Consider the following 139,657-nt stretch of genomic DNA (forward strand, 5'->3'; position numbering starts at 1 on the left):
CCAGACAAGGCAAGCTATAAACAAAATGATGTACAAGGAAGACAAAAGGTGTTCTTTTCAACAATAAAATAGGAATTGGTATCAAGTTTACAGATTCTTAATAGCTCTTGAAAATGTATTATTAAACAGCTTTTCCAAAGCCAGAAAAATGAGCAAACAGAACAAAATAGAAGAGAATGGCAATAAAAGTATTTATGGATTAAAGGTGCTAATAAAAGCTGTTATAAAATACAGCAGTGCAGTTAGCCATGCTATTATAGGTCTATAACTACTTGACTTGGAACTTGCCTAATAACTGATTGTAATGTTATAATAATTTTGAATTCCCACCTCTTGTATGGTAGGCTTTACATATGGTTTTTCTTTTTTTTTTTCTTTTTTTTTTTTTTTTCTTTATAACAATGGACATTCCTCCCTCCCCAAACATAACGTCCACACTACATACTGTAGATGTCGGTATGATGTTCATGTGATAAACTGCATTTATCTGAATCAATTGCACTCTGCTACTTTTGTTTTTATTTGACCTAAAATAGGAGCACTCTCTCACTGAAGAACTAGGACTATCCCCTTCAACTCATGTATCGTATTTGCTTCTGGCCCTATATATTTTGAAATCAAAGTATTGAAATAGAAGCTATTTGAGATCATTTTAAAAAATAATATAATTATTTCATTCCAAGGCCTGTATAGTTGAATTCTTAGTACTAAGCCTGTCTGGCTTTATAGGCAAAAGGATAAGAAAAATATTTTAAAAATGAACTCAAACATTTCTACAATTGTTTACTCCATTTTACAAAAACTAAAACATGACTGTGTATTCACTTCTTGTGAGTAATGCATCCATTGAAAACTCATGCCAAGAAAGCCTTCACAGCACACATGTATTCTCTTTATATTTAAGGGTCTAGAATGTCTCCTTCAGTTCCTAGACTGTCAGGACAAGCTTCAATAATGCTTTACCTCTAACAATCACCTTTACATTAGTTTAATTATCACTAACTCAAAGACTAACTGGAAGAGAGGAGGAAAGATTAAGGGGCCAAATATAAAGGTTTTAATAAAGGTATTTTAGATCTGTATTTGCAACCGTCTTCAGCATCTTAAGCTGACATACAAGTAGACTACAATTTTTCCCCCTCTTTTAAAGTTCAGACTTTAAAAGCCACAAGTATGCCAGCATAATAATAGGTCATCTAGCACTCCATGGATGTGATGAGCACAGCTTTGCCTTTCAGAAACAGTTCACAGGAGGCCAGGTCCCTTTTTTATTTTAAATTTTTATTACAATCCACCCACACCTCCAAGTATTAACACTGAACCCTCCTGATTTTTTTTTCTTCCATAAAAAAAGAAAGTTAAGTGTTGCAGACCAAGCTGAAGAGATTTAAAGTTACAGTGCGGCCTAAAGAGCAGAGTAAAGGAGGTGAAAATCTAAAATGAAGAAAAAGTTACAGTTGTTTGGTTCAAACATATGATTAAATAAAAAAACAAGTTAATAAAAGTTTAATTTCTTCTAATCTATTTTGAACAGTTTTCACAATTGGGAAATATAGTCAATAAAAACATGTAATGTAAAAGCTCTGCTTTTGGAATAAAAATCCACTTTAGAAAAACAAATCAGAATGTACTATATGTTGTAATCATTGTAACTATATTTCTTGAGGAAAATCATTCAGCCTTTGGCCTTTTTTTCCTTTCATTGTTCCCAAGGCATGCCACTAATGTGGCTTATAGATGCATCATTGCACATAGTACCCCTACACTTAAAATTCATTTTGATTTCAGAGATATTCCCCATACTTAAAATAGAGAAATACCACCAGAACTGGTAACATCTCTAGTACATCAGAAATTTTAAGTGTGCCCAACTGTAGGCACCAAACTGGTCAAATGCTCCTACATTAAGCATCACAATGGGAAATTATATCCATCAGCTGGATTCAAAGGTGCTTTTATTTTGAGAATCAAACTAACAAAAAAGGACCACAGCCGTTCATGTTGTATACTCCATTGAAGAAAGCTTTTAAACAGCATAGTATGTCTGAAATACACAGTACTTCCAAACAAACTATGAATGCCTTTAAAGATCTGTATCATAAGTGGGGCAAGAAAACCACATTTTAAATTTCTGTTCAGATTTTATTTGAAATCTAATTCAAATTGTCAAAGCTACAAAAAGGGGGAAACATTTGTGTTATTTTTGCTATGTCACAACATTCTAAAACAAAAATATCACTACCGCCAGCAGATCAGATACACACATTTCTGATGAAATCTCTAAACACAAAAAATGTTTCATTTGGGGAAATAGTCACAATGAAGATATTTTGTACAATATAAAACAATGACAGGTCTACAGATGCAGTTACTCATGAGTATACACATGCATTCACAAAAAATTCAGGAATGCTTTTTTGTTTGATTTTTTTGTTTTTTAAACAGACTGTTCAGGCACAAAAACAAAACCGCATTTCCAGTAAGTGACACCATCATAAAAAATATGAACATTTTGTCAGTGTTTGCTTTTCTTTGACTTCTTGTGAGATCTGTGTGGAGAACGGGACTGTGACCTGGATTTTTTCCCTGACTTTTTAGGGGACCTGGATCGTGACCTTCTTGATCTTTTGGGTGTCCTTGAGCCAGATGGTGATCTGAAAAATAAAGTTTGTTTACATACTGATAGATAATTCCTTTGCTTTTTTTCTGCGGCTATATGGCCCTTTCCTCTGATCTACTTTAGAATAAAATACAGGGGAACTCCATTTAGCCGATCTAATTGGGACCAGGACCAGATCGGATAATCAAAAATTCGGATAATGAGGAAAATGGGTAATCATCATTTTAAGATGTGGAGTTGCTTTTAAATTAGCTGACCCCTCCCAGAAAAGCATTAAAACATGCCCTTCCCCTGCTTATCTACTTAAGAGAATATACAAACCCCTAGTTGTTGCAAACAATGTTTTGTTCATTTATTAACAAGAAAACCAACATGAGTTTTTAACAAGTTGTACAGGTATTGATCATTTTTACACTCTTTACTCTTTAACCCTGAACATTATAGGGACTGTCTACAACAGTGTTTCTCAACCTTTTTGTTGCAATTACCGAGGGCCCCACACTACACTGGGCCCAGCTAAGTTAAATGCTTCAGCCCCACCAGGCAGAGCTCAGGCTGACAGCCCCAGCCCCACTGCCCGAGGCTGAAGCATCCATTTCCCATATTCCTGTAAAAAAGAAAAGGAGTACTTGTGGCACCTTAGAGACTAACAAATTTATTTGAGCATAAGCTTTCGTGAGCTACAGCTCACTTATGCTCAAATAAATTTGTTAGTCTCTAAGGTGCCACAAGTACTCCTTTTCTTTTTTGCGAATACAGACTAACACGGCTGCTACTCTGAAACCATATTCCTGTGTGTGTGTGCTGGTGGTTAATATGGAGAGATGAATAAATGGAGGTTTGGATAAAGGGGGTTCTACTGTATGTCATTTGTAAACAGAAATTACTGATTTGTTATCTAGGAACATCAGTTAGCATGTACAATTTCTCCCCCTGTGGTATGTGCACTGACTCGGTTTCAGTGCTCAGAAAGTATGAGAAAAACAGCACCAATCAGTGTCACTTAAAGCAGGCAAATAATGTACAAGCTTTCCTACATGGTTCTGCAAATGCACCTTCGCCTTTGCGTTAACACCAACTTATTCCAACATTGCTCATTTCTATTCCATGCGATTATATTAATTCGTGTTGTTAATATCTGGAAAATATCTAGCACTCTAACCAAACATGTTCATGGGTTGTGACTGAACCCAGGAATCTACAGACAAATGGATAATGAATAAACCTATGGCACCATCTGGTCCACTCTTAATGCACATGATTAATCTCATCTAATCTAAATTGATTTCATGCCTCATCAGGCTATATGACCATTGCATGAACTCTGTAGAAAGATATAAAACTATCCCAAAACAACTTTCTGGTTTAATATAATTGCTAACTTTGTCTACGAGGAGGTGCTTACATACTTTTGCTTGAAGAAGAAACATCACAAATATAATGCACAAGAACAATTTTTCTCTTCTCTGCTGAGTCACTAATAGTAGAAGCTGAAACTTCAGTAACATGACTGCAACAAAATGCATGAGTATAGCAATCTAGACTTTCAGAGCAATCTTGAGTTTTGGAATGCAAACAGAATAATACAAACCACACAAAATATTAATGAGAAATATATCTGAGCTCATGCATAGCATAAAGCCAGAGACCAGTATTTTGGTGTTATGCTATATCTAGAGTCAGGAATTTAGGAAGTAATTCTCCAACATTGGAAACCCTAGTGTAGACAAGGCAAGACAACAGGGTTTTCTTCACTACACTGCTAAAATGTCTTCCATAAACCACCAAAAACTTGAGTCTACACCAGGGCTCTCATCAGTGAGAATCTTCGCTTAAGTTGCATTTCTCAAACATGACATGAAAGATAATGAATAATTGTTAATACTGTGGTGGTGTGTGCAACTCTGTTGTCAATCCCAGAACTGGGGGATTATTATTGTAGTTTGGCATTAGGCAAAGGAAGGACCTTGAATCATGTGGTTTATTAGTACTGCTGCCTTGTATAATTTCGGGTAGATTTCCAGAAGAGATGCCTCGCTTACCTTTTGGCTTTTTTACTGACATCTCTAGGAGAATCTTTGTGAGATGACCTGGAACGTGAGCTCTCTTTGTGGGATCTTTCAGATCGCTCTGAGCGCTCCGATTTTGGTGATGGGGATTTTGCTCGTCTACTGCCACTGCTGCGAGATGGACTGGGTGATGTACTGTGTCGTCTTTTCCTTTGTAAAAGAACCAAAAAAATAATAATTTACACACACACACACACACACACACCCATCCCTACGTAAAGGAATCACCTCCTTTTGTCTAGATTCTTTGTCAATTTAATATGCAGTTTCATTCATTCATTCCTTAAAAATAGCATAGTGCTAACTTTTTTTTAAAATCACAGCTTCCAAATAGTTCAGTACTTGGTCAGACTTTTTATCCGGTTCACAAACTACAACCTATGACTGATCCGTTTATGGATTAGTAACAAAGTTGCAATTAAATACAATATTGCTACAAGTTCTTGAAAAAGCAACCCAAGTTACAAATAAAGCTATGCTTACTGAGGCAGTGCCAAGACTCCAGCTAAACACATACATTAGGAGATGGCCAGCACACAGACTAAAAGCGACTGTACAATTTAAATTGTTTATACTGTCGTAGTGAGGTGAAGAATATTTAGATGTGAACAATTTACTTTTCCAAATAATTTAGTTTTAGGTCCAGTTTTCAGACCAAAAAGTTATTTCACAGTTAATTTATTCCTAAAATAATAGTTAAACACAGTTCATTGTTTTCATAGAAGTCCTGTTTTTACCCACTTTTCCAGGTGCATTGACTGAAACAAAAGGTTCAGAAAATTACTTGAGGAGTGGTTTGGGCAGATTAGAATACAAGATCTGTTAAACTCAGAATCCTGTGTTTTACTGTCCTACAATTCGATTAAATTTTAAATAGCTGAATTCCTTTATTACGGCAAGAACCACAAATACAATTTAATTTGAAGTCTAATATTACAAAGCTATTAAATGGTTTTCATGTGCTCTGGGACAAAATAAAAGCTGAACCTCTCTTTTCTTGTTGGTGTACATTCTTCTTTTTCTTTCTTGTCTTTGGATCTGGATTCAGATTTTTCCTTGTCTTTCTTGTCTCTCTCTCGTTCTCTTTCCAGCTCCTTTTCTTTTTCCTGAGTTATTAAAAACAACTGAGAATTTCAGATTAGGTAAGATTTGTTCTATGATACAGAGAAAGGTATCCAGTGTATCCACTACTGGGTTACAAATTTGGAGGGACAGGATCAACATCTGAATCTGGAGAAAATAATGGTTATACCAACCCACAAATCTTACATTTACTTTTCCTGATAGGTTTCAGAAAATTTAAACATCATCTTAACACCTACATTTTCTAAATTTCCATTTTCAGGAATAAGAGGGTACCTCTATCTACTTAAATATATACATTCTGGTCCCTGTCTTGAGAATGAAACTATAGACTACCTTATGACTGTTTATCCAATGTTATAGAAAAATGAAATCAAAAGTACTGTACCAGTCCCCACTGCTCCCTGTAACAGTGTATATTATCACATGCACCAACAATAAAATTAGAAAGGAGACAATACAGGTTGATGGCTGAACACGTTTAGTTTAATTTTGCCAGCTGGATTTCGACCCCTCCCCTCCCCCGATTACAGGAGACAGGACTATACAGTTAGTGAGTTTGAGCACAGGTACTGAAACAAGATAAAATACGGGCTTCAACATAATGTCTACATTTTTGTTATTTCAAAACTCCCTCTATAGTTAGGAAAATTCTACTATACACTATAGCATGAAAGGAGGATAAAGCACTCCAGACACTGAGATAACACTAAGTGCTGCATGGCAGCACCATAATTATAGATGCTGATAAAGCAGCCCAGGAATTCAAATGGACTGACTTTTGAGATTATTTGCATTATAATACAAATGCTTAGATATCTCAGAAAGATTATGTTCTACATTACAGTAAATCCCAGGACAACTATATTATTTCTAATGTCACATCTTTTAAATATGAAATAGTTACAGTTAAAGCATTAACCTTGGATTGTTAGTCCACTACACCTGCTGTAGTACAATTACACACTACCATGCTACTGAAGTCAATGGATTGTTAATGGGCTACTTGGCACATTTGGTAGTACAGCAGACTAGTTTCAGCTGGACAGATCTGGAACATTTAGCAACAATGAAGCTGTTAAATAGCTAAACATTGCTATTTTTTCAAACTGACTGCCATACTATGAGGCAATTTTACCCTTGAAATGCTCATTTACTGTAAATTAAATAGGCAGAAAAGGGCAACCATCTCAAAGCTTAATGCACTAACTGCAAATCAGCCATTTATGCACCACTCTTTGGCAGAACTGCTAGGTTTATTTTGCAGCAAACCCAAAGAAAAGAATTATTCACCAAAATAGAGAAAAATTGCATTCTCTTGATGCCAGTATTGTAAATAACATCAGTTATAATTGCCATATTTAAGATTTATACTTTATATATTTTTTTACATTTTATTTACATATTTATAATTTAATGAAAATTTTAAAAAAAGAACAAAGCCAGCTAATGACAGAAATCTATGCTTACAAACTGCTAGAATGAACACCAATCAAGATCAAGCCATTGCAGAACACACAGCATCTGACACGGTTATCTTGACTGTGATTTTATTTTTTTAAATGACTCCATTTTACTACATACATCACCCTTGCTACTCAAGATAACCACCACTCCTCTCTCCAATTATAGCTAAGACACAGTAAAAAAAAAAAAAAAACCTCTTTAAATGTCAGCTACATTTAAAACAGAAGTTTGTGTTTGAAACCAATAAGCACCAACAGCTGCTGTCATTCTCCAGATGTGTACATTTCCTCCGTAGATCACCATTCTGGACTTTGACAGGTCTCTTTCCTAAAGGTGACCTGCAAATCTATTTTTAAGTGAGTTACCCTTACATTTGTGTGCTGAATGCCCCAAAGGAAAAGAGTCAGAGAAGTACTCAACACAAATTACTTCATTTATGTTTAGCTTCCGATAAATTGTATGGGTAGTTCCAAGCTTTGCTGCGACATGCCAGAAGCAATAATTCTGTAATACCATGAGTGATGCTGGCAGACCAGGTGCCAGCTCATGCCAAGGCCCCACTGAACACGGAAAAATGCATAGCTGAAAACCAGTCTGTTTCACCTGTGTGTTAGTACTTTTAAAATAGGTATTAGAGTTATAATAATGTGTTTAGTCTTTATGGAATGCTTGTAGGATGCCACATGTGTTAATCTTCCTTACAATATCTGTGCCCTGTTTTATGCATTGTAAACCTCTGTAATTGTGTAAGTCATCAAACAGGAAAGGGGTATTAATTAATGTAGAAATGCTAGTTTCTTACAGAAGGTGTTAGGTCCTGCCCACCAAGAAGGCCCACTGAAACCAAATGAGCCATTGTGCTTCCCCCACCACACCCACCCAACCACACCAAAAAGAGGAGACATGCAGGTGGACTCATCCCATCAGCTTGAATTCTGGGGGAAGGGAATAAAAACCCCTGGAAAAAGGAACAGTAACTCTATGCCGCTTGAAATCTGAGGTGAGAAGATTTGCAAGCATAAGCAAGAGTTCCCTAGGGCTTGGCCTGAGTTAGCCCTAAAGCACATACAGAGTATGTCTACACAGCAACTAGCTAGCCCATGCCAGCTGGCTCTGGCTTGCAGGGCTTGGGCTGCAGGGCTATTTCATTGCTGTGCAGATTTCTGGGCTAAGGCTAAAGCCCAAGCTCTGGGACCCTCCCACCTCACAGGGTCTTAGAGCCCAGGCTCCAGTCTGAGCCCAGATGTATGCTATCAAACAGCCCCGCAGCCCGAGCCTACTGGCACACGCCAGCTGCAGGTGTCTTCTTGTTGTGTAGACATGCCAACAGAGCTTGCAAACTACAGCAGCTTCTATTACTTTTTGGAACCTAAGACTTGTGTGTGTGTTTACTTGCATTAAATTTGTAAATAACTCTCATTACTTTTCTTAGTTTATAAACTGACTAAAGATTTATGAATAGGATTGGCTACAAGTGTTGTCTTTGGTGAAAGATCTAGGATGCAGCTGACCTGGGGTAAGTTACTGGTCCTTTGGAACTGGGAGTAAACCGAATATTATTGTGATTTTTGGTGTAAGCTTGCCTGAGTAGCAAGATAGACTGGGTATCCAAGGGGACCGTCTGCGACACCATGTAAAGCCTGTTATAGCGCTTCAATCAAGTATGAACTCTAAGTATAGGACTTGCACCCTGTTTGGGGTCTGTGCGCTGCTTCCTCACAGTCTGCCCTGAAGTTGGTATTTACGCTCGTGAGCCACCCCAGACAGCCTGACAACCACCATTACTAGAACTCAAACTGTGGAATCAGACCAGAAAAACACTTTTAACTTGAGTTTCTCATTTACATGCCATGATTTTGAGAAGTTCAATTTTTATATTGTTTTGGATATATTTTAAAAAGTTCTGTAAGATACCACTTTCAGAGGGCTCTTCTGAGCTGACTCTGGAAGCCACAGAGGACTAATGGTAGTGGTAATGTTGCAGAATGATTCATTCTGGGGTATAAGCACTAAGCTGGAGCTAGCTAGAACAAACTGAGGTGTAGGGAAACTAGAAGTGTTTTGAGTAATGTGTGTCCTGAATGCCATTCTCTCTCTCGCTATTTGAAAGCATTTCACAAAATGAAGTTTTTATCAATTTACCAACAGAACAGTCAAAAATCTGGAAAACACCTTTAAGTGTAAACTGAAGATTTGTTTCCACTCAAGCCAGTCTACCTTGTTTTATATACTCAATAAGGTCCATAAGCGACTCTCAAACTTCTTGACTCATTTGCTACAAGCTATTTTCGGCAGCACTTTTTCTATGCATTATTTTTTCCCCAAAATAAATTTACTGTTAGAGAGCTTTAACTGTTGCATGTTTTCTTCTCAACACATTCTGATGGCAAGGAACCAAATCATGATGAACTGAGAAATATGAGATATACCTTTTTACTTGTCAAAATATATCCATTCTGGAGAAAGCACTTGGATTGAAACACTTAATTTAACAATATAGTGGAATATCAACTAAATGCATTTGTTAATACATTACCTTAGTGCAACACTACATCTGAAATCTAGAATCAGTAATCAATATATAAAGAACATTTCTTACCCTCTGAAGAAGTTTGTCTCTATAGTGTTCAACCTGTTCCTGAAAACTCTGGCCTGGTTTCTTGGGTCTTTTTCCAGACTCCAACTCATCTTGAAATTTCATCACCTTAAGCTGCAAAATTAATAACCACCATTTCAAATATATTTTTATTGGACTTAGTTATCCAACAGACAATTAGACAGACAATTTAGCTGAAAATGAAACTTGGTTGAAATGAATTATTTGTGTATTTTGTTTTCTCAGTATTAAATGTACAAGTGTAACATATGAAAGGACACCAACATCAAAATGGTGAAATTGTGTATTTGACCTTAGTCTCATGCAACCATTTACACACTTAAGAACTAAATGAAGACTGAGATTTGTTTACAGTTATTCTACTCAATTAGCGTCCATCTTTTGATTCTGCTATAGCCTAAAATCTCTCTCGGAACACTGCCAATATATTTCTTGCAAATGAAAGTTTACTATGGGTGTCTTACCATACCATTTTAACCTTTCATTTGCAGGTTTTCTTAGAAATTGTCTTTTTTCATTTAACCCCAAATTCTACCTGACCAAAATGAAGTGTTTGTGATACTCAAGCCAAAATTATTCTTTTTTTCTGGGATTTTTTGGTAAACTAATTCACTTTCAAGAGGGATTATTTTAATGATGTAAATATTCTTTCAAACACTGCCCATTACAGTAGTGACATTTAGCTCACTAGCTCTGCTATTAGTAATGTTGTCCTTACTGTGATGGTACCTCCACCATGAGTCTCAGTAGTAGCCAGGGAGTCTTTGGGATTTTTCCTGTGAGGAACTTCATTTTTGTCTCTGCACATTAAACTTTCCATCAAACTGATTCAAACCATAAAACTTTACTCCAACTTCTCATCTTTTTCTAAAGCCTTAATTTAACACTATTCAGTTTCTGCGTATAAGCAGCACTGAATCATTAAGCTCTCTTCCAACTAACTATGCTATATGCTTCCTGCTTTTATTCACCTGTTTCATTACTGATTTGTGCAGTATTTACATTATATCTTCCAGTACTTTTAAAACATTTGTTGCTGACTATACAGTCCACTTAGATTTTAAAGTCACCCACTTATTTTTCCTCAAAAAGCCACCTTTTTCAAAAAAAATTATTTATTAAAGCAAAGAAATGTTAACATGAGTTAAGTATCGGGGTAGCCGTGTTAGTCTGTATCCACAAAAACAACAAGGAGTCTGGTAGCACCTTAAAGACTACCAGGTTTATTTGGGCATAAGCTTTCGTGGGTAAAAGATGCCTCTGAAGAAGTGGTGTTTTACCCATGAAAGCTTATGCCCAAATAAACCTGCTAGTCTTTAAGGTGCCAGCATGAGTTAAGAGTCAGAAAATGGAAAGTTAAGTGTTCCTAGAGCAAAATAACTCAGCCATATTGCATATGGAGGAAATACCTTCTAAACACTTCTCTGCAGATATTCTGGCAGGATTCTTACTCCTGTTTTATGTTCCCCAGTATCAGATAGGCAGAATGCCAAATTTAAGGTTTTGGATTACCGGTTGTACTGGTCTTGGGACAAAAGCCACTATGTATTCTAAGGGCTACTCATGGAATGCTACTGAGTGGAAAGCAAAGGCTCCCCAAAGAAAGTAAGCCAATCATAAAAATAAAAAAAGACTGAAAAAACAGTACCTTAAAGAAAGGTAGAGCAATAAATCCTTAAAAAAGGTACCCCAATACACTCTGAGAAAAGGTAGGTGGCGGAAAGAGTCCTATCAGACAGACATCCTCGCAAAAGCAGGCTTATAAGGTATACATTTCCTGCTTCTCTAAGGATTGTTCCCCTTTTCTGCCCCAGAACAAAAATCCAATCATGATTGCAAGTACAGCAGAACCTCAGAGTTACGAACACCTCAGGCATGAAAGTTGTTCACAACTCTGAAGTGTTTGTAATGCTCAACAGACCCTTATGGTTATTCTTTCAAAGTTTACAACTGAACATTGATTGAATACAGCTTTGAAATTTTACTATGCAGAAGAAAAATGCTGCTTTGCCTTTTTTTTTTTTTTTTTAGTAGTTTATGTTTTACACGGTACTATATTTGTTTTTTGTCTCCGCTACTGCCCGATTGCGGACTTCCAGTTCCAAATGAGTTATGTGGTTGACTGGTCAGTTTGTAACTCTACTGTTCAAAACTTTGAGATTCTATTGTAGCTTGAGGAACATCCCAAAACTGTAACCAGCATCAAGCCACATCAGGCCAGCACCAGTAACATAAAATATTTTGTTTAAAATAGAGAAGATATAAGATGCTTCTTAAAGCACCAGACTTAACAATTCAACAGCTTGAGGATTCATTCAGAGAGAAAAACTTAAATATGGGGCTAAACTAAACAAGGGACGTCTTGAAAGAAACAAGGGTCCATAATGGGGGCCAAAAGGCAGAGTCCAGAAAAGTGATTGCACAACTGCTTAGAAACATCATTGTTTTGAGGGGATTTTTAGTGAAGACTATTTTCATGTCAGGCTACAAAGTTCATTTCTGAGAGTGAGGGGGGGGGAAAGTATGGTAATATGCCTTAATATACTTCTGCAAATTTCAACTGTTTTCTATCAGCGGTGACCTGAAGCAGAAAGTTCAAAATCTAAGTTTTACTACATAATTCTTGAGATGCTTTGAAAACTAAAAATGAAGATTTTTGAGGACCCCAGAAGTCTGAAATTCAAATGGCAATATACCTAGCACCAAGAACAAACAGCGAGAGATCATTTTAAAAAAAATTTTAAATGCATTTGCTAGCTGAAATTGCACCAGTGCTGAAGATATGATGTTAACATTAGTAGTACGTGAGATAGTAAACCAACATCCAGTTTGCTTCAACATTCACAAGGGTGTTTGGTACATTACAAATACCCACACTGAACAGAGTTTTACAACAAACCAGTATTATAACAATTATTACTGCAAATTGGAAGCTAGCTTACAAATGAACTTTAACTATACTAGCATAATGTGTGTGTGTGGGCGAGGGGTTGTTGTTGGGTTTTTTTGCAAGATTATTGCCACCAAGAGCAGAATCAGAAATAAATTCTATTTAAATTTTCAAATTATTCAGATTTCATCAATCAAAACTGCTTCTTACCAGGTAAATTTTCAAACTCCTGCAGGGCACAATGCTCAATTATGGCCTGTTAATTTTAATAATCTGAGCTGTTAAACAGTGTATCAAAGCACATTTGGAAAAACTAAGAATTGGCATGCTCAAAATATTATTTCTTCATGTCTTTTAAAGGTACTGTGGGAGTATATTTATATACTGGTTTACATAACAATAGTGCTTTGGTAGTGATGGTTGGGTAGGCAGTTGCAATGCCACATACAATACATTAACCAAAACATAAATAATGTTTTGTCTCCACAAGATGCTGAATCTACAATACATGGCTTAACAGCCTAGTAGTCTCATTTTTATTTATTGTCTGAGTGCAGTAAAGATCTCAGGTTTTCAAGTATCACAGCCCAATTCACAGGGTTTTAAACTGAATAAAAGTTGGAGAGAATGGTGCAGCTTTAAGCCTTGCATTTTTGTATTGCACCTACAACAAAAAGCCCCCCATTGCTGATTGAGCCCATGCTGAGTAAGGACCTTTAGTTCCACTCCCACTTAGCTCTTCAGCCAATCAGCCACTTACAGGTGTGTGCAAGGAGAGGGGCTGGAGAGAATCTGTGTACCCCAAGTTCAGCAAATATTCTTGCAACTCTGCTTGGAGGAGGAACGGAGAAGGAGCAATTCTACATGCCGAACTAAGATCATTGGTTAAATTCCCCACCTGCCTAGGTGGTCTCTGTCTCCCTTGCTTTGTGGCCCTGGTACTTGGAGCAGTAACTTCTAGCACTTGTTCTATCTGCGGTAATAGATAGAAAGAAAAACTGGAAAGAGAAGAAACTTTGAGGCAGGAAAATTAGAGAAAGGGCCACAAAGGGACCTGACAGTCCCTGAATAGCCCAAAAGTCACACCTACTTGCCAGAAGAGGGGAAAGGAGGCTCAAGGAGCAAACTGAGGCAGATGGTGGAGTGGAAGGAAAGCAAAACAACAGAACTGAAGAATAGGGCTGTACTTCACATGCGACCCTTCATGCCCACATTTTTCGTTCTTCGATGCATTTTTGTGGGTGGATATTCCTAAGTACATATAACTCTTCTATAAAATAGAATGAACTTAGGAAAATCCATACTGCAGGACTAGAGTTATTTAATTCAAAATATAAAAACTATATTTTTGGTATAAATCAATTTATTTTATTTTTATTTTTTTTTAAACACACTGACCTCAATCTCTCTGAGTTTGGCACGCTTTTCTTCACTCATTTCAGAGTACTTGACTGATGACTTGGATTCAGGCATTTCTTCTTTGATGGGATTGGAGTACATATGCTGCTCTTCTGATTTAGAACTCTGAGTATCCTCCTCATCTTCGCTTTCTTCTTCTTGACTTTAAAGGGCAAGAGTACAGAATCCATTAGTATACAGATATCTGCTTGATGCGATAATTTGCTTGAACATTACAAATCTTACTTATTGAAATGTCTGTACTTCTGCAGATTTCTAGGTAAGTCAATCTTATTAACCGATACGCCTAAACTTGCAATTTAATGGTGTACTGTGTCAGACATTGACCAGGTGCATGAGGTAGCTACCCTAATACTCTCTCTCTCTCTTTTTTTCTTTTTTAATATATAAAACATACATTTAAGCTTCAGTTATTTTACACTGTACACTAAATGCATCCCAACCAAGCGCTTCAAAAACTATACAAACTCAGTCACTTAGTCCATAATTATTCTGATAATTATGAAGCTAAAAATGGTGACCCAAATCTATTTACAGGATCGATCTAAGTGATGCAATTTTTGCTTCTTCAAATGTAGTTAGTTCCAAAACAAAACAAAAATATTCTGTTTTTACATTTGTTCTCTCAGCCCAGGGAACAGACATCAGAAGTATCAGACTGTATAACGGTATTCCCAAACTCGCCACTAGAGTGCTGCAGCTCAACACATAATGCAGTCTAAGATACTGTAATTATTATTATTGATGCTCTCAAACTACTTAAAGTACAAAAGACCAGAGACTTCTCAAAAACTATAACACTGCACGAGGTCTAGTAGTATCCAGAAAATCATATATCTGGGAAAGCTACCACCTGCTCTTCTGATTCAAAGTAGAAAGTGAACCTTTAGATGGGTTCACATAACTCTATGCAAGTCTCACATGTCCAACTTCAGTATCGTACACATACTATTTGACACTAATGTGTTACTGAATACAGCTTCTTTTGAAAGAGTTCAACTGACATTATTACAGAAAATAACTGATCAAATAAGAATGCAGCAATGACTAACAAGGTATGCAGTGCTAAAAGCCTTGCTCATATCTACATTTTCATATTCTCCCTTTTCAAATTTTAATTTGGATTTTAACTAGGGCTGTCAATTAATTGCAGTTAGTTCACACAATTAACTCAAAAAAATTAATCGCCATTAATTGCAGTTTTAATTGCACTGTTAAATAATAGAATACCAATTGAAATTTATTAAATATTTTGGATATTTTTCTACATTTTCATATATATTGTACAGTGTGTTGTAATTGAAATCAAAGTGTATATTATTTTTTATTACAAATATTTGCACTGTAAAAACAAAATAAATAGTATTTTTCAATTCACCTCACACAAATACTGTAGTGCACTCTCTGTCATGAAAGTGCAACTTACAAATCTAGATTTTGTTTGTTTGTTACATAACTGCACTCAAAAACAAAACAATGTAAATGTTCAGAGCCTACAAGTACACTCTGTCCTACTTCTTGTTCAGTCAATCGCTAAGACAAACAAATTTGTTTACATTTACAGGAGATAATGCTTCCTTCTTCCTATTTACGTCACCAGAAAGCGAGAACAGGTATTTGCATGGCACATTTGTAGCCAGCACTGCAAGGTATTTATGTGCCAGATATGCTAAATATTCGTATGCCCCCTCATGCTTCGACCATCATTCCAGAGGACATGCTTCCATGCTCATGACACTTGTCAAAAAAAATGTGTTAATTAAATTTGTGACTGAACTCTTTGGGAGAGAATTGTATGTTCCCTGTTTTACCTGCATTCTACCATATATTTCATGTTATAGCAGTCTCGGATGATGACCCAGCACATGTTCCTCATTTTAAGAACACTTTCACTGCAGATTTCACAAAATGCAAAGAAGGTACCAATGTGACATTTCTAAAGATAGCTACAGATTTAAGAATCTGAAGTGCCTTCAAAAATCTGAGAGGGATGAGGTGTGGAGAATGCTTTCAGAAGTCTTAAAAGAGCAACAGTCCAATGCAGAAACTACAGAACCCGAACCACCAAAAAAGAAAATCAACCTTCTGCTGGTGGCATCTGACTCAGATACTGAAAATGAACATGCGTCGGTATGCACTGCTTCTGAAGGGACATATGAATCTTTAGCACATCTGGCACATAAGTATCTTGCAACACCGGCTACAACTGTGCAATGAGAATACCTGTTCTCACTTTCAGGTGACACTATAAACAAGGAGGGTCTAAATAAAACACGCCATAAGGCAGTGGTCCTCAAACTTTTTACCTCGCGCCCGCCACTTACTCCCGTCCAAACTCCCCGCTCAAACTGGGGCCAGGAGAAGGGCCATGACTTGGGGTTGGGGCTGTGAATGTGGACAGAGGTATGGGGGCTGGCAGCCAGGATCCCAGGCGTCGGGCCAGGAGCAGAGCTGGATGGCGCTCCCACCCCACTCCCGCACCCCCATGGAGGCTGACCTGGGCCCCAGCCGCGTCCCCCTTAAAGTTGTTCCATACACCCCAGGGGGGATATGCCCCACAGTGTGGGGACCTCTGGCATAAGGTAAGCAGAATAGTTAAAATGATGTCATTTTAGACTGTGTTCTGGGGTCTCTCAATTAAAAATGCACATGTACACTATAATTGTAACAAGTTGTACGATGTTAAATATTGCTTTCAAAGCAATCTAGAAACAAAACTGTACTGTTTACATAAACAAAAATATTTTAAATATAGCCTTTATTCAATAAAGATGACATTTCCTTGCTACCAAAATCCAAGCTCGGAATGGACCTTTACACTAAAATCAATACGCTGTTAGTTTGCCAGTTACACGTTACTGTTATATGGAATGATGTAACCTAATGAACTACTGTATATACAAATGCACTGGGGAATTCTTAAATCAGAAGGATAATAATTTATCAAAATTATCTGAATTTCAAAAAATTCCCGAATAGGGTTTATAATTTGTAATCTTACGCCAAGGTAGTTATTACATCAGCTTGGATGAAAATCCTGGCCCAACTGAAGTCAACAAGAGTTTTGCCATAGACTTCAATAAGGCAGCCCTTAACTTTAAGAAGCCTACATGGGTAAACTAGAAACATTTAGAACCTTACTTTTGATTTTCTTCCTCTTCTGATTCTTCATGCTGGTCAAACAACTCCCATTTAGAAGTTGTAACAGCTGGAAGAAAAAATAAACAAAAATTACTTCATCTGAAATTTGACAGTCATATGTAAAAATTAAAAAATGCAAAATGTACAACTCTGTAGCATCCAGTGTTTATTACAAATATCCCCTCTTCATTGAAATGAATTACATCTTTACTCAAAACTGCACTTCATCAGAATAGTTAAATATTTTTCTGATTTATTATTTAATGACAACACACAGCACACTTAGGGTAAAATTTTCAAAAGCACCTGAGTAACTTTCAGAAGTTTAAGTCCCATTTACAAAAGTGATATAGGTACTTATAAGTCTAAATCTCAATAGCAATCAATGGGACTTAGGAGCCCAACTACTTACATTATTTTTGAAAATGGAACTCTGGGTATTTTTAAAAAATGTTATCCTTAGAATAAAGAGTTGGGAATGGGAATGTAGTATATCACTAAATGTTTTCCAATATTTATTTGTTAGGCACTGGAAGATTTTTAAAGTTGACATGTTACTAAAGTATGAGAAACATGCAGAACAAAGCTCAATTTACTTCACAGAAAGTTATAACTGAAGGAAGAGATCATCACTGAAGGTGTTTAAACTACATTAATTGTTTTAGATAGCTTGCTTACAAGTGTTCATGAAAAGCAGCTAAGTGACAAGTAAAACATTAAATTTCCAATTTACTTACAAAAGTGCCTCAATTTTAAACATTTTTTTAAACTAACCCTGAGCTTCCAATTCTGCTTCATCCACTGCTTCCCATTTTGAAGGGGCAACTTTGAATATGGGCTCATTCTTTTTAGACTCTTCAGAAGTATCCACTGTTGAGAAAAAAATATTAAGAAAATTATTGTCCAAAGTTCTCTCAGTAGATCTTAAACTCTGAATTTTATTAGGGCATTTGCAGTGTAATAAAATATTTAAGTGCCTTGTGCCATCTTACTTATTATTTGTATCACTATTAAGACCCAAAAGGATCAGGATTGGGGCCCAACCACAGTAGGCTTTGCACAAACATTTAGGGAGTCATGGTCCCTGCCCCAAGAGATTACAATCTAAAAACAACAAATTATAAATTAATTTTGTTGTCATCATAAGATTAAAAATAGTCACTCATCAACTCAACATTCTATTTGTTAAATACTCTGTCTTATTCCTTGTTGCTGCTCAATGTTTAGGTGCACTTCATTTTGAAATTCAAGTCTACAATGAGGAACGAGGCTATTAACTTCTTCAAGTCACGCTCCTATATCAGCATTAAGTACATTATATCAGGAAACCTAGAATTCCAAATTACAAGTTGAACTTACAAGGTACACCGTCAAGATCATCATCAAGTGATTTAATAGGGATTCCATCAAGATCATCTATCGGAGCAGCATCAATAGGAATTCCATCTACATCTTCCAGTGGTGCACCATCAAGCTCTTCCTCAATGGGAGCTCCATCAAGATCATCTGGTACTTCCTGTAGGCAAATATATTTATGGTAAATACTTAAATTCCTTCAGCTAGGGGCTGCCCAATGAGTGATCTAAATTGTTTACTTTAATTTCTCTAATTCATTTCAGGTAACATTTACTTACTTTCTGGATTTTTTTTTTTTTAAGTTAAAGCTTCAAATACATCTTAAATAGAAAACAACAAAGTGTTCCTGGTAGCACATATATTAGCGCATTATTCTAAACTAATATTTGCTCCTTAATCTTCTGTGTAATTTCAACAGAAGTGACTAAATTATCTCATACAAAACTAGGAAGCTGGAATTTGTCCACACATTACTTAGGAGTTCTGCAAAGCCATATCCAAAGGAAAGGATGATGAAACACACACAAAAAGTACAGGTTTGGCTCATGAGGCAAATGCATTAATTTACTGAAGGACACACAGCTGTGCACCTGACTTCAGATATGTGAAAGATTCCCTGAAAGACTTTAAACTGAGCTACTGGCAAATAGTCTCCCTCCTTGGTAGCAACACAAAGCAATATTCACATAATTAACCATTCCTAAATAATCTTTCTAATAGAGTAAGCACAAGCAAACACTTTCCTTCAGGCTTGTATGTTTTCTTGATTCTATTGTTAGCATTCACAATACAATAAGAACAACCCTACTTTCCATTTATATTTCAGCTACCATCTCTTGTATACTATATTTTGGCACTGCTGCAATGCAAAGACTTGTTCTAACCCTGTATTTGTTTACTAGCCCTAAGTGATTTGATCTTCCTCATTTAGCGCACATATATATATATATATTTAAATTATAAAAACATCAGTAAGGACCCATCCCATGCTCTGGGAGTTCTAACAACTAGGAGTCTACAGTGCATCCCACTGAAATTATACATCCAGGCACCTCACACAGACATCCTTCAGACTTCCTCTCCTGGAAAAAAACAAAAGCAATTCCTGGCTCTGATAGACCAGGGCAGGGGTAAGCAAACTGCAGAGGCAATCCTGCATAAGGACATATCAACAGTTCCCTCATTTAAACTGAGATACTTCCAGCTCAAGTAGCTCCACTAATTCCAACTGTGATACTATGTCGGAGGAAGAGAGACTTTAAAAGGTTAATACCAACACCTTACATTCCACCTGGAAATTCACAAGTCAGCTCTACCAAGTACTTAGAGTACAAAGTAAATGGCCTGTCACATTCTGCACTAGCGTCAGTTTCCAAATAGTTTCAGGATGTAATCCCATGATATACTGATTTATAGTAATCTAGTCTGAAAGTGACAAAGGCATGAATTATGGTAGCAACATCCATATCTGAAAGAAACTGTTCACATTTAGCTTTCAGGGCACAGATGGAAAGAAGTTCTCTTAGCTGCCACCTGAGCAGCCAACAGACACCTCAAGTTTATCAAAATTCATAAATTTCAAACCTGTCATAAACAGCAGCAACACTCACTCAATCAGGGGTGCCAAAATAATCCTTGCAATTTTTTCTGGTTGCTTCGCCCCATTGCATCATCATCAAGGTTTAGCATTAGTTAAGCCAAGCACTTACCTCTATTTCTTTTTCTTCTATAATATTTACAAGCCCCAAGAAAATATTCTGCAGTTTGATCAAAAACGGTTCTGGATAAATCGCCCAGTCTTCCCATGCTCTGAAGCATGTCATTACCCGTTGCTAAAAATAGAAAAATGCTAGCACTTTGTAATAAGAAGTATTTTAAAATTATCAGAAGTTTAGAGCACAGCACTATAAAACTATACAAGTTTTAAAACATGCATTTGGCATATAATCAATTTTCAACAAAAATACTGTATGTTTTCTGCACATAGAAATTAGAAACAAATTTAGTTTAAAAGTAGCAAATGACCATTCTCTGTTAAGGTTTTATAAAGTCTAATCATCAACCACTAACAAAAAAAAAGGGTGAAAATAAGATTGTGTATTCTGCGTCCGGTAATTTCTTCTCACATTAAGATTTCTTACACTGAAACGTACATTGTCTAATACAAAACTAAAAAGCGACCCTCCCAGAACAAATCCATTCTCAAATGCTACATTTCTTTCCCAATTCCATGACTATATACTTAATTACATATTTAATCTATTAGTAGTCGTATTTTCTTCATTTATATTGATTTTTACTCTTCAGCAAAAACCTTCTAATAGAAAAGCTGTTTTTCTTCTTCTAAGCATTTTTAAAGTAACATTTGTATAAGGACACAGTTTGAACACAAATTCAAATTCTTCTATGATAGAAGAGACAGAAATGGAACTCTGCATGTTCAAAATGGTACTATCCTTAATTTGGAAGTTTAGGGTTTTAAATCAACTTTTGTTTATGAACACATTCTCTTGTGCCGAAGTACATTACTAATTCACGTTTTCAATATGTCATATAAACAATAATGCACATACCTTGAAATTTTCAGACTGTAGATGGCCTTGTATTGTACGGTAGGTAGCATTGAGATCAGAAAATATCTGACATAATTTTGTTTCAAAACTGGAATTAAACACATTTCTTAAATTAAACAGTGTAACATGAGGATTGTAATCTAATTCCTACTGCATGCATCTGGAACCTATTCCTTTAAAACACTGTGGTTTCATCATGAGGATTCGTAGCCATGAACTGAACTATAAACCAAATACAGTTACCATATGTGAAATTTGCTTCAGTGAATGGTGGAATTATATGGGGAGATACTCATCAGTTCTTCAAACCCTTTACACTGTGTAGTAGGGATGAAGTGGCATAAAAGCACTGTATCCAGGCAGGAAACAGTCCCTCTGTGAAGACACCGTGGAAGACAGAAATAAGCCTCTCTTATAAGGCCTGACACAGGGGCATGCTGAGTGGAGGGCTGCAACCTTTTGGGGAGTCCAAACAGTGCTGCAGCCTGGAAGGCTGCCATAACTTTAACAAGGCTCCAAAGAAACCCAGGAGCAAAAGGGTACAAAGGCTTGCTCCCTCTCCATGGTTGCAAGTTCTATACTGTGCCTCTTACAGTGCTTGGAATATTCTGAGTTTAGATTCTGTGCTATAGCTATCTTCCAGATTTTCAAATGACAAAGTCAACATTTAAAGGACACTTCTGTCTGCTAGATTTACTTGCTATACTATTATTACAAATAACATCAACAGCCCCAATTCTATAATGGGGCTCCACATTGGTGTGAGGGACCACCCGCATGACTCTAATTGCAGAAATGGTGGGCGGGGGAGGCGGAAGAAGGAGCAGAGAGAGAAAGGGAGCTAACAACGGAACATCACTGAATGAAGGAAAAAATATTTCTATATTCTTTCAGTTGTATTCTTTGTGCGTTTGACAGGATTTCATACATAGTCAGTTTCAAGATTTCCTTGTACAATATGCTTCTCCTTGTTTATATGGGTCTTTTACACAGCAACATGAGAGAGAAGAAACGTGATTGTAAAACAATAAAATTCAGCACAGAAACTTAGGGACAGATATATCTGAAACACCTAACAACTCATATTTTTTAAATGAATTTGATTTCAAGTTGACATTGTCTCTTTCACTCCAAAAGTTCAGCACATTTGGCAGTAAATTCAGTGCAACTGACCACAAAATAAGAAACTGAGGTGATAAACTATGTCACAAAGGAGCAGCTGTTCCTATCATTCTAATCCCTGCTACTATTTGATCCACTGATACAAATTAGGCTACAAAAGGGTAACAAGAGTAAAATGAAAACTAAGAAGCTAGGTGAGGAAAACTGTGAAGGGAATGGAAGGAAAAAACAACAGAAAATTGTTGTTCTAGGCAGCAGCCTAACTGTTGCAAATGGGTACTGAGATCTTAAGGTCACTTCTAAAATTCAAGCCAATGAAAACCATGTGCATAAATGAAAAGATGGTCATGAGAGAAAAAAAACAAAGCAAAAAGGGCACACTTACCACATATTTTAAAAGCATGCTATATACTATGAGGGCGTGCGATAATGATACCCACACCAATGAAGTAAGGTTTATCATGTCGTATTTACAATACAATATTGCACTGCCCCTTTTATCCAGAGGGAAAAACTAGATGCATGTACTTTTAAAGCTATGATTACATTCCTTTATTTCTATAAAGAATGTAAGAAACTTGATACTTACAATTTTCTATAATATGAGGCATTGGCAACTTTAGCTGAAGAGTTGTATAACACATCTGACACCAAATATAATCTTGCAATCTACAACGAAGAGCATCCAAATTAAGACCAACTTTTTAAAATTTAAATTATGCTGTGATAATACTGTGATATCTTAGGATAATACAAGACATGCAAATTCAAGAGACTTTTGTCTATTTTAAATTAAATTAAACTAGCTTGATGCCAGCTTTCCTTTCCTACGTTTTTATCCATTTTCAGCAAGAACAGTCATCAGAACTTAAGTACATATATTTGCTGTATAATCGTATCAGGTAAAGATTAGAATTCTGATTTGTTTTTCATATTTATGAAAACTCACAATATTCTATTCAGACAGTGAAAAGGCAACCTCCCATCTGTCTGTGCCCCCCCGTACACAAGGCTAATTTAAAAGGAATGGAAAGTGTGAAAAGTTTTGAATGGAAAAATATTAGGCAAAGAAAGAATAAGAATTTGCTTGAACAAAACGGCCCTTTTCAGAAGAATGAAAAACCACCTTCAAACTCTGGTTTTAATACAGAAACTCAGTATCATTTTAAATATGGGGAACAATACTTTTAACTGCATGCACCCATTATAGAGAAAGGTCCCCTAATTATACATAGTAAAATTAAAAAAATTCTTCATACCTTTTTAGGAAGAGGAGTCTTCAGAATGGACAATGACTCAGTAATGCAGTCTACAATTTCTTCAGCAGCTTCAGCATTATTAAGACAGAAAACCATTGCATCGCCAATATCATTCTTACGAGGCGTTAATCCACGCAGGATTTCCTCTAATTTGTCTCTCTGCCTAAAATTTCACAGTTTTTCACATTTTCATATAAATTTAACAGCACTTTGCCTATAAATTTCTAATTAAGCTTGTAGTGAGACCAACTTGTTTAGGGCCAAAGTAACCTTTATATTATAATCTGTTATATGTTTTCAGTGATTAAGGTATACATATTCATTAAGATGAAAACCTCCTAAACATTAAATTTAAAGACAAACTAGGCACTAAAACAGACCAAAAGCTACTGAAAACTCTCCTCTAGTCTATGCCAAGTTGTACCCTATTTTCAAAGCTATACATATTACAAAAAGAAAAAGGAGTACTTGTGGCACCTTACAGACTAACAAATTTATTTGAGCATAAGCTTTCGTGAACTACAGCTCACTTCATCGGATGCATGCAGTGGAAAATACAATAGGGAGATTTTATATACACAGAGAACATGAAACAATGGTTGTTACCATACACACTGTAACGAGAGTGAGCAGGTAAGGTGAGCTATTACTTCTGGGTTACCTACTACAGGACAGGCCCAACAAAGAAAATAACAAAACGCCACTAGTCATCACTTTCAGCCCCCAACTAAAACCTCTCCAGCGCATCATCAAGGATCTACAACCTATCCTTAAAGACGATCCCTCACTCTCACAGATCTTGGGAGACAGGCCAGTCCTTGCTTAAAGAAAGCCCCCCAACCTGAAGCAAATATTCACCAGCAACCACACACCACACAACAAAAACACTAACCCAGGAGCCATCCTTGCAACAAAGCCCGATGCCAACTGCGTCCACATATCTATTCAGGGGACACCACCATAGGGCCTAATCACATCAGCCACACTATCAGAGGCTCGTTCAGACTGAGTCAATCTACCAATGTGATATATGCCATCATGTGCCAGCAATGCCCCTCTGCCACGTACCTTGGCCAAACCAGACAGTCTCTACGTAAAAGAATAAATGGACACAAATCTGACATCACGAATCATAACATTCAAAAAATCAGTCGGAGAACATTTCAATCTCTCTGATCACTCGATTACAGATGTCAAAGTCGCAATATTACAATAAAAAAACTTCAAAAACAGACTCCAATGAGAGACTGCTGAATTGGAATTAATTTGCAAACTGGACACCATTAAATTAGGCTTGACTAAAGACTGGAAGTGGATGTGTCATTAAACAAAGTAAAACTATTTCCCCATGTTTAGTTTTTCCCCCTCACGTCCCGTTCCTCACGTTCTTGTCAACTTCTGGAAATGGCCCACCTTGATTATCACTACAAAATAATTATGTTGGTGAAAAGAAAGAACAAATAATGGAATAGAAGTCCACACATTGGCTTTTAGCAACATATGGGGAAAAAAGGTTGGCAAAATAGAAGACGTTTATAAGGAGAGAAATGTTAGACCCTATTTTCCTCTCATAATAGTGTAACAAGTGATTCAATTACATGGACTTCAGTAAAGTTATTCCTAATTTATGTCTATATGAGAGGAGTATCAGGCCTGTGATTTTCAATATTTTAAGAGGGTTTGGATACAAAAAGGTATATGCAAGAATACACTTATTGTGAACTCTCTTTTGTGTACAATAGTCTTAGAATTTGTTTGTCAAATGGAAGACAAGACTGTAGGGAGAATAATTTAATTTTCCAGCTTCTATTTTGAATTGAGTTGAAGTTAACCTGTCTGTTTTCAGTAAGTTTAGCCACAAAGTTCTTTTTGTAACATAACAGTTTGTGCACTACTGTTGTTAACATGTCATCGCAGTTACAGCAAATGGAAGAACAGAACTTTATATTGCCCTGTGAACTAAGTTTCTCTCTGCAATTAGTAGCTATTTCATATTTTAAATTTCCAGTCAACAAAATCAGTGGATATAAAATTATTAAAAGTCTATCAGATTAGAATAAGGTCAAGATCAATCACCTTATCACCAGAATTTGATCTAACAGGGACAACAACATTTACATTTAACTCTTTTCAGACATCCAAAAGCAGGCAATGTTTACCTGCTCATTTATTTTCTCCAGCCCAGACTCTGGAATTGTATTCACCCACCAACAGATGTAGATAAGAAACCAACAAATACTTTGACATCATCCTTCCAACCCCCATAAATAGGGGGCTACACTGACATAAACAGTCTGAGCACTTCTCAAGCAATTAAACAAGCCAGGGCAAGCCAACTCAACACAATCTAAGTCAAAAGCAAAAGGTGACTAGGAGTTAATCACACTAAAAATCCATGAAGTGTACTAAAAACATAACAATAGTTCTAAGAGTTCCAAACTCCTAACATTATGGTAAAACAAAGTAGGGTGCCTGGGATGGCATATCATACTACTTTAAAAAAAACAAATTAGCAGGTAAGACATTACAATGACTTAATTGAAAATACTAGATCTTTTAAATTCTTACTCCTCCTTAAGTGCACCCTTCTTGTTAGGTTCCTCTACAAACGCTTCAGTTTCTTGCTCTTCTGACATCCCATGCAGGTATGGATTTAATGGTGGTGGCCTCCAAAATGATCCATTTTTGAACATACGAAAATCTTCTGTCCTCCACTTGGTTGGAGCATCTCCCTAAAAAGAGCAATAATATTTCACAGGGTTCCTGTACTTTATTATGTGCAACACTGTGAATTATCACCAACATATTACTTGCCTGTAAAATTGAATAAAGCTTCCATCTGTAATATACATGGGCTGGAGTTTGGTTTTCAAACAAAAACCTAAGCCAAAGCGGGGAGAAACAAAAAGTAAAGCATGTCATTGCAAGTATACATCAAACACAATTCAAAGGAAATACTATTTAAAGAAATGAAAGGCATCAATATGCAACTCCTTCCCCTCATCCCACTCTGGCCACAGAGCGATCAAGAGCAGCAGAAGTAGAGTGCTGCCCCTGCACAGTGAGAGCAGCTTTGGAGAACCAACACATGGAGACACACACAAGCGGCATGATGAAAAGCAAAACTCCATTAGAGTTCCCTGAGCCCCAGGACTGAGTAGGATTTTGGTAGCACAGCTACTGGACCTACAAAAATTAAGTGGCTTGTCCCACTGCAAGGGGGAGATATCAGCTTGAAGGGCTACTATAGCCCCTAAGACTACACTAGAAATTGTAGAGGTACTCTGTAGAATATAGTTCAAGTTACTCAAGTTGTACATGAGGGACTAGAACTGGTCAAAAGTTTTTCAACTGAACAGTTTTCCACTTCAAAATGCTGCATTGACAAAATCTAAACATTCTGTGGGAATATTGTGGCAGGCCAAAGTGCTTTGTTTAGAATTTTATAATATAACAGCATAAATTAAGATGAAAGTTAAAACAAAGTTGACATGAAACACTTCAAACATTGAAATTAAGGTAAGGTGGTTTTGATTTTTTGAATTGCAGTTTTTCATAAATTTTGAAGTTCCATTCAGATTCAGGACAAAAGGAAATTTCAAAATGTCAGAGTTTCTTAAGACAGAAATTCTGAATTTCAACCACAGATCTTATCCAATTCCTGCTCAAAGTTAATAGAAAGACTCCTAACTTTTACCGAAGTCTGGCATTCACGTATCACGTTGTGTAAAATATGCATTTTGTACTCTACTATTATCAATGACATTGAACTCTTCAGACTACTAGGAGTCACATGTCATTTGAAAGATAATTTTATTGTAGATCATCAGTAAGGTTTTGACTTCACCAATGGCATGAGCATTAGAGCTCACCAAAACAGTTTACCATTGGAAAACACCCTTTTGACAAACCAGAATTTCTCTAAATTGCACTGACATTTCATTTTTAAAAAGTTAGAAAAAAATCATGTTGAAAATGCCAAAACTGAATGTTTTGTTATTTAACAAAAATCTTCAATTTTTCATTTTGAAACTATTTTGTTTAGAAATTTTTTTGGGGGGGAGGAAATTTCATTTCACAAAAAATTTTGAAGTTTTGGCTTTTCATCCTGACTCAGGATACGTGAACAATTAGTAAAACTCACTCATTTCCAAAATTTTAACTTATTTACATTCAAGATATCCACCCAGAAAGCATCTCCCACTACAATATTTTAAAAAAGATAATTACTAGCAATAACTGAAACAATTATTAAATTAACTGTTAATACAAATTAAACAAAAATAAGCACCTGAACATTGGATTGTTGATTTCTCGGTTCATGATCATGGCTTCAAACATAGGCCCTTCACGTACCACAAACTCTATCATTCGATGTATCAATGCGAGCAAATTCCTACAACAACAACACAGTTAAAGAAAAATGGATTCAGACCTAACGCTATACAAAACTACACTCCACCTAAGATACTATAACTGTGTGCAGGAGATTATTTTGCTGTACTGTTAAAAAAATAGTATAAAAATAAGGTAACGTGGAGCAACCGTGCTAAATGAAATGATGCCTGATAAAGGTGGAGCGTGCATTTTCTAAGTGAAGCTCTTATTCCTAAACGTCAACAACTTAGCGCACAGTCATCTTCTGCCTTAGTCAAAACTAACCTTTGCCTTAGTCAAAGCTAACATAACTATCTTAGCTATAAAAAAGGGCAACTGAACACCAAAAAGTGATCTAAATCAACAAAAAGTGATCCCTGAACTAGTGCTGATATATTAAATCTAAAATGTACAGATGCATTTAAAAACTTAGTCAGTATTCTGTAGACTGTGTCTACTGTTTGCTTGCAGTACTCAAAATTAATACAAGTTATCATTTTAACCTATTTAATAGAAACTCCATCCAGCTTTCAAGCTAAAGACATACAAAAGAAAGAAATATCTGGGTGTGCAAAATTGTGCATCAGCTTTCCTGACACAAACCAGGTGGAGATTTTATTAAAATTAGGCCATTAAGGAGCCAACATCCTTTTGGTCAAAGTTTAAGATGTATGCCATTAAAACAACCCTGTACATCATTTATCAAGACATACATTTGATGTTTCATCCATTTTATAGCAACCCAAACTCAATGAGACAAATTACAATTCCAAAATCTATACAGATTGCTAGATCCCATGTTGCTCCACACAACAGCCTTAGACATTCAGTTAGATGAATCAGTCAGATGAAAATCTGAAAATATTTTTTAAATTTGAAAATTTAGGCCCGCTTAAAGACTGGTAAAACAACTCCTGCAATCTGGTAGAAACTGATTTTCAATCAGAAAATATTTACTATTTAACAGTGACCTTCTGTTGGCTAAACCACTATTAAAGTAGGATGCAAATTGGTTTACATTTTGAAACAGGGCCCTAAGTTTTCAAATATAGGTCATAGCCTACACATATCAATGAAAGGCTTCACGATGTAAGTATTTCAGATATGGTGCAAGCAAAACAAATGCAGCTTTACTTTTAGCTGGTTTGTGTTTTTACCCCATACGAGTTATTTAAAGCAAAACAAAAGGATATTGGCTCTTTGAACATTGTATGTATATTTCCCTTTCAGTGACCCCCAAATAGGTTATAACTCAAAGTGTTACGTTTAAAATTTGGTAACTGTTCATAAAAGAAGATACAGAATTACTTCATTTGTGTCTCCATGTACCAAAGTGCTTAATATGATTACTAGGTGATGACTATTTTATTTTTTTACCGTCTTAATAGTTCAAAGCTCTCACAGATGTAAAGTTTTTAAGCGGACAATTTTTTTCCACAAAACTAAAGAATGGAATGAAAAAAAAAATTGAAGACTAAAGAAATAAAATCTGCCCCTATAGCTTTAGAAGTTGGCAAATGGTCTGAATTATGTATTAATTATTACTAGGACCACTTTCCCTTCATATATCACACAAAAGACCGAAAGTAGTACTTTAATTAAGCCCTACCTAGAACTCAGGGGTTTTTTTGCATACTAATACATTCGACAAGCTTGGAAACATCCTGCAGAAAACATACTCAACATAATTCTGCAAGCCATTTTATTCAGTGCAGTGTTCTGAAAGTTCAAGTAGCAAGAATGTTTCACAACGTGCAAACTAACTGTATTTGAAAATATCAGTGTAAAATTACAATTAGACTTTCCAGCCTCCTGATGCTGATAAAAATCACAGATTTTTTTTTTTTTTTTAAGGCCAGAAGGGATCACTATGATCATCTAAACCAACTTCCTGCATAACACAGCCATGGAAGTTTACCCAGCAACTCCATCATCAACTCCATTAACTTGCGATTGAACAAGAGAATATTTTTAGAAAGATATCCAGTCCTAACTGCAAGACTGAATATGAAAAAAGATTTAGCACATCACACGTCTGAAAAGGTCATATCACTTCTAATATCTACAGTGAGAATCCAATACTTTAAAACCAGTTTCTCTTGCAAAACAATGAAAATACAAACAGAAAATCTTCAGTGTTTAGAATACATGCAATATTAAATATTGTTCAAATGAACAGGAAGGAAACTGGCTTTACAATCTTAGGCCCCAATCTTGCAGATATTTACACATTATCTGTAATCATGTGAGTAGTCCCACTGAAGTCAATCACATAAATTAAATGTTTGCACAATAGGGACATTGTATAGTATTTTCCCACTACTGGCACCACTAATGTCACTTCAATCAAGTTACCAACAGGAAACTAAAAAATGTTGAATTTAAAGTTATTTTCTAATACAGTTCAGTTAATATCTAATGAATACTCCTCACCATGTGAGCTTTCAAAATGCTGCAATACATAAAATGGGAGCAGAGTTTTCTCTGAAAGCTAGTTGCACTACACACAATCCTAGTTTAATACTTGTTTTACTAACCAATAAATCTTTCTAATTTCTGATTTTACAGGCAAATTCCTGCTGGCCACTATAATTTTCCCACATCACTGTTCAAAACTTGCACCACCCTGAAATTTAGCAAAATTACCACTGCATTTGAGTATACTGTGAAATATGTTTATACTACTGCCTTAAACTATTTTTACAAAAGCCTTTATACAAAAAAATAGGGGCTATTTTATGACAATAAAAACAGTGTAGTACAAAAGGATGATAGTTTAAAGTGCATTATTTAAAAATGTCAATTATCGTAAGTTGGCCAACAAAAAATGTCTTTCAGTTACAATAAAACCACATTTATTGGAGCCGATCGTACCAATGTCTGGTCAAAAACTGTATACTTTCCCAATCCATCCCATGATGTTTTCCTGGTCCCCCGCTGCCGCAGACAGTTCAGCTGGTGTTGCTCACCAAGGCCAATGTCAAAGAGAATTTGGTATTCTTTTGTGCTATTTACTTTTTAAACCAGTGTTGTGTTCCTATGTTTGGGAAAAGGTTTTAGCTTAACTGAGCAAGGGTATACCTACATCAGTGCCTCTACTGCTACACTAATGTGAGGCCAAAAATAAATACATACTCCTTGCATTACAGAACACCCTTTTCCACCTGATTACATATCTAGCTGACTGCTGTGTCTAAAATTTTAAAAAAGGGTAACTTAAAGCTCAGTTAATAGGGTCAACTGAACCAGCGTTCTGAGTTATATGTTCATAATTCAGAAAAGAAATCAGTACTACATTAGATTCAGAAATGTTACAGACCTAAAGTATTCAGGTGTTAATGGCAAGACCTACAAAATTATCACTAATCTTAAATACTTCTCAGACTAATGTTCTCTGATGAAATTACACAAACTACACCCTTGTATTCAACTCGGGCTGCTGAGAATCATAATTCTGTTCTTCTCCACCAAACAAAAACTGCTGAGGTAAATATTAAATGTGAAATATAGACTGTAAAACAAATGAATTTCCATTATAAGTAGTATGAAAGAACCATTGCTCAGTCAAGCCATTACCTTTTCCTCAACATCACAATTTTTCTTTAAAATTCCGAAGGGGATATTTTCTATATTTAGATCAGTAATAATAAAGAAAAACATGTACCTTTCTGTTGGGATAACCACTTTGACTATGGCTTGCGACAGAGTCTGTATATGAAGTCACATCAGATAATAAACATAGAATATGTGAGTATTGTTAACAAGTAACAAGCAAAAATATACATATGCATTGAAAATACTACACATCTATCACAAGATTTGCAGGCAATCACTGCTGGAAAGTTATAACTAAGCAATTACATAAAAAGCAGATGGTTGTGTTCAGTGAATCACAAAAGTTCACTAATTGCAAAGTATTAGAACATTCCTGTCGGAATGCACATCAATGCACTGAATAAGTACTACACTGAGAATAATTAAGGAGTTTTGATTTATGAAACAATTCTCAACTATTTGACCTGGCTCATCCTGATTTTTGCTACTCTGTTCCCAAGCCTTTTAAAAAATAACCCTATCATTTAAGTGTCATTCAATAAAGAATCAACAAATTCTTACAAATGTAAATCAAATTGGTTTGTGTTTAAAAAAAAATACTTACCCTTCATTTTTACTGTCATAACTAATGTTCTAAAAACCTCTGAAAATATTCTGACTCCAGAACTATCCTCAAATACTGACTCAATATCTGAACTTACTGGCAGCCATCTAGACAGAAGAACTATTTTATGAGCTCATTCTAGTGCAAAAAATAAGCTATCTGAATTCAAATGTAGCATTTGCTTTAAAGGAAATAATTTAGATACTGCAAATTTGGCAGCTTACAAAAGGGGGGGACGTAGGAGAAAAAAACCCAGGGAGCTTGGAGGGGGAAAATGATGGCCAGATTTAAAAGAGTAATGAAAATAAGACAAGGCCCAATACCATGCCCTAATGTACTCAGACAATGCCTCAGGGATAAAGGTCCCTTGGGCTAAGGCAGGGAACAGCTCAGATTGTGTAGCTAAGGGCCACCTGAAACAGACTGAACAATGCAATTCTATAAAGCCACTGAAAAAGACTACCATAGATTTAATATTTTTAAATTAGATATGGCCCAGGGTACATTTTTAAGTTACCTTCTCAAAATCCTCCTTGTTTTTTGGTGGTGGTAACATGGGAGCATTAGGGTTCTTCAATCTCTCTCTAGGCTGAGCGTTAAAAGGCAGTCCTGATGGAGGTGGTGGGAGGGTATGTTCCATCATGGAAGGTGGAATGTATATTGGGTGTGGTGGAATCGGTACAGCTTTGCCCCAACCTAGCTTCATTTCAAAGGACATAATCATCTTGCCTGCAAAAGTGAAAGGTTATAGTTGATAAAACTGAAAGCTACATCAAAGCTGTGCCACTGTTTGCAATGTTTCATTACGGCTTTTGGGCCTGTGCCTGCCTATACTAAGGTTAATCTGTTTTCGTTTACACTGTATGATAAGATTATACCAAGACTGCAGGTTACCTCATACCAAAATGAAAGCCCACTACATACTTCTTTTTGGAGGGTTTCAAAGCATGCCTTCAGGAGAGTACAGTGCACGTAATTTTTAAAGAACCAACAAGACCCAGAGAAATCATAGGTTCTTTGCATATATACTGAAGCTGAACATTCCAAGCCCTGGTCTATACTATGACATTTCACCATGTCTGACCACAGCTGCCAATCATTTTGGCTGATCCACAGTTGAATGTTGTTCCACAATCCATGTAAAACAGAATGAAACATAGTCAGCATACTATATTTAAACCCTAAATGTTGTCAGAATGGTAAAGCTTCAGCAAATATTAGCTTTCCAAATACTAGGTTTCTCCATATGGAAGTTCTGAAATGAGTATTAAACAAGCTACTCCTTAAGGGAGGCCAAAGATGGCATTAATGTAGGATACAGGGAAGGTAAGAAGCTCTCATTACACAACAGGAAGTATATAAAAAACAAGGACAATAAAAATTGTTAAATAGTTATCCAAACTGGAGAATAAATAACTACCATATTAAAAAAAATCTGAAGTTTTATTCAGAAACATACATTTTAATGAGTGCAAATCAAAATTGTACACTCGAATTTTAAATGCACTTTTGGAGCATGATCTCTCTTTATTATCCAAAAAACTCTGCCAGAATGCCCTCTGGGAACTTTCAACTTCAAAGCAATCCCTAGCAGTCATAGTAGCAAAATTGAACCAACCACCGCTAGCCATTCTACAGCTGGTCATATCTTCCTTAATCCAAGAAAAAAATGTATTCATCATACTATGCTCACTGGCAACAACAAAAATGGAAATGTAGGCTGGAGAGAAAGCCTTTCCCCTCATCCCCTTACGTAAAAGCAGTACTTTAATAAGTACTTTTCTTTCAAGGTTTATGTTGTATCTTCACTTGTCAGATTCTTCTCTTTATCCCTTGCCAGTATTACAGCACAAGTTTTATGCATCAAGTCTAAAACTTTATGATCACTGTGTTAAATTCAATTGATTCTAATACTCAAATAAAATTGATGAGCTATAAAATAGTCTGTACAAAGTTATTTAGGCCCAGTCTACACTAAAAAAGATTTGCCAATACAGAGGTACCATACTAGTAACCTAGGCCATGTCTGCACGAGCGTGTGTTTGCTGGGAGGGCAGGGAGAGAGCCTGAGTGAGTGTCTGATTGGCTGCTAGCCTGCAGGGGGCGGGCATTAGGGTGTCTGTGTGTTTGCGTCAGGGAAGCCTGGCTGTTTAAAAATAGTCAGAGCCTCGCGAACCAGCTGAGCGGCAGCGAACCAGCTGAGCAGCGGGGACAGCAGAGCAGCTCACAGCAGGAGTTTGCCTGGGACTGGTAAGTATCCGAGTGTGTGTGTTTGCTTGCTGAGGAAGTATCCGAGCGTGTGTTTGCTGGGAGGGCAGGGAGAGAGCCTGAGTGAGTGTCTGATTGGCTGCTAGCCTGCAGGGGGCGGGCATTAGGGTGTCTGTGTGTTTGCGTCAGGGAAGCCTGGCTGTTTAAAAATAGCCAGAGCCTCGCGAACCAGCTGAGCAGCGGGGACAGCAGAGCAGCTCACAGCAGGAGTTTGCCTGGGAGTTCGCCTGGAGTGAGCCCAGTGAGGCTTACATCTTGCCAACGTCTCTGAGGAAGCTCATAGTAGGTAGGTGATATGGAAGGGGGGGGTTCAGCTGTTGTGACCTGCACTGGATGTGCCATGTTTGTCTTTCTTCCACAGGACAGAAGCGACTTTGTCTGTACAAAGTGCAAGCTGGTCTCCATATTGGAAGAGAAGATTGAAGGTCTGGAGCAACAGGTAACGACCCTGCGTTGTATACGAGAGACTGAGGATTTTCTGGACCAAACTCAGGATAGCCTTCTAGGGGCACAAAGCTCTAAAGATATAGAGCAGGTTGCACAGAGGAGCCAAGAGGCCAGTGAAGAAGCTTGGCAACATGTGACCTCCAGAAGAGGTAAGCGGAATGTCCGGGTTCCAGTAACACAGACACAGGTAACTAACCGCTTTCATGTTCTCTCCACAGGTACCAATGCGGAGAGTGGACCAGATGATAGGTCTGGGGGGAGAAAGCAGAAGGAGACTCCGCTGGTTGGGAGGCATGAGATGCGATGTCCTGAGGTTGGGGGTTCCACGACCACCACTCCCAAGAGGAGAAGGCGGGTGGTGGTGGTCGGGGACTCTCTCCTCCGGGGGACTGAGTCATCTATCTGCCGCCCTGACCGGGAAAACCGAGAAGTCTGCTGCTTGCCAGGGGCTAAGATTCGTGATGTGACGGAGAGACTGCCGAGACTCATCAAGCCCTCGGATCGCTACCCCTTCCTGCTTCTCCACGTGGGCACCAATGATACTGCCAAGAATGACCTTGAGCGGATCACTGCGGACTACGTGGCTCTGGGAAGAAGGATAAAGGAGTTGGAGGCGCAAGTGGTGTTCTCGTCCATCCTCCCCGTGGAAGGAAAAGGCCTGGGTAGGGACCGTCGAATCGTGGAGGTCAACGAATGGCTACGCAGGTGGTGTCGGAGAGAAGGCTTTGGATTCTTTGACCATGGGATGGTGTTCCATGAAGGAGGAGTGCTGGGCAGAGACGGGCTCCATCTTACGAAGAGAGGGAAGAACATCTTTGCCAGCAGGCTGGCTAACCTAGTGAGGAGGGCTTTAAACTAGGTTCACCGGGGGAAGGAGACCAAAGCCCTGAGGTAAGTGGGAAAGCGGGATACCGGGAGGAAGCACAGGCAGGAATGTCTGTGAGGGGAGGGCTCCTGCCTCATACTGGGAATGAGGGGCGATCAACAGGTTATCTCAAGTGCTTATATACAAATGCACAAAGCCTTGGAAACAAGCAGGGAGAACTGGAGGTCCTGGTGATGTCAAGGAATTATGACGTGATTGGAATAACAGAGACTTGGTGGGATAACTCACATGACTGGAGTACAGTCATGGATGGTTATAAACTGTTCAGGAAGGACAGGCAGGGCAGAAAAGGTGGGGGAGTAGCACTGTATGTAAGGGAGCAGTATGACTGCTCAGAGCTCCGGTACGAAACTGTGGAAAAACCTGAGTGTCTCTGGATTAAGTTTAGAAGTGTGTGCAACAAGAGTGATGTCATGGTGGGAGTCTGCTATAGACCACCGGACCAGGGGGATGAGGTGGATGAGGCTTTCTTCCGGCAACTCACGGAAGCTACTAGATCGCATGCCCTGATTCTCATGGGTGACTTTAATTTTCCTGATATCTGCTGGGAGAGCAATACAGCGGTGCATAGACAATCCAGGAAGTTTTTGGAAAGCGTAGGGGACAATTTCCTGGTGCAAGTGCTAGGGGAGCCAACTAGGGGGAGCGCTTTTCTTGACCTGCTGCTCACAAACCGGGTAGAATTAGTGGGGGAAGCAAAAGTGGATGGGAATCTGGGAGGCAGTGACCATGAGTTGGTTGAGTTCAGGATCCTGACGCAGGGAAGAAAGGTAAGCAGCAGGATACGGACCCTGGACTTCAGGAAAGCAGACTGACTCCCTCAGGGAACAGATGGCCAGGATCCCCTGGGGGACTAACATGAAAGGGAAGGGAGTCCAGGAGAGCTGGCTGTATTTCAAGGAATCCCTGTTGAGGTTACAGGGACAAACCATCCCGATGAATCGAAAGAATAGTAAATATGGCAGGCGACCAGCTTGGCTTAATGGTGAAATCCTAGCGGATCTTAAACATAAAAAAGAAGCTTACAAGAAGTGGAAGGTTGGACATATGACCAGGGAAGAGTATAAAAATATTGCTCGGGCATGTAGGAAAGATATCAGGAGGGCCAAATCGCACCTGGAGCTGCAGCTAGCAAGAGATGTCAAGAGTAACAAGAAGGGTTTCTTCAGGTATGTTGGCAACAAGAAGAAAGCCAAGGAAAGTGTGGGCCCCTTACTGAATGAGGGAGGCAAGCTAGTGACAGAGGATGTGGAAAAAGCTAATGTACTCAATGCTTTTTTTGCCTCTGTTTTCACTAACAAGGTCAGCTCCCAGACTGCTGTGCTGGGCATCACAAAATGGGGAAGAGATGGCCAGCCCTCTGTAGAGATAGAGGTGGTTAGGGACTATTTAGAAAAGCTGGACGTGCACAAGTCCATGGGGCCGGACGAATTGCATCCGAGAGTGCTGAAGGAATTGGCGGCTGTGATTGCAGAGCCCTTGGCCATTATCTTTGAAAACTCGTGGCGAACGGGGGAAGTCCCGGATGACTGGAAAAAGGCTAATGTAGTGCCCATCTTTAAAAAAGGGAAGAAGGAGGATCCTGGGAACTACAGGCCAGTCAGCCTCACCTCAGTCCCTGGAAAAATCATGGAGCAGGTCCTCAAAGAATCAATCCTGAAGCACTTAGAGGAGAGGAAAGTGATCAGGAACAGTCAGCATGGATTCACCAAGGGAAGGTCATGCCTGACTAATCTAATCGCCTTTTATGATGAGATTACTGGTTCTGTGGATGAAGGGAAAGCAGTGGATGTATGGTTTCTTGACTTTAGCAAAGCTTTTGACACGGTCTCCCACAGCATTCTTGTCAGCAAGTTAAGGAAGTATGGGCCGGATGAATGCACTATAAGGTGGGTAGAAAGCTGGCTAGATTGTCGGGCTCAACGGGTAGTGATCAATGGCTCCATGTCTAGTTGGCAGCCGGTGTCAAGTGGAGTGCCCCAGGGGTCGGTCCTGGGGCCCGTTTTGTTCAATATCTTCATAAATGATCTGGAGGATGGTGTGGATTGCACTCTCAGCAAATTTGCGGATGATACTAAACTGGGAGGAGTGGTAGATACGCTGGAGGGGAGGGATAGGATACAGAAGGACCTAGACAAATTGGAGGACTGGGCCAAAAGAAATCTAATGAGGTTCAATAAGGATAAGTGCAGGGTCCTGCACTTAGGATGGAAGAATCCAATGCACCGCTACAGACTAGGGACCGAATGGCTCGGCAGCAGTTCTGCGGAAAAGGACCTAGGGGTGACAGTGGACGAGAAGCTGGATATGAGTCAGCAGTGTGCCCTTGTTGCCAAGAAGGCCAATGGCATTTTGGGATGTATAAGTAGGGGCATAGCGAGCAGATCGAGGGACGTGATCGTTCCCCTCTATTCGACACTGGTGAGGCCTCATCTGGAGTACTGTGTCCAGTTTTGGGCCCCACACTACAAGAAGGATGTGGATAAATTGGAAAGAGTACAGCGAAGGGCAACAAAAATGATTAGGGGTCTAGAGCACATGACTTATGAGGAGAGGCTGAGGGAGCTGGGATTGTTTAGTCTGCAGAAGAGAAGAATGAGGGGGGATTTGATAGCTGCTTTCAACTACCTGAAAGGGGGTTTCAAAGAGGATGGCTCTAGACTGTTCTCAATGGTAGCAGATGACAGAACGAGGAGTAATGGTCTCAAGTTGCAATGGGGGAGGTTTAGATTGGATATTAGGAAAAACTTTTTCACTAAGAGGGTGGTGAAACACTGGAATGCGTTACCTAGGGAGGTGGTAGAATCTCCTTCCTTAGAGGTTTTTAAGGTCAGGCTTGACAAAGCCCTGGCTAGGATGATTTAACTGGGACTTGGTCCTGCTTTGAGCAGGGGGTTGGACTAGATGACCTTCTGGGGTCCCTTCCAACCCTGATATTCTATGATTCTATGATTCTATGCACTACCCCTTATGTCAGCAAAACTTATGTTGCCAAGAGTGTGGAAAAAAAAAAAAAAAAAAAAAAGCTGAGCTACATAAGTTTCGCCAGCATAAGCGCTCATGTGCACAGCTGACGCTCTCCTGCCAACTAGATACTGCCTCTCGTTTAGGCGGTTTTACTATGTCCACGGGAGAGCTCTCTCCCATCGGCATAGAGTGGAGACATGAGCAATCTTACAGCAGCGCACCTGGATCAGTACAGTTGTGCCACTCTATGTTCACTAGAGTAGACATGCCCCTAGGGTAAACACAGCTAGTATCAGCAAGAGTGTGCTTTCACTGGCATAGTTATACCATTTCCCCAAATGAAATAAGCTACACCGTCAAAACACTTTTTTGCAAGTATGTCTGCATCTACAATAAGATTTTGGCAAATATAAAAATGATGTAAAAATATCACATCCCTAATCAATATTACTATACCAGCACAAGTTTTAAGTATAGACGTGGCTTCAATTCACAGCTTTAACAATTTACCAAAAATAACCAATTAACTGTTAACCGTTTTAACTATTTATAATATAGTAGTATCCCTCCCACCCCTCACAAAAATAATAATTTATAATATGGTAGTATCTTTCATACCCTCTGGAAAAAGACTATTTTCACTCTCAGACGAAAGGAAGCCATTATAAGACTTAAGTCATTTATTTTTTAAAATGGCAATTCAAACTGCACTAGCAAGTAAAAATGAAATAAAAATATGGTAAGCTTCCACCTTTTCTATGAGACACAATATTTTCCATTATTTGATTCTGAAAGAACTTAATTCTAAGATATGTCTCCCAAACTTATACTTCAAGCCTCCCCCAAAAGGTAATTATGACTAGACACAATTTAAAGTCCCATTTACCATTTAAATTCTTTAATGCTCGTTCAGCATCTCTCCTGTTCATAAAGGCAACAAAACCACAGTTCCTTTCTCTTGCTCTTTCCTCATCGGTTCTTGGCCACATAATTTTAACACTAGCTAATGGTCCAAAGCGCCCAAATTCTTGACATAACATCTCTTCATTCATCTACAGGAAAAGAAACCAAAATGAACATCTAGTTACGGTTTTTCCAAGACACCTATATCACCTTGGTATCTAAGTGTTGTGATATTATTTCTCTCAATTCTCTGAAAAAACAGGAGATTACGTAGATGCTTGGGAGTTTTCATGTAGCGCTGCTTATGGGTGCCATGCTAGGGGCAGGGTTCTCTTGAAAAGGAATGTCTCATATTTTGACCCAACCACAATCATGCTTCAGCTCAGCTTGATCTTTTCCAGCAAGGAGTTCTATAGCAGAAATGCATCCCTGGAGAATGCCCTACTCTCAGTACTTGACTGTCTAAACCTGGATCTCTATAGTGCCATAACATTTTTCACTAATATATAATGCTTTTTAAGTGTATAGTCTGTAACTATAATTAGCCACCATAAAACAAAATTTCACTGAGATAAAAATCTACAACAAACTCCTGAAAGAGTTCAATTGGATCCAATGTAACTGCTGTTCTTAGTCACACGGCTAGATCCAACATTACCTGAGGATTAATGTTTCCAAGGTACAAATTCGTTGTGCTTGGATCTCCAACATCATGTGAACCTGGTGCATAATCATCCAGTACTAAAATGAAGAGAAGATTATTATAACCCAATGCATTAATTTAAGGGACATAATACGGTACAAATGAAAAAAGAATCTATATTACCACCAGAAGATCTGTTTCTTCTTGAAGGAGCATCCACTATATAAAAAGAGATTATGTGCATTTAGTCTATACATTTTATAAAAACAAACAAACAAAATAAAATAATGCTTACTTACTGGAACGTCGCTGGCCATCTGAATCTGACTGAGGTGGTTCAAAACGACTTAATCTACCTTTTGTTTTATGCCTTTCATCACGCTCCTCTTGAATTCTACAAAAAAGTTAATACAGGTAGCAATTATCTACAATTCAAGATATTTCTAATAAATAATTTTTAAAATAGTATCTTCTAAAATATGATTCTTCAATATTTTGTTAGCAGTCATTTTAAAATGAAGTTAGTGGCAGTAAAAAGTAGCTAGTTGCCAGTCAAAGTTTTCCACTTAGCCCACTTCCACGTCCCACAGAAACGGGACAACTGAAATAGTCGTAAATGTAATCTTCCCCATTTTACCCCACTAGCTTGCCTTTACCCCAACCTGGATGGGCCACCTGTAGGTGCCAGAAGTTGTTCAATTTACAAGATCAAGGTCTAGGGCAATGGTTTGAAAAAAATCAGGAGACCTGGGTTCTGTACCCTGCTCTGCCACTGACCTACCATGTGTCTCTGGGCAAGTCACTTCACTTCTCTGTACCTGTTTTCCCCTCCTACCTTTTCTCTGTCTTGTCTAAATTTAGATTGTAAGATCTTTGGTGTATGACCTGTTCTCATGTTTGTACAGTACACAGCACAATGAGGCTCCAAACTCAGCTGGGGCCTCTGGGCACTAATGTCTGCTCAGCTCAGGGCTCTGGGCACTAAGAAGTCCCTTCTTTTGAATGGAAGCTGCACTGAGAGCAATCTAGCAAAACAGAGGATGTCCTGATCCCAGTTTTTCTAGTTGGATATTGAAGTAAAATGTTGGTGGTTGGCTGATCCAATCCAAACTCTGATCTCTGCTCACCCTTTAAACTGCAAGAGCAGCTAACTGATCCAAAAGTAGTCATCCTGGGTCACCCGCAAAAGCACTCTTAATGACTATTACTAATTGCTAGTCCCTGAAAATACTTCAGACATATTGTGGAATGTAGGTTCTCCACAGAGTTGTGTGTTTTTACTACCTTTTGCAAAATTTAGGTCTCATTTTAAACTGAATTACATTCCTAACCTTTCTAGTTACAAGGATATCTTTCCAAGTAGGAAGACCATAGTCCACTGTTTCAAAAGCCACAATCAGACAAACTGAAACAGCTCTGACAGATTCAACCCTAAAGAGAAAGGTTTAAGTATCAACACTGTTAACAGTTTTGCTGATCATTTTAGCAGAGAAACTTCCAATTAATGTTGAGTCTTACAGCAGGATTTTTATTTTTTTTTTTTTTTTTGCAAACACTTACCATTGCTGCTATGACCAGTTCAGCCAGAGGTGGTAGTAGCAGCAAGAACACCAGCATAAATTAAATGGCAAAAAAGCACAAACAAACAAAAACACGACTCTGTTATCCCAGATTTAAGGCTATCCAACGAAAGCTTGTGCCCTTCCAGAACATCAAGTTTAGTAAAACTCAAACTTGTGAAAACAGGATGTGCAGAGTTAAGGTACACACCCACACAACCTTAACTCTGCCGCCTGGAGTTGGCAATAGCCATCAGCATGAACCCCAGCTGCATTCATTGTGTAGGTGCAGCCATATTGAATGGTGAAACAATTAGTTGGCACATCTTAGAAGAGTTGTGATTGTGATATGAGGTTATCTGGGGGGCCGTGGCATTTTGAGGGTATATGTGACCACTCTCCCCAAATCCTGTGTGTGAGATCAAAGAAAAGAGGTATAATATGTACCTTCAGAAATCCAGTATGCCTCCTTTCAGCACTGAGTTGTGTCACTAATGAGGAACAGTAGTCCCCTTGGGGATTGTCAGCAATTAGGCAAGAGATGGGTGTAGTTTGTGGGATGAATGAAGTGAAAGCAAAGTGTTTGATGGATTTGTGTGCACAAGGGTGAAGGGGGAGTAAAAGGAGTTGTAAAATCTAGTAGATGTGGTGTTCTTTCTGTGGAGTAGACTAAGTACAAGAGTATAGGAAACTCCTGTTCCTTACAGGGAAAAGGCAGACTATGAGTGTGTGTGTTATGGACTTACTGGGAAATGGCTCAAAGACGACAGAGTTAAGATTGCACGGGCTTGTACCTTAACTCTGTGTTTCCTAGTTTTCACTAGTTTGATTTTTGCTGAACTCGACGCTCTGGAAAGTCACGAGCTATAGACAGGTTTCAGAGTAGCAGCCGTGTTAGTCTGTATTCGCAAAAAGGAGTACTTGTGGCACCTTAGAGACTAACAAATTTATAGACAGATATCCTGATCTCTGAGTTAACTAAGGCTTTTTCCCCATTTAATTTCCCAGTGTTTTTAACAGCATGAGAAATACTGTTAGTAGAAGTTAGCAGTCATTTAGGCAGCTGTAATTACCACACAGGTGTGCAGTTAATGACAGATTAATTACCTGTGGACCCATAATGATAATTATATCTAACTCTTAGATACGCTATCACTAGATCTCAAGGGGGAAAACATTTTTCCCTTTATAGTGATGGGGAAACTGAGGCACAGAAAGGCAAAGTGACTTGGCCAAAGTCACCCAAGCAGTCCAGTGACAAAACAAATAGAGCGCCCAGGTCTTCTGAGTCACAGTTCACTGTTCTCCCTATTGCTATGTGATTCCAAAGTGTTGTCTCTCTCTTACTCCGGCACTTTCTTGCAATGGAATGAATAATGGTCATGCTTTGAAATGTTTGGAGTGTGTGGTTGCTAACAAAGCCAGTGAGAGAAATCTCAGATACGGTCTGATTCCCAAGAACTTTATAATTTTATTAAATGACAGCTACAGTAACTTTAAGCATGTGAGTAAAGATCCCCCCAACTCTACTATTCCCTGAAACACAGAACTAGAGCCCAGCAAAACTGCAGATTCCCACTTTGTATCTGTGGCTATTCGCATACATTCCAGTCTACTTGCAACTTACCCCCATATTCTTTCCCAGTGTCCCCCCACCTGAACTCCCACCCAACCCCATTTATCCCTCCCCTCCTGATGCAGCCCCAAGCCCTTCTCACCCCATTCCTCCCACTCCTCCACCCCCAAAAATGCTCCCCTCCCCATTAGCAAGCATTCATGTCTTTTTAAATGGAAAAAAAAATTACATTCCCCCAAAATTTTTTTAAAAAAAATCCAACAGACATTTTAACATTTTAGACGTTCTGTCCCTTACAACATTTCCCAGAGGTTTGTCCATGTTGGGACTCAAACTGACGCTGGCAAGTTAGTTCAAAGGCTTACTGCTTATCCCCTTGCGTTATCTATCTGCTGTGAAAGTTTTAAGACAACAAACCCTGTTGGCTTCTCTGTCTGCACATACTCAGTGTAATCCATTTGGCACATGGGCCTTAAGAGTGCAGGACAGCATGCTTAAAAAGAACCAAACTCTTTGGCTACTAACAATGAAATCTGACTCCCCACAAAGGGCTAGTGGATGCCATGCACTTTGTTGGCATAACACTCAAGTGTCTGAGACCCTGACGTGATGATCTCAGCCCTGGTTTGATCTCGGTAAGAGGGGAAAATTCAAACATTTGTGCCATTTTTGCTAATTTATGATGGCATTCCATGCACAGTCAAACTTACTGTTTTAGTTCTTCTTTGAAGAGTTCTAAATTGCTCTTTTTCTTTTCTTTCTCCCCCTTCTTCAAAGGCTAAAATAAAGGATACATCAGCCAATATTTCAGAACACCACACAATGAATGGTTTGTCAAAGAAATGTTTGTGACACCTATATTTTAGATCATTTCCAATCCATATCATCTTTGGTCTCAGGTTTCCTAATGACTGAATCACAAACAAAAAATCCACCTTGAAAAACATTAAGGCTAAGCCCTCTGAAGGCACAGTCAGGAAATACAAAAGTTAAAGTTGAATGTAAACCGTAACTCTGCTTTCGTGCTTATACATTACGATGCAACCTTTAATTGCGTTCTCATGCTCAAACATTCTCTTTACTACTTAAGATAGAATTACAAGATGTTAAATGTCTTTGTCAGTCTTAACACTTATTTTAATCACAAAAGTTGATTACATCCTTAGTGACAAAGGACAAGTCTTCACTACAGCACTACATCGGCAGTAATATTTTTACAGCAATGTGACAGTGAAGGGCTCAGTGGGAGGAGTAAGATGTACTCAAGAATCACAACTAAGTAGCTCTTTTTTGTAACTGAAAAACTTGGCACACTGCGAAATATCTTCTATGTTGTCCATTAGTATCCGACTCTACTATCTAAATCCACAGCATATTGTTTTATGTTTGGGGTGAGTTTGCATTAATATCACTTGCTACTACTAATGTCACTAGCACACAATGCTATAGATGCTTCACACATATCTAAAGATTGTAGAAAGAATTCTATTTAGGAAACATTATTAAGTTGTTAAAAACCATCATAACGAATTGACACAGGAACAGCATTAAGTCTGCAGTTTAAACCTTAACTTGCACATATTCTGACTTGAGTGTTCAGTTGCACAGTCTTAATGTGCTCCTAACAGTATTTGTTTTTTTTTCCCAGTGTTTTTAAAGCAAAACAAAATCAAACTAACAATATACATGCAAACTGACAGGAGAGAGAAAAATGAAAGAAAATAAGTGCTTCATCTTAGAAGACCTGCAAGTCATGCAGGCTATTGGTCATAACTCAAAGAGCTGAAAGGATTTTGCTTAAGTTTCAAAATAAAATCACCTTGAGACAGAGACCAAGCATGGAAACTGTAGATCAGTCCAAAAGGTAAAATTTTCTTAAAAAGTTACACGCATCTGAAAACAGATGGTTAAAATCAAAACTGTTTTGAAACCTTCAGAATAGCTGGTGGTACCAAACATATATACTTCAATAGTGATTGGGAGCATTCTTTTAATATTCATACTAATACTAAATAAATACTAATTCATGATGAAGTTATCTTGATTAAAAAGAATACTTGAGCATGTACAATATTTTTTCTGAACAAAATCAAGACAGAGCGCCATTTTTAGAGAGCCAGTCTGCATACAGGACTAGTAGACCTTCACATTCTAATCTCTACAATGATTTACTATATGGTTTGGCAAATCACTTAATATACATGTGTTGGTTCCTCTGATATGAAAAATGGGAATAAAATCACTCTACGTAGTTAATGTGTATAAGTGCTTTGAAGAGGAATTAAACAGGTAGTAAATATTTTGAAAAGAATAACTTACAGGCTTTTTGGTTTCTATCATTAGAAGGGATGGAGGCTTCTCATTAGAGGATGGCTGATTTGGCTGATTTTTTTGATCTGCAAATCGTGCTGAAGGTTTGTAGATTTTACCTCGTTTTTCATCTGTTTCATGTTCATCTGGATTTAAAAAAGGAACTTAGTTAACAGTTACTGCATAATAATGAGCCAAAGAATCAGGTTTTTTGTATTTATTTCTGAAATTCTGTCTCCAACACAGAATCTAAAAAAAATTAATTATTTATAAATCAAAATGAAATGCTGTAATAGTATCACACTTTGCAATTTAAATGTAATACTCAGGAAAAGCATGTGTAAAGTGTAGTTGGTTTAAAAAAAAACAAAACAAAAAAAACCTTTCCTTTAAATATAAAAAAGGGATAATTTATATAAACATCTCCTAAAAGCATAATGAAAAATTCTGGCAAGCAACGTACTGCATTAAACACAAAATAAAATCCAAACCTAACCTTTTTCTTTGCAATTAACCAGAAGTTGTGGGGGAAAAAATATTCAAGTCTTACCTTTAGACGCATTGACAATTCCTCCTCTTACAAATGTTTTCACCTTATTACCATCACTTCCTTCAAAGGCAGCAAGGAATTCTTCATAAATTTCTGCAGCTGCCTTCTCATCCTCCTACACACCAAATGTTAAATTTGTTTACTATTTTTACAAACAGCATCCATGAGACATCTAACCTTAAGCAGCCATACGACTTTCCTTTTTTATTTTTGTCATGATACTTGTTCTAATTCAGCGTAAGGTTCAGTTTCAGACAAGACAATATTTCAGAGCAGGAATGTGGGAAGAATTATTAACACAAGAACTAGAGACAAACAGATTTGTATAATCAAATATGATTACTCATTTAATAAATGTAGAGTTGATTTTTTTTAAATGATTTATAATTTCATAGGTAAAAAGAAGATGGCAAACACAAAAACACGACAAAGACCTTAGACTCTGCGCTAGCCTGTGTGTTTCAAAAAAAAAAAAAAAAAAAAAAAAATGTATAGTGTAAACTATGGGAGTCAAATTGTGTGTCTGGATGAAGTTAACGGGCTCAGTTTTAAATGGTGTGTTTCACAAATGACAAATTAATAAAAATAAGTGAGACAGCAAATTAAATTAAACACCACTGCATTGCCTTGCATTAGGATTTTCAAAGGAGTCTGGGGAGGTTAGGAAGCCAGATCCCACTGAAAATTCAGAGGAAGCTGAGAACTTAACTTGTTTAGGCTCTTTGAAAACCCCCAACTTTAAATTAGCTGAGTTGACATCACACAATCTAAAGCAAGAAGTTAAAATATATTGAAACATGTTAAAAGCCTTTACTAAAATTCCAAATTTCAAGATGTTCTTAAGCCATTTTACATCAGATATGTGCATTTCTGCACCAAACCATATCTAACATAAATTTACTGTGTTCAAGATAAAAATCTCTAGTTTGAAAGTAAAATCTATTTTGTAGAATAAAGCATTTTCAGCACTGAAATATCTAAACAGAACAGTGCCACTGATTCTCTTGGTAGAAATTAAAATCAAATAATATACAATATAAAACCACACAAGAGAAAAGTCACCTGAGGTGATAGCAGGTCAAAGGGAGGGACTGATTTCACAGTCCAGTGACCGTTGTGACATTCAGTCTGTCATAACCCAAAGCTTCCAGGGAAGCCACAGAATCTGAGCTCTCATTTAGACTTATCCTGGCTTTTTTCCCATTTCAAAGGCAGACCTCTGTGCTCCCCAATACAGTTGGCAGCAAATGTTTTAAAAATTACCACATGAAATAAATTAGTACAGTTACGGTATTATTTACTTAAATTTTTAAAAAAAGTTAAGTTACAACTAATTCTCTGAAACAGAATTTCTATTTTCACTGCTAGTTCTTTGTTTGGATAAGTTAATGGCAAGATAATTTCATATATAAAAAGAAGAAAAAAAAACCTTGTCTATTTACCATTACCTTCTTTTTTAACTCCTCTTGTTCCTTCTTACTTAAAGTCCTCTTGGCAGCACTCATTTTGCCAATACTGAATGATTTAAGTTTGTTTTCCAAAAGAGGCTACAAAAAGAACCGAAAACAGAATGTTTAGAGAAGTAATCTTTAAATGCATCTCATCATTTGAATCTAACATCCAAAGTAACATTTTACCTGAAAGGACTCACCCAATGTGTTGATTTAGTTACTTGGAAAAAAACTGAAGTCTTCCTGGACTTGTCTCTCAGGACAGGTAGTTTTCCAAAAGCAATACAATTTTGAAATATTTTGATAATTTACAACTATTCCGCAATAGCTTATGGAGGAAGCTTTTAACGTCCAAACTTAGATGAGCTAGATTGGTGGTCTTGTGGTATGTTCTGCGCTAACCTGTGGGAAACCTAACGAAGTCTGTGAACCCAATACATGTGTCAGCAGAAGCTGACACTGCTGAAGATGCCTAGTTGCTTAAACCTGGAGAACAATATGCTCCATAACTCAGAGGCAACCTTATTTCTTAAATGGCTGCAGAGGACAGGCACTGAAAAGAGTTGCAGCTAATTAAATTCTCTTGGCCAGAAGAATATTTTGTGATCCTAGCCAGTTGTGATGGAGGATATTAATAGAAATAAAATTAGAGTGTTGAGGAATTTAATTACATGTTTTTGCTGTGGGAAGATACAAAGGAGTTTTTTTTCAGCCCCAGCACAATTAAAACCTTCATTCCCCAATATCTCATTCTCCTTGCCTCTCCCAATTTCATCTCTCCCCCATAAGACTATCAAAGAAGGAAGATCACAAAGCAAAATTACACTTGCACACTGAAATAGTAATAATTGATCATCTGCAGGATTCTCCTTCTTCGCTGACTGAAGAAAGATGGTAAGGCATTGAGAGAGCGGATAACTTCTCCAAGAAATGGGCAGTGGGGAGGTTTGGGAAGGGGAGAAGAGACAAGGCAGCAAACTTATTTTGAAATTCCAACAGTGAAAAAGACAGTAGAACTTAATCTCAATTTTTAAATAATTTAACTTGTTTGTTATTGAAACATGAATCAATATGGGAATAAGGAAAACATCCCCAGTAGTCACCAGAACATCTCAACATATGGAATGACACTTCACCCCTTCCAAAATATTTTTGAAGCCCTACCACAGCTATCAACTCATTTATACACAATGATGCTAACAACTGCTATCTCAGCAACACACAAACTCTTTAAATAGCAGGTCCCACACTTTGTGAGAAGTTAAATTGAGTAAACTGAACAACTTAGTCATGATACCAAGGCGATTTCAGAATCAGCTGCAAAAAAAAATAAATGTTAGCTTTGGAAAAACTTCTATCTGGAATGGAATTTCTATCAGGAATGTCAATGCCTTAGTCATTTAACACCACTTCTAATAGAAGTTTCCTACTCAAAGCCATTTTTACACAATATGAAAAAGCACTGTAAGAAGCTATTACTTGAAATAACTTGAGCTACAATACTTGCTTGGTGTCCATACATGCACCGTCCTAGATGTGTGACAAGAGCAGTGTCCAACAATTGGAACGAGAGAATAAGAAGGCCAAAGGCTCACTGCTCTTGAACACTGAGAAGTTTGGCCTGGAGAGTGAAGTGGTTCATTCGTCTTAAAGCAGTTTTGTGCCCTTATGATTCCCAGGAAAACTTTGCAAATGTGAACAAATAAAATGTCAGCAGACTTGGAAAAAATAATTCGCCAAACAGCATGAAATTAACAAGGTTCTAGAATGTTTCATTGAAGGAATACAAAATCCTGTAGGCAGCTACAAAATTGACAAGAATTATATACTGCTTAGAAAATCTATAAAAAGGGCCAGGTATTTGAAAATTTTGGGGGAATACCCCTCATCCAAAAAAAAAAAAAAAAAAGAGGTTGCCAGGAAGTAATTAAGACAGAAGGAGGGAGGAGAAAGCTTCCATTTAAATAGTCAGGTTGGTGCATGGAGGGAAGAGAAATGTCCCCATTTACAAATGCCTTGCTAACTAGAGGCTGATACAAAGGATGGAAAGCCCAAGCAAGATCCAGGATCAATGCTCTGTTAGCACCTGCTTCCTTCCTAGAGGCTTGGGGTGGATAGAGGATTTCCCACCACGGCACTGTCTTCAGAGCTTGCTGATGCACCCCTCATCTTTTTTGTGGACATATGGCTAGCAAGCTTATTAACAAGTTTTCCCATTTCTGCTGGGGAGCAAGTGTTTAGCCCAGGCCAAACTGGGCTGGTGAAGTCCACAGTGGTTTCTCCCCTGCGAGGAAAGGAAGCCACAAATATTGTACCTGCACTGACTGACTCAATCAGTTCTTTTAACTCATCACACAATACACCCTTTCACATTTGGAGGTCATACAAAATCTCCTGCATCTTTTGAAAGGTGCAAGTCACTATGGGAGAGGTGCTTCAGGAATTCAGTTGTATGGTGAACTGTGTTTCAGAAGCATCAAAAGAGGGGCTGTAAAAAAAAAAAATCAGTATTCTACATACTAAACTGCTGCAAAGTCAAGCAATACAATCAACCCTTTTATGCAGCGTTCCTTCAATGGTTTCCTCACTTAGTGTAGGCAGGCCCAAACTGAATGGATTATTTGGACACGCCTAATATCAGCATGCTGATCAGAACAAAAGTGATGTTTGTAACTGCTGACCATACCTGGTACATCATCCTGCATACAAAACTAGACTGAAACTGTGAATGTAAAGTTTCATTATCAGCTTCAAAATTGCTTGTAAATCATCAGCATTGTAGGTTGGTTTTGGTTTTTTGGGGTTTTTTTTGTTTTTTTTACTTTTGTTAAGCTATGCATTGATTCAGCTTTGAAGTGCAGTGCTAGTCTAAACAGTAACCAGAAGTTGAATCGGGGGCTCCACAGGCTTACTGTCTCAACTTTCAGAGCAAACCACATAAAAAAATTTTTTTAAATAAAAGGAACAGGATATTTTTGTAACTACCAGGCCTGTAAATTCAACCTGAAATTGAACTCAAACTAGGTCTTTCTAACCCATAGAAAGGCTCTGCACCAGGATTGAGGGTGGGAGCTTGTTGTACACCAAGCTTGTTGTAATGAAGCTGCTTATTTCTTGTCATTAAACAATAATGCTAGTGATTTATATGCAATTTTGCAGCTGATAACAGTACACCTAACATACAGAGACTTAATTTCTGAAAAAATCCTGTGTGCAAACTAAGCTTGGTGCTGCGTTTCAGAGCTCTATTTCCAAGGCACCTGGCAAAGAATTCTTTGTAGTAACTCAGAGCCCTCCCCATCCAGTATATCAACCCTGGCCATTGAGGATACTGGCTGATCATTTGTGTGTTGGCTCAGAAGCTGGTGTACCTATCAATTTACCAGTTATATAATGGGGATAAATAAGAAATCATCACAAGAAGGCAAAAAAAAATTTTTAAAGCAAGAACAAATAACCTAACCAGTTGATTTGATAGAAATCTGCTCTAGTCGGCATTCTAAAAAGCAGAGGTTTAAATTAGAAAATAATAGTTCGCACACCAGATCACTTAATTTAGCAGGCAAGGAGCTACACTTTGTCTATAACACTGAAGAAATTGTTCAACTATATATACTCTCTTTACAACTAGCTTATTCAAACTAGTTTATCTATTGCCGTTGCAAAGATTATTATATACAACTCTTCTAATATTGGTATTTATTATGAAGGAAAGGATCTTGTTCTAATATTCTAACACTTTCTGGCAAGAAAGAGGTGAGGGGAAGACAAATTCTCTAGCACCATCATCATTAAGCAATTATTGTTTTCAAAATTATTTAAGAGACTATTCTGAAGTGCTAAAATGAGGAGTGTCATATCTCGGAAGCATGCAAACGGATTACGCTAAAAACCCAGGAGGCAGACACACATGCATGAGACCGGAAAGCAAGGTTAAAATAATTCTGTGAATCATTTATTAATGAATATCGATAGTTTATATGATTACCCAGCAGTGGGGGCTGACTGTGGCAAAATAGGTGAAGTATTCTTTGCAATCTAATAGCTATATTCTTTAGGACTTACGTGACTATCGGCAGATCCAGTCGTTTGTACCGCATCTGGCAGTCTGACCTGCAAATGATGGGGAAAAAAGTCACTTAGGAATATACTAGCAGCATTTACTGATAAGCAAAAGACATTGGCCCTTTCAGATGCAGCTGTTGGGATTCCATTTTCATTTCCACCACTATCCTGGCATGCATCTTTACCCTCATATATTTAAGATTTTTTTAAAGTATTTGAGCAATACAACTGATATACTCAATGTGGATTGATACAGAAAAAAGGCTCTTGCCCTTATCCATAAACATCTCAATTCAGCTCTCTGGATTTCACAAACTCATCACTTCCACCAGGATTCAGGCCATCTTAAACACTAATTCCAGGCCTGTTGCATTGAACCTGCTTAGAAACTGTCAACGTGAAATGTCTTCAAGATAATGTTATTTGCTTCATTATATTTGTCTTAAGTTATAAAATTAGTTACTAAATTTGATTTGTTGATATTATACTTCTGGGGAAATTCTGCGTGAAAATGTTAAAAATTCTGCACACAATATTTTAAAATTCTACATATTTTATCTGTCAAAATAATGCAATATAATCATGCCAGTTTCAATTATTTTGGTAATTTATTTAAAATACAATACAATGGCTAGAGAATGGGAGTGGGGTGCACTGGAGGAAATCCCCCAAACTCCCTTTGTCTAATAGTAATATAGCTAGGTTTGACCCTTTATTTCTAGTTATTAGTCAACAAATATATGCAGCCATATGCTCAGTGTTACATCATAGGCAACTGAAGAGCAAGTGAGGGCTGGGAAATCAAACTCACTATTTATGCTGGCTATTGGCCATCTCCAAAAAGGACAGCACCAAACAGGTAATGGAGCATAGTTTGATAGGAATTTTTTTCAGTCCAAAAATTTAGACCAGTTCTAATCACCATACGCATTCAGAAGGCCATCCTGTCCTGTACACAACTCTGGCAATGTTAAGGAGCCTTAAAACTTCTACACCCATTTTATACTCCTGGAGGAATTCACAGAGACAATGGGAACAATTCACTAAGCAGGCAGGCTGCTACTTTCTGCTCTGCCCCACACCTATCTCCTCAGAAACACCCCAAAGCCACACCTCCTCCATGCCGAGTGTGCCACAATAGCGAGCAAGAGAGACAGAGCGTCTCTCTTTCTCACATGTCTGCAGAGCTCCCACTTCCACCCAGTCCCAGCAGTGATTTACATCTCTAACAGCTGCTCCAGGCACCCGAACCAACCAGCCTGCGATGCCAGGGAGGGGCACGTGACCACTCTTGCGGGCTTCCCTTTGCTTCCCTGGAAAAATATCCCCTGGCAAGAAATCTGCAGGGGATATGAATTCTGGGCATGCAGAATTCCCCCAGGAGTAATATTAGTACATGTTATTACTATGTTGTGATTAACCAGATCTGGATGGAATTAATCTTAACCTCCCCAACCCAATGAAGTTAACCCCTACTAGTGACACACATACTAGTTGACATCAAATTTTATTTTACATTAAACTTTAAATGTATTTCATGTAATTGATATTAGCTTGATGTATAAATTTTGTTAAAAAGTGAAGATCATTGTTGCTTTTCTCTGAACAGTAAATTTAGTATTTTTGAAAGATATGCTTGTTTCTACTTCTTTCTTGCTATCTTTTCTAATATTAGCCTTTAACCTTGTAGCTGGTAGACGTTAGTAAGCTTTATTTTGCAGAGAATGTTTTCACTTGAACACTGAGGGGTCTGTATGTACATAGGACAGCTATATCCGCAAAAGAGAAGGATATCAATTACCAAATAAGACAGAAAGAAAACTGTAATGCATTTGAAAACATCTCTAACACCATGAACATGGTAAAACTAAGTATACAAGAGGTAATCCCCTTATTATAGTAATCCACAAACCTGCAGCTGCTAGAACTGCAATTTTCCAAAAAATAAATGAGGATTAAAGCAACCATTTTGCACCCAGAAGTTCAATATTTGTAGGGAATTTATACAGAAGCCTAAGGAAATCTAGACCAAATCTTAAATTTGTTTCCTACTATATTCCAATAAGTAAATGAAGCTGTATTTATTAAGCATAATATAGGAGATTGAGAAATTACCCTTCAGAGGGCTGTATCTGTTCATTAGTACATAACTTATTCAACAACAGTGTACTTATACTTAACATGTACTTATACATGTACAGAATGCATAAAAGCACAATGTTCTCTACTTTATCCCACCAGTGTGCCATTCCAGAAATTTTGGGGAGGGAAGGAGAGAAGAAAAGGGTCAATTTCAACATCAATTCAATCTGTGCTGTCGGAGAACAAACAAGAGTATTAATTTTTCCAGTGGCTTTTTATGCTGTAGAACTAGAATGAGACCAACAAGATAGATTACACTGATCTCCAAAAATCCAGCAAGCAGCAATAATTTTTAATCATTGCCAATTAGGGCCAAATTCAAGCAAGTAATCCAAGAGTTAGAAAAGTCATGGCCTGGATTCATACCCTGCAAACTACTATTTAAAGCTGTTCAGGCAGTGCATAGAAACTCCTTCAGATCTATAGGCTGCTCTAATGTGCAAGGCAAGCATAGATAAGCCCAAAGAGTCTGTAAAACTGGCTCCCAAATGCCACCCTCCCACAACCTGCTCTGACAAGTGGACCTCAATGCAGAAGAAAATATGGCTCCATATAGCCTAGTATTGTGAAACCAGAAATTGATAGGAAAGGACAAAAACATGCATCCATTCTACTGGCTCAAGGTTTTGCAACACATATTATAATCTATTGGCATTCTTGTGATTATTTTACAATTTTATCATTGAAGTTTTGGAAGGAGATTTGGTTTAGGGCATTTTAAATTATGGGGAGTATTTTTTTAATTTTTCCAAAAAGTTTATCTTTAGACAAACATTCTAATACTTTCACATGAAATTAATCACTTAATTCACCTATCCAATCATTTTATGGCTATATTCAATTCAGAAGTATGGAATCACATAGCAAAATGGCTCACTTGAAGAATTTGCAAACTTAGTGAAAAATATCTTGCTGCCTGAGAGTTAAACCTCTAAAAGATTATTTAAGGATTGTAATGTAGAGTTGCAATTTACAGCTCTACTTTTAGACATTTGCTTGATTTACTTCTCCCCTCCCCTCACATCACTCCTTTTTATGAATAAGGATATTGAAGTATAACAGAATGCATATTCAATTAAAGTATAAAGTCTGTGTGATATGATCGTTTGGTGACAAAATGTTTTTAACCAAGCTATATTGTTTAAATACAGACTCCTTGGGCCCCTGTTTAAACAGAAGCCATATCCAGACATACTATTATAATATATTCCTGGGAGAATTCTCCACCACTGCACACGCACAGAAATCATGTGCCATGCAAAATTTTTTTTCCCCTGTAGAAAATACATTCTGCCGGAAAGGTGCTGCAGTTACTCCTTTCGCCCACCATGGGCCACTATGGCACCAGAACAGAGAGCAGCTGTTCTCCGGTGGGAGAAGCTCCAGCTAGGGATAGGGAAGAGAAAGAAGCTGCTTTCCGCACAGCACCTGCCAGTGGGGCAGGTCAGGAGGCATGGGATATGGGGTGATGGACAGCATGGGGCACATGGGGCTGCTGGAGGGGGTCACAGACAGATTCAGAAAGGCTATGGGGGGGAACAGATTGTGGCAGAGGCTGAGTGGGGGTACAAGGCCACATGGGGACAGGAGGAGGGAGCTGGAGGGATGGATGGGGTGGCCGAGTGAGGGCGCAGGGCCACATGGGACAGGGAGAGGGGTGTGCAGGGTCACATGAAGGGAAGAGGTGGCTGAGTGGGGGTGGAGGGCCATATAGGAGTTGGGGGTAGCTGAGTGGAGGCACAGGGACACATGGGGATGGGGGAGGGGCTTCAGGGACATATCGAGGAAGGGGTGGCTGAGTAGGGGTGCATGGCCACATAGGGATGGGGGAAGGGGATGCAGGGACACATGAGGATGGAGCAGATGTGTCTGACTGAATGAGAGGGTTGGGGTCATCCAGGATCTACATGGCGGAGGCTCCCTAACAATCCATCTCTGCCTAAAAAAACCCTGTTCCATACTTCTCCCACCCACACCCAACCACCTGTTAAGTCCACACCCAGGCTCCATCCCAGCAATTACTTCCCTCTCCCTCAGCTCCTCCATTACCCCTGACTCCCCCAAGTTTTTGCATGGCTTCTGAGGGGTGCAGGAAACCTGTACTGTTACAGGCATACTTGCAGACAGGTATTTTGAAAAAATTACCAAAATAATTGAAATTGGCACTATTATAGTGTGTTATTTTGACAAATAAAATATGCAGAATTTTGCAGAATTTTAAATATTGTGCACAGAATTTTTAATTTTTTGGCACAAAATTCCCCAGAAGTATAGACTATTAGCTATGTTCTTCCAGAATATAGGGCCAGGAAGTTATCTGATTCAACCTTTAGTAACATTCGGAAGATGAGCCTGAAAATCCAAGATAAAGTTCACCTTCAAGCTACAGACAAAGTGGCACCATAAACACTCTTTATAAACCTCAACCTACCTTTCTCATTCAATAAATACTATCTATAAAAATGAAATATTAATGTTTATAGTGAACTATAACCTGCCTAGTAATTACTTTTGTTATTAAAAACTGGCAAACTCAATTCAAACTGATACAAACTAATTTTACCCCATTAACAAAATGAAGATGACTCAGTCCATGCAGTTTTACACTAGTGCTTATGTAATATCTATATTTACTTGGCTTTTATTGTCACTCAACATCACACTGAAAATAAGAATGATAATTCAGTGCTTTACAGAAAGGCAAAAGGCAATTTGCACAGTTATCTTTTAGACAAGTAACAGAATTAGAATCCCCTACTCACCTTTCACTGAAATTCTAGTTATCTAAAAAGACTGTGAAGAAAGATTTGCTAGTATGTGCAACAACTAGGCCTTGCCAAAGACAGATGGTTTTTGGCAATAAGTTCTTAAGCTTTGCTAGCTTTTAGTTCATGGCTGAACAAAACAATGTCTCTTTTTAAGTATCCTTATGTAAAAGCGATTATATTTAAAGATATCCAATTTATTATTAAATAAATTAAATAAACTAATGCACACATGACAAAACAAAGACCAGTACATATACATATAGTCTCATCATAAATAGGGTATTTATTTTAGAAGAGGTTCCTTATTAAATCTTTAACAGTGGCTGAAAGTTCAATTTTCCCTTCTCAACAAGTAAGATCCTTAATTTTAGATGATTATTGTTAATTGAAAACATTTTTAGAGAGATGCCACAGAACAGAAAAAAGTGCAAATTAAATTAAATACATATGTTCCAGAAAACTCCACTACTACAGGAGGATCCTCTGTAACTTATGGTTGTTTCATACAACATTTATGTTTAAATTGAAATTAAAAGTAAAATGTAGAGATAACTAAAAATATTGGTAATCTTTTAAATTTCCTCAATACACCTCTACCCCGATATAACGCTGTCCTTGGGAGCCAAAAAATCTTACCGCGTTATAGGTGAAAATGCATTTTATCGAACTTGTTTTGATCCACCGGAGCGTGCAGCCTCCTCCTCCCCCACCCCCCGCACCCAGAGCACTGCTTTACCATGTTATATCCGAATTCGTGTTACATCAGGTCACATTATATCGGGGTAGAGATGTATTCGCTACTGAGCATTAACAGACTTCTTTGTTGTAAGAAATTTGTCTTTTAAACATGTCATATTAAGAAAATGTTATTCCTCATCAATCCAGATTGGAACAATGCAGGCACCAGTAGTCTAAGAAATACTTTGCTCAGAGGATGGCCAGTTTCCAATTCACCAAGATATTAGCACTTACATCTGCAAGCACTGTGTCACTTTAAGGAAACCACCTCCATTTTTAACACCACCAAATCCATTTAGTTCAAGAACTGAACTAAATAAAGAGCTGGTCTACACTAGAAAATAAGCGCTAGGTTGATGGAAGAATTCTTCGGATGACGTAGCTATCACCTCTTGGGGAGGTGGATTACCAACACCAATGGGAGAACTCCAAGTTTCATGTGGATACAAGCCCAAAACCACAAAAGCCAACGATACAATGCCCACAAGGAGATACAAAGTGCCTCCAGGCTTCAAAAATTGAAAATAATAACTGTGTCACCTCCCATCCTCCATACAATTCTATCTTCACATTCCTCACTTCACCTGCACCAACAGGGCTTACCTTCACTATTGAGGTAACACAAGGCATAGCTCAAGCATTGTGGTGGTAGTAACACCAGTTCACTGGCGCAACTGGGAATATAACTGTAAATTAAAAAGCCACGCTTCTTTTCTGAAAACATTTTTCCTCCTTTCCAATTACCAACTTCAAACCTTTTTTTCATATCCCATTATTATGTGTTACACTATTGCCTAAGGGCCCCAATCTACAATCAGAGACACACTGTTCTAGGCCATACACAAATGTAATAAAAAAGACAGTCCCTGCCTCAGAGTGACAAGCCAGGTGTATGACAAGACAACAGCGCATGAAAGACAAATGGCAGGGATGATTTGGTTATCAGATGTTAAAATGAGCATATTTTGAAAAATAACAGAAGCACAGAAAAGCTTGAAACATCCGCCCATCTCACTTGTTATGGGAAAACATGGAAGGTTTACGACATCATTTGAAATTCTCCCCCTTTTAAAGAAAATAATTTTCTAACCTTGATGTTTTGAAAATAATCTTCCAAAACATGAACTGATGCAGTGTCATCTTCCTGGGGCTGCTGAAAATTCCAAAGCCTGTGCTGCTGGCCACAGCAGTCTTAAGCAGCAGAATTAAATTTACAAAACCCTTGTAAGTTCCTTACTAGAGGCACTGGAAAACTCTGAGCATCAGCAGAGGCAGGTACAGAGGCATATTATCCAGCATATGAAACGTAACACTTAGGCTATGTCTACACAAGAAGTACATTACCAGTAAAGGAACACCAATATACTATACAAGAAAACCACTCCTAGCATGGACACAGCTATACTGGCAAAGCTGCATTTTATATCAGTATAGTAACACTCTCATGCTTTCATGAGAGAAGCAAGCTGTAGCAGTAAAAGTGAAGTTTTGCCAGTACAACTGCATCCACACTACGAGCTTCTGTCAGCACAGCTATGTCAATCAGGAATCACACCCAGCTGACACAGCTGTGCTGACAGAAGCCTGTAGTATAGACATAGCCACTGTTGTAAAGTTATAGTGAATACTGTACACTATTTTTTGAGAGGTTTCAGAGTAGCAGCCGTGTTAGTCAGAGAGAGTATGTGCCAGGGTGGATTTGATTTAAATCACTAGTCAGGAAGACTCGATTTAATCATGGTTTTCTACATAAAAGTGTATTCTTGTCCGTTACAACCTTAATACATATTCTTCACAACTCAGAGATAGATGTAGGTTTCATTTTTAGAAGGTACACACTATACATTTTTAAATGATTTATTTTGAAAACTTTTCAGATTAGTTTTACAGCTATATCAGAAAATAAATGATCGTTTAGTTATTTCATTTACCAAAGGTAACTGAAGCAGATATTTATGAAGTCTTTGGGAGGTGAACCATCATTAATATTTGGAGGATTTTCTTGCCATGCTGTATTAGAAGAACATTATCAGACAGACATTTAAATTGTTTTATTCAACTAAAACAATGTTATGTATTCTGGATTTTTTTCTTCAACAGCAAACATAATATTTTAACAAAACAAGCATATGAATTTTTGGATTTAGTTAAACATTCAAGTTTTTTAAAATCAGGTTCATTTTTGATAAATTTTTTTTTTTTAACTAAAATAGTTAAATGAAATTTTTTTTAAAAAAATCGACTGTGTCAGCCAGGTCAACATGAGAAACTTAAAATATTTACTTCTGCAACTAACTCAGTAGTCTTCACCTTCATTTTCCTGTTTGTTCATAATCTGGAAAAGAAAAACAATCTTCTCCTTTTTCAGATCCCAAACGATTTCTCAATTTGGAATGAATTAGTCCAAAGGAAAAAAATATTCTTTCTACACCGGCAGAAGTTACTGCTGTTAAAAGTGAGAACATCTCATCAACAGTCTCTGAATCCAAGTGCTTAAGTGACTTCACCAGTTCACTGGTGTGACTTTCTTTAAAACATCATCAGCGAACAGCTATTTCTTGAATGGTTCCTAACTAGGTCTCTTTTACGGCCTGCTGCCATTATAGGTTTTCCCTTCTAGTGAGAGAATGGTATGGTAGACCTCAAATCAATGAAAGCTACACTGAATGTGACCAGACAGCAAGTGTGAAAAAAACGGGATGGGGGCAGAGAGGGTAAACAGGAGACTATATAAGAAAAAGCATCAAATATCAGGACTGTCCCTATACAGTCGGGACATCTGGTCACTCTAGCTACACTCAGAAAGACCTCAAGACTTCTGGAATATACTGCTCAAACAGTTTCACTTTTGTTTCTACTGCCTGTCCCTCCCTTCTCACGTGTATCTCCAGATTTCTTCTCCTTGTCCAGATCTATTCTGCCCCCAACAATCTTCTGTTCATTGAAATTTTTGAAACTTTGCACTTTTAGAGAGGTAAAGGATTGACTCTGTGTACACAAATTTGCAGAGGGACAACAGGGTTGAGGTGTGTTATTTCTCACCTCTATATATATTATTTTAAAACATTTTTGCTGTTAACAAAATGTGTTGTGTGTGGAAACACAAATGCACAGTTTGAGAACTGCAAAACTAAGCATCCCTAACGGTATAGATAGATTTCAGAGTAGCAGCCGCGTTAGTCTGTATTCGCAAAAAGAGAAGGAGTACTTGTGGCACCTTAGAGACTAACAAATTTATTTGAGCATAAGCTTTCGTGAGCTACAGCTCACTTCATCGGATGCATTTCCGATGAGTGAGCTGTAGCTCACAAAAGCTTATGCTCAAATAAATGTGTTAGTCTCTAAGGTGCCACAAGTACTCCTTCTCTTTTTGGTATAGATAGAAAGATTAACCTAAATAATCTACACAGAAGCCCCTGGTACCCCATAAAATTGGGTCCCTGATCCATGAACTATTTGAACTCATTTACAAAACTTTTCTTAAACATTATATGAATATAGAATCAGAGTATCAGGGTTGGAAGGGACCTCAGGAGGTCATCTAGTCCAACCCCTGCTCAAAGCAGGACCAATCTACAATTTTTGCCCCAGATCCCTAAATGGCCCCCCTCAAGGATTGAACTCACAACCCTGGGTTTAGCAGGCCAATGCTCAAACCACTGAGCTATCCCTCCCCCTAAAACTTTTTAGAAAGGTGGTTACCCTTCCCTTTTATATTTATGACAGGCCCTCTCAAGGATTGAACTCACAACCCTGGGTTTAGCAGGCCAATGCTCAAACCACTGAGCTATCTCCTCCCAATATGATGTCTCATACTATAGAATTAGAATTAATAATCCCTCTTCCATGATGAGATATCTTTGACCTATAATGTATCTTAATTAAAACTATCTTTAGATAGGTTCTTTCCTCAAAAAGCATTTTATCAAAAAGATCAGATTTAAATAAAAAACGATGTTTTTATTTTATTATTTTTTTAAATGATTGATTTTTATCCACCCTGGTATGTGATCATGTAACATTTGTAAATTTGCTAGAGGATTAAACATACAAGACAGAAGATGTTAAAAAAAAATCCAACCAAACAGAGGGGGTGCCATGTTTCACCAAGAGATCCAACAGCAATGTGCTGGGAAAGAAACCAACCCTAAATACCAGGAAGGGTGATGGAATTTCTGCTAAGGTGCTGCTTGAGAGGCTGTTTTGGACTCCAGCTTTTGTATCACATTCCACTTATAAAAGTCTAATAAATGTGACACTCTAATCTCCTACAGTTGTTCCCGGCTGCTGCAAAGGGGAAGAGTTTGCACTACTCTACCGTTACAGCAGGATCTATTTTTCAAATACAGTAACTCCTCACTTAACATTGTAGTTATGTTCTTGAAAAATGCGACTTTAAGCAAAATAATGTTAAGCAAATCCAATTTCCCCATAAGAATTAATATAAATAGGAGGGGTTAGGTTCCAGGGAAATTTTTTTTTTGCCAGACAAAAGATTTTAAAAATATACACACACGCAGAATATAAATTTTAAACAAATAATTTAATACTGTACACAGCAATGATGATTGTGAAGCTTGGTTGAGGTGGTGAAGTCAGAGAGGTGGGATATTTCCCAGGGAATGCCTTATTGCTAAATGATGAACTAGCAATTGGCTGAGCCCTCAAGGGGTTAACTCGTTGTTAATGTAGCCTCACACTCTACAAGGCAGCAGGAATGGAGAGAGGGGAGACAGCATGGCAGACAGAGACAGAGGCTTTGGCTACCCTTGCACATTATACCGCAATAAAGCCTCCCAGAGCGCTCTACCTTACTCCACATCCACACTGGCAAGGCAGGTAGAGCGCTCTGACTCCCTGGCTGGAGCGCTCCTGGTACTCCACCTCCCCGAGAGGATTAACAGCTGTTGCGCATTGGCTGAGACACTCCAGCTCCAGTGTAAAAGGGGAGTAATGTTATTATGCACTGGTTGACCTCCGGAAACTCCCCATAATCCTCCGGACACGGAAGTGACGTTTCAAAGTTTCGATTTGGGGGCTGCTTATCAAAAAAACAAACAGCTACTGTTTGCTTTGAATGAGTGAGAGGCAGGCAGGGGGGCTCCTTTGATTGCCGACAGCTAACGTTTGCTTGAAGAGAAAGGCGCCCAGGGCGGGGGGGGAGGGGAGGGTTGGGGTCCATTTCCACGAGTGGCTGCTTATCTCATGTATGAGAAAAAAGAAACAGCTGCCGTTTGCGTTCAGTGAGTGACACAGAGGAGGGGGAGGGACAGGGGTCTATACTTACAAGACAGCGTGCTGACACATTCTCAGCACCCCAAAAACCCACTCTCTCTCCCCCCACGCTCCGTCACACTCCACTCCACACCCCCATTTGAAAAGCACATTGCAGCCACTTGAATGCTGGGATAGCTGCCCATAATGCACCGCTCCCAATGCGGTTGCAAATGCGGCCACGACAGTGCGCTGCCAGCTGTCAGTGTGGACAGACTGCAGCACTTTCCCTACTCAGCTATAGGAAGGCAGATTTAACTCACAGCGCTCTATATCTGTAAGTGTAGCCAAGGCCAGAGACACACATCCTGTGTGTGTGAGAGAGAGAGATGCGCATTTCCCCTTTAAGTACGCTGACCCATTCTTAAGTACACTGCCTTGTTAAGTTAATCAGCAAGCTGAGATCACAGCTGCTGCCAGGAAGCTCCCTCCATCCTGAGCCCTGTTGTGTGTCCCCCTGCTCTATGGAGATGGGATAAGCAAAGTGCAGGAGCAAGGGAGAGGGGTACACACTGACATTAGCACCCCCCTTCTCCCCCAACCCCCGCACAGCAAGCAGGAAGCTCCCGGGAGCAGCTCCAAGGCAGAGGGCAGAAGCAACACATGGCAGTGTGGGGAGGTACAGCTGAACTGCCCAGCAACTAATAGCTTGCTGGGCAGCTGCTGCACAGGGAACTTAGGGGAGCAGGGAAGCTGATAGGGCGGCTGTCGGTCCACCCTGGTTCCAAGCCCCCACCAGTTAGCTCCAATGGGCTGCTTTTTCTGCAAGCAGCGGACAAAGCAGGCAGCTGCCAAACAACGTTATAAGGGAGCATTGCACAACTTTAAACGAGCATGTTCCCTAACTGATCAGCAATGTAACAATGAAACAACGTTAACCAGGACAACTTTAAGTGAGGAGTTACTGTACTACTCTCCTATGAATAACTCTAGTCCCTGCCTCTGCTGCTGCTCACAGCTTTACCAGTACCCCATAGGAAACTGTCATTGCTTGACATTTACACACTGCTAACCTCCTTTCTGAATAGCAACAATTAAACTAACCAGTACCGTTAACTTTTTTTCTCATGGTTTAGTGCCTTTCCCTCTTCCACACTGTCTGAGGTCATGTCTACATGAAAAAGTTAGGTTGCCGCAGTTACATCACTCAGAGGCATAAAAAAAAAATCTAACCTCCTGCAAAGACAGGGCTACTTACCGTCTCTCAAGGAGATGAATTAACTACACTAGGAGAACCCCTCCTGTCACTGTAGTGTGTGTCTCCACTGAAGTGATACTGCACCTTTGCCATTGTAGCGATTTAAGTGTAGACACAGCCTGAGGGCATGGCTACACTTGCAGATGTAGAACGCATTGAGTTAAACCAGCCTTCGGAGAGCGCAGTAGGAAAAGCGCTGCAGTCTGTCCACACTGACAGCTTCAAGCGCACTGGCGTGGTCACATTTGCAGCACTTGCAGCGGCATTGGGAGCGGTGCATTGTGGGCAGCTATCCCAGCATGCAAGTGACTGCAACATGCTTTTCAAATGGGGGGGGTGGAGTGTGACAGGGAGTGTGTTGTGTGTATGTGGGGGGCTGGGAGCACATCAGCATGCCGTCTTGTAAGTTCAGCAGACCCCCACCTCTCCCCCCCACCTATCTCTCACACACACAGCATTCCATACTAATGGCTTGCTTTGTCTCGGAGCAGATAAGCAGCCGGCTGTCAGAAACAGAGCCTTCAAAGGGCATATTCACATTCCTGCAGCGATTCAAAAACAATGACAAGAGTGGCCACTTGACTTAAGGGAATTATGGGACATTTCCGGAGGCTGATCAGAGTGCAGTAATGCAACACCTCGTTCACACTGGCGCCGCGGCACTCCAGCGGAGGTGCAGCAAACGTTATTCCACTCGCTGAGATGGAGTACCAGCAATGCGGTGGCTGCAGAGTCAGAGCGCTGTACGTGCCTTCCCAGTGTGGATGGGTAATGAGCTAGTGCGCCCGGGACTCCTTTATTGCGCTGTAACTCGCAAGTGTAGCCAAGCCCTTAGTCTGCAAAAGGCTGTGTTTATCAATTGTGTTAGATTGAGTTAAGTCAACTTTTCAGAAGTGTTACTCTATATCTTAATGAGTGTTAATTTAACAAGTCTGAAGGTGCTATCCAGTTGTGTTATAGCCTAGAATAGACCTTTTCAATCATATTAAGCTAACTTGATTAAAAAATACCCTTTTTTCCCCGCTAACAGAGGGCCTGCTGTTCCCCCCCCCCCGCCTGCATCCAAACAATTTTTTTCAAACTTTCAAAAAATAATTCAATGTAAAACAGCGTCTAAACCCTGAAAATGTTTGCCTTAAGTGTTAAAAAGATATAAACACCTGAAACAGGAGTTTAGAACTGAAATATTTTTACCACCTAAATTACAGAGGTGACTATCAATTCCACTATTAAAAAAAAAAGAGTTCTATTAAATTACATCATTTAAAGACAGATATCTAAATATTGATACATTTTATAAGTGCTTGTACACAAATACTAGAAGTGTAAATACAAAGATGGATGAACTTGAATGCCTGGTATTAAATGAAGATATTGATATAATAGGTATCAGAAACCTGGTGGAATGATGATAACCAATGGGACATGGTAATACCAGTATATAAAATAAACAGGAATGACAAAGTAGGTCGCAATGTGGGGGGAGGGCACTATATGTGAAAGAAAGCATAGAGTCAAATATAGCAAAAATCTGGAATTAATCAAACTACCACAGAATCTCTATAGATAGAAATTCAGTGCTTGAATAATAAGAGTGCAGCAATAAGAGTATACTACAAACCACCTGACTGAGATGGTGACACTGACTGTGAAAGGCTCAGAAAGAGGAGAGAGGCTACACATAGAGACCTGCAAATCTGCAGATATCTGTGGACCATTTTTGCAGATAGTGAATCAGATACAACCATGCATGGCTCTACTCACTGGTGGCACCTGGCCCGTGGTACCTGGCTTGCACAATTTGGGGGGGTGCAGTGCTCTTGGAGCCGGTGGCCAGCAGCCAGTCCAGCCGTTCCCTGTCCAGCAGCTCGGGCCTGTCGGGCAGCGTCAGCATCCCCACCATGGCCTGGCCCGACAGCACCGACTGCACTCCCAGTCCTGGGCCTGTCAGCTCCTGGGCAGCAGCGCCTGCCCCTAGCCAAAGGGACTGGAGCGAACAGGGACCCCACCCCTCCACCCTACTGTGATGCAACCTGCACTGCTGCTGCCATGTGCCATTGCTCACAAGCTCCCGGAAGCAGCACACAATGTGACACCCATTCCCCACTCTGCGCCATCCCTTCTTCTCGAGACCCCACCCTTATGATGCCCTTTACCCCAGTCCCCACCCTGGAGCTGCCTCTTCCCTGCAAGATCCTGCCCCCCACTTCCTTCCCCCCACCCCCCTCCCCGATCTCTAGCCCTCGTGAGACGGCTTGCTGGTGCAGATGCGGAGACCAGTAGAAGATGGTTAACAGATTACAGGTCAAATCGTGGGTTGATCCTGGCGGATGCGGATCAGATGCGGATCCACATTTTTGTATCCACGCAGGGCTCTAGCTACAAAAACAGAAAATCCAATAATTATGGGAGATTTTAACTATCCCTATATTGACTAGGTACACGTCACCTCAGGACAGGATGCAGAGATAAAATTTCTAGTCACCAATAATGACTGCTTCTTGGAGCAGCTAGTCCAGGAATCCACAAGGAGGCGTCCATTCCTGATTTAGTCCTAAATGGGGCAAGTATCTGGTCCAAGAGGTGTATATAGCTGAACCCTCACTAATAGCAACCATAGCATAATTAAATGTAACATCCTTGTAGGGAGGAAAATAACGAAGAAACCCACCACAATAGCATTTAACTTCAAAAAGGGAAACTACACAAAAATGAGAAAGCTAGTTAAATGGACATTAAAAGGAACAGTCACAAGCATGAAATGCCTGCTAGCTGTATGAAAACTATTTAAAAACATGATTATAGAGGCTCAAACTATATATATACACCCCAAATGAAAAAAAACACAGTAAGAGAATCAAAATAATGCCACCTTCACTAACCAACAGAGTAAAAGAGGCGGTTACAGGTGAAAAGAGGTCAACTGAGGAAAATAGAAAGGAAAAACTCTGGCAAGTCAAGTATAAAATATAATTAGTTAGGTCAAAAAGAATTTGAAGGACAACTAGCAAAAGACAAAATCTAACAGCAATTTTTTTTTTTTTTTTTTTTTTAACATCAAAAGCAGGAAGCCTGACAATCCAGCAGTGGAGTCACTGTACAATTGACGTGCTAAAGGAGCACTTAGTTGTGAAGAAGCTAAATTAATTCTCTGCAACAATTTTCACTGCACCTGATGTGAGGAAATTCCAACACTTTAGCCATTTTTTTAGGGCACAAATCGAAGAAACTGTCCCAGATTAAGGTATTAATAGATTAAGTTTGGGAACAAACTGATAAATTAAACACTAATAAATCATCAGGACTGGATGGTATTCATCCAAGAACTCTGAAGGAACTCAAATATGAAATTGCAGAAATATTAACAGTGGTATGTAACGTATCTGTTAAATCATCTTTTGTTGCAGAGAATTGGAGGATAGCTAATGCAATACCAATTTTTAAGAGAGGCTCCACAGATAATCCTGACAATTACAGGCTGTTAAGCCTAACTTCAGTATCAGGCCAATTGGTTGAAACTATAGTAAAAGAACAGAATTATCAGGCACATATATGAACACAATATGTTGGGAAAGAGTCAACATGGCTTTTGCAAGGGAAATCATCCCTCGCTAATCTATTAGAATTCTTTGGGGGGGGGGGTCAACAAACGTTGTCAAAGGAGATCCAGTGGATATCGTGTACTTCAACTTTCAGAAAGCCTTTGACAAGGTCCCTCACAAAAGGCTCTTAAGCAAAGTAAAGAGTCATGGGATAAGAGGGAAGGTCTTCTCATGGACCAGTAACTGCTTAAAGATAGGAAACAAAGGGTAGAAATAAATGGTCAATTTTCAAAATGAAAAGTAATAAATATTGGGAGTCCCTCAAGAATCTGTACTGGGACCAGTGCCACTAAGCATATTCCTAAATTATCTGAAAAAAGAAGTAAACAATGAGATGGCAAAGTCTGCAAATTACTCAAGTCCAAAATTAACTGCTAAGAATTTTAAAGGGATCTCTCAAAACTGGGTCACTGGGCAACAAAATGGCAGATGAAATTTAATGTTGATAAGCATAAGAGGCATCATCCCAACTATAAAAAAAGTGATGGGATCTAGAATAGCTGTTACCACTCAAGAAAGAGATCTTGGAGTCATTGTGGATAGTTCTCTGAAAACATCCACTCTGGCTATGTAGACTCCCTCCTCAGGCCCTACGCTACCAGCACTTCCAGCTATATTCGAGACACCACTGACTTCCTGAGGAAACTACAATCCATCGGTGATCTTCCTAAAAACACCATCCTGGCCACTATGGATGTAGAAGCCCTCTACACCAACATTCCACACAAAGATGGGAATACAAGCCATCAGGAACAGTATCCCCGATAATGTCATGGCTAACCTGGTGGCTGAACTTTGTGACTCTGTCCTCACCCATAACTATTTCACATTTGGGGACAATGTATACCTTCAAATCAGCGGCACTGCGATGGGTACCCGCATGGCCCCACAGTATGCCAACATTTTTATGGCTGACTTAGAACAACGCTTCCTCAGCTCTCGTCTCCTAATGCCCCTACTCTACTTGCGCTACATTGATGACATCTTCATCATCTGGACTCATGGAAAAGAAGCCCTTGAGGAATTCCACCATGATTTCAACAATTTCCATCCCACCATCAACCTCAGCCTGGACCAGTTCACACAAGAGATCCACTTCCTGGACACTACGGTGCTAATAGGTGATGGTCACATAAACACCACCCTATATCGGAAACCTACTGACTGCTATTCCTACCTACATGCTTCTAGCTTTCATCCAGATCACACCACACAATCTATTGTTTACAGCCAAGCTATACGATATAACCGCATTTGCTCCAACCCCTCAGACAGAGACAAACACCTACAAGATCTCTATCATGCATTCTTACAACTACAATACCCACCTGCTGAAGTGAAGAAACAGACTGACAGAGCCAGAGGAGTACCCAGAAGTCACCTACTACAGGACAGGCCCAACAAAGAAAATAACAGAACACCACTAGCCATCACCTTCAGCCCCCAACTAAAATCTCTCCAACGCATCATCAGGGATCTACAACCTATCCTGAAGGATGACCCATCACTCTCACAGATCTTGCGAGACAAGCCAATCCTTGCTTACAGACAGCCCCACAACCTGAAGCAAATACTCACCAGCAACCACACACCACACAACAGAACCACTAACCTAAGAACCTCCCTTGCAACAAAGCCCGTTGCCAATTCTGTCCACATATCACATATCAGGGGACACCATCATAGGGCCTAATCACATCAGCCAGACTATCAGAGGCTCATTCACCTGCGCATCTACCAATGTGATATATGCCAGCAATGCCCCTCTGCCATGTACATTGGTCAAACTGGACAGTCTCTACGTAAAAGAATAAACTGACAAATCAGACGTCAAGAATTATAACTTTCAAAAACCAGTCGGAGAACACTTCAATCTCTCCGATCACTCTATTACAGACCTGAGAGTGGCTATCCCTCAACAAAAAAACTTCAAAAACAGACTCCAACGCGAGACTGCTGAATTGGAATTAATTTGCCAACTGGATACAATGAACTGAGGCTTGAATAGAGACTGGGAGTGGATGGGTCATTACATAAAGTAATGACAGGTTTCAGAGTAGCAGCCGTCTTAGTCTGTATTCGCAAAAAGAAAAGGAGTACTTGTGGCACCTTAGAGACTAACAAATTTATTTGAGCATAAGTTTTCGTGAGCTACAGTGAGCTGTAGCTCACGAAAGCTTATGCTCAAATAAATTTGTTAGTCTCTAAGGTGCCACAAGTACTCCTTTTCTTTTTACATAAAGTAAAACTATTTCCCCATGTTATTTCTCCCCCCACCACACCCCTCTCTGTTCCTCAGACGTACTTGTTAACTGCTGGAAATGGCCCACCTTGATTATCACCACAAAAGGTTTTCCTCCTTCCCCCCCTCCTTCCTGCTGGTAATAGCTCATCTTAAGTGATCACTCTCCTTACAGTGTGTATGATAAAACCCATTGTTTCATGTTCTCTGTGTGTGTATATAAATCTCCCCACTGTATTTTCCACCAAATGCATCCGATGAAGTGAGCTGTAGCTCACGAAAGCTTATGCTCAAATAAATTTGTTAGTCTCTAAGGTGCCACAAGTACTCCTTTTCTTTTTTGCAGCCACTCAATGTGCAGCAGCAGCAGCAGTCAAAAAAGCAAGCAGAATGTTGGGAATCATTAAAGGGATAGATAATAGGACAGAAAATATATTGCCTCTATATAAATCCATGGCACGCCCACATCTTGAATACTGCGTGCAGATGTGGTCACCCCATCTCAAAAAAAGATATATTGGAATTGGAAAAGGTTCAGAAAAGGTCAACAAAAATGATCAGGGGTATGGAATGGCTACCATATGAGGAAAGATTAATAAAATTTGGACTTTTCAGCTTGGAAAAGAGATTATTAAGGGGGGATATGATAGAGGTCTATAAAATCATGACTGGTATGGAGAAAGTAAATAAGGAAGCGTTATTTACTGCTTCTTATAACACAAGAACTAGGTGTCACAAAATTCAATTAATAGGCAGCAGGTTTAAAAACAAACAAAAGGAAGTATTTTTTCACACAACGCACAGTCAACCTGTGGAACTCCTTGCCAGAGGATGTTGTAAAGGCCAAGACTATAACAGGGTTTAAAAAAGAAGTACATAAATTCATGGAGGATAGGTCCATCAATGGCTATTAGCCAGGATAGGCAGAGATGGTGTCCCTAGCCTCTGTTTGTCAGAAGCTGAGAATGGGCAACAAGGAATGGATCACTTGATGATTACCAGTTCTGTTTATTCCCTCGAGGGCATCTGGCATTGGCCACTGGCGGGAGACAGTATACTGGGCTAGATTGATCTTTGGTCTGACCAATATGGCCATTCTTATGTTCTGATTTAAATTTTTTAATTTAAATTCCCTAATATTGTCAGATTACAAAAGTCATATCACTTCCACAGTACTACATGAAAAACCATTTTAAAATACGCACCGAGCTGCATTATTTTCAAAATACTTCACAAACCTTAATTTGGGAACATAGCCAACTAAATTACCAGCAAGCTGCGCAGCCGTGCAGCAGCCTATTTAGTGCCATGCAGGCACTTAAGGAACCCTCCCGTGGACCTGCGCGGCCAGGAGAGGTGCACCCCTCCCCCAGCGCCAACTCTGCTGCGGCGTGGCCGGACCCAGCCACGTATGCGTCACCCGGATCTGCTGCAGTGACGTGGCCAGATCGGGCCCAGCCGTGGTTGGGGTGGGGAAGCCTAGCCCCAGCCGTGGCCAGAAAAGCCTGATCCAGACCCAGGCGCAGCCCTCCCCCAGCCCAGACCTGCTGGGGCCAGGGGAAGGGGCACCTATCCTTCAGCCCCAACCCCAGAGCTGTTGCAGCAGGAAGAAGTGCCTCACCCCCCCAGCCCAGGTGCTGCTGCTGGAGAAGTCCTCTCTCCCCGCCATAGCCCCTAAGCATCCTTCTGCACCCTAACCCCTCATTCCCACCCCCACCCTGGAGCCTACACCCCCAGCCGGAGTACTCACACGCCTGCACCCCAACCCTTTGCTCCAGCCCTGAGCCCTTCATCTCCGACCTCACCCCAGAGCCTGCACCCTCAGATAAAGCCCTCATAGCCCTGCACCCCAACCCTTTGCCCTAATCCTGAGCCCCTGATTCTCAGCCCCATCCCAGAGCCCATACTCCCAGCCAGAGCCCTCACATCCCTGCACCCCAGCCCTCTGCCCTAGCCCATAGCCCCCTCCCACACTCCGAGCCCCTCAGCCCCACCCCCACCACATGAATTTTGTTATGTGCACAGATATGAAGGTGATGTGTCACACCATCTCCACATTGGTGAACATAAAATTCATTCCGCACATTGGTGGGAAAAATTAGAGGGAACACTGATAGCCAACATATTGTTTTGACTTACGTAGCCCGTAATTCCTTTAATAAACCCATATTTTTATAAACTACAATAACATTACCTTCTAACAAAATTACGTAAAGGTCAAGATTTTCAGAAGTGACTACTTTTGGGTGCCCAACTTGAAAAACCTTGTATGGTCACAATTTTCAGAAGGCAGGTGCTCGGCACTTTTGAAAAGTCAGGCCCCTTTAAAGTGTCAAATTGGGTTGCCAAAAATTGAACCCTAAAAAATTCCTAGCCAGAAAACTCAGCCTACTAGACACAAGCAGATACAAAAGACAAGGGGCCCATAGGTGAGGGTCACTGTACTGGAAAGAAACTGAGCCTCCACTCCTCCAGACACTAGAATTTATTATCAAGATGCCATCCAAAGCCACTTCTTGAGACTCCATCATTCCTATCAGCTTCTAGCTAGTAGTTTCTAATACATTTGAGCTCTATCTCCCCTCTAACTCCTCAAAGGAAGAAGAGTATCTCTTTCTTCTCCTGGAGAACCCTCTGAATGCTTCAAAGATGCAGATTCTTACAGCTTTAATCCATTTGATCATGAAGTTGCTGAGAGGATTTCAAGGCACAACTTGAAGCATCTCTAAGTAGCACCAATGGCCAATAGCCCCCAAGGGTCTATTCCGGCAGCTGGGAATCACTGAGGCATAAGGACACCCCATCACACCTTCACAGTAGGAGCATGTCTACACTACAGCTGCAGCACCATAGCATAGACACATCTTCCACTGACATAAACCAGGAGTTCTCAAACTGAGGGTTGTGACCCCTCAGAGGGTCATGAGGTTATTATGTGGATGATCACAAGCTGTCAGCCTCCACCTCCAAACCCTGCTTTGTCTCCAGCATTTATAATTGTGTTAAATATTTAAAAAATGTGTTTTTAATTTAAAGGGGGGGGGGGCTTTGCACTCAGAATCTTGCTCTGTGAAAGCGGTCCCTAATACAAAAGTTTGAGAACCACTGACACATCTATGCCAGCAGTTCAGTCGACCTAACTTCGGCACTCAGGACACAAAATTTTTCATGAGCAAAGCAGCTAGGTTGATCTAATTTTTAAGGGTAAAGGCTTAGAAAAGTGGTGAGATAATGCCAATACATTGGCTCTACGCCACTTAAGCACTCTGCTTCCACAAGAGCAATCCTCATGGTGCCAGAGAAGCCACATTTACAGTTGCTTTTTATCACCAGAGAAGTGCAAACAGTCCTATAGAAGAGCTAAAAATCTGGCCTCAGCTCTTCAAACTCAAACTCTCCCCCCCCCGCATGTCCCTCCCATGGCTGCTACAAATAAAGGGTGGGGAAGAAAAGAGGCCTCCCTCCAACCTCTTATTTTGAGCCCTCTTCCCTGTAAATAATTCCAGCACCTGCCACTCCTGCTTCTTTTTTTTCCCCCCTTCTTCTTCTCTTCGTACAAATGTGAGCTTTAATAATAAAACTGAAACTGAGTTTTGTTAAATTCATATTATTGCTGCTGGGCAAGACTATGAAAAGTAGCAAAAGCAACTGCTGTCTAAAACATCAGAAAGACAATGTTGTATCTACCCACATTATATGGGTTATCTTGAAATTTTAAGGGCTACACGTTTATACTCGTATATAAGCTTTAACTCAATAGAAAATAATTTAAGTTCTAATGCTCAAAAGGGAAATCTTCCCATTCACTAAGAGCAACTGCATTTTTCAAGGCCCACTACTTTCTTCACCCCTCCTCTTAACATACCTGTCTACAAAAAGTTTATATCAAAATAAGCAAACATTTCTGGAAATTAAATTTTATACCTATGTGTATTTCCTATTTCACTATTTAAATCCATATCACTTGTAGACCTGAATAAAGAATTAGAAGTCATTTCTTCTGAAGCACATGACATTTTAATTTATTACTATACTGCTACTGCTAAACTTGTAAAAGCAGGTGCAGCCGGTATTCAACCCATCGCTGCTGGAAAGCAGAGGAAGAAAGAAGGACACATACTTCTTTTATATTCTTCCACGGGCAAAGGAGTGAGTACCCACCTCTTTTATTCCTGCTTACAAGTTTAAGTAACAACACAATGAAAATTAAAATACCACCTGAAAGTTAACACCACTGCTTCTTCAAATCTTATAGACAGCAACTACACTGAAACTCAGCACATTTTTGTAGATTTTACTTCACTATTCCTGGCACATAGTGACTCACCAGAGAAAGCTGCGACTCAGAAAAAGGTGAGTGCTATTTCCCAGTTTTTATTAATACACTGCCTCACTTAAAGCAATGCAGAGTGTGCACGTCCTTGCACTGATAAGTGATGAAATGGCAATTTTTGACTTCAAGTTACAGGGAATCTACTGTTTACTCTAATGACCCATGCCCAATGCTGCAGAAGAAGGCAAAATATTGATTCGGGTCAACACTTTAATGTACCTCTTCCTAATTACCCTTGAATACAAGGACAGTTTTCAACATAAAACACTTCCACCGCTAAGTCCCCATATATAAAGTTTAGCTTGAGTTTAGCTTGAGTTTAGCTTTGAGCTTCCCAAACTCTGGGTACACTTCCTGGTTGAAGGTAGTGGCTGGGGAAATAAGGCTTTCTGACCATACTTGGAATAGATCAACGGGGGAAAAAAAAACAACATCCCAGTGATGGGGGACATTTATATATTTATTGTCTATATATAGTTCATTTAATCTAAGCTGAATAAGTTATCCCCATTTTGGTGAAAGGAAAAAACTGAGTAAGAGATTAAATAATTTACATATTGAGTAGCAATGGAAACAGAATCTTGGTTCTCCGAGTCCCATATCCTATTCCTGGCCCATGACCCTTCCGCTTGGGAAGACTGAATAGCCAGCTGCTAGGAAGAACTACATACTGTTACTGGCTGGTCACTCTAAGGCTTTTTCTACAATAGCACTTTTGTCAGCCACAGGTGTGAAATAACACACCCCAAACCAACACAAGTTTCACTGACAAAAGTACTGGTGTGGACAGCTCTATGTCAGTGGGAGACGCTCTCACGCTGACATAGCTACTGCTGCTCATTGGGAGTGCTTTCATCTCCCGTGAGCATAGAGCAGCTACACAGGAGACCTGACAGCGGTGCAGCTGCAGCAGTGTAGCTGTGCCGCTATAAAGCCCATACTGAAGACATAGCTTAATACCTGCAATGGGATTGAGTGGAAGAGAATTTATGGCTTCACTATACCTAGGATCTTTACCAGGTGCTGGAGAGCACCCAACCATTAGAGTACACTATAGTCCTTACTGATTCCTCACTTTTGTGGGAGATTCAGGCAATAAATGGTTCTCCCACTTCTGGGTATTACTCTTTAGCATCCACCCTGATCAAATGCAGATTTCCTGTGTGGCTTTAAACAAGCCAGCCACTGGCTACCATATAGTTTTGACTCGAGCCTCTCAATCCTCAGCAGGGTTAATTATGCACAATAAAGTTGGCTCACTGAGGGAAAACACCAATGTTTTCAACCAGAAGTGAGAAGCGGGAGATGGAAACAGAAAAGTCAATCTCAAATTAACTACAAATTTCTAATCCACAATCGGGAAACATTCCCTAAACAGGTTTAAATATTTCCAAAGTAGGAAATGGGAATACCTGTGTGAACCAAGTTAAGCACATGCACATGTCTGCAGGATTGAGGCCTTTGATTATTATAACAACCTCTTCCTCATTTCCATCTACTACTACAAAAATATAAACTCCAAACATTTCTAGACTTTTGAGTCAAGAGGATACGGTTCATATGCCCCAATCCTACAACTGCATGGGGGCTCCACAGGGACACAGGATCTGTGCAAATGTTGCTGCAGGATTGTAGGAAATCATGTCAGCCATGGGAATTGGGAACACAGAGAAAATGCATTCCATGAGGCTGCAAAGTTGTCAAACCAAAAACATCTGAAAAACTGCCTAGCAGGCTGAGCACAGGTCTAGGAATAAGACACTAGAAAATGCTGATTTGTCATGTGATTTCGGACATGTCTCCGTCTGTTTTTTCAGAGTCACTGGCCACATCTACACTAGTGAGCTTACAGATGCACAGCCATGCAGCTGTAAGATTGCTCATTTAGCCACTGTATACTAAAGCAGGAGAGTGCGCTTTGGTTGATATAAAACTACCTCAATGAGCAGCTAGCTATGTCAACAGGAGATGTTCTCCCACCAATATAGTGCTGTGCACACAACCATTTGTGCTGGCAAAATTTATGTCCCTCGTGGGGTGTTTCTTTCACGTCCTTGAGTGACATAAGTTTTACTGACACAAATGGTAATGTAAACATGGCCTAAGAACACCTAAATTGCCCCCCACCCTAACAGAGAAATTATAACAAAGGGGTAATGGTTTCAATCTGGAACTGAAATTTACAACAAAACTGTTCATCACCAGAGCAAGAAACTTTAAAAAATAAGGCCTTCAAACAAGGCCCTGTAAAGCTACTGAGATTGTGAGCGTTACAGTGAAACAAAACTGTGGCAAAATCCATCCCAAATGAGCAAGAGAACTAGTTTAACATTAATCCAGGTAAGGGGGGGGCATCGATCCCACCCCCCAAAAGTGCAGCGCTGGGAGAGGGCAAACCCAGAGGAGCAAGGCTGCAGATGCACCCCGCTCTGCCCCAACACAACCCCCGCCCCGGAGAACGTGGTGCCAGCACTGGGTGCTGGGAGGGGGCTCCGCAGGCTAATGGTGCAGGGGGGGGGGGCGCTTCCCATAGGCCTTAGACCCCCCCCATGCTGGCTACGCAGTAGGAGAAACCCTGGACCCCGACCTTCCTGCTGCCCTAGCCCTTCCCCACCGCCCCATCCGTCCCGCCGCCAGCAACCCGCAGTAGCGCCGGGGAGGGGAGGGGAGGGACGGAGCAGGCCGCACGGCCTGCGCACCTGGGTCCGTGCGTCCCGCATGCCCTGGCTCCCCCGCCCCCGGGGATGGATGCCGCTACCCTCCCTGCCCCGAGCGGACCCCGCGCAACGGCGCCGCTTGCAGGGTCCGCGAGGCAGCCTCACCTTCGCACTGGTTTTCTGCGACCCGCCTGGCGTTTTGTCCGCCATCTTGATTCTCTCCCTGGCTCAGCCCTAGCGGCAAGGAATCGAGCACCGATTGAAGAGGGAAGGAGACAGACCGCGCGGAAGAGCGAGGGGGTGGGGGGGGGGGGGGAGGAGTGCGGCGAATCGATGGCCGAGCTAGCGATGCGGACGGCGGGGTGGCGGCAGCGGCGGGTCTGGCTCGGCGTGTTGAGCGCGCGGCAGCCGTTGTCGATCTAAACATACTGCAGCGTGCTGCGTTTGTGTCAGGGGGCGTGACTCTCCCGTCACGTACACACGTTTTCCCCAAAAAGAAAAGGAGGACTTGTGGCACCTTAGAGACTAACACATTTATCAGAGCATAAGCTTTCGTGAGCTACAGCTCACTTCATCGGATGCATTTGGTGGAAAAACCAGAGGAGAGATTTCCCCAGTGTAACTCCATTGATTGCACTGGAGTCCCACCCACTTAACGCTGGTGTAAGAGAGTGGTGAATAAGGCCCCAGGAGTGAGTGTACTGGTAGGGGTGTAACAGAGTGGAGGATTAGGCAGAGTAGGGGCACTGGCCACTGTCTGAAGACAGGTTTCAGAGTAGCAGCCGTGTCAGTCTGTATTCGCAAAAAGAAAAGGAGTCCTTGTGGCACCTTAGAGACTAACACATTTATCAGAGCATAAGCTTTCGTGAGCTACAGCTCACGACAGGGTACTTGGCTAGGTGGACCACTGGGCTGACCAATACATTCTTACGTTTTTACGTTTGCTCTGGTACTTTACTCAAATGATAATTCCTTTCCTGATCCTGCTCTCAGTTTTGGGAGCTGCTCTCTGGCTGCAGTTCCCATGCCACCAGATGTGCACTGTTTCATGCAGCTGGGACTTTGCTTCTCGTTCTGCCTGTAGCATGCATGTCGCTGTGAGGCAAAGTCAGGAGAAGATCACCCATCAGTGAAAGAGTGCTGTTGGAGTTGCTACTTTTCCCAGGCCTTTACAATGGGTAGGATAATGAGGCAAGCTTGGAGTTCAGAACTTTGGAAGCAAAATGCCCCTTAATATTTAAGGGCGAAAGCTAGGGAAAGGGTAGAAAAAAGAGGAAAAATGGATGGTGGCATAAGGGGGTAAAAACGAAGCAGGAATGGGATGAGTAGCCAACTGGAAGGTTGGTGGGAACTCAAAAGTGGGCAGAGAGGTAAGAAGGAAAGAGAACATGAGCAGAAAGAAAGAGGCAGAGCAAAGGGGAAGGGAGGGAGAGACCAAGAATAGACAGAGAAGGGGAGGGAAATGAATGAGGAGAAAGACAGGTTAAGAATCAACAAGGTACTTAAGCATATGAATAGCCTACTGACTTCAGTGGAACTATATATGTGCTTAAAGCTAAGCAGTGTCTTGCTGAATCTGGACTTCAATGCGGGCAGGGGTGGGGGAAATTGTATCTATGCCTTTATTATCTCTAGATTCGATTCCTGCAACAGGCTCTACCTGGCTGTCTACAAAGGCCACTAGGGATATGTTTACATTTCAATAAAAAGCCGGTGGCACAGCTGCAGTTGGCCTGGGTCAGCTGATTTGGGTTTGTAGGGCTCAGGCTGAGGGGCAATAAAATAGCTCTGCAGATGTTCAAGCTCAGGTTGATAGAGCCTGGCCTCTGAGGCACTGTGAGTGGGGAGGTCTCAGAGCCTGGGTCCTCCAGCTTGACTGCCTGAATGTCAACAGTGCTATTTTTAGGCCCGTGGCCCAAGCCTTGCTAGCCCAAGTTAGTTGACCTGTGTTCTGTGACTCAGTGCCATGAGTTTCTTAGCATAGCATAGACATACTCTAGGAAGCATCAGCTAGTGTTGAACATGGTTGCCCAGCTTCTGAGCAAGGTGAGCTGGTGGGAGCATTTTACATTACTGCTCCGTACTGCACTGTCTGGGTGAAGTTTTAGGTACTGGTTATCATCAGCAAAACACTGAAGCACCCTTGTATTTAGGTCCCGTTTAAGTCAATGGACATGCTTATAGCTACATACACAATTGCCATCATGGGGGTGCTTTGTTGATAAACCATGTTATATTACAGAACTTTGATAAGATGAAATGTCAGCCAAAGATAGCCTGTTCCTAAAGTTGGGGTAAGAGACTTGTAACTTATTGCCGTTATGATTATGGTGAGGAAGATCAGGTTGTATCATTAATTAAAGGGAGGAGATTGGGGGCAGTGCATGAGAGCAGTTAAGCATGTTCACAAAATCAAAGGATGACAGGATTTTGAGAAGAAGAGTATGATCCACAGTGTCAAGGTGGGCAGCCTGGTGAAGCTACCGATGTAGGTTTCCCACTCCTAGTTTGTGGAGGATGGTGCTGGAATCTTTTCCATGTAATCTAACTAGAAAGCTGTTTTGCTTCTGGCCTTAAACAATATTTCAGGCTGACTTTATTTGGGAGACCTTGCACTCCCGTCCCCCATCTCTTTCTCTCTCGCATATACACACTAAATAATACAGAGATTAATTGTTCCTCTCTCATTTTTCAAACAATCACCTTGCATGGATTAAATTAATCTTTTTCATAATCTACACATCAGGATTTCTGGTAAAAATAACTTGTTAACAGTGGAAATTGAATTTCAATTGCAAATTCTTATTAAAATTATCATTTATGTTAATGTGGTAATTGATTTGTTTGTTGTTTTCTTATTTTATGAGTACAGAAAATTTACAGTTGGTTAGTAAAAAGCTCTCAGAGATAATTCATTCAAATGGCATCCTGGGGTTCTATGTGTATTGTGTCTCAGTGACTCCATACCAAATTTGCTTAGTTTATAACTAAAGAGATGGATATTTTCTAACTGCCAACCCAGCAGACTCAGTCTGTTTTTTGAAAGTCAGGATGGATTTTTTCTGACTCATCATCACAAGTAATGAAGATTCAGCAGGCAAAATTCTCCAGAGTTACACCTATTCAATCCCATTATCTTCCCATCCTGGCCTCAATTATGACTGTAAACATTGTAAGTCTTCAGTGGGGTAACACAAGTGTAACTGAGCACAGAATCTGGTCCTGCAATTGGAATTTGTTGATGCACAGCAAGAATAAAATCCAGCTCACTTGCTGATTATTGCATTAGCTTTGCAGAAAGATTAAAAAACTGTACAAAACTTTTTTGGAGCCTAATGTGACTATGACTCTGTACACACACAGGGAGTTGATCTGTTTAGTAAAGTAAAAAGGTACTTTTCAGAGCAGAACCACACTTTGTGTTATTATCCAATCCCGCTAGAGGGCACATATGGCACAGTTGATTTTCAAAAGGAAAACAAAATTACACACAGCCCTGGGTGTAAGCAAGCATATCTGGTGTACACCACAGGATGCAGATTTTAATTTCTGGAGGCAGCATTACTCTTGAATACTTGCAGGTTTCTTTGTCAAGCATTTATTTCCATACGGCTACATCTCTATATCTAAGTGCATTTGCTTTGTTAGTGATCATACTGGGCTAAATTCGTCCCTCATGTAGCTCTGTTGACTTCAGTTGCGTTACTCCAGGGGATGCATTTGTCCCCATTGTGTGTTATTTCTGGTCTACATTGGGAGTTTATGAAAAAAAGAAAAGGAGTACTTTTGGCACCTTAGAGACTAACAAATTTAACAAATTAGTCTCTAAGGTGCCACCAGTACTCCTTTTCTTTTTTGCGAATACAGACTAACACGGCTGCTACTCTGAACCCTGTTATTGGGAGTTTATGTATGCTTTGCTACTGCAGGCACAAGCAGTGGATTGAGTATGGGCCCAAATTTCAAATTGCATGTCAGTTATCTCCATGAGGATGTTTAAAAGAAGGAAAAGAGGAAATGCAAATTATTACAATAGAAAATAGCCTGAGACCACTAGTAAGGAAATCTGTTACATTTATAGAGTAAATTCCAATCATAAAATAGCTTATTTTAAATTTGGAATGGATGTTGATTTTACATTTGACGAGTATGATTTCTGATTCATGGAAAAGAAACTTGAACAAAGGAAATTTAGCAAAACAAATTGGATTACTTTCCAGTATGGTAAGGGAGTGGAAGAGTCACACTGGTGTGGCTGAGGAGAGGGTGGCTTGACACAGAGGAGGCATGTGAGGGAATGCCCATTTCTCTCTGCCCCTCCCTACCTTCAACAGCCACACTACCACACAGACACACCACATGCGCGCACCCACACCTCCATGCAGAACAACTCCCCAGCAGTGTAACTAAGAAGCTGGGGACACCAGTAGGGACCACTACAACTGGTATGGAGCCACAGATCCTCCCTATGGAGTGTGTTGTTCTTATTAAGGGCACAGAGAGCTCATATCTAACAACCCCATTGATTTTACTTAAATATTACATAACACAGCAACCAAAGCCTGCTGTAAACTACAGCCTGCTGCAGTCCATTCTGCTCCCTATTGTTCAGAACTCCACCTTCCATGCTGAAGAATGAATTTTGATCTCCCCAGCCACGCTTACCTCCTTATACATCACCTGCTCCACACAGGGAGGGCATGAGCCTCCTAGAAATCCACTGGGCTCCATCCCGAGTGAAACCACTGTCAGTTCTGAGGGGAGAAGTGGGAGTAAGATAATTCCTTCCTCTGACAAGAAGATTTAGGAAAAAGTCAGGGAGTCTTTACATCTCTCCAAACCTGGTCATACAGGAATTGCCACAGGAAGGGGTGATCTGGGCCAATGAATCTTTAGGGGTGGATAAAGAAGGATCCTTGTATTCTTGTGGTCTGGACAACAACAATGAGGGAATCCCCCCAGCTTCCTAGAATTCTCTTGATGGCCTACCCATTTGATACAGGATTAATATGCATTATCACCCACTCCTTGCCATCTTTTATTAAGTAGCTCTGGGCCCAGATAGAGCCCTGAGTTAGAGGCAGAGCAGCAGGAGAATATAAAATATATAGAAAGTACCCATAGAGATACAGGAGATGATGCAAAAGGAGGGTATGCAAGATGCTATTGGACTAACCTGGTGTTGCACTGGCTGGATTAGAAGGAAGATTAGGGACTCTGGGTAAAGACAAATGTCCAGCTGAAATGGTGTGTGTTGTGGGAATACCAGCATTTTGGGGGAAATCTACCATTTTGGTGATTGCAGGTCCCATTTTGGCTTTAATCCATTCATTTAATCCACTTCATTAATTCTTTTAATTATTCATCTCATTGTCTCCATCTAGCTGCTTACTGCTCAGTTTCCGGGCACATGTAATTAATGAATTGTACCAAAGTAAGAGCAATATCATCCAGAGTATGCTGAGAAAAGGAGGGGTGACAAAGCCATAGCTGTATTGGTTAGCTTTGATTGGATGCATACATAGAATCATAGAATATCAGAGTTGGAAGGGACCTCAGGAGATCATCTAGTCCAACCCCCTGCTCAAAGCAGGACCAATCCCCAATTTTTTTTTGCCCCAGATCCCTAAATGGCCCCCTCAAGGATTGAACTTGGAGCTGACCTTTTAAAGGTCATCTCTAACAATATATTTCATATTAAAGTGAATTCCTGAATCCATGCTATTTATAAAGCAATGCAGCAGCCCTGTAGTACAATAGCAGCCAGCATACAGTGAGTGAATGATAATATCAATCCATCTCTTGGGTTTAAGTGAGGCATCACAGAGATGCAGAAATCAATGAAGGATTATTATTGGGAGAGATGGACTAATAAAAAGATAATCATAAAAATAATGACAGGTTTCAGAATAGCAGCCATGTTAGTCTGTATTCGCAAAAAGAAAAGGAGTACTTGTGGCACCTTAGAGACTAACAAATACTCCTTTTCTTTTTTCATAAAAATAATATTTGGTACTTGTATTGTACATATTTTCAGTAAAATGTAGCCGTTTGGAAGGATGCAGGTATTGGAGCTCCTCAGTTATTGTCATCACAATAATAACCAACATTAGTGTTACCAGATTTGCCTGTTACTTTGGGATATGCTCATTTATCAGGGTTACTCTTCTGGGGGAGGGGAAGTGTGTAATTCTATCAATGTATTGCTTGTGATACTTGTGTTCTCATATGGAGCTCTACTTCTCCCTGCTACAAGTTCCCTCCCAATGGTGCTATCTGTTGTAGGAGCAGCAGTGATCTGTATGCTCTGTATGACTATGCTGTGTATAATCTTTATGCTCAAAAGGTCTGTTACACTTCCCCCTCATTTTTTCTCCTCTCCTTCTTTGAATACCTGTGAAGTGGCTTTCCTCCTCCTTCCTGGAATGCTTGTGGGATGAATGGGCTGCTTCAGAAGAGCTCCAAGGTAGACAAGGTGTCTGGGACTCTGATTAAGCAGCGATCACACACCCAATGCATGGATACTGCCTGGACACTGCCTGAGGTGGAGTGTGACCAACCAGATGCAGCCAAGTCATCTCTAGTCGCAGGCTATGAGGAGCAGGTCCTTAAGAGGGGAAGGGGCCACGTGCTCAAGTGTGCACTCATAAGCTTATACTTCCTGTGAAGGCCCTTCGCCCGGACCGCCTGGCCAGTGGTCTTCTGCGTTGCATTCCATCGTGCCTTGGGAAGACTTACTTTCATCACACCATCCATTGCTGCGCTGTGGGACACTTACCTTGAAGGATCCTGACATCTCCAGTGCCGTGCCTGTCCTGGGAGCGTGAGTATGTGAGTGTGACCCCCCCACACCCGTTTCTTTTGAGCTTCGCTATCAGAATAATAAATGTGCTGCTTTCTGCCAAACTCTGGTGGGTCATTAGTCCTCTCTAAGCTTACTAGCTGGCCCAATTTCGGGTAACACTATCCTGCAGGACCGAGGTTCCACAGGGCTGGGTTCTTCCACTTCAGAATCAGACAAACATACACACACATTAACAGAAAGTGTCTGAGAGGATTGGGTTAATCAGCACTCCCAAACTGACCCCTTATATGTCCCTGGACTCAGTAGGCTGGGTCAAGCAGCACTTCCAAGCTGTCACCCTCATAGGCCCTTGGATTCAGCAGTCTGGGTAGAACAGCACCTCTAGGCTGTCACCCTCATATGCCATGGGCACCACATCAGCATAAAGTATGCCTGAGCAGACTGAGTCAAGCAGCACTTCCAAGCTGCCACCGTCATATGTCCGAGGTTCAGTACGTCCCTATCCTCACTTTCATGTTACACTTGTTCTAGTAGTAATCCACTTGATGAGCAAACCGCACAGGATTTTTGGTGCTGAAGGAATCTTTAGCTTAGGTATGAGGAGTGTTGCTGCAGAATGAATGAGGACACCAAAAAACACCCAGGAGGGGGAGAGAGAGAGAAGCAACCCGCTTAACCATGAAAGTTATATATTGCCAGTTAGCAACCATAGGGGAGCCAAACAAACAAAACAGTTATAATATTAAATCTAACTTAAATTTGATTATAAAAGTCAGCTTTAGAAAACTATAATTGATCACACAAATCAGGGTCAGAAGTCTATACCTAGAGAGAGAGCTGAGTTCTCACCACTCCGTGAAACTTGAATTGATTTTTGGGCACTGCAGGGATCTTTTAGTTTAGGTACAAGAAGCGTAGCTGCAGAGCGAATAAGGAAGCCAAAAAGCACCCACGGAGGGGGGGGGAGGGGAGAAGAAGAGAGAGAGAGAGAGAGAGAGAGAGATGGGTTCTCACCACTCCATGAAGCTTGAATCAATCAGGGGTCCCAGGTGGTAGTGGTAGCTGAGAGTCAGGAGTGCTGGAGACAAGCAGAGCCCCCAGCACGCTCAGTCAGGAGAAGATGAAGTCTCTATGGAACTGATGCAGATTTTGGATCCAGCCATCAGAACACTTACTTGAGCATAGGTAGGGTTTTTTGTAGGGAAACAACAATGGTTCAAGGGAGAACACTAGATTTCTTTATGGGTAAACTGATGGCTCAAGGGAGTATACCAAAGTTGTTTTGTTCAGGCTAGACAATAGGAACTGATCATTCCTGGCTATGGGCAGTGTTCCTTGGAGGAAGCTCACAATGCAATTAGGGAGTTTCACTATTTTGGATACCAATAAAGGATTTATTACTAGAATTGGTCTGATAACTACTAAGCTGGGTGTATGCAGGCATGGGTTCATTAACATCTGCAGCAGAGATCCCCCATCATGCTGTGCTTCTCTGCTTTTCTGGTCCCAGAGTTCCATGCGGTTCTTGCCTTGGAATCTCTGTTCTCCGTTCTGTATGCTAATGGAGATGCCTCCCGTCCCATCTTCGATGCAAATGAGGCTATCGGAGTTTCTTTAATCCTGTCACCCTTGTCCCAGGGGGCTAGGTGTATCTCCCACTGCCTTTTCATTGCTTTTTGTAAGTCTTTCTTTTGATCGGTTTTGGTTCAAGCAGAGGCTGCGTTGGGGAGGGGAGGTCTTTTGTGAGTCGACAAGTTGGGTACTGCGCCTTGGTTCCCCAAGAATGCAGAGCTTATATGTAACATTATCCAATATACCACAGAATAGTTAGTAGAAAATTGTGAAGTATCATAAGTAATTAACATTAAACTGCACTAAGCAAACCACATGCTGTGATGCATTATCCTTGTTTTTCTTACTGTCTTTGTTCACTAAGGGGCGGATTCTTCCACCCCACTCTCCTCACTGGGCCAGGTTGGGCCTGAATGCAGCAGAACTGCTATTATTCCAGTGCACAGGAGGGGAAGAGGAAGAATTTAGAGAGCCACAGAGGCTCCTTACGCCCAAATAAATGTACAACATTTAGGAGCAAAGCAAAGACAGGCCAGAAGGGAGGCAAAGATATAGCTGGTAGAGCTACAAATTTGCATCTCCAACACTCATTCCCTACAAACAGCATAGGGTATAATGACATTAAAGCTGCAATAGTGGCCAGGGAGTGGCTCTGTTGTTTCTCTATGGCCTAGGAGATAGGCTTCCTTCTGTCCTGCAGAACTCCTCAGCAACCTATCTCTCTACCCAGGCTATTCACTGGGAACAGGATTTGGCCCCTATTCTCTGATTGGCAAAATTTAGTAATTTGAAGTGCATCTACCAACCATTAGTGTGAGTATCAACTATCAAGGGTCAAGTCCTACAGTCTTTACTATGACTTGTCTTCAGGGAGAGTTTTCTTTGCTATGGACTATGAGGCTGGAACAGCTGTGGGCAAACTTTTTGGCCTGAGGGCCACATTGGAGTTCCAATATTGTATGGGGGGCCGGGTAGGGAAGGCTGTGCCTCCCCAAACAACCTGGCCCCTGCCCGCTCTCTGCCCCCTCCCACTTCCAGCCCCCTGACTGCCCCCCTCAGAACGCCCCACCCATCCAACCCCCCACTGCTCCTTGTCCCCTGACTGCCCCCTCTTGGGATCCCCCACCCTATCCAACCCCCACTGCTCCCTGTCCCCTTACTGCCCCGACCCCTATCCACACCCCTGCCCCCTGACAGGCTCTCCGGGACTCCCACGCCTATCCAACCCCCGCCCCGTTCCCCATCCCCTGACCGCTTCCCCCCCAGAACCTCTGCCTCATCCAACCGCCCCCTGTTCCCTGTCCCCTGACTGCCCCCTGGGATCCCCTGCCCCTTACCATGCCATTCAGAGCAGCATGTCTGGCAGATGCACCGGAGCCAGCCACACCACTGCGCTGCCCGGCAGGAGCTTGCAGCCCTGCCATCCAGAGCGCTGGCGGCACAGCAAGCTGAGGCTGCGGGGGAGGGGGGAGAATAGGGGAGGGGCCGGGGACTAGCCTCCCTGGCCGGGAGCTTAAGGGCCGGATGTGGCCCACAGGCTGTAGTTTGCCCACCTCTGGGCTGGAACCTATGTACGCACTTTCAGCATCTATTTGGAAGTGTGAATATTCAAAAACAGTGAGAAAAGGTTACACAGAACCCTTCCCACGTGTTGGCCAGGGCTCCCCTTCTATCCCCCGCACACACAATAAGGTTTATTGTGGCTGTTGCTTGTGCTCCTGAACTATTTTCACTATGAAGTTGAGTTAGCCATCCATGCATGCATAGCACAGTCTTCCTTAGCCACACATTTTGCAAGCAGAAGGTCCAGTTCTGCCACCCTAAATGTGGACAAGCAGTATTCTCATCTGGGAGGAATGGATTGGGCTAATTATTAGTTAGGGTGACAGAACTGGGTCCTAGAGCAAGAAAGCACATACAAATCTACTGCCATTTTAAAAGACTCATAGCTCAATCAAAACGAACCAAATTGCACCATAATATTTGTCCTGAGAGTAGGCTATTTCCCCATCAAATTTCTATCCCCTGCCATTCTGGTGAGCTGTTCAAAAACACCATTACACGATTTTTAATCTTTTTAGAAGGTAAAAAGTATATTTTTCCAGTCCGCTTGCAGGCATAATTAATCCAACCATTTCAGAGCAAACTTTTAAAATAAAAATTAACTTCAGGCACAGACCAAGCCTGGAAAAACTCACCTCAGAAGATGAAATGGTCAGAAACTTAAAAGCTCCTGAATGTAAGGGATTAGAATGAAAACTATCATGCAACCTTAATTACCTCAGTCATTTCACTCCCTTTATAATGTCTGTCTTTTCTAAGCTTGAACTAAAAAACGGACTTTAGGTGCAAGTGGCATCTTGGAACATCCATGGTCCAAGAGACCCATGTTCACATTTGATTTGTGTCATAATAACAATCTGTTTATAAAGTCTGTGTAATTAGTCACACCAGAGAGATAAAACTGAAAATTATGCAAGGATTCCTGTCTATCCAGTCTAAAAAAAACTCTGGGGAGGCAAGTTATCCTGGTTCCTAAATTAAATCATTTTGTTTACTGATTTATTATGAAAGATAATAATCATTTCACTGTAAATTATCTGTCAGGATAGCCGTTTAAGGAGTTGATATGGACATGACAAGGGATAAGAGCTCATATGAAATAGTAACCAAATTATCAGAATGATGCATGTTTGTATGATTAAACATCAGCACAGATGTTTACTCAAGAAAAAAAAAACTATCTTCTAAGTACCTAAGGATATTGCCCACTGAGAAAAGTGTGTGGGATTCCCCTATGCTACACCAAGGAGGTGTGCACATACAGGCTGCTACTATCAGACTCTTGGAAAGGGTACAGGTAGAATCTGACCCTGCATCCCTTAGCACTCACAACTCCTACAGAAATAACATCTCTGTGCAGTGCAAGATCCAATCAAACTGTTACAAGTGATATTTTTGTGATGTACTAGCTAAATAAGTCCCCAAGAGGATGGTAAATTCATTATTCCTTTTGGGAGAAAAAAATAGAGGAACTTGAATAAACAGCTGAGTTGTAGGTCTAACAATAATGGGATAATGGATCAGCATGTATCACTCTCAAAAACTGTCTTAGAAGATAGGTACCTCTGTTAGCTGTTTCCATTGTGCCCCTCACTGTTGTATATAAGGACCAGGCACAAATGTTTAGGTAGTACTAATAGGATAAAACATACCGCCCCGGCCAAAGATCAGAACAAAGCCTGTGCACCACTTTAAGTCCCATTTAAACCCTATTTTGAGGGCATAAGAGGTGCACTGGCCTTCTCCACAGGAAAGACTTTCACCTATAACATCACAAAGGAAACTCTGAGAACTTTGTCTCCGTGAAACTAAATTACGTTTTTTTCCCTCGCTTTTTCTTCTTCTCTCTTTCATACTCTCCTTGTATCCCTTATTTCCACTGAATGCTGTCTCAGAAAAAATTACTTGCCATTTTAATTTTAAAAATACTGTCCAGAACAGAGAAGACATTCCTGGAGGAAGGCATTACAAAACAAGTGGGTATGGAATTCTGAGCCAAGTGTGCTCACATCTGGACTCTGCTTCTGCTTTAGTAAGGAGGTTCAGTGTCAGGGTCCTACCACCAAATATGCTCTTATCTCAATCTGAGTTTGAGGTTAACCAGCTGCAGTAGCCCTGTGTGGCCATTTTGGCAGGTTGTGAATAGTTAATTGATCTTCCAGATAATTAGATCCTAACATTGACATCAGTGTGGAAACAGATAGGAAGGAAAGTCTGGGTAGGAATTTAGATCTAACCTTACTGTAGTAAAGTCAAATTCTGCCCAGACTTACACTATTAAGTCAATAGCGATGCATAGAATATGTCAGGATAGAATCTATACCTAGAGGTTCTGCTGAAGAAAAACAAAAATGAGGAGTGATCAAAAAGGGAAGAGGACTGATCTGAAACCAACAAGATGAAATTAAATGAAAACAAGTGTAAAGTACTTCACTTAGGAAGGAAAAATCAAATGCAAAACTACAAAATGGAGAATAAAAGCCTAGGTGATAATACTCCTAGGATCTGGGGTTTATTGTGAATCACAAATTGAATATGAGTCAACAATGTATCAGTGAAAAAGGCTAATATCATTCTAGGGTGTATTAACAGGAGTGTAAGACACAGGAGGTAACTGTCCCAGCTCTACTCTGCACTAGTGAGGCCTCAGCTGGAGCACTGTATTGAATACTGAGTGCTACACTTTAGGAAAGATGTGGACAAACTGGAGAGAGTCCAGAGGACAGCAACAAAACTGATAAAGGGTTTAGAAAACCTGTCCTGACCTCTGAGGAATGGTTAAAACAATTGGACATGTTGAGTTTTGAGAAAAGAAGACCAGGAGAAGACCTGAAGACTATGGGAGAGACCTGAAATATGTTAAAAGATTATATAAAAAGGACTATGACTATACATGATTATAATGTAGCAAATTTGTTCTTTATGTATTACAATATGATAAAGACATTATTTTAGAATGGTCTACAGTTGCCCAGTGTTTTTGAAAGATTTGTTCAAATTACATACAAAAATAGGAAACACACCAGAACAGCAAAGAACATCCTATCCATTTGACCACAACCCTGAGCCCTGGTCTACACTAGGTGTTGAGGTTGAATTTCGCAACGTTAAATCGATGTAACCCTGCACCCGTCCACATGACAAGCCCTTTTTTTCGATTTAAAGGGCTCTTAAAATCGATTTCCTTACTCCACTCCCGATAAGGGGATTAGCGCTGAAATCGGTTTTGGTGGGTTGAATCTGGGGTACTGTGGACGCAATTAGATGGTATTGGCCTCCGGGAGCTATCCCAAAGTGCTCCATTGTGACCGCTCTGGACAGCACTCTCAACTCAGATGCACTGACCAGGTAGACAGGAAAAGGCCCGTGAACTTTTGAATTTCAATTTCCTGTTTGGCCAGTGTGGCAAGCTGCAGGTGACCATGCAGAGCTCATCAGTAGAGGTGACCATGCAGAGCTCATCAGCAGAGGTGACCATGATGGAGTCCCAGAATCACAAAAGAGCTCCAGCATCGACCGAACGGGAGGTACGGGATCTGATCGCTGTATGGGGAGAGGAATCCGTGCTATGAGAACTACATTCCAGTTTTCGAAATGCCAAAACATTTGTCAAAATCTCCCAGGGCATGAAGGACAGAGGCCATAACAGGGACCCGAAATAGTGCCACGTGAAACTTAAGGAGAGACAAGCCTACCAGAAAACCAGAGAGGCGAACAGCCGCTCCGAGTCAGAGCCCCAAACATGCCGCTTCTATGATGAGCTGCATGCCATTTTAGGAGGTTCAGCCACCACTACCCCAGCCGTGTTGTTTGACTCCTTCATTGGAGATGGACGCAACACGGAAGCAGGTTTTGGGGATGAGAAAGATGATGATGATGAGATTGTAGATAGCTCACAGCAAACAAGTGGAGAAACCGGTTTTCCCAACAGCCAGGAACTGTTTCTCACCCTGGACCTGGAGCCAGTACCCCCTGAACCCACCCAAGGCTGCCTCCTGGACCCACGAGGCAGAGAAGGGACCTCTGGTGAGCGTACCTTTTAAAATACTATACTAGGTTTAAAAGCCAGCATGTTTAATGATTAATTTGCCCTGGCATTCGTGGCTCTCCTGGATATACTCCCAAAGCCTTTGCAAAAGGTTTCTGGGGAGGGTAGCCTTATTCCATCCACCATGGTAGGACACTTTACCACTTAAGGCCAATAGCACGTACTCGGGAATCACTGTAGAACAAAGCATTGCAGTGTATGTTTGCTAGCAACATACAACATCCGTTCTTTATCTCTCTGTGTTATCCTCAGTAGAGTGATATCATTCATGGTCACCTGGTTGAAATAGGGTGCTTTTCTTAAGAGGACATTCAGAGGTGCCCGTTCCTGCTGGGCTGTTTGCCTATGGCTGAACAGAAATGTTCCCCGCTGTTAGCCACACAGTGGGGGGAGGCAAAATGCGACCTTGTAACAAAAGCATGTGCTTTGTATGTAATGTTAACAGCAAGGTTTACCGTGAAAGAGTGTACCCATTGTTCTATAAAATGTGTCTTTTCAAATACCACTGTCCCTTTATTTTTCTCCACCAGCTGCATGTGTTTCAAGGATCACAGAATCTTCTCCTTCCCAGAGGCTAGCGAAGATTAGAAGGCGAAAAAAACGCACTCACGATGAAATGATCTCTGAGCTCATGCTGTCCTCCCACACTGACAGAGCACAGACGAATGCATGGAGGCAGACAACGTCAGAGTGCAGGAAAGCACAAAATAACCGGGAGGAGAGGTGGCAGGCTGAAGAGAGTAAGTGGTGGGCTGAAGATGAAAGGTGGTGGCAGCGTGATGACAGGAGGCAGGATTCAATGCTGAGGCTGCTGGAGGATCAAACTAATATGCTCCAGCATATGGTTGAGCTGCAGGAAAGGCAGCAGGAGCACAGATCGCCGCTACAGGCCCTATGTAACCAACCGCCCTCCTCCCCAATTCCATAGCCTCCTCACCCAGACACCCAAGAATGCAGTGGGGGGGCCTCCAGCCACTCCACCCCAGAGGATTGCCCAAGTAACAGAAGGCTGGCATTCAATAAGTTTTAAACTTAAAGTGCTGTGTGGCCTTGTCCTTCCCTCCTCCACCACCCCTCCTGGGCTACCTTGGTAATTATCCCCCTATTTGTGTGATGAATTAATAAAGAATGCATGAATATGAAGCAACAATGACTTTATTGCCTCTGCAAGCGGTGATTGAAGGGAGGTGGGGAGGGTGGTTAGCTTACAGGGAAGTGGAGTGAACCAAGGGCTGGGGGCGCAGGGGTTCATCAAGGAGAAACAAAAGAACTTTCACACCGTAGCCTAGCCAGTCATGAAACTGGTTTTCAAAGCTTCTCTGATGCGCACCGCACCCTCCTGTGCTCCTCTAACCGCCACGGTGTCTGACTGTGTGTAACCAGCAGCCAGGCGATTTGCCTCAACCTCCCACCTCACCATAAACGTCTCCCCCTTACTCTCACAGATATTGTGGAGCGCACAGCAAGCAGTAATAACAGTGGGAATATTGATTTCGCTGAGGTCTAACCGAGTCAGTAAACTGCGCCAGCGCACTTTTAAACACCCAAATGCACATTCTACCACCTTTCTGCACTTGTTCAGCCTGTAGTTGAACAGCTCCTGACTACTCTCCAGGCTGCCTATGTATGGCTCCATGAGCCATGGCATTGAGGGGTAGGCTGGGTCCCCAAGGATAACTATAGGCATTTCAACACCCCCAACAGTTATTTTCTGGTCTGGGAAGAAAGTCCCTTCCTGCAGCTTTTGAAACAGACCAGAGTTCCTGAAGATGCGAGCATCATGTACCTTTCCCGGCCATCCCACGTTGATGTTGGTGAAACGTCCCTTGTGATCCACCAATGTTTGCAGCACTATTGAAAAGTACCCCTTGCGGTTTATGTACTCGCTGGCTTGGTGCTCCGGTGCCAAGATAGGGATATGGGTTCCGTCTATGGCCCCACCACAGTTAGGGAATCCCATTGCAGCCAAGCCATCCACTATGACCTGCACATTTCCCAGAGTCACTACCCTTGATAGCAGCAGCTCAGTGATTGCGTTGGCTACTTGGATCACAGCAGCCCCCACAGTAGATTTGCCCACTCCAAATTGATTCCCAACTGACCGGTAGCTGTCTTGAGTTCCAAGCTTCCACAGGGCTATTGCCACTCACTTCTCAACTGTGAGGGCTGCTCTGATCTTGGTATTCTTGCGCCTCAGGGCAGGGGAAAGCAAGTCACAAAGTTCCATGAAAGTGCCCTTACGCATGCGAAAGTTTCGCAGCCACTGGGAATCATCCTAGACCTGCAACACTATGCGGTCCCATCAGTCTGTGTTTGTTTCCCAGGCCCAGAATCGGCATTCCACCGCATGAGCCTACCCCATTAGCACCATGATGCCCACATTGCCAGGGCACATGCTTTGAGAGAAGTCTGTGTCCATGTCCTCATCACTCTCGTAACTGTGCTGACGTCGCCTACTCGCCCTGTTTCACTTTGCCAGCTTCTGGTGCTGCATATACTGCTGGATAATGCGTGTGGTGTTTAATGTGCTCCTAATTGCCAAAGTGATCTGAGCGGGCTCCATGCTTGCTGTGGTATGGCGTCTGCACAGAAAAAAGGCGAAGAACGATTGTCTTCCATTGCCCTGATGGAGGGAGGGGCGACTGACGACATGGCTTACAGAGTTGGCTTACAGGGAATTAAAATCAACAAAGGGGGTGGCTTTGCGAGAAACTGAATGGCTGCCTCAAGGATAGACTTCAAAACCTCAAGGACAGAACTCAAAACTGGGTTTAGCAGGCCGTTGATTTCACAGCGGGAGGGAGGGAGGAGAAAATGAATACAAAACAAATCTGGTCTATTTCTTGTTTTGAGCCACTTCATCTATTTCTATACATCTTACGGCAGCAGACTGTGCATTACAACTGCTAGCCATCGTCACCTCCTGGGTCCTCGGCAGAAGATGGTGCAGTATGACTGCTGGCCATCATCTGCTGCTGGCTGCAGATTAAAAGACAGTGCATTGCCGTAGGACTCAATCGCCATGAGACGAAACAAGGGAAATGACCTGGCTGAGTCACTCCCATGTTTGCCCAGGCACTCGGTTAAAAGAGCACCCAGGACTACATCGACAATGGCTACCAGTCATACTATACTGTCTGCTGTCAAAAGGCAATAAACTGCTGCTGCGTAGCAATGCAGTACATCCATCAGCACCCAGGAGACATACGGTGACGGTTAGCTGAGTGGGCTCCATGCTTGCCATGGTATGGCGTCTGCACAGGTAACAAGAAAAAAGGCGCAAAAATGATCGTCTGCCCTTGCTATTACGGAGGGAGGGAGGGAATGGGGGCCTGACGATATGTACCCAGAACCACCCGCGACAATGTTTTAGCCCCATCAGGCACTGGGATTTCTACCCAGAATTCAAATGGGTGGTAGAGACTGCGGGAACTGTGGGATAGCTACCCACAGTGCAAAGCTCCGGAAGTCGACGGTTGCCTTGGTACTGTGGACACAGTCCGCCGACTACATGCACTTAGAGCATTTGTGTGGGGACACACACACTTGACTGTATAAAAACGCTTTCTACAAAACCGACTTCTATAAAGTCGATCTAATTTCGTAGTGTAGACATACCCTGAGCCTGCAGCCTTACCAAACTTTCTGTACTGTCTTATATTTACTACCTTTCAGTGTAGTTTCATGTTTACAGTGCATTTTTCTCTGTATCACTTTCAATATTCTGATTACGTAACTGTACCAATTACATAACTGTATGGTTATGTGGTTGTATGGTTGATAAATGTAGGATTTATCTAAGGATCAACACATAGCCTCTGCTGTCAAGCCAATTGCAGATTCTCACTATCCCTCAGCATGCAGAAAGCTGCTGTTCACATTACATACCATAAGTACAGTATATATATATACTCTTCCCGAGCATGTGGAATAAAGATTTCACCACAAGTCTTTTACATAGATTGGTGTCCTTTCCATAGTACAATGTCACCAAAAGAAAACATGGCCAGCATGGTCCTTTGACATATTCATTGAAATACAGAGTGTAAAGATCAAATGAATTAAAGTTTAACCGGTTAGCTCGCCTAGGGGAAGGGAAGGGGGTTGCCAGGTCTTTGTTTTGTTTGGTCAGCGATTCCCGATTTTGGCATTGCTGTCTCTTCTCTCCCAGTGGCCCCCCTCCTTATTGTTGTCAGAGGTTCTTATGCGTCAGATCTGATGCATTTAGTATGACTGTGCATTTAACACACTAAAATGTGCAAGGTTTTTTAATGTTCCACTTGTGTCGGCTACGCTCCAATGTGGCCAATTTTAAAAAAAGACAATACAACAGCGTGCCCGTTTCAAAGCACCTATTGTTGTGCATTTCTCCCCACACTGCCCGCCCCTCAACCTCCGCTCCCCAAAGTGGCTGCTTTGTGAATTTCCTAGAAGGACGCGACAGGGAGCCGAGGGACCGTGATGACAGCGACACGCACACCACAGCACCGCGGAGAGGAGTGGGAAACTCATCCCCCGGCTGACAATGCACCGGGTGTTCAGAGACGGGGGCGGGGTAGGCGAACTGTCCCAGGCCTCACACATCAATGGCTCCCCCCGCCCAAGCCGGGGGGAACCCGCCGCCTGCGCTCGCAGCGCAGCGATCATTAACCGGCACGGCGGGGGAGGCGTGCACCGAGCCGGAGCCGGCATCGCCTTCTCCCGGGGGCACTCGGGGCCCCCAGCCGGGCAGGGTCTCGGTCTCCTCCGGCGGCAGGGGCTGAATTACCGCGAGGCTGGGCTCGTCTGCAGGAGGAGCTGCCGCTGCAGCAATGAGCGATGCTGGGCGGGGGGGGGAGGAGGAGGAGAAGCACAAATCCACTGCAATTCCTCCTCCGGCGGCGGCGGCGGCGGGGGAAGCGGCTTTTCCTTCGCCGGCTCCCACCAGCAGCCCCGCTCCGGCTCGGCGGCTGCGGCTCCGGGGCCCCAAAGGCGCCCCCTCCTCCCCGCACCGCTCCCCCGCCGCCGAGCAGCGCCGCGGCTGGCCGAGGGGGCTGGGGAGCGGGGCACCATGCCTGGAGGCCGGGCAGCCAAGGACCAGGCGCCTCCCCCTCCTCCCTCGGCCCCCCTCCTGCGCTGGGACGAGGTGCCCGAGGACTTCGTGGAGTGCTTCATCCTGTCGGGCTACCGGCGGCTGCACTGCAGCGCCCAGGAGTGCCTGGCCTCGGTGCTGCAGCCCACCAACGAGACGCTCAACTTCTGGACCCACTTCATCCCCCTGCTCCTCTTCCTGAGCAAGTTCTGCCGGCTCTTCTTCCTGAGCGGGGCCGGCGAGCTGCCCTTCCACCACCCCTTCCTGCTGCCCCTCTGGTGCTACGCCTCGGGCGTCCTGCTCACCTTTGCCATGAGCTGCACGGCCCATGTGTTCAGCTGCCTCTCGCTGCGCCTGCGCGCGGCCTTCTTCTACCTGGACTACGCCTCCATCAGCTACTACGGCTTCGCCAGCACCGTGGCTTATTCCTACTACCTGCTGCCCGGCCTGCGCCTGCTGGACGCGCGGGCCATGAGCCGCTACCTGCAGCAGCGCCTGGGCTGGCAGCTGGACTGCAGCCTCCCCATCGCCCTCTATAGCGCCCTGGTGCTGCCGGTGGCCTTTGTGCTGGCCGTCACCTGCACCGTGGCCTGCTGCAAGAGCCGCTCCGAGTGGTGCGCCTACCCCTTCGCCATCCGGACCTTCGTCTTCGCCATGCCCCTCAGCATGGCCTGCCCCATCATGCTGGAGAGCTTCTTCTTCGATCTGCGGGGGCAGAACCCCACCCTCTTCGTCTACTTCTACAGGCGCTACTTCTGGCTCCTGGTGGCCGCCTTCTTCAACATCAGCAAGATCCCTGAGAGGATCCAGCCGGGGCTGTTTGACATCATCGGGCACAGCCACCAGCTCTTCCACATCTTCACCTTCCTCAGCATCTATGACCAGATGTACTATCTAGAAGAAGGGCTGCTGCAGTTCCTCAAATCCCCACCTGCCTCCCCTACCTTCCTAGGCACCATTGGATATATGCTGCTCTTAATGCTTTGCCTGGGAATGGTCATAAGGAAATTTTTGAACGTTGCAGATCTCTGCAAACAGGACTAGGTGGCCAGATATATGTATTCCTATTGTGATTCCTGTTCTTATTCTTTTTAGAGAATGCTGCAAAAATTTAAGTGAAATCTACAAAGGAGCCAGGTACCTTTCTATTGAAAGTGGTTGTTTCCTCCTGTCAGTCACGGAACTGCTAGAATACTACTATTACTCTTTAAATGACTAGGTTCCCAAGGGAAGAAATCAAGCACTGTTGTTTATAACTACTCCTACATTGTTGTTTAGGACACAAGGTGGAACCATTTAGCACTACTGTTTAATTTGCTAGGAAAAAAAATGCATGAACTGTGAAGGCCCCTTTACTAACTCTAGACTGTTTAGGAGATTGTTTAGGACACAAGGTAAAACCATTTAGCACTACTGTTAAATCTGCTAGAAAAAAAGAATGCATGAACTGTGAAGGCCCCTTTACTAACTCTAGACTGTTTAGGAGATTATTTAAATGAGCAATATATGCATCGGCATCAGGATTATACACATAGATATTTAATCAAATCCTATGTGGAATTCCCTAGCAGATTATGCACTGAAGTTCTTCTTCTGTACTACTGTAATAGCCCTTTGAGGTCACATGCACTGGAACTGGATTTTAAATGCAAACAAGCTGACAGCTGTCCATAGTTTTTTTCCCCCCTAGTGTTATAGCCTTTGTGGCAACCAAGCTACAGTTAAGATTTTAGAGAGAAAGGTAAAAAACAACTGTGAACTATTAGGGAGCTATAATTTGATCAAGGGATTTTGGTCATTTTGTGCAACTGAAGCTTGAATGGTTGGTACAGTCATTCCAAGGCAAAATAGAAATACAGAGCCAGATTCTTAGCTGGTGTAAATTGGCACAGTTCCATTGAAGTCATTGGACCAGTAGAGGATCAAGCCCGGAGAACCAAAACCTAATTCCCTACTCACACAAAGCTCCCATTGACTTCAATAGGAGGTTCGTGGAGCTGAGAACATGATTTCACCCAAAGACCCTAATCCAACATCTGATTTTTTTTTTAAATTATGAAGTATATTGACCTGATTTCTGCTTCCCCTCTTTTTCTGCTCTTTAGTTAGTTGGGGCCAGATTCTGTCACCTTAGACTACTGTAGAATAAGATACTACGGAAGATGCATAGGAACTACTGAACGTGTTATAGGAGGGAGAATCTGGCTCTAGATAAGCACTCAGTTTTATATTTTGACATCCTTCCCCTGCTGCTTCATAATTCAATTTACCTTTGCAGCAGTTGGACATTTTAAAGCCCTACCTAAGTGGCTGTGCTGTGGATGTTTCAGAGGGCAAAAGTTTTAATTGGGTGACTATTCCAGTTTACAGGTTAACTACACCCATGAATAGATTTTTAAAAAAATACAAATTTGCAATGTCTTTGCACAGTAACCCAGGTATTATCAGCAAAGAGATGACTTAATTATTAACAACATACTATTGATACTAATAAAGATTTTGTAGATTATAAATGGATGGGGTTTTAAACAGAAATATTTTAAGGTTATATGACTGGACAAACAACAAGCATGCAATAATATAATACAAGGAAATTACGATCGAAGTTCAGGTGGCAAACTACTTGTTATGCTCCATTTTCAAAATGTATGATGTCGCTACTTACTGGAACTCTAGACTTACATTGCACAATAACTTAACTACTCTTTATACAGGGCATATTCATCTCTACCTGTGGAAATACATTTCTGCCTATACATTTGTTTTCAGATATGATGTATCAAGCCCTAATTAAGTATTTGGGGCCCAATCTTGTAGTCCTGATTTAGGAAAAAACTCCCATTGTCATCAAAGAGTACTGTGGTTGAGTAGGGATTGCAGGATCAGGCTCTTAATTTGAGGTTGGAGTCTTCACACAAACATGATTTTGAAGGCTGAATGCATCAGTGACTGTCATATATAGAGGGAGCTCCTGTGATGGTTCTCAAGGTACCCAGGACAGAGTCACCTTATTATCCTCCTGCCTCCAGAGAGAGGGAAACTTGCTTGTGCTTAACTGGGTGTTAGTTCCTTGACACCACCAGCCTGTTAGCCGTACAAGCACTTTCTTCTGGGCTATACCAGCCCTTACTTTACCTTGCAGGTTAACAATAGGTGCAGCCCAGTCCCCAAACCCTTTGAGGTGTTCCCTTGTAATGTCAACCCCTTATCCACTAAATACCATGTCACAGAAATACCAGGTCTTCTGCCCCCAAGGGAACAGTGTACTCACCAACTTTTATGATTCAACACAGGATCAACACCTTGCTTAATACCACAGCACTGAGATATATTTATAGTGAAAAACAACCATAAATTTATTATCAAAGATTCAAGAGATAGTGAGTAAGGGTAATGGAAACACAAAGGTTACATATAAAACAAAATCATAACACACTTTCTAGAGACTAAACTCAACTATTGTCTTAGCCTCCTTGTCTAATGAAGTTTCTCACCCAAAGCCTTTTTCAACATTTTCAGTGAAGGCTGGTTGTGATCCCATTTTCATTAATGTAAACACACTGCTCATTTACTTCCTAAATGCAGGATGGTGGGGTATCTGTTCCCCAAATATAGTTCAGCAAACCTTTGAAGTATATCTGAAGATAAGTTTCTCTTCCCCCTGCTGTGTTTCTCTGTTAGTCTCTTGCTGAAATTCTTATAACCATCTGCATTCATCTTAGATAGGTGATGGAAGACCCACTGTGAATGACAAAATACTTCATTTACATTTCAACACAGAATACATAAATAAACATCCCTTGTCTGACAGGAAACCTGTATCCACCCCTGCTGTAATACAGACTGTAAGAACATATTTTCAGTATACATACAGAACATACATAGTACAGTATTTGTATCTACATTTCACAACAATGACAATGAGCAGTGTGACCCAGCTTTTCATTTAAGACCTCATGTAACATTCTTTGGTGAACCAGAATGTACATACTAGAATCAGGATAATATTGTAACCCCCCCTTGCCAGTTGGCATTGAGGAGGGCTTGGGTCACTCCAAAAACCACCGCTCTCATAACAGAAGGAGATTTTCAAAGACACAAAAAGCCTTTAAATGCTCCATTTCCACTGAAAGTCAATGGAAGTGGTGCATTTAAACTCCCATTTATGCCTTTGCACATATTTTCCAGAATGCTTATCACTAGAGTCCTTTATGCCTGAGCAGAAGCAGACATTTTCCAGTGTGACTATCATTAAGACCCCTTGGTCCAATGACTTCTTCCACTCTTTTCAGATAGGACTCAGTTGGCAGTCTTTGTGTACCCAAAACTTTCACTGAAGTCAGAGAGAGTTTCAATCTGGCAAGAAGGATTACGCCTATCATGAGTTAGGGCTGCTTGAACCCATAGATAAATTCTCCTCTTCACTGCCTACTTTTGGGGTTGTTTAAGTCAGAGAATTCATCCTTCCCCATTCCATGACATTCATCTGGTGATTATTGAGGCATGTTGCGGCCCAATGAGATGCAGTTTTTCTCATGACCCAAGAGGTGGATAATAGAAGGAAAAGGGGGTACACTTCACCTTATTTCCCTACATATTTTTTACATTATTCTAGTTTTGGTTTTATCGAGCTACAGTATTTAATAGGATATGGCCCAACACAAATATCACATTCATTCTTTGTCAGCCATGGGTCTGCTAACACACAACTTGTGGAGGTCATGAAGCATGTGACTAAATTGTGTAAATCCGTGGTTCTGAAACTGTGGTCTATGAGTATTTATTGATGGTCTGTAGAGAGCAGGCTGGTCCCAAGTGCCTGTCTCCTTGTTTCCAGCTGCTAAACTGAAGTAAAAGATGCTAAAACTACATTAAACACTTTCCTGATATTACTTATCCATGTAAATGATTATAGTTGCCCCAGTAGTGTTACTCAATTGCCAGTAAGATAGGAGGTGGTCTGCACAGTAGTCAGTAGGAGGGGAGATTATCTCAAGGACCAGTCTCTCTATTAAGATGTGATTCACACTGAAAAGTTTTGAAAATCTTTTAGATAAATACAGAGTCAGCTCAGGCAGCTGCACCATGTTCCAAACTCCCCGACTTCCAAGGGAGTCCTGAGTGTGGAGCCACTGCAGGATCTGACCCATGACACTGTTAGAACATCTACATATATTATGCACATATACAGTAAGTTTGAAATTATTGTTGATGTTTCAGGTGTGATTCACCCACATTAAAAGAAGACATTTTTATTAGTTAGATGGCTCATCCAAGTTTCAAAATAAATTATTTCTTTTAAAGATTTTTTTAAGAGATGGCATTACAGCATCCAACAAGCAATGAAGAAACGTACGAGAAATCAGGAAGGCCAGGAAGAACAACTCTCAATGCTAAAAGACAGCTCAGAAACAGCTGACAGTATAATCCAAATGCAGAGAAATACTTTAAACCATATTACATAATGAGTTTTATTTGTGCTTGTCAGTAACAATGTAGAGGGCATCTTGAGAAGCAATGTCAAAAAGGCCATGGTTAACTTGTAAAAATACATTTGATATTTGCAGTTAGGCCATGTGAGATCATCTATATATATCCCAATTATAGACAACAGTACATGGGGTTGGATTATCTATGGTTGCAAGTATAACTGGAATTTTACTTCCATTCATAAATGGTGGCTGTAAATCCCACCTGATTTATAGATTTGTGCTCAATAAGCACCACTAGGTAATATTCAGGACATTGCTTCATTCAGAACATTTGTATTTCAGCAAAGTTTTGAGGTGTATTTAACATCTAAGCCCATCTGTAGAATGATTTATGAATGCTGATTGCAAATGCAGCCTTCTGATTTACTGTATTGTCAATGCACTGGATGTATCAAAGAGTGAGTGAGTACAGGTAGGTCTTGCCTAGGTTTCCAGAATTATAACTAATTTTTTTTGTTTTAAATGCAGATTAATATTAAATGGTTACAATGATAATTGCCACATTTCTCTGCAGAATTTCTAGGGAGCTGTTACTTGAATGTCTATATTTATTTGTTGAAGGGCACATATGTGGATAAGAGCACAATCTGATATATTTGATGTCCAGCTTTTAATGAATATAGACAAAATATAATTGAGTTAGGGAGGGACCCATTTCTGCTCTCATTGAAGTGAATGGCAAAACTCCTATTGGCTTAAGATGGAGTAGGAACCATTCCTTGGCTTGCAAGCATACTGAAGAGAATTCAGTGCATCCACAGTCATGTCCAGAGCTTAGACAGCAGGTCTGCTTTCTAATAGCTATGAGGTTGGGGGGCATTGTAGGGGACAAAATCTTGCAGGGCATTGTATAGGCACCTGCCAGAAAATGCTCACCTAGCATAGAGAGCAGCGAGTGAAAGATTTCTGCTCCAATCTTGAAGAGCGGTACTTCTCAGACCTTTTGTGAAAGGAGTCATGGAGGGCTGGCGTCTAGGGCTCAGAAGCATGACCTATGCTTTCTATATGCTTTTCCTTTCTTGGCCCAGCAATGGTCTCCATCCTGACACACTTGCGCAGGTGTGCACAGATCACGTGTGGGGCTGCTGCTACACAGAATGTTGATACACAACATTATTTTATAATGAATGTGTGCCCAGCACCTTAGGCTAGATAATGACATGTCCATGAGGAATGAGAAGCTTCCCAACTACATGTAGCATGTGAACTAGAGTAGAAATTACTCCTGTGAGTTACACAGCTGGTCTGTAGAAACTCTCCTGTAGTGCCATGGCAATACTGGAATTCTTCATGTGGGAAGCTTGGTGTATCCATTTGAATGTTAGAATCTAGAATGCCGAGCCAGCTCACAGCTGTTTCACAGCAAGGCTAGCATCTGAGCTCTGGAAACAAGGTGAAAGGGTATGGATACACAGAGTTCTAGTCTGCATGCCAGGGGAGAGATTTGGCAGTTAGAACTAGAATCATTATTATGTTTTCTCATGTGAGAGTTGATTATTTGTTTAAAGTTCCCCGCTCATTGTGTCTGTGCTGAATTCAGCCTCATTTATCATGTTTATGTCAACAGTACCCAACGAAAGTGAGTCTGATAGTTTGCTTTATTTTTATTTATAAATTTCATTGCAGTACAATATTCCAGGCTGTGCAATTGTAAGGGATTATTGCATTTCATGACTGGTTAAAGTCATTGGGTTGACATCCACATGCCTTATAGCACCAAATAATGCATACAGTAATAACCTAGATAGCCACAGCATGTCTTATTGCCTGTAACAGTCAACATGATCAAGTGGTCTGAAGAGAGGCCTGAGAACCAGGAACTCCTGCCTTCTGACCCTAACTCTGCCACTACATGGTCTGTGACCTTGGGCAAATTATTTAAACTTTCTGGGGCAAATTCATGTAAGTCAGTGGAAACACACCAGGGATGAATTTGGCCTCCTGTCTCAGTTTCCCCATCTGTAAAATGGGAATAATAAACCTTACCTACCTCACAGGAGTGTTCTGAGGATTAGCTAATGTTTGTAAAGCACTTAATAAAATGCAAAGTACTCTGTAGGTGCTAAGTAATATTCATTGACCTTCGGCACAAGGAATGTCATATTCGAAGGGGCTTGTAATCTCCCTGAGAGAGGACCATGGCTCTTTCTAAAATCAGGAACTCCTAGACAAACAAGTGGGCTGTGTACCCTATCTATCCTCCTCATAGTCCTACCTCTAGAAGAACCTGATTCTGCTCCCTTTGAGATCAATGGCAAAACTCCCACTGACTTCAATGGGGGCCTCAGAAGGCCTCAAATGAACAGTACACCTTTTTACAAGCCAACTAAATGCAAAGGAGTCAGTGGAGAAGCAGGGAGGAAAGCAAAAGAGGCTTGCTTTTCTTTTATAAATGCCGACTAGTGATTCATTTGTACAGAGCAGCTCTTTAACATTCATGAGTCCTGGTTGTTCATTTGGGGCTTGATCCTATTCCCAGTTATTGTGATGACAATGGGGAAAGATTTCCATTTATGTAAATGGGAGTAGGATCTGGCATCATGGCCTTTGTGCTCTGTTAACTCTTATCTCAGTGATAAAGACCTGCTGCACCAGTCCTGATTAAATAAGTAATATTTAGGGAAAAGTAAACTTTGTTCAATTGTTGGATCGATCTAACATACATACACCCCAATGACTTCAGCCAACTCAGGCCTTGCCCTTTACATGCATCAAAACTGAACGTAATGCATCTGATCCATCTCTTCATCCATTTTGCCCTTCTCTCTAGAAATCCTCTAGAATCACAGTTGCAATCAGCACAGCTGCATAACTTTTAAGGAACAATTTAAAGCTAAGGGTATGAAGTACAGGGCACCATCCTTTATATACTCAGGTGAGATGTAAGATGATAAGAAGGTTTTATATGGATCAAAAGATACAGACCTCCTTTCAATATGTTTATTTCTGCTGGGGCTGGAGTAGAAAGAAGCTAAATGATTTCTTCCCCTCACAGTTTGCTAAAGTAGGACCTACTCTGCTCCACTGAAATCAATGGCAATTTAGCAATTGACTCAAATGGGAGCAAGTTTATGCCCATAATTATTTAAGAGGAAAGACCACCACTAGACTTCCAGTTTCCTGGGAGCTTCTTCATGGCTGGCTATATTCAAATCTTAAGGAGCCTCCGATTGCACATTCCTGCTGTAGGTGAATGCCTTAAGGCTTGCAAATGGGAGTCAATAGTATGGAGAGGCATAAAGAAAATACAGCAACAGTTGCATCTTTTTATCAGCTAGTGATACAAGCACATTTTAGTATAAAGGAGATATCTTGTTTAAGGATCTCTGCATGCAACTGAATAAAACAGTATGAATCTTCGTTTCAATTTGATTGTGTTTGTTTTTTGAGGAATTTGCTCTCTGTAAAGTCTTGGATGCTGACTACTGTATACATAATTACTATGCACTTTTAGCAAAAAAAAAGTGTGAGCTATAAATAAAGTTGTTTCTGAACTCCTTGTAGAAAGGCATGTGTGTAGTTTGTTCATTTCTTTCTCTAAGCTAGTGTCAGGCCACTGGGAACAGAAATACACTAGCTACAGCCATTTAGATAAGTTAGATGCATGGAAGTTGGCAGGGCCTGATAAAAAAAATTCGCTCTAGCATACTTAAGGAACTAGCCGAAGCAATCTCAGACCTGTAAGCCATTATCTTTTGAGAACTCATAGAGGACAAGTGATGTACCAGAGGACTGGAGAAGGGAAAACAGTACCTATCTTTTAAAAGGGAAACAAAGAGGACCCAGGAAATTATAGATCAGTCAGCCTAACCACAATTCCTGGAAAGATACTGGAACAAATTATCAATCAATCAATTTATAAGCACCTAGGGGCTATAGGGTAATAGCCAACATGGATTTGTCAAGAACAAATCATGCCAAATCAACCTAATTTCCTTCTTTGACAGCGTTACTGGCTTTGTAGCTAGAGGGGAAACTGTAAGTGTGATATATCTTGAGTCTAATAGGGCTTTTGACACAGTCCCCCAGATACTCTCATAAACAAACTAGGGAAATGTAGTTTAGTTTAAATTACTTATAAGATGTTTGCATAGCAAGTTGAAAGACAATACTCAATGAGTAGTTATCAATGACAAACTGGGAGGATATATATAGTGGGATTGTCCTGGATCCAATACTACTCAATATTTTTATTAATGATTTGGATAATGAAGTGGAGAGTATGCTTATAAAATTTGTAGATGACACCAAACTGCGAGAAACTGCAAGCACTTGGAGGACAGGATTACAATTCAAAAAAGACCTTGGTAAATTAAAGAATTGGTCTGAAATCAACAAGATGAAATTTAATAAAGGCAAATGCAAAGCATTACACTTAAGGAGGAAAAAAATCAAATGCACAAATAGAAAATGGGGAATCACTGAGTAGGCAGTACTACAGCAGAGAAGGATCTGGGGGTTTATAACAGATCACAAATTGAATAGGACCCAACATGATGCAGATGCAAAAAAAGCTAATAACATTCTGGAGTGTATTCACAACAAAGTTGTATATAAGATGAGGTAATTTGTCCTGCTCTATACTGCACTGGTTAGGCCTCAGCTGAAGTATTGTGTCCAGCTTTGGGCATCACATTTTAAGAAAGATGTGGACAAACTGGAGATAGTCCAGAGAAGAGTGATAAAAGGTGTAGAAAACCTGGCCTATGAGGAAGGATTAAAGAAACTGGGCATGTTTATTCTTGAGAAAAGAAGATAACAATCTTCAAATATATAAAGAAGATGGTAATCAATTCTTCTCCATGTCCTTTTTTACTTTTCTGAGAACTATACTAGTCAATCCATGTTACAGAGAACCCCATCCTAGAACTGCTAGCAACAACTGTATTTAAAGGATTGTAGCTAGCACAGTTCTGAATGTAGTATGAACAGAGTTATTTAATACAACCAAAATGTTGGTGGTTCAACTCAACAAATTGATTTAATCTTTTAAGTTAAAGATGTTAATAAATGTGCTGGGTGAGATAGTTTTACAATTAAGTGAAATGCCATTTGAGAGAGAGGACGCTGTCAGCTTTCTAATAAAGTCTGATTTACGGCACAATCCTATACTCTGTAGGTATGGATTTGGCATTTGGCAGATTACTTTTCTTCAAAAGCTGTTTTAAAGGCTTGTCTGTTTTCCATCGACACACAGTAGCTGTCTCAGTTACACCTACTGTGAAGCATCCTGTTCTGTATTAAATAAAATGCAATTGTTTCCCTTTGCATTCAGTTTAAAAATCAATGGCTCTTTTCAAACACAAAAGTGATTATCTGAATTTAGCCCATGTCTTTTAGAAATTCCATGAACATCTAGTTTATGTATTTTCACTTATATGTATGTTCATCCATATGCATTTACATAGATTTTTAGTCCTTCTTTGCTGTTTTATCTTGGTTCCTCTGGATTTTCTCATCTCTCTCAGGTTTTCTTCCACTTGTTTATGAATATTTAATTTTATGGAACTTCTATAAATCTGAACAAATTGAAGATTCTAAGATGAACACTGTCAGCACCCAAGAAATTGCAGTGAAACATCTTCCACTCAGCAATAATTCTCTTAGAATGTTAGGTGAATATTCCAAGAAATTCTCCTTCTGGATATATTAATGAAAAAATAGACCTGAACACAAAAGCACTGAGACATAATATTCACATAGAAAAGATAATTCTGATTGGTGAACAAATGTAGCATCTGTGTTGATTTCTGATATAACTGCAGTGGTTAAAACTCATTAGGTAACTTACTATATAAAGCAAGGTAACAGTCCACATCATAAGAGCCCGATTCAACAAGATACTTAAGCATGTATCTAACTAAGCACGTAAGTCGTTTCACTGAAGACAACAGAACTACTGGTCTTAAAGTTAGGCATTAAATACCTTGCTGAATCAGGACCAAAAGCAATAACACTCGAAATGTTGTTGCGTAAGATATCTGCTTTCAGCCTTGTACCTCAAAATGCACTGGAAATGTGTTGTCATCCAAGATAATTGCATACACTGCCTTGTGTTAAATATCACAGAGTTCATGGGCCTGATGGAAAGTACATTTTAGTCAATTGGAAGCTTTCCATTAACTTAAATGGACATTGGAATAGGCCCATAGTCTTCAAATACAAACCTAAGTATGTATATACTATGCATTGTGTATGTAAAGGGCACCATCAAATATAAGCTGGGAACTTTTTGTTGAGCTTTGTGGGAGTTCTCAGGATACATGTATGCTGTAGGTGGAAGCAAGCCTCACTGCCTACACAGACAGTGTCACACAACGGGGCACAAGCTAGCAGGCTGAAAATAGTGTGAACACAATGGCTGGAGCTGAAGAGCCTGAGTGCCAGCCTGAGTCACAAAGTCCACAGTGCTATTTTTAGCATGCTCAAAAGAGTCTGTCTATCCAGGCCGGGAGGCTCCCTCCCAGATGCAGTGAAGACATACCCTTAGAGAATTCTACAAAACATCTTTAGATCTCCCATTGCAAAGCCAGTCATTTGTGTAATTTCACCCTCTGAAAGATGGCAAGGATTTAAAATATTTAATTATTGCAAAAAATTCCACTGCCACCTAGCAAATGGTCAATGAAGGACTAAGAAATCAGAAGGCTGTATGTCACCGTTGTCATTTAGGGCCCTTCCCATTGACTCCAGTGGACTTTGGATCAGGCTCTTGGACATGATATTTGACTTTTAAAGTAACAGAAGAAAAAAAAACTTTTGAGGTGCTTCAGCCTAACTGTCATCAGGATGGGAAAGAAATATAGTCATTGGTTTGGTGACTAGTTTACTGGCATTTGACATCTTACCACTACATTGTAACCATTAGCTGATCCATCATTGACTTGATATCAAACAGGAAATATAAAAGTAATCCTTTTTCCCCCCGTGATACCAATTCTCTTACAGACAACCTTAGGAGTTACCTACAGACACACTGTCCGGGAGAGTAAAGGACATTTGGTACAGAATTTTAATATTCAGATTATATGTTCTAGGAATGGTGCTGGAACAATGTATGGTTAGTCAAATTTGTGTATAGAGAGAAGCCTTGGGGGGGGTACTCCTCCCACCCCAAAAGTCATTGTGATGCCTTAGTCCTGACCTTGGTGGAAGCAGCTAGCACAGCAGTCTGGAGCAGGTAAACTAGCAGATGCAGCCTCTGCAACAAGAATCCTTCTAGCACAAGGCAGGATTTTTTTTTATTTACAGCAAACTCAGGGGTGGGGGCTGATAACAGTGTACATGCTAGTTGATTGGACTGGAGATACCCCTTCTATTGGACCCGGCCCTTTGGGAAAGGTGTGTGTATTACAGGAGAGTGACAGTTTGGGGTTAGTCACTTCTATGGAGCAGGTTTAATCTGGCCTCCCTGCACCATCTTTGGAGGATCTGGCCCAAAGGCTCAAGAGATATGCCAGACACCTACTAATCAGTCTGCTAACAGAGACAGGTCAGAGCACCATGCACCTCCTGGCTTCTGGAATGGCAGGCGCTCCACTATCTTTCCTCACGCTCCTGTCCTCTACTCTCCTCCCTCCTCCCTCCTCCCTCCTTTCAGTTGCTGGTAGGGGAAAGTCTACTTTTTGCCCTTTCTTAACTGCCGCTCTGGGGGTTGGGGCAAACCCAGAGCCCAACTTCTCCCACTAGGAGAGCATTTGTTTTCCACTATCTTTGCCCAAAGCCCTCTGTAGTCCATGATTCTGGTACCACAGTATCCAAACTGATATAGAACTGTATTACAGAATCTCAGCTTTCACTGTAAAAAAAAAATAAAAAATCATGTGTCTAGCCCTCATGCACGTGAAGGAAACTCTGGAAATGTGAACCAAAGCAGCACTATCTGAAGTGCACAGGAAAATCAGGGAGTAGCTCACAAGTCAATATTACAGCTTGCTTTGTCTAATGTACCAGCAGGTATTGCCCTAGTGTTGGGGCAGATTGCCTTCTCATAGGCCCCAATTCAGCAAAGCACTTAAGTACGTGCTTAAAGTTAAACAAGTGCCTAACTGTATCCTTACTCAGCAATATGGATGAACTTAAATTTCTCTTTTGGTGTAACCCAGTATGCATTTTATCTCAGAGTCAATCAGTTCTGAACATAAGAACCCTGTAATGCCAGACATGGTGTTTGCCACTGGATCCATTCGAAAGCTAATCTGATCTAATGAAATATTCATGCTTTAGCGAGGCATCATATCAATTCCTTTTAAGATTAAATGCACATGTCAAGGACTACATTTTACATTAAGAGAATATCTTTATCCTAAATGTTGGAGCATATATAGTATATTTTATTCAAGTGTAAATATTCTCATTTTAATTTCAGTGTGCTGTAGCCTTAATTTTATTTTAAGTTAGTTCTGGTGTGTATTACACAAAGTAAATTCCAATGAATGACATTTTAGTGAAAAGGAAATTTATAATTAAATGCAAAAGTACAAAAATCCTATTTAAATGCAATATTCAGGTTGCACAATTAAAATCACAAAAAACTAGAAAAAGTTAAGCACTCAACAGCAACATCAATGCAGCTGCATTGCTCATCCTGTGAGTGTTATTGCATACCTCTACTGACACAATTAGTTGAAACATAAAGCTACACATTTAACAGTGAGTAGAAAATAGCACATATCTGCAACATGAAAATGTTGCAGTTTTGGATTTCCTAGTTTTATTAATTGAAAAGAAGGCTGAATTACTTGGACTGCAAATTCTTTGGGGCAGGGGGTGTTTTTAATGTGCTTGTACAGAGCCCTATGCAATGAGGCCCTAGATGCCATCATACAAACAGCACACAAAATCTTAAATTTATTTTTGTAAAAGGCCCATTCAGCACACAAGAAACACTAGTACTGCAGGCTGGGAAGGTGCTGCATTGTTCAGCTATATACAAAACAGATGCGGGGGCAGGGAAGAGACACTAACTAAAAGAAAAAAGTAAGGGTGGGGTGGAGCATAGCTCAAACCCATAATACTCTGAGTAACCCAGTTACCCCCTTTAAGACCACTATACTACATCCCTCCCCTCTTAATTTACAGCCTGGATTGTAGTCCAACCATAAGGAATGGTTCAAATAATATGGGAGGTTATTGTTAGAAAAATTAATACACCAATTATATATTGAGCAAAACAGACAGAGGACAAACATACTTAGATATTCAGTTACTTGTCATTCAATAGTCAAAGTACATTCAAAGTACATACATACAAAGTACCACCTGCAAAAAACAAAGACAGTACACCTGTCCAATTTTTTGAATATTAATATTTGCTAGACATGTTTGATCTGTTTAATGTGCAATCAGAGATTTTACTCAGTTTATGAAGGCACTAGAAATGTTGCTCACTCCGTAATATGGTAATACCTGTTAAATAGAAATGTCTGATGACTCTACTCCTATATGTCTCTTTAAACAAAAGCTCACTGCTGTAATGATTGTTTTGTTTGATATTTACATGGCAAGGATTTTAAACCTAACTATGTGTCTTCCTCCCCCTCAAGGTAAAAAGCCCTTTGCTTTCTTCCTTTTTCTCTGGTCTTTTGGGGTCTACCCTCCTGGGCTTGAGACACTGTTTGATAGCCAGCAAATGCAAAGATGACAAATTGTCCAATCATTTATGACACTGGGTCATTTTAAATTTACACACAGATGCAAAATGAGCATTTCCACAGTAGAAACAGCTATCACAAGAGCCTGAGTCCCTTTTGTTACTGAGTCAATTCATTGGCCCTGCCTTCTAAGTGCAAACCTTGTCAGTTTTTCACTGCTGATTTGATCGTTGTTGCTAATTCTATTGCTTTGGGCCAGATTAAGTTCCCCTCTCTCCAACCAGCAATTGTCTTTGAATTCTCTCATTATTAATATCAAACCAATCTGTGCTGCAGCATTTCCTCTGGGACATTTCTAACCCAGCAATAATCACTTAATCTTTGTAGCTCTGCCACATACACAGGCACCTTTGCCTCTGGTCTCCTCAATCTCCTCTAAAACTTGAACCATTACACAGTAACATCTGGCTTTGGTGTGTGGTGCTCTGTTAAGATCTTCGGCAGGTCTTCTAAACTTTTATTTCCTGCATTCTGAGATTGTAACAAACTCCTCAAGAGGGAGTGGGTGCTACTGCCACAGAGATTCAGCAAAATTGCTTTCTGAGTGTTCTACTCTTTATCTATAATCTCATGGACAGGAAATTAGTGGCCCCATCTTTGACTATATTGCTGTCACTCCTCCTTTGCTCCATGAAGTTGTTATTCTTATGATTTTCCTTGTCAGTTTTATAAAGGGACCACTCAGAGCACAAGAAATACTTAAAGTACTGCAGGAGGGAAACATGCCGCTTTATTCAACTATATGTGTGCTTATAACAGTGCTTAATTTGTTGTGAAAGAGGTGCCAGGCCTCAAGCAATTTTTTTATATTTATAACTGGCATGGCAAGCCCAGAGGTGCTAGGGCTATGAACTGCCAAACAGACACCCTCTGAGCAATGCTAGTTACAGCGACCTAAACACTGTCCACACTGGTGCTATGTTGGCAGGAGACGCTCTCCTGCAGATACATCTTCCACCTCTTGCAAAGATGAAGTAATTATGCCCCCGTTGGCATAGAGCATCTTCATCAGGCGCACTGCAGCTGCGCTGATATAGCACTTCTAATGTAGACCTGTCCTGAGTAACCTGAAGTTAACCCCTTGATGACCACTTTGCTACCATTATTGCACTAAAATTCCTATGTTTTTCTTTAAGAATAAGTGAGTGTGGAGGGGAAGGAGGGATTGGAATAAGCTCCTAGAATTTGCAAGTTATGCTGGCTTTGGTAGCAAAGCTCATAAGCAATTTGACTCAAAGCTAATGGGCTGGCAGAACTTACAAACCTCTGTTTCTTGTTCAGTAGTTCCCAACATCAGATCCCCAGACATCTGGGAGTCTGCTGTGGGTTATATGGAGTTCCATCCCTTAAACCAGGGAGGGAACACACCAGAATTGCGTACTGGCACTTTTGCCACAAGGAGGACATAAGAATGGCCCTCCTGGGTTAGACCAAAGATCCATCTAGCCCAGTATCCTGTCTTCCAACAATGGCCAATGCCAGGTGCCCCAGAGGGAATGAACAGAACAGGTAATCATCAAGTGATCCATTCCCTGTTGCTCATTCCCAGCTTCTGGCAAACAGAGGCTAGGGACACCATTTCTGCCCAACCTGGCTAATAGCCATTGATGGACCTATCCTCCATGAATTTATCTAGTTCTTTTTTGAACCCTGTTATGGTCTTGGCCTTCACAACATCCTCTGGCAAGGAGTTCCACAGGTTGACTGTGCATTGTGTGAAGAAATACTTCCTTTTATTCGTTTTAAATCTGCTGCCTATTAATTTCATTTGGTGACCCCTAGTTCTTGTGTTATAAGAAGTAGTAAACAACACTTCCTTATCTACTTTCTCTACACCAGTCAAGATTTTAATGACCTCAATCATATCTCCCCTTAGCCATTTCTTTTCCAAGCTGAAAAGTCCCAGTCTTATTAATCTCTCCTCATACGGAAGCTGTTCCATACCCCTAATAATTTTTGTTGCCCTTTTCTGAACCTTTTCCAATGTCAATATATCTTTTTTGAGTTGGGGCAACCATATCTGCACACAGTATTCAAGATGTGGGCATACCATGGATTTATAGAGAGGCAACATGATATTGTCTATCCTATTATCTATCCCTTTCTTAATTATTCCCAGCATTCTGTTTGCGTTTTTGACTGCCACTGCACATTGAGTGGATGTTTTCAGAGAACTATCCACAATGACTCCAAGATCTCTTTCTTGAGTGGTAACAGATAATTTAGATCCCATCATTTTATTTGGGATTGCATTTATCAACATTACATTTCATCTGTGATTTTGTTGCCCAGTCACCCAGTTCTGAGAGATCCTTTTGTAGCTCTTCGCAGTCTGCCTGGGTCTTAACTATATTTAGTAATTTTGTATCATCTGCATATTTGCCACCTCACTGTTTACCCTTTTTTCCAGATCATTTATGAATATGTTGAATAGGACTGGTCCCAGAACAGACCCCTGGGAGGCACTCTATTTACCTCTCTCCATTCTGAAAACTGACCATTTATACCTATCCTTTTTTTCCTATCTTTTAACCAGTTACCAATCCATGAGAGCACCTTCCCCCTTATCCTGTGGCAGCTTACTTTGTGTAAGAGCCTTTGGTGAGGGACCTTGTCAAAAGCTTTCTGAAAATCTAAGTACACTATGTCCACTGGATCCTCCTTGGTCCACATGCTTGTTGACCCCCTCAAAAAATTCTAGTAGATTGGTGAGGCATATTTTCCCTTTACTAAAACCATGTTGACTCTTCCTCAACAAATTATGTTCATCTATATGTCTGACAATATTGTTCTTTATTATAGTTTCAACCAGTTTGCCTGGTACTAAAGTCAGGCTTAGTGGTCTGTAATTGCCAGGATCATCTCTGGAGCCCTTTTTAAAAATTGGCATCACATTAGCTAGCCTCCTAGCTAGCTGGTACAGAAGCTGATTTAAGAGATAGGTTACAGACTAGATTTAGTAATTCTGCAATTTCACATATGAGTTCCTTCATCTGGTCCTGGTGACTTATTGCTGGTTAAGTCATCCATTTGTTCCAAAACCTCCTCTAATGATACCTCAATCTGGGATAGTTCCTCAGATCTGTCACCTAAAAAGAATGGCTCAGGTTTCGGAATCTCCTTCACATCCTCAGCCGTGAAGACCGATGCACAGAATTCATTTAGTTTGTCCGCAATGGCGTTATTGTCCTTCAGTGCTCCTTTAGGACCTCGACTGTCCAGTGGCCCCACTGGTTGTTTAGCAGGCTTCCTGCTTCTGATGTACTTAAAAAAATATTTGTTATTACTTTGAGTCTTTGTCTAACTGTTTCTCAAATTCTTTTTTGGCCTTCCTAATTGTATTTTTACACTTCATTTGCCAATGTTTATGCTCCTTTCTATTTTCCTCAGTAGGATTTAACTTCTACTTTTTAAAGGATGCCTTTTTGCCTCTCACTGCTTCTTTTACTTTGTCGCTCTTTTTGGGTTCTCTTACCGTGTTTTTTAATTTGGGGTATACATTTAAGTTGAGTCTCTATTATGGTGTCTTTAAAAAGTTTCCATGTAGCTTGCAGAGCTTGTTTTCAAAATGGCTTCCTTTGCTGCATGACCTTTCATGCATGGTGTGTGAGAGGCCATGCTGTGCAAGGGGCATTCCCAGGCTCGTGGAGGCATGCTGGCAGTACCAGAAATGGAAGGGGTCCGGGACATCTAGTCAGATGGAGAAAAAAATTGGGGAGCTACAGCTTTAGTTGTGTCCTGCTCCTCCCAACCCAATGGAGTCTGTAGCTGCATTGTGCCACTGCAGCCTCCTCCCTTTTCCCCAGCCAGAGTTTACTCAGGCACACAGACTGGCTCCAACTCTAATCTGTTACCCTGACTTAACAGCAATAAGCGATTAGTGGGAACAAGTGGGCACTACAAGCTGAACAGTATTAAATGTAATCTATGCATTTTTTCAAGAATAAAAAAGCAGAGAGTTTAGGCCCAGATCAAAGATATTTGGGTACCGAACTTTCATTGATTTCACCCAGGGTTAGTCATTTATAGTTTAAGAAAACAAATCTGATTATTTATTTTTTTATTGTTTGCACTGCACATTGAAGAGTTTGTCTGATGTCAAATTTCAAAAATATTCTGTTCAATTGAAAATTCAGCAAATTCAATTACTGAGAAAAGGTGGGTGAGGTAATATCTTTTATTGGACCAATTACCTTATCCACCTTGTCTCTTTAATATCTTGGGATCAACACTACAAGAACATGGCAACAGCAAATTCCATTATCTTTCTGTAGCATTCAGAATGCTATAGAACTCCCCTGCAGTGGACTCCAGTAATCATTTTACACTACAGGAATGCAATGATTAAGAACGGCTATGCTGGGTCAGAACAATGGTTCATCTTGCCCAGTATCCTGTCTTCTGACAGTGCAAGATGGCAGATGCTTCAGAGGGAATGAACAGAACAGGCAATCAAATGATCCTCTGTCGTCGACTTCCAGCTTCTGGCTAAGAGTCTAGGGATACTCAGAGCATGTTGCTGCCCTTCTGCCTATCCTGGCTAATAGCCATTGATGGACCTATCCTCCAAGAACTTATCTACTTTTTTGAACCCTGTTATAGTTCTGGCCTTCACAATATCCCCAGCAAAGAGTTCCACATGTTGACTGTGCGTTGTGTGAAGAAGTACTTCCTTTTGTTTGTTTTAAACCTGCTGCCTATTAATTTCATTGGGTGACCCCTAGTTCTTGTGTTATTTGAAGGAGTAAACAACATTTCCTGATTCCCTATCTCCAAACCAGTCAAGATGTATAGACCTCTATCTTACCCACCTTAGTTGTCTCTTTTCCAGTCTGAAGAGTCCCAATCTTTTTAATCTCTCCAGATCTGCACACAATATTTAAGATTGATGCAAGCACAGTTAACATGCTTTAGTAAAGCATGTACATTCTACAAAGGGCTTGCTCCTGGATGGGAGTGAAGGGAGATGTGTTAGGAGAGCCACTAGGGGGTGCAAGAAGGCCACTCAGTTTGGTGCAGTGACTCACCATCTAGGGAGGACGCAGTGGATAAAGCAGAAACTCCTTAACAGGAGTACAGGTTTTCCAAGGTAACTAACTCTTGTCATTCTTGTTTTCTGACCATGTCTGAGAGCTAAGAACTATTGTACCAGACATGCCCAACCTCTATGCCCCTCCCAAAGGTTTTTTTTTTTAGTTCTGTACAATTGCTGGATCACCTTGCACTTCTCATATGGGATGGTTGCAGCCTGCACAGCATCTGTCTTCTCCACATGACTTAAGGACTTGCAGGGTCAAACCCAGGGTGTGACAGCAGTACTCTGCTGCTTGAAGAATTTATTTTGTAAATTTGACTTCACTAAGGATTTAGAGGAGGAATTGGCATAAACATTTTGGAAATCTGGCAGAAGGTAACACCTTACAAGGCAGCTGTTTGGTGACATAATTTATAATAAACGGAAAATATTGTTTTGGAGGGTATGAAACTTTAGCTTCCAGGGATTTCTGGGACGAAAAACAGGGTGTGAATCAATAGCAGGTGGAGTGTGTGTCTTACCATGTGACATCACAGCATGACTTGTTTAAAACTGATTTATCGGATTCTTGTTTCATTACATATTACAATGTCTACAACATGGTAGAAGAAGTTTAACATACTTATTAGAGTTAGTCATCTGTCCATAAACACTAATATGACTGTGCTAATAATCGTAGGGAATAAAACACAGTATATGTAAATACCACATTAAAGCATTCCAATTTTAAAGTAACAACAAAGTGTCTGTGCTAACAGTGTGTATGTTACACAGACCTTCTATTGTTTGAGGCTCATTCTCCCTTATCTAGAAGGCAGTGATGTGGGGTATCTGAGAGTCATCAGCTTAGAAATAACAATGAAAGCCATGACTATGAACTTCCTATGGTTCTAAAAAAGAAGCTATCAGAGCAAACTCAGAGCAGTGGAGTTGAACCTGTCTGAATATATCAGGCAAACAAACTTGATTAATCTTTGGTTAGCTGCCTCATTTCTTTGACTCAAACCCATGATAGGGTAGTGAACCAGTTAGTGACTGGTTAATTTAACGTTTTTTAATTTTAACTCTTTAGCTTTCAAACTGAGCCATTAGTATCCCCCATCTATCAGAGAAGACTGTACATACAAATCAGTCTATCCTTTCTCATGTTACTTTTTAAAGCAGATCACTATTAAGTCATATTTAATAGATTTGTAGAATTTAAGGCCAGAATGGACCATTAGATTATCAAGTCTGACCTGTATATCACAGGCCATTAAATTTTACCCCAGTACTGAACCCAATAATTTGTTTTTGTCTAAATCATATCTTCCAGAAAGACATTCATCTTCATTGGGAGACATCAAGAGATGGAGAATCCACCTCTTCCCTTGGTAGTTTGTTCCAAAGGTTAATCAACCTCATTGTTAAAAAATTTGTGCCTCATTTCTGATTTGAATTTGTCTGGCTTCTGCTTCCATCCATTGTTTTTAGTTATGCTTTTCTCTGCTTGCTTAAAGAACTATTTAATATTTTCTCCTCCTGAAAATACTTACACACTCGGACAAAGCACAAGACAGACACATATCTATGTAACAACAAGCAGCTGCATGTAAGGCTCTGCCTTAGTTCTCATCCTTCGGAGAGCCCGCTGGGTCTTAACCCTGAAAATGAAAATCCACACCCCTGAGTGACACAGTTATACCGACCTAACTCCGGGAGTAGACAGCACTGTGTCAACAGGATGGCTTCTCCTGTTGACATAGCTACCGCCTCTCAAGGAGGTGGAGTACTTATGCCAACGGGAGAAGCTCTCCGTCCAGTGTAGGTAGCGTCTTTGTGAAGCATTACAGCAGCGCGATAGTGTAGACAAGCCCTTCGCGGTCAGTGTCCTTCAAGGAATCCAGGATCCTCCTGCCCAGTCTTCTCCTGATGCTTAAGAAAATGCTTCTTGAAGCATTCTAGGGTTTTTTGTTTGTTTATTTTTCCCTTAAAGCTGGAGTGTTAATGAAATGTATGCTACTGAATAGTATGGTGATTTAACAAGATACAGGTTCTGCTGTGGCTTTAGTTGACCTCTTCTTAGTTAACTGCATTCTTTTCTCTTCTTTTATTGCCCAATATTAATGCATACCTTGATACGTACTGCTTCACATGCCGACAGAACTGTTAGGATAGATATCATGTTTATGAAGTATAACTGCAATACATCTCTCTTGTTAGTGGCTCAACAACAGAAGGATGTGTTAGCCATTGGCTTGCTGTGAGTTTTGAGTTCTCTTGGGGCACTCTGATTCATTTTGGACAGTATATTACAGCAATATTACAAATAAAAATATCCAGTGTAGCCTCAATCCTCAGTTGTAGGAAAGGAGCACCTAGTGCGTCTGAGGAAAGGGAGGTGCAGAGACCTTCAGTCAACTTTGCACTAGGCCAGCCCAGACACGAGTTACAGTAGCCCTAAGGCTGCTCTAGTTTGGCCCCCAGAGGCCATGACAACAGCCAGAGATTCTGAGGCATAGGGGAGTCTCAGCCATACCTCCTTTGCCCCAGCCAGCCCCCTTAATTCAGCCACAGGGTGAAGATGTTAGGACAAGAGCTGTTATGATGGCCATTGATTAATCCCTGTATGATCCATTGGGGCTCACCAGGCTGACTGTAGGACCACTTTGTGTTGTTGGGCTGATACACAGCATCCCTCAGATAGCCGAGATTGAGGCCTGGCTGTAACTTTGTTCTAAGTGTTGATTTATATTCACATTGCATGCCATTTCCCCCCGTCCGCCCCCCCACACAATAAATATTTCTTTACATTTAGTACTGTACTTCCATTTTGCCTGGATTACTGCCTTCTTGAGTCAGTCTTCAATTTGGAACCTGCAGGCATACTTTCTTAGTTTTAATCTTTTAAGAACAAGTTACACAGTATCAGAAATGGCCAGTATATGGATGGGAGACGTCCGAGGAAAGTGGTGTAAGAAGTGATCTTTGTAATCCACTAGTGTAAAACACTTTCTCTGAGGGTATGTCTTCACTACAACTGGGAGTGTGCTTCCCAGGGCGGGTAGACAGAGAGGTGCCAGTTCTGCTTGAGGTAGTGCACTAAAAATAGCAATGTAGCTGGGGGTAGCAGCAGCAGCTCAGACTAGCCACCTGACTACACACCTACCCAGATGCCCTAGGTACATACTCTGGCAGCTCGCACAAGCTGCTACTTGAGCCATCCCCAGTTACTCTACTATTTTTAGCATTGTAGCTAAATTAGAGCTAGCACATGTCTGTCTGCCAAGTGGGGAAGCACCCTCCCAGCTGCAGTGTAGACATATCCTGAGTCAGCACTGGACCAGTGGCTGCCCTAGGCTTGGGAGCACTTTGCTGCTAGTGGTGCTGCTGTCTTTCAGGTAAGACATAAAACTGACATCCCGATCACTTGTGAATAGTAAACAGTCCATTGGAACTTTTCTCTAGATTAAATGAGTTAATCCCAGTGTCCTGGCTAAACAACTATAGTTTGCCTATCAAAAATGTCTGCCTTCCTTGAACACTTATGATCTTCACTTCCTGTCCTAAACTGTTGTATAAAATTTGACATTGTCCAGCAATGCTAAACAGTCTCCACATCCACCCCAGCTATGGCCATAGTGATAGGGGAAGTGATATATGTAGGTAAAGGACCTAATTCTGCATGGACACTTACTGCTGTGAATTCTCATTGAAATCTGTGGAAGTGGAAGGCACTCAGCACCTTGCAGAAAAGGGCCCATGTTTAGGAAAGGCACTTTGGAAAGGTTATGTAAACTAACCCCACGTGTCCTTAAACTACCCACTACAGAATGCTTTTAGAGTGGTCTTTAGAGCTTGTTCTTGTAGAAGAGATTTATCGCTCTCCTGGATTCTGTTCTTTAAATCCATCACTGTTACTTTGACTTAACAGGGCATGTGTTTATGGAGTGAGCATGTACAAGACTGAGCATCCTCTCTGACAACAGGGATAGGTGGCTGGCCCTATCTACACACTGGGAGAAGTGTTTTCATCACCAGCTGGGAAAGGGAGCAGCAGAGAAACAGAACATTCAGTCTATCCACCTACACTGAGCCTAGATAGGAAACATCTTCATAGAGGATAATAAGATCAATAGCTACTTATCACTCTTTCCAATGCCCTAGAAAGAAGAAAGTTTTACATTTGTGGCCATAATTTTCTCATATGCAATTCTTTCCTAGAGGATGTGTCAGGATGGGTTTCAGTGAATCATTTACATCTTCCTTATGCAAATATTCCCAGCATGCATTGATCTTTATGGATTAAATACCCTTTATAAAAGGATTATCAATTACTGTCATCATTAAGGTCTACTGAATACATTAAGGACAAGAATACTCTTTTCCCTTCCACTACCCCTTAACTGAAAATGGCTAGAAGAATTTTGCTCAAAATTCTCATGCACACCCAAATTACTTTCAGGAAGAGACCAAGGCTGAGTATTGGCTCCTCTGGACTGCTTGTTTCATAAAGACATAAGCATGTCAAACCAGGAGTATTAATGGAAACGGTTATTCAGCATCAGCTATATAATGGCCTATACTTCTGAACTCTCTAATTCCCTTAATTATCTGCTAGAGTTATGGTGCAATAGTCACACTAATGCTGCTTTTAATACTTGTTTCTAAGCCATACACCATGACATTACAAACTACTTTTATGGAAGGATCACAGTCTAGTGTTTAAAGAACAGGACTAGGAGTCTAGAGAGCTGGGGTTTATTCCAAATGTATTTTATTCCAGATTTGTTATTGGGCAAAAATACCCTTCTTATTTGGTTTCAGAATAGCAGCCGTGATACTCTGTATTCGCAAAAAGAAAAGGAGTACTTGTGGAACCTTAGAGACTAACAAATTTATTTGAGTGTAAGCTTTCATGAGCTACAGCTCACTTCATCGGATGCATTCAGTGGAAAATACAGTGGGGAGATTTATATACATAGAGAACGTGAAACAATGGGTGTTACCATACACACTGTAACCAGAGTGATCACTTAAGGTGAGCTATTACCAGCAGGAGAGCGGGGTGGGGAAGGAAAGCGGAAACCTTTTGTAGTGATAATCAAGGTGGGCCATTTCCAGCAGTTGACAAGAACGTCTGAGGAACAGTGGGAGGTGGAGGGGGGGGAATAAACATGGGGAAATAGTTTTACTTTGTGTAATGACCCATCCTCTCCCAGTCTCTATTCAAGCCTAAGTTAATTGAATCCAATTTGCAAATTAATTCCAATTCAGCAGTCTCTCATTGGAGTCTGTTTTTGAAGTTTTTTTGTTGAAGAATTGCCATTTTTAGGTCTGTAATCGAGTGACCAGAGAGATTGAAGTGTTCTCCAACTGGTTTTTGAATGTTATAATTCTTGACATCTGATTTGTGTCCATTTATTCTTTTATGTAGAGACTGTCCAGTTTGATCAATGTACATGGCAGAGGGGCATTGCTGGCACATGATGACATATATCACATTGGTAGACGTGCAGGTGAATGAGCCTCTGATAGTGTGGCTGATGTGATTAGGCCCTATGATGGTGTCCCCTGAACAGCTATGTAGACACAGTTGGCAACGGGCGTTGTTGCAAGGATAGGTTCCTGGGTTAGTGGTTCTGTTGTGTGGTGTGTGGTTGCTGGTGAGTATTTGCTTCAGGTTGGGGGGCTGTCTGTAAGCAAGGACTGGCCTTGATCTGTGAGAGTGATGGGTCATCCTTCAGGATAGGTTGTAGATCCTTGATGATGTGTTGGAGAGGTTTTAGTTGGGGACTGAAGGTGATGGCTAGTGGCGTTCTGTTATTTTCTTTGTTGGGCCTGTCCTGTAGTAGGTGACTTCTGGGTACTCTTCTGGCTCTGTCAATATGTTTCTTCACTTCAGCAGGTGGGTACTGTAATTGTAAGAATGCTTGATAGAGATCTTGTAGGTGTTTGTCTCTGTCTGAGGGGTTGGAGCAAATGCAGTTGTATCGTAGAGCTTAGCTGTAGACAATGGATCGTGTGGTGTGGTCTGGATGAAAGCTGGAGGCTTTCAGACTCCAAGGAGAGACTGCTGAATTGGAATTAATTTGCAAACTGGATACAATTAACTTAGGCTTGAATAGAGACTGGGAGTGGATGGATCATTACAGAAAGTAAAACTATTTCCCCAGATTTGTCCCCCCCCTCCACCTCCCACTGTTCCTCAGACGTTCTTGTCAACTGCTGGAAATGGCCCACCTTGATTATCTCTACAAAAGGTTTCCGTTCTCCTTCCCCACCCCGCTCTCCTGCTGGTAATAGCTCACCTTAAGTGATCACTCTGGTTACAGTGTGTATGGTAACACCCATTGTTTCATGTTCTCTATGTATATAAATCTCCCCACTGTATTTTCCACTGAATGCATCCGATGAAGTGAGCTGTAGCTCATGGAAGCTTATGCTCAAATAAATTTGTTAGTCTCTAAGGTGCCACAAGTACTCCTTTTTTCTTACTTCAGCCATTTAACTGCCTCACAGGGGTCAGATGGAGAACACTGGGGAGATTTTCAAAAGCACAAATGAGAGGGAAGTTGAGTCAGTGGGAACTGGGTGCTTTACTGCCCTTTGTGCATTTGAAAAATCACACCCTTATACACTACTGTTTGTGAAGCACTATGATACCTCTGAAAGTGATAGCTATATGCATTTCTAATTCATCAATTCCTATGGAAACTAGGAGCTATTTAATTAAGGGCAGGATTGGCCTTCAGGCACAACTCTGAGGAAGGATGGTGTATAAGCAGCATGGAATAACCCCAGAAACATTGTGGCTTTTATTTTGTTATGGTCATTGCCCCAAGTGGCCTTACTTTCTGGAGACATCCTTATTTACCTTCCAGGCCACTCAGTAGGTCCAAGGAAGGCCAGCAAGTGAGGCTGCACAAATTTTAATAAACTCTTTATGCTACCAGAACTGTTTATTACTCTAACCCTGCTTTCTCAGGGAAAGAAGATTCAAATCACCCACCAGGTTTCTGTTTGCATGAATCATCCAAGCTTTGCCCTCCACCCAGTGGAGTTCATTGGCCTGCCTGGCCAATCCCTTTCAATGCTGTGTGGGGCAGATGCCCCATCACACGCATGTTCAAAATACTGTCATAATACATCAATTTCTTGACAAGGATTCTTCATCAATTCTTATTTGATCTTCTGCTATTATGTCTAAACAACTGCAACTCACATCTTGCTAGTCTCGCAGTCTCCAGTGCATCAGTTACAGCCTGTACAATGTGCAACTGCTGAACTGTTTGTCAGGTTTGCAGTTTATCAGGGTGTTACTTCCCTGTGAATTTCATTGCCTGTATATTCCATGTGATGGTGACAGCTGCTTTTTTCCCCCTTTAGAATATCAGTCCATTCTGCCCCTTTGATTAAAGATCAAGAAAACAGGAAAGATTGAAAAAATTGTGTTTGTTTAGTCTGGAGAAGAGAAGACTGAGAGGGGACATGATAACAGTCTTCAAGTATGTAAAAGGTTGTTATAAAGAGGAAGGTGATAAATTGTTCTCCTTAACCACCAAGGACAGGACAAGAAGCAATGGGCTTAAATTGCAGTAAGGGAGATTTAGGCTAGACTTTAAAAAAACCCTCCTAACTGTAAGGATAGCTATGCACTGGGACAAATTACCTAAGAAGTCTGGGGAATCTCTGTCATTGGAGGTTTTTAAGAACAGGTTAGACAAACACCTGTCAGGCATGGCCTGATAATATTTACTCTTGCCTCAGTGCAGGGAACTGGACTAGATGGCCTATCGAAGTCCCTTCCAGTCCTACATTTCTGTGATCTATGATCATTTCCTCCTCTAACACTCCAGATAGGGCCTTTTCTGCTTTTGAAGTCAAACTTTGCACAACCCTTCCTTTCAGAATTTCAGATGTGTCTATTTCATCCAAGTTTTTCACATTACTTGAGAACTTATTTTTTAAAGATTCTTTGCAGTATATTTTTTTGTGCTTGATACCACTTGATAGACTCCAAACAAGACAGTGCCTCAACAATGCAATCCCCTAAATCAGTGATTCTCAGCTTCTTTTATGGACCCCTTAGGCATAGTCTTGAAGCATAGTCTCAAACCACAGGTTGAGAGCTACTGCCCTGGCCTAAATGACAATCCAGGTGTGGTTTCTGCAGACAGCTATCATAGGGTTTCTTGGGCACAGGTCTCCATGTTTAGTGCTTTTTCTGGAGAGTTTTATACTGAAATACTTACACCAGTAATTCCTAACATGCATCTCATTAACGTGAGTGCAATAGCACTATTAGGTATTGGACAAACAATATTTTGAGACCTTTTTATATAGCTTTCAATGCTAAGCAACTTTTACTGTACTGTGCAATATATCATAGAGCCCCAGTCTAGGATTTTTAACTTTCAAATTAAGACTAACATAAATAAATACAAAGTCCTTCTACTCTTACAACATCGCCATGAATGAGATTTAGAAACTCATCTCATACTTGGAATTGGAGGCAGAGAAATTTAGTCACCACAGCCAGAAATCTCAGTCCCAAATGTAAACTCTGTAACGCATTCCCGTTAGTCATTCTTGAGTCATATCCTTTTTATTACTCATACGTTTTACAAACATAATCTCACAAAATGCATATCTCTAGACATGTTCTCATGATGCCCTCATATAATCCAGTATTAGTCTCTTTTTTCTTATCTCAGTTGCATTTCAATTTGATTATTTGATACTACCATCTACAAGGATATTGCTACTAAATTTCAGTAGGGAGCTGTTGCTATCCTGTAGCTATGCAATTTTTCACTTGCCCACTAACCAGCCGTGAGTCAAATATTTCTTATTTTAGTTATCATCATCATAATCATCCAGTATGGACAGATAGATTTTGTGCTGGGCAGTTAAAATTTCACATATTTGCAAGGCTGTTGAGGTGATTAACTGGTTAATTTTACAAAAGTGTTTGAGTAATGCAACCCAATAGTTTTTAAGAAATTCAATCATTATCCCAGGGCTATAATATAGCACAAGAACATGCAGTCATACTGTGGTTTCAAACTGGACCACACACTTTTCTCTGTTCCAAGTATTGTGCTCTGCCATTCTCTCTGGAACAGAATGATGCCAGCACCACAAATATACAGCTTTGAAAGATGCATGGTCCATTTATCATCCTCATATCTAAAGGAAAGTGGCAAATGCAAAAAAACAGAATAGAAAATACAGTCAGAGGAAACATAAATTCAATTACAAAATATTAAATAGTGCTGCCTGAGTGCACATTTTCCTTGGTTCATCCTGTTAGCAGTTTTATTGAAAGAGACAATAATGAGAAACTTTCTAAAATAAAAAGTCTGAGGAAGCAAATGATACCTCTAAGGGACAATTTCTTGCCTGGTAATTCTGATACAGATTGTTACTTCTTCTGCCCTGCTACAGTAAAACCTCTTGGAATTGCAACATTCAACTTTTAAGATAATAAATTCAATAGTGTGACACTGATTTGAAAGAGGTTCAGTATTAAAGGTGACATGCAAACCTTTGTATATATTTCTCTCAACTGTGGCAGTATGTGGAATGCTCGAGTACCGGCTATTTTCAGAGGCAGGATACTGGACTAGATGAACTGTGGGCTAATCCAGTATGGCAATTCCTAAGTGCTGAATAGCTGACTGCATAGGCTGTGACTATAGACACAAAAGTTTTGTTCCAAGAGCTCTCATTACTGATAGAATACAGCCTAGAACCACAACAGCAGCTGGGCTGTTGCTACCAGAGCTGTCTCAAACGCCTGCATCTTCATCTTCCATTGCAGGAGACTCTAGTTCCATCTTCACATGATGACTACTAGCATGGAACTACCAGGAGTACATTTACTTTCAAATGTAAAATATATAGGGTGACCAACAGCCAGGCTAACGCAGTCAGTATATCACACACTGCAGGTGCAACTCACCCATGAAGGTTAGTACAAGTCCTTTGTGTCATTTTAAGCCTTATGTATAATTTAAGCGTTGAAGGCTTAAGTGATATCTCTTGTACTGGCCTCTCTGCACAGGGATGAATTTCACCCTTACTGCTCAGCATGTCTCTGAAGGGAATACACATGTGTAAGTGGGAGGTGAGAGAAGGCAGACAGAGGAGCATGACTGGAGATGTAGAGTTGCACCACATCTTCCTCTCTCCATGCTCAAGTTCTGATTGCCCAGAATATGCAAGTGAAACCTGACAGCCCTCCCAAATGTAATCCAAGCTGCTTGGAAAATTAGAGGCAGCAAGATTGCCAGTGCCAAAGTCTCTGGGTGTTTGTGCAGCAGCACCCAGATACACACACACACTCAGGTGATACCAATCTCAACACTATATGCTATATCTCAGGTTGCTTTCACCAGCTAGGCAGAGCAGGGACCCAACTTATAGTTTGCCTCTGCTTTTCTAGTAAATGGTACTGTCCTATGTCCAATCAGAGAAGATGGTGCCTTTGTCTCTTCCTGTTATTGTTCTACCACAATGAAAGCCAGACTGTTATGAAAAGATGGATCTGTGACATTGCACTCCATATGATTTTATGAAAATATGCTAATAAGTGTCAATATAATGTAACTGGAATATGCTTCATGCAAAAGATCTCTTGTAAGGTATCATTACAAAGCTTATAATCTACTGAGTGTGTTCATCCTATTTGTATGAATGTATCATTCTTGTATCTGAAACTAGAAATATGAAATCTAACTCTGAAGTCCTATTGTAATTATGCAAAGTGAGGGCCATTAATGGTGGTTTAGAATCTTGATGGCTCCCATCAACTAGGACAATTGGTTGTAAATGGCTCTGTTTACTTGCAAGCCTTCCTGAGAGTCAGGCCAGGAAGAATGAAGGCTTGGAGTCTCCCAGGACGTGTGACCATGTCACCTGGTACTGGAATCCATCTTAAACCTGGTGCTTTTCCATTTAGAAGGAGGGGTGGGGACCCAAAGAGACAAAAGATTCCCACCTTGTGTGAGAGGTATATAAGGGGGGTGAAACAGAACAAAGGGGGCTGCAGTCATAAGAAATCTCCTAGCTACCACCTGAACTGGAACAAGGACTGTACCAGGGGAAAGGATTGGGCCCAGACTAGAAGGAGGCTATTAAGAAGAAGCTTATTGGAACATCTCTGAGGGTGAGAGTTGCTTGCATTTAGTTTCCTACTGTATTAGGCTTAGACTTGAGTGTTTTATTTTATTTTGTTTGGTAATTTACTTTGTTCTATCTGTTAGTACTTGGAACCACTTAAAGCCTCCTTTTTGTATTTAATAAAATCACTTTTTACTTATTAATTAATCCAGAGTAAGTGTTAATACCTGGGGGGGGGGGGCAAACAGCTGTGCATCTCTCTCTATCAGTGTTATAGAGGGCGAACAATTTATGAGTTTACCCTGTATAAGCTTTATACAGGGTAAAACAGATTTATTTGTGGTTTGGATCCCTTTGGGGTCTGGGTGCTAGAGACAGAAGGACTTCTTAAGCCGTTTTCTGTTAAGCCTGCAGCTTTTGGGGGACATTGTTCAGACCTGGGTATGTGTTTGTAGCAGGCTAGCGTGTCTGGCTCAACAAGGCAGGGTGCTGAAGTCCCACACTGGCAGGGAAAACGGGCTCAGAGGTAGTCTCAGCACATCAGGTGGCAGTCCCAAGGGGGTTTCTGTGACCCAACCCACCACAGGATCTTTATCCTTAAAGTAGACAAAAAGTTCCAGCAAGAAAAATCTGACTGTTTCAGAGTGGAGGAAGCTATCTATGGTTTACCACACTGCCAACCACTTGAAATAATTCTGCTGGGCAGGACTTTGTAGATGCAATGGTGGAAGAGAACAGCATTTTCTTTGTTCAACCACAGCCATGGCATATGACTTTGTAACAGGCTGAACGCCCCCTCTCAGCGCAGGCAAGGCAGTACATATTTGCTACAGTTGAGGGAGTTTTGTTAAAACATGCATCTCACCTTTAAAGGTACAGTCCGTGCACTTCTTGAAGCTTCCTGATCTTTTACATACCTAAAATCTTTATAGTCCCAACTAACTTCAAAGAGATGCGTCACAGAGCCAAACTCTGCTCTTTTTATATGCAATTACCTATTTAAGCATATCCTAGTAAGTGCTGATTTAAATACTTCTTTGGACTGGATTTCAGCATTTTTCTACTCTCTGAGCAGTCTCCTCTTGTTTTCTGTATCAGTCCCAGGCCATTTGTGGTTCTGTGTGCCCCCTACCAAAGCTCAAGTTTATGGGTACGGATAGGGTCCAGAGTGATCTAGAAAAATTGGAGGATTGGGCCAAAAGAAATCTGATGAGGTTCAACAAGGACGAGTGCAGAGTCCTGCACTTAGGAAGGAAGAATCCCATGCACCGCTACAGGCTAGGGACCAACTGGGCTAAGCAGCAGTTCCACAGAAAAGGACCTGGGGATTACAGTGGACGAGAAGCTGGACATGAGTCAGCAGTGTGCCCTTGTTGCCAAGAAGGCCAATGGCACATTGGACTGTATTAGTAGGAGCATTGCCAGCAGATCGAGGGAAGTGATTATTCCCCTCTATTTGGTACTGGTGAGGCCACACCTGGAGTATTTGGTCCCCCCCACTACAGAAGGGATGTGGACAAATTGGAGAGAATCCAGCGGAGGGCAACGAAAATGATTAGGTGGCTGGGGCACATGACTTACAAGGAGAGGCTGAGGGAACTGGGGTTATTTAGTCTACAAAAGAGAAGAGAAGAGTGAGGGGAGATTTGATAGCTGCTTTCAACTACCTGAAGGGGCGTTCCAAAGAGGATGTAGCTAGGCCATTCTCAGTGGTGTCAGATGACAGAACAAGAAGCAATGGTCTCAAGTTGCAGTGCGGGAGGTCTAGGTTGGAGATCAGGAAACACTATTTTACTAGGAGTGTGCTGAAGCACTGGAATGGGTTACCTAGGGAGGTGGTGGAATCTCCATCCTTAGAGGTTTTTAAGGCCTGGTTTGACAAAGCCCTGGCTGGGATGATTTAAGTGGGTGTTGGTCCTGCTTTGAGCAGGGGATTGGACTAGATAACCTCCCGAGGTCTCTTCCAACCCTAATATTCTATGATTCTATGTTGTGCTTTCTCCACTTGGAGATTTTGGTCTGGGATCTCACAATTTATGTGAGTGACTCAAAGGCAGCTTCTCATCTGTGACAATCACAGCCTGTGCATGATTTTGCTCTTAGGAAATGTAAATTGAAAACAAATCCTAAGAGCACACTGGATTTTCCTAAAATTTTTCTAATGCTGACTTGTATTAGGAAGTTTCACCGAAGAGTATGAGAAATCCATACAGCAATCTCTGTTCAGTTCCCAGGCAGGGTTGAGGGTTCTTTATTTTAGTCAGACTTGAACTATTTTATAAACGCATACTGTGATAGACACCTCTTGTTGTGGGACATAAACAGGCTGTTTCTGAAGTCAGTGGGAGCAGGGACAGAACCATGATGTTATAAGATGCTATGATCTTAAAATATGTCTCTTTGCTCTGGATGGTTTCTAATGAAAGAGCTGTTTTGCTGGTCAGGACAAAGGGTCTGTTCACTTAATACTACAACAAAGGATTGTCTCAAAGATGTGGAAGAACATCCATATGAGGAAATTAGCATCTAATGCTTAAATATTTCAAAAACAATCTAATTTTCTTTAAGAGCTTGTTTAAATTGTTAACTCCAGCTGGCAGATCTTTGGTAAGTGTTTATTTTTTCCTTTGCATTCCCCATTCCTATAAAAGGTATCATCAGTGTTCCTCTCTGATCTGTTCCATACCCCTCAGAACCTGGTATATGAGAGAGATTCCAGTCACCACACACAGAATAGAAAGATGGGCTTACTTTAGAGAGCATTTCAAATAATATACTGTTTATCCATAGAGGCTTTATTAATCCTGTATTTATTATCTCAAATCAGACTGAGGGTGAGAAACAATAGATAACCTATTATGTATCCCTAAAAAGTTATGAATTTTACATATTCTCATGAAGGGAAGGGCTTCTATGAAAGGGTTTCCTGGGAATTCATGCCCTGGAAAAACTTCCAGTTTTATTGGCAACTACTTGGGCTACAGCCTTCTGAGGTAGAAAACATTCAGTCCATCTACTGAAGAAATCTGGAAAAATAAGGTTATATTGATACCCTCTTGCTGTTTTAGGTAATGATCCAATAATAATAACTATTCCCATAAATAATTTATTGAGAATTATTTTACCAGTAGCTCTTTTCTTGCAACAAATCATTCAGTGAGCATCTCACAGCAGCAGCAGATGATACATCACTATAGTTATGGTCCTGTCAGTTTTTTCCATTTTAACTCTCTTTTTTCAGGGGTTTAAAACTTGGATGTAAAAAAATCACACCAGAAAAAACAGTTGGCAAGAGGGTTCTAGTCGGAGACGAATATTTTTTACAGAATTTAAAAACAATTTGGTCATTTTGAGGATAATTACATAAAACTACAGAGGTTTTGTGACAGGTTTCAGAGTAGCAGCCGTGTTAGTCTGTATTCGCAAAAAGAAAAGGAGTACCCGTGGCACCTTAGAGACTAACAAATTTATTAGAGCATAAGCTTTCGTGAGCTACAGCTCACTTCATCCGATGAAGTGAGCTGTAGCTCACGAAAGCTTATGCTCTAATAAATTTGTTAGTCTCTAAGGTGCCACGGGTACCCCTTTTCTTTTTAGAGGTTTTGTGGTTTCCGTTGAGTTTTGATACTCCTGTGCCTCAAATGCCTTCCCTGTTTACAGTTATATTTGACAGATTAATTCCTGGTAAAACAGAGCTGCATCAGGGGCAAACTTAGCCCTTGGTTCAGAACATGAATGAATCCATTTGTGTACTTAAAAATACAAACCCCAGCCAAATTGGAACCCATACAGGAGTGAAATGTGTTGTTCTGCAGTCACTGTGAGTTTGGGTCACAGGCCCTAATTTCTGATTATCATGGACTCTCATTTTCTTAAATAAAGTGCCTGAGGAATTTTGAAATTTAGTTAGTTTGTCACAGTAAAACATAATATCCCTACGAAGGAGTGTTTGCCTAACTACATAGGGCATGATCCAAAGCCATTTCCACAAAAGTCATGTAAAAGGAGAATCAGTCCCTAGTCTTTCAGTCACAAATGGGCCAGTTTATATATCTTTTGTTTCAATTTGTATTGTTTTCCAAATGGTAATTTAAATAATGCTTACAGACAAGATACATGAATATGAATTAAAAACAATTTTATTTTCAGATATTTTATTGGGGTCCACACAGCATTGTGGATTATTTTATTCAAATTCATTAGGCTAAATTCTACCTTCAGACATTCAAGTATAACCTCTCTGAAATTATTACATGACCTTATCCAACTCACTGAATCTCTCTGTCTCTCACTCACTGCAACGCACCTGAAAATAGATAATAATGTACTTACTCGTCTTTATAAGGCGCTTTGACATCCTCACTCAAAAAGGTACTACTTTTTTCTTATTAATTTAAATTCAGTCCAGAGGCCATATGGGATATGAACTAGGTGTTCTGCAGTTCCTGGAGCACAACTGGCACTAAAGAAAACCTTGTTTGCAGTCTCTGCACTGAGACCAAAGACTGAATGGACCTAGAGCCTGAATCGCCCCTTCACCCACAAACATGGGTTGAAGTATGTTGGCATGGGGTGTGGAGGATCTTCCACTGCAATAGACTGGGTCCAAATTGTCAGTTTCCAAAACTGTAATGTCAGCATTGTTTAGGAGTATTAAAGTTAATGTTGAACTTTATAAAACAATATCAAATTGAGCCACCTTTTGTTTGTTGTTGATGGTGAATTATTTCCCCACAGATTCATAAAATTAAAATGAACTACAGATCTTTATAAAATTAAAATAAGTGAAACTCTTGGAATACACATACAATGACAAATTTCATTTGATATTGAATACAACTGGTCCAATACAACTCTTTCCAAAAGTAAAGTTCTGCAATTTGTACAACAAGATTGTTACTGCCAACTGTAAATATGTTGGGGTATAAAGGCATTATAATTAATCAAACTTCTTCAGATGTAACTTTAGAAACACAACCATGTCATGTAATAACATGACTAATTTTTAACATACACGGTAGTTTCTCTAATATTTTATAGTCTTTATGCTGATCACAGTTTTTGAAGCAAATGTGCTACTTCATGGGAGTCCATGAATTTGACTTGTTGGACTTCTCCACAGATTTCATGCAGTCTACAGTTCTGCCTATCAAATAGCCTTAGTGATAACAGAACAAGCATTTTCCCTCTGCCAGAAAAGGTTTTTTTTTTTTTAAAGAATCTAATTTTTTGCACATATTTATGCTGTTTGTGTGTCTTACTTTGCAGTAAAGCAATGGATTTGGTACTGACAATCATATTCCTTTAAACAATAAGTAACGATGGTTATGTGAAATTCATTAAACAGCAACATAATAGATTCCAGATGTGTTTAAAATACACAATTTTGTGCTAAAGGCTAAAAATTCTGCCTTAGAATGCATGTGTGCATCTTCCATGCCAGTCATTTTGTATTTAAAAAATTTAAATTTACTATTGTAGCACACATAGCAGATAGCTGAGTTTTAGGCACTGGTGAAATAGTTTGGCCCAGATTCTGCATTCCATTCAAACTGCATTTAGAGAGAGGGGAAGACCACAGGAAGCCAGATGCAACTCCCTGATTCAGAGCTATCCAGTCCTGGTGCAAGGTCCCTCTTCCCTCCCCATGCCCTAAATTTTAAAGGTGAACAATGGGGAGCCAATGAAGGGATTCGGGGGATTGATAGCCTGAACAGCACATACAATGTAGGGTCAAATGTTAGATTGTACCTGATAGAGGATGGCTGCATCTATGTCTTCCTTTAAAAATGCTCGTATAACTTTTTCTCCCCAGACTAATCTATCTTCAACAACAGCAGCAGCTAACATTACAATGAAGGGACAGACGTTTTCCCCAGGTTCAGCACTTAACTTTGTGGGAATGAACCTTTCAGATATGGCTTCCCCCATATCATTCAGATGTATGATTTCTAGGTTATAAATTCAATTGAGTCAGCACCTTCCTTTTCAACAGAGAAACCAAGTTGCAGGAAAGGCCTTGGATCATGGTAGAGTCTTTGTGGTTTCCCATCTCCTCTCAATGTAGAAGAAGTCTTTTTATTACATACCAGTATTTTGCGAAGGGTTTGCTTCTCATTGCCCTCTTCACCTGCAAGTCATTATATTTGTTTTCAGCAGACTGTGGTTTTGTTATAGAGGTGTGCTGTAATCCCAGGAGAAAAAGGATATTTTATAGTTAGATGAACTAAAGTTTCTTAAAGTATTCCCCCACCCTAGGAAATGTTTTTATTAAAGCAGATTCTCTGGAGGGCCAATTAGACCACACGGTTCTCTGTTACATCTATGGGTTTATAAATTAAAATAAAGGAAATGTTTTGGAACAATATTAGGAATACTGAACTGGAATAATTTCAGAAGGGGTTTGATTCCATTCTCACTTACACCAGTGTTAACAGTGACAGTGCGTGAAGTGCAATGTGTAAAACTGGTGTGAGATCAAATTCCAGCCAGTGTTGTACAGGTGTAACTGAGAACAGGATACAATTCTGCATTTTGCCATGCCTGTAATCATTTACTGTGTGGGAATTGAAAGTTGTCAACAATCACTTTAGGATAACAAAAAAGGCATGTGATCTGATCTATAAAGACATTTAAAATCCCTAAAAAAATCTTCTGTGTCATATGAATAGCACAGAGATTTTTTCCCTCCTTTAGAAAAGATAAAAAGATCAGAATGAGTTACAGAATGTTCTCCAATTGCTACTGCTGCATTTTGAGATTTTGCTATATTGTAGTGGCTGAGGAGCTAAATGACTGCTTATTCATATTGCCTTTGAAAAGCATTCTGCAGTAATGAATTAGCAACTTTATTGCACAACACCATATTTTATTAGTTAGCTCAGTAGTATTACACATTAAGGTGCTATTGTGCCAGTCTAGTAATAGAAAAATTTCCTATTAAATGTCTTTTTCTCTGAGACCAATGTATGTCCATTTCTCCTAATGATACACTCATAGAATCTACACAATTTCCCCTTTTTGCACATTTATTAGATTTGGTTCAGTACAGTTTTCCAAGTCAGAAGTGAAGGCTTTTAAAACTGGCCTTGGGAAACTATAATGTGGTGTCCAGAACTGAATGCAATAATCCAATTGTAATTGGACCATAGAAAGAGGAAGCATTCTTTCTCTACTCCACTATTTAATGCATCTGTGTATACAGCCCCAAACTGCATTGTCCTTTACTTTCATATCATAGTGTAAACTAGAGCCTAATACGCTGTCCACTCTCACCCCTATATCCTTCTTTCTAGGGACTTGCATGGTCCCAAGCATCTTCTGTGCATATTATCTGTGCATATTTTTCAGCATTACTATTACCCAAGTTTCTCATTCCCATTATATATAGAGACTTCTCTTTCCCAAGAATTATTAATGCTTTTTCCTAATTGTACTTCACTTTATTTTGACTACATGTGGATGAACATTTAGTGACATCTTCCCTCCCTTGTGTTCTTTCAGTCAGTGAAAATGTAGGGAAAGTGTACACTATAATGTATAAATATATGAAGAGTGCCAGGCAGATATCTGCTACCTCCAGCAGGACTATGCCTTTGTTAACAGAGTACATAAAAAGAATAGTTTAAAATAAACTATTGTTCTGTACCTTGCCCAAGATGCCAATTGTTTAAGCCAGGCTCAACTATAATACTTCTGAAGTTTATTGATATACTGTCAAGAACTTTTCTGACTTTGCTTGATGAGAATGGATCCAAGGATGGTTCTCTTCCATATATCTCCTGAAGATGGTTTTACTTCTTATGAACAAAAATAAAACAGATTCTTTTTGAACATTTCTGTGACAGGATATCTTTACTGCTCCCTTCCTATTTCTTTCCCAGAGGCAAAGAATGATTAATAATCTTCTCTGCCAAGGCAAATGGATCCAGCTTTTTGGAATTTCCATCCATAATATTAATCTACTTGAATACTTGCCAATTCATGCTGAATTTGGCCTGGAATACCGATTGATTGCTGAGACAATCTGTCTTTATTTTTCATGCTCCCTTGATGTGAATGGCTTTTATTGACAAAAAGAAAAGGAGTACTTGAGGCATCTTAGAGACTAACAAATTTATTTGAGCATAAGCTTTCGTGAGCTACAGCTCACTTCATCAGATGCTTATGCTCAAATAAATTTATTAGTCTCTAAGGTGCCACAAGTACTCCTTTTCTTCTTGCGAATACAGACTAACACGGCTGCTACTCTGAAACCTTTTACTGACAGTTGAGGATGCCCTGCCCAATGCTGGAACTCTAATGCTATCCTACTGAGACTGAAGCTCCTGGTTCCTCCCTGCTTGTTGATGTATGAGACAGCTGTAAGATTGTCTGACATCAGTGACAACATTAATATGTTTCTGGTTTTCTAATCTTATGGCCTTCAACTCCAGAGCTTTGTGCAGATGTTTCTTTTGTGTCTTGACTATTTTCTTTGGACCGATATCTTTAATTTGCACTGCTGAAGCCTTTGGATAAATAGTTGTTATTATGACTCTTAGAAGATCCTACAGAATCCATTACCCTAGCAATTTCTTTACCCTCTGTGCGACTCTGTAATTATACATTCATGCTACCAGGTAACGGACTCTTGAAAGTCCATTAGAAAATGTTGGCACAGTCTTATATGAAACCTGGCCTATGATGAAATATCTGTGCACTACACACCATGAGTCCTGACAATCTTAAAACATCCTGGTAAACGTGCATATCATTCGATACTTCTTGGATCTCTTTTGTCTTAGGAAGGTTTACAAATTATTAGTATTTATATGATAGCACCCAAGTTATCAAGCAATAAATCAGTATTAGCCCTCAATCTTTTCCTCTGTCATGGTGTCAAATGCACAAAGTCAACAACTGACTTGGAACAATGTGAGGTAAAAATGTTTGTGAAAGAAGTGCAATTTTAACGTTGGTGTTCCTTGAAAGACGAGAGGTAAGACATAATGAAAAAAAAAAACAACTTGGTGCTTAAGTTAAGGCCAGAAGAAATAAAGAGCTTTGTTCTGAACATATTTTCATCAGTTCAAATCGGGATAACTTGCCTGATGTCAATGGAGTTATGTTTGTGTAAAAACACAGAGAGATCAGAACTAGGCCATATGTCTTTTGAAAAAGCAATAGGAATACCATATTGATGGCTCTTTTCAAAGCAAAGGCAGAACTTCTGATCTGAAGTTTGGAACTTACACTTGAGCTTTGCACTATCCCCAATCTCCATTAAGAAATGGCATTATCCTGTGTTTGTATCAGGATTAGTGGACCTGCTATGACCAATAAATTTACAAAGCTGGGTTCCTGATCAAAGTGCTATTCACTTCAAAGTGTAGCAGCCTATTGCTGCTGAAACAAGTAGAGAAACACAAGGTTCATACTGTCTGTAAGAGAACAGCATTCATTAGTTAATATTTCCATATAAAGAAGACTGTTACATGCAACTTTGCTTGAAATTCTCTTAAAACCCAATGTCTCGAACTGCAGTGTCCCTTGTCTGATTATAAGAACAAAACCAGGACTTCTAGTACTACATTATATCACACACAGCAGCAGCCAGCTCCTGTTTTCAGGTGTATATATGCCATGTGGGTGTTGTTTCTAGGGAATGGTATCTATTTAATGTACAGAATAGCAATGTCTATTTTTATGGTCCTTTTTAAAAATTGTATTTATAAATTACTGATTCTGCTTCAAAATGTAGCTGATTTTAAGCATGATGCTGCATCTTAGGTAAAAAATGCTGTTTTCCAGTTCAAAAAATTGTTTAACATTCAGGGAAAAAAGACAGACTAGCCAGACAATGGGTTGGAAGCTTGTCTCCTATTTTGTTTATATAAAATATCTTCTTTGGACATTTGATAATGAGAGACACTATTTCACCCCTAGGCCACTAGTTTAAACATGGCTCAGGATGATAGACACTGGAAAACATTTACTCTTGTAAAGCTGTTCAGTTGTTTATGAAAAATGCTGGTAGAGAGAAAGGGAGATGATTGAAGGGGAGAGGAAAGGAGGGATTGGCAATGCTGGTATCAAAGAAGGAAGAATGTATACCAAACCAATGCAACTCCCTCTCAGATAGCAGCCATCTCTTGCTACTGTTCTACTGCAGTGCTGAAGGTTCAGAGTTCCAACCCTGATAATGATGCCTAATGGGGATAGGGTTGTTAAATAAAATGGAATTTGTTTTTTTGCATTTTTCCTTTAAAGAGAAGTTACTTACTTTCCTTTTCCGTGAAAGTTAAGAAAGTTGTGTGCCTGCATTAGGATATGGTATTTAATTATACAAGCACATTCAATTTTTGCATAGAATCACTACCTCGTTTATTGCATAGATGAGACACAGAAATGGACAGAACTAATATTTCATGGGCAAGCATAAATCTGGCATTTCCTAACTCTTGAGCATTTGACCTTGCAACCTAAATAACTTAATATATTTTGCATGCAATCTAAAAGTTCACTACTGTTCCTTCTACTGTTTTCTCTTGCCGAGATCTAACCTCTAAGAGACTGGTGGGAAAGCAAACTCTAGACTATACTAACGTACACTAGCGGAGTAATTTAAGATTAATATCAGTGGTAAGACTTTTAAAAAAGTTCATTTGCTTACTGAGCCCTTTTTCCTCTTTTTCTTCTGCTAACGCTGATGGAGACCAGCCAGTCTTGTCTCTGTTTCTGCTCATAGTTGAGTTGTTGGCTGCGTAGTTGAACTGTTTTCTGCAATGTTATTTACATTTACTAAGTGCAGTTTTCTTTTAGATTATATGCCTTGTTTCCAGCCTTTAATATACGGTGTGTTCCAACAGAGCCAAGGACAGCAGAGAATAATGCTGCTCTTAGGCCTGCCCTAAGAAAGACAGGAGTAGAGGTGCAGAAATAGCAGGATTCAAAATAGCATTCTGAAGCCTCTTTTCAAATTCTCTGTGCTGTGAATGGATACACTCTTGTCAGCCCTAACTTTCATCCTCCCTGTGCACACCCATAGATCTTCTGAAAAATAGTAACCAGCACAATTTGGGAGGGGTGCAGAAAAGGTTGTGCCACAGCACACATGCAATGAGGTCTTTGAAAATTTGGCCCTAAGCGTATGCTTCAGAAAAGCCACCATTATAACCACACCCTCTCATTCAGCAGTGAGGCCAAATATTTGATGGACATGAAGAATGAACCTCCTTCTCATCCCTAAATGGTTGGTCTTCTCCACATTCAGAAACACATTGATAGGACCAGGGAAGGATGTGTGTGTTGGGGGGAGGGAAGAGATGGAGATTACACTGTTGCCCACGGTATGTAAGGTCTGTAAACTGGCCAAAGACCTTGACCTCCACTAGCATCAATCTACTACCTTTTACCAGCATTAAATTATCTTCCAAATTAAAAACATATGCATAATAGTTATTTAATCTTTGAGCTACCAAACACAAGCCTATTGGCCAAGGCATGTTCACTTCTTCCTCTTTGGCCTCCCTGTTTCTCATATCATGCACCTCAAGTCAGCCCAGAATACAGCTGCTAACATTCTCTCCCTCACCCACTGAGCTAACCATATCAATTTCTTCTTTGAATCCCTGCATCAACTACCTCTTAACTGCTGTTTTAAGTTATCCTTGTCTCCAAGGCCCTGCACAGCTCAGATCTTGTTCCTTTGCATCTCCCATCCATCCCCCCATCCCAATTCACTCTACCAGTGTCAGGATCACTACCCTTTCATTGCCTAGTGTTTTTCTCTGCTGAATCTCACTCCTCACACCCTCTCAGTCCCAGTGGGGCAGGCTCCCACCTCTGCCCATTCAAATTCTCCCAAGGATTCGCTCCTTCCATGAGACCAACACTAATCTGCATAAGCTCATTGTCTTTTTCATGCCAGCATTATGTCAGAGGAGAGAGAGAGAGAGAGAGAGAAGGTTTTTTATATTTTACTTTTTAATTCTAAGTTTATAGGACCCTTCCTAGGGGTCTCCTGTGCATCTAGTCTTATCTCTGTCTGTCTTTTAGATTGTAAGCGCTTTTGAGGTAGGGACTTCCCTTATTTGCATTTTGTATGTAGGTAAGCATGTCCAGTGCTTAAAAGATAACAAAGTAAGTTAATAAATCATAAAATAGGTTTACATTATTGCCCTACTAGCTGGTGAATAGTTTTCTGAACTAGGGCAGTTCTGTCTGATTTATTTCAGTCCAGTCTGCAGTTGGCTGTACCAAGACATACTATGTCTGTGCTGTATAATGTCACTAATGTGAGCCTAAAATATTATCTTTATGTGTAGATTAATAAAAGACTGGATACATTTTAGGCTTAAATTATCACCAGTATTCACATAAGAAATAATATCTGTTCAAGTAAAGTTCTAGGTTCTTGCCCAGGCAATTTCATTTCACTCTTGTCCATGTGTTTACTTAGTGTCCAGTCTGTCCTAGGGGTTTTTTTTAATCCATTTATTTTAAGGATATTGATCTTAAATGAAGAACATTCAAGATTATAATGTTGGTCGCAATAATTGTTCAAAATAAAATGTATGTTTTAAACTACTATTTCGTTC

General features: G+C 40.5%; 2 protein-coding genes across 13 annotated transcripts; one reads left to right on the top strand and one right to left on the bottom strand.

The window, feature by feature from the left end:
• Positions 1–2,121: 2,121 nt before the first annotated feature.
• On the bottom strand, positions 2,122–77,241 carry LOC119860945 (U2 snRNP associated SURP domain containing). 12 transcript variants are annotated; one of them, XM_038415158.2, is made up of 27 exons: positions 76,897–77,241; positions 51,778–51,825; positions 47,710–47,808; positions 46,262–46,376; positions 45,721–45,857; positions 44,112–44,179; positions 40,566–40,660; positions 40,450–40,485; positions 40,282–40,364; positions 39,607–39,772; positions 32,670–32,881; positions 31,658–31,701; positions 27,908–28,012; positions 26,431–26,497; positions 26,185–26,348; positions 23,617–23,779; positions 22,947–23,026; positions 21,236–21,323; positions 20,372–20,494; positions 18,666–18,822; positions 18,081–18,176; positions 17,307–17,373; positions 14,145–14,307; positions 9,839–9,949; positions 5,677–5,795; positions 4,663–4,839; positions 2,122–2,654 (listed from the first exon to the last, which is right to left on the bottom strand). In XM_038415158.2, the coding sequence occupies exons 1-27, from the start codon at positions 76,939–76,941 to the stop codon at positions 2,516–2,518; spliced, it is 2,967 nt and encodes a 988-aa protein (XP_038271086.1). In that variant the 5' UTR covers positions 76,942–77,241; the 3' UTR covers positions 2,122–2,515. The 12 variants fall into 12 exon arrangements, with proteins under 12 accessions (XP_038271086.1, XP_038271084.1, XP_043348801.1 ...); XM_038415156.2 differs by having other exon boundaries at positions 47,704–47,808; positions 76,897–77,237; XM_043492866.1 differs by having other exon boundaries at positions 5,677–5,813; positions 76,897–77,184.
• An 18,296-nt stretch (positions 77,242–95,537) lies between these two features.
• Positions 95,538–104,785, top strand: PAQR9 (progestin and adipoQ receptor family member 9). The gene is given in 3 exon segments (XM_038416477.2): positions 95,538–95,639; positions 95,642–95,711; positions 95,714–104,785. Coding segments are annotated over 3 exon segments (1,293 nt in total). The 3' UTR covers positions 96,835–104,785.
• The last annotated feature ends 34,872 nt before the right edge of the window (positions 104,786–139,657 follow it).

This window comes from Dermochelys coriacea, chromosome 9 (assembly GCF_009764565.3).
Source record: "Dermochelys coriacea isolate rDerCor1 chromosome 9, rDerCor1.pri.v4, whole genome shotgun sequence".
Taxonomy (NCBI): Eukaryota; Metazoa; Chordata; order Testudines; family Dermochelyidae; genus Dermochelys; species Dermochelys coriacea.

Coding starts and splice junctions, on each gene's coding strand:
- LOC119860945 (XM_043492864.1), bottom strand. CDS start 76,941: ATGGCGGACAAAACGCCAGGCGGGTCGCAGAAAACCAGTGCGAAG. Junction 47,809..51,777: donor CTGGATCTGCCGATAGTCAC/GTAAGTCCTAAA, acceptor TTCTTTTTGTAG/CCTCTTTTGGAAAACAAACT. Junction 40,365..40,449: donor AAGAAACAGATCTTCTGGTG/GTAATATAGATT, acceptor TCTTCATTTTAG/TACTGGATGATTATGCACCA.